The sequence below is a fragment of the Pisolithus orientalis genome (genome assembly GCF_024613125.1).
Source record: "Pisolithus orientalis strain OTSU chromosome Unknown F5J12scaffold_21, whole genome shotgun sequence".
Taxonomy (NCBI): domain Eukaryota; kingdom Fungi; phylum Basidiomycota; class Agaricomycetes; order Boletales; family Pisolithaceae; genus Pisolithus; species Pisolithus orientalis.
Window position 1 is genome coordinate 368,492 of NW_026260802.1, and position 123,012 is coordinate 491,503.

At 47.5% G+C, this 123,012-nt stretch overlaps 27 protein-coding genes across 27 annotated transcripts; 12 read left to right on the top strand and 15 right to left on the bottom strand.

The window, feature by feature from the left end:
- Positions 1 to 1,001: 1,001 nt before the first annotated feature.
- Positions 1,002 to 2,094, bottom strand: F5J12DRAFT_214061 (Prefoldin subunit-domain-containing protein). Its single transcript, XM_051738444.1, has 5 exons — positions 1,878 to 2,094; positions 1,748 to 1,824; positions 1,582 to 1,693; positions 1,368 to 1,529; positions 1,002 to 1,307 (listed from the first exon to the last, which is right to left on the bottom strand). The coding sequence occupies exons 1-5, from the start codon at positions 1,941 to 1,943 to the stop codon at positions 1,080 to 1,082; spliced, it is 645 nt and encodes a 214-aa protein (XP_051598614.1). The 5' UTR covers positions 1,944 to 2,094; the 3' UTR covers positions 1,002 to 1,079.
- A 510-nt stretch (positions 2,095 to 2,604) lies between these two features.
- F5J12DRAFT_840897 (aegerolysin type hemolysin) lies at positions 2,605 to 3,472 on the bottom strand. Its single transcript, XM_051746116.1, has 2 exons — positions 3,177 to 3,472; positions 2,605 to 3,124 (listed from the first exon to the last, which is right to left on the bottom strand). The coding sequence occupies exons 1-2, from the start codon at positions 3,281 to 3,283 to the stop codon at positions 2,812 to 2,814; spliced, it is 420 nt and encodes a 139-aa protein (XP_051598615.1). The 5' UTR covers positions 3,284 to 3,472; the 3' UTR covers positions 2,605 to 2,811.
- A 599-nt stretch (positions 3,473 to 4,071) lies between these two features.
- F5J12DRAFT_840900 (uncharacterized protein) lies at positions 4,072 to 6,834 on the top strand. The gene is made up of 5 exons (XM_051746117.1): positions 4,072 to 4,378; positions 4,427 to 4,963; positions 5,154 to 5,426; positions 5,495 to 6,426; positions 6,484 to 6,834. The coding sequence occupies exons 1-5, from the start codon at positions 4,133 to 4,135 to the stop codon at positions 6,785 to 6,787; spliced, it is 2,292 nt and encodes a 763-aa protein (XP_051598616.1). The 5' UTR covers positions 4,072 to 4,132; the 3' UTR covers positions 6,788 to 6,834.
- On the top strand, positions 6,835 to 8,125 carry F5J12DRAFT_840907 (uncharacterized protein). The gene is made up of 3 exons (XM_051746118.1): positions 6,835 to 7,252; positions 7,305 to 7,471; positions 7,523 to 8,125. The coding sequence occupies exons 1-3, from the start codon at positions 6,927 to 6,929 to the stop codon at positions 7,954 to 7,956; spliced, it is 927 nt and encodes a 308-aa protein (XP_051598617.1). The 5' UTR covers positions 6,835 to 6,926; the 3' UTR covers positions 7,957 to 8,125.
- Positions 8,126 to 8,220: 95 nt separating this feature from the next.
- F5J12DRAFT_723056 (glycogen phosphorylase) lies at positions 8,221 to 12,418 on the top strand (the record flags this gene model as incomplete). The annotated part of the gene is made up of 26 exons (XM_051741427.1): positions 8,221 to 8,290; positions 8,348 to 8,440; positions 8,500 to 8,624; positions 8,683 to 9,277; positions 9,330 to 9,413; positions 9,470 to 9,580; positions 9,634 to 9,656; positions 9,705 to 9,830; positions 9,891 to 9,978; positions 10,228 to 10,287; positions 10,346 to 10,394; positions 10,450 to 10,480; positions 10,532 to 10,596; positions 10,656 to 10,678; positions 10,734 to 10,759; positions 10,815 to 11,045; positions 11,103 to 11,120; positions 11,170 to 11,202; positions 11,255 to 11,345; positions 11,401 to 11,417; positions 11,471 to 11,693; positions 11,749 to 11,796; positions 11,856 to 12,006; positions 12,071 to 12,129; positions 12,185 to 12,267; positions 12,338 to 12,418. 26 exons carry the CDS (start codon positions 8,221 to 8,223, stop codon positions 12,416 to 12,418), a joined length of 2,604 nt encoding a protein of 867 aa, XP_051598618.1.
- Positions 12,414 to 13,708, top strand: F5J12DRAFT_214497 (uncharacterized protein). Its single transcript, XM_051738448.1, has 3 exons — positions 12,414 to 12,818; positions 12,921 to 13,343; positions 13,415 to 13,708. The coding sequence occupies exons 1-3, from the start codon at positions 12,723 to 12,725 to the stop codon at positions 13,445 to 13,447; spliced, it is 552 nt and encodes a 183-aa protein (XP_051598619.1). The 5' UTR covers positions 12,414 to 12,722; the 3' UTR covers positions 13,448 to 13,708.
- A 33-nt stretch (positions 13,709 to 13,741) lies between these two features.
- On the bottom strand, positions 13,742 to 14,388 carry F5J12DRAFT_906301 (thioredoxin-like protein; the record flags this gene model as incomplete). The annotated part of the gene is made up of 3 exons (XM_051748775.1): positions 13,742 to 14,192; positions 14,289 to 14,305; positions 14,362 to 14,388. 3 exons carry the CDS (start codon positions 14,386 to 14,388, stop codon positions 13,742 to 13,744), a joined length of 495 nt encoding a protein of 164 aa, XP_051598620.1.
- Positions 14,389 to 15,536: 1,148 nt separating this feature from the next.
- Positions 15,537 to 18,657, bottom strand: F5J12DRAFT_214257 (STE like transcription factor-domain-containing protein). The gene is made up of 4 exons (XM_051738446.1): positions 18,449 to 18,657; positions 17,662 to 18,388; positions 17,542 to 17,612; positions 15,537 to 17,486 (listed from the first exon to the last, which is right to left on the bottom strand). The coding sequence occupies exons 2-4, from the start codon at positions 18,379 to 18,381 to the stop codon at positions 15,629 to 15,631; spliced, it is 2,649 nt and encodes an 882-aa protein (XP_051598621.1). The 5' UTR covers positions 18,382 to 18,388; positions 18,449 to 18,657; the 3' UTR covers positions 15,537 to 15,628.
- A 1,940-nt stretch (positions 18,658 to 20,597) lies between these two features.
- On the bottom strand, positions 20,598 to 23,053 carry F5J12DRAFT_770568 (EAP30/Vps36 family-domain-containing protein). Its single transcript, XM_051742242.1, has 5 exons — positions 22,669 to 23,053; positions 21,828 to 22,548; positions 21,670 to 21,769; positions 21,099 to 21,617; positions 20,598 to 21,032 (listed from the first exon to the last, which is right to left on the bottom strand). The coding sequence occupies exons 1-5, from the start codon at positions 22,779 to 22,781 to the stop codon at positions 20,653 to 20,655; spliced, it is 1,833 nt and encodes a 610-aa protein (XP_051598622.1). The 5' UTR covers positions 22,782 to 23,053; the 3' UTR covers positions 20,598 to 20,652.
- A 2,910-nt stretch (positions 23,054 to 25,963) lies between these two features.
- F5J12DRAFT_722956 (uncharacterized protein) lies at positions 25,964 to 26,683 on the bottom strand (the record flags this gene model as incomplete). The annotated part of the gene is made up of 3 exons (XM_051741415.1): positions 25,964 to 26,192; positions 26,250 to 26,466; positions 26,509 to 26,683. Coding segments are annotated over 3 exons (621 nt in total), but the record flags the coding sequence as incomplete, so codon positions are not given.
- A 585-nt stretch (positions 26,684 to 27,268) lies between these two features.
- On the top strand, positions 27,269 to 28,287 carry F5J12DRAFT_215054 (uncharacterized protein). The gene is made up of 5 exons (XM_051738450.1): positions 27,269 to 27,282; positions 27,345 to 27,619; positions 27,673 to 27,750; positions 27,804 to 27,860; positions 27,912 to 28,287. The coding sequence occupies exons 2-5, from the start codon at positions 27,409 to 27,411 to the stop codon at positions 28,013 to 28,015; spliced, it is 450 nt and encodes a 149-aa protein (XP_051598624.1). The 5' UTR covers positions 27,269 to 27,282; positions 27,345 to 27,408; the 3' UTR covers positions 28,016 to 28,287.
- A 3,831-nt stretch (positions 28,288 to 32,118) lies between these two features.
- On the bottom strand, positions 32,119 to 34,295 carry F5J12DRAFT_894186 (ubiquitin-related domain-containing protein; the record flags this gene model as incomplete). Its single annotated transcript, XM_051747718.1, has 7 exons — positions 32,119 to 32,372; positions 32,427 to 32,782; positions 32,866 to 32,988; positions 33,038 to 33,142; positions 33,710 to 33,948; positions 34,017 to 34,085; positions 34,143 to 34,295. The coding sequence occupies 7 exons, from the start codon at positions 34,293 to 34,295 to the stop codon at positions 32,119 to 32,121; spliced, it is 1,299 nt and encodes a 432-aa protein (XP_051598625.1).
- A 14-nt stretch (positions 34,296 to 34,309) lies between these two features.
- On the top strand, positions 34,310 to 36,119 carry F5J12DRAFT_214912 (mitochondrial carrier). Its single transcript, XM_051738449.1, has 14 exons — positions 34,310 to 34,497; positions 34,564 to 34,638; positions 34,700 to 34,704; positions 34,760 to 34,842; positions 34,901 to 34,920; positions 34,970 to 35,018; positions 35,073 to 35,216; positions 35,268 to 35,378; positions 35,432 to 35,501; positions 35,560 to 35,636; positions 35,688 to 35,694; positions 35,751 to 35,824; positions 35,876 to 36,009; positions 36,062 to 36,119. Exons 1-14 carry the CDS (start codon positions 34,476 to 34,478, stop codon positions 36,082 to 36,084), a joined length of 894 nt encoding a protein of 297 aa, XP_051598626.1. The 5' UTR covers positions 34,310 to 34,475; the 3' UTR covers positions 36,085 to 36,119.
- Positions 36,120 to 38,369: 2,250 nt separating this feature from the next.
- On the bottom strand, positions 38,370 to 42,267 carry F5J12DRAFT_841030 (Phosphatidylinositolglycan class N-domain-containing protein). Its single transcript, XM_051746119.1, has 19 exons — positions 42,080 to 42,267; positions 41,851 to 42,024; positions 41,766 to 41,800; positions 41,694 to 41,711; positions 41,497 to 41,641; positions 41,310 to 41,437; positions 41,196 to 41,219; positions 41,074 to 41,173; positions 40,690 to 41,016; positions 40,447 to 40,639; positions 40,052 to 40,397; positions 39,802 to 39,992; positions 39,650 to 39,752; positions 39,496 to 39,604; positions 39,118 to 39,439; positions 38,928 to 38,997; positions 38,759 to 38,873; positions 38,669 to 38,707; positions 38,370 to 38,614 (listed from the first exon to the last, which is right to left on the bottom strand). Exons 1-19 carry the CDS (start codon positions 42,255 to 42,257, stop codon positions 38,472 to 38,474), a joined length of 2,760 nt encoding a protein of 919 aa, XP_051598627.1. The 5' UTR covers positions 42,258 to 42,267; the 3' UTR covers positions 38,370 to 38,471.
- Positions 42,268 to 42,452: 185 nt separating this feature from the next.
- On the bottom strand, positions 42,453 to 43,623 carry F5J12DRAFT_841033 (SYF2 splicing factor-domain-containing protein; the record flags this gene model as incomplete). Its single annotated transcript, XM_051746120.1, has 6 exons — positions 43,471 to 43,623; positions 43,169 to 43,418; positions 42,918 to 43,108; positions 42,742 to 42,869; positions 42,571 to 42,682; positions 42,453 to 42,518 (listed from the first exon to the last, which is right to left on the bottom strand). Exons 1-6 carry the CDS (start codon positions 43,522 to 43,524, stop codon positions 42,456 to 42,458), a joined length of 798 nt encoding a protein of 265 aa, XP_051598628.1. The 5' UTR covers positions 43,525 to 43,623.
- A 3,210-nt stretch (positions 43,624 to 46,833) lies between these two features.
- F5J12DRAFT_215786 (uncharacterized protein) lies at positions 46,834 to 47,851 on the bottom strand. The gene is made up of 6 exons (XM_051738452.1): positions 47,630 to 47,851; positions 47,495 to 47,573; positions 47,275 to 47,444; positions 47,156 to 47,214; positions 47,077 to 47,103; positions 46,834 to 47,023 (listed from the first exon to the last, which is right to left on the bottom strand). The coding sequence occupies exons 1-6, from the start codon at positions 47,657 to 47,659 to the stop codon at positions 46,900 to 46,902; spliced, it is 489 nt and encodes a 162-aa protein (XP_051598629.1). The 5' UTR covers positions 47,660 to 47,851; the 3' UTR covers positions 46,834 to 46,899.
- Positions 47,710 to 50,837, bottom strand: F5J12DRAFT_215429 (uncharacterized protein). The gene is made up of 7 exons (XM_051738451.1): positions 50,432 to 50,837; positions 48,632 to 50,366; positions 48,444 to 48,578; positions 48,096 to 48,391; positions 47,960 to 48,044; positions 47,792 to 47,906; positions 47,710 to 47,732 (listed from the first exon to the last, which is right to left on the bottom strand). Exons 2-4 carry the CDS (start codon positions 50,351 to 50,353, stop codon positions 48,098 to 48,100), a joined length of 2,151 nt encoding a protein of 716 aa, XP_051598630.1. The 5' UTR covers positions 50,354 to 50,366; positions 50,432 to 50,837; the 3' UTR covers positions 47,710 to 47,732; positions 47,792 to 47,906; positions 47,960 to 48,044; positions 48,096 to 48,097.
- Positions 50,838 to 51,557: 720 nt separating this feature from the next.
- F5J12DRAFT_770586 (uncharacterized protein) lies at positions 51,558 to 53,290 on the top strand (the record flags this gene model as incomplete). Its single annotated transcript, XM_051742243.1, has 2 exons — positions 51,558 to 52,111; positions 52,161 to 53,290. The coding sequence occupies 2 exons, from the start codon at positions 51,558 to 51,560 to the stop codon at positions 52,852 to 52,854; spliced, it is 1,248 nt and encodes a 415-aa protein (XP_051598631.1). The 3' UTR covers positions 52,855 to 53,290.
- Positions 52,996 to 53,655, bottom strand: F5J12DRAFT_723003 (actin-related protein ARPC5; the record flags this gene model as incomplete). The annotated part of the gene is made up of 4 exons (XM_051741421.1): positions 52,996 to 53,058; positions 53,138 to 53,320; positions 53,377 to 53,449; positions 53,510 to 53,655. The coding sequence occupies 4 exons, from the start codon at positions 53,653 to 53,655 to the stop codon at positions 52,996 to 52,998; spliced, it is 465 nt and encodes a 154-aa protein (XP_051598632.1).
- A 40-nt stretch (positions 53,656 to 53,695) lies between these two features.
- Positions 53,696 to 55,485, bottom strand: F5J12DRAFT_841062 (SWI/SNF complex 60 kDa subunit). Its single transcript, XM_051746121.1, has 9 exons — positions 55,406 to 55,485; positions 55,173 to 55,341; positions 54,970 to 55,116; positions 54,776 to 54,907; positions 54,598 to 54,733; positions 54,406 to 54,536; positions 54,215 to 54,358; positions 54,118 to 54,153; positions 53,696 to 54,041 (listed from the first exon to the last, which is right to left on the bottom strand). The coding sequence occupies exons 1-9, from the start codon at positions 55,426 to 55,428 to the stop codon at positions 53,781 to 53,783; spliced, it is 1,179 nt and encodes a 392-aa protein (XP_051598633.1). The 5' UTR covers positions 55,429 to 55,485; the 3' UTR covers positions 53,696 to 53,780.
- Positions 55,486 to 55,688: 203 nt separating this feature from the next.
- F5J12DRAFT_906317 (uncharacterized protein) lies at positions 55,689 to 58,497 on the top strand (the record flags this gene model as incomplete). The annotated part of the gene is given in 13 exon segments (XM_051748776.1): positions 55,689 to 55,832; positions 55,882 to 56,011; positions 56,062 to 56,165; positions 56,185 to 56,452; positions 56,504 to 56,817; positions 56,869 to 57,060; positions 57,115 to 57,271; positions 57,324 to 57,473; positions 57,535 to 57,571; positions 57,629 to 57,807; positions 57,863 to 57,948; positions 58,082 to 58,286; positions 58,454 to 58,497. The coding sequence occupies 13 exon segments, from the start codon at positions 55,689 to 55,691 to the stop codon at positions 58,495 to 58,497; spliced, it is 2,010 nt and encodes a 669-aa protein (XP_051598634.1).
- A 1,181-nt stretch (positions 58,498 to 59,678) lies between these two features.
- Positions 59,679 to 60,687, top strand: F5J12DRAFT_723096 (GTP-binding protein; the record flags this gene model as incomplete). The annotated part of the gene is made up of 6 exons (XM_051741432.1): positions 59,679 to 59,804; positions 59,848 to 59,880; positions 59,934 to 60,106; positions 60,158 to 60,240; positions 60,290 to 60,493; positions 60,545 to 60,687. The coding sequence occupies 6 exons, from the start codon at positions 59,679 to 59,681 to the stop codon at positions 60,685 to 60,687; spliced, it is 762 nt and encodes a 253-aa protein (XP_051598635.1).
- Positions 60,688 to 76,380: 15,693 nt separating this feature from the next.
- On the top strand, positions 76,381 to 77,100 carry F5J12DRAFT_783899 (uncharacterized protein; the record flags this gene model as incomplete). The annotated part of the gene is made up of 4 exons (XM_051742936.1): positions 76,381 to 76,437; positions 76,465 to 76,502; positions 76,643 to 76,839; positions 76,997 to 77,100. The coding sequence occupies 4 exons, from the start codon at positions 76,381 to 76,383 to the stop codon at positions 77,098 to 77,100; spliced, it is 396 nt and encodes a 131-aa protein (XP_051598636.1).
- A 12,827-nt stretch (positions 77,101 to 89,927) lies between these two features.
- On the top strand, positions 89,928 to 90,468 carry F5J12DRAFT_783900 (uncharacterized protein; the record flags this gene model as incomplete). The annotated part of the gene is given in 4 exon segments (XM_051742937.1): positions 89,928 to 90,058; positions 90,111 to 90,203; positions 90,278 to 90,371; positions 90,391 to 90,468. The coding sequence occupies 4 exon segments, from the start codon at positions 89,928 to 89,930 to the stop codon at positions 90,466 to 90,468; spliced, it is 396 nt and encodes a 131-aa protein (XP_051598637.1).
- Positions 90,469 to 95,867: 5,399 nt separating this feature from the next.
- F5J12DRAFT_913905 (uncharacterized protein) lies at positions 95,868 to 96,872 on the bottom strand (the record flags this gene model as incomplete). Its single annotated transcript, XM_051749105.1, has 2 exons — positions 95,868 to 96,175; positions 96,244 to 96,872. 2 exons carry the CDS (start codon positions 96,870 to 96,872, stop codon positions 96,019 to 96,021), a joined length of 786 nt encoding a protein of 261 aa, XP_051598638.1. The 3' UTR covers positions 95,868 to 96,018.
- A 20,499-nt stretch (positions 96,873 to 117,371) lies between these two features.
- Positions 117,372 to 117,975, bottom strand: F5J12DRAFT_783902 (uncharacterized protein; the record flags this gene model as incomplete). The annotated part of the gene is made up of 3 exons (XM_051742938.1): positions 117,372 to 117,419; positions 117,610 to 117,741; positions 117,811 to 117,975. The coding sequence occupies 3 exons, from the start codon at positions 117,973 to 117,975 to the stop codon at positions 117,372 to 117,374; spliced, it is 345 nt and encodes a 114-aa protein (XP_051598639.1).
- Positions 117,976 to 118,526: 551 nt separating this feature from the next.
- F5J12DRAFT_686084 (uncharacterized protein) lies at positions 118,527 to 119,091 on the top strand (the record flags this gene model as incomplete). The annotated part of the gene is made up of 2 exons (XM_051740311.1): positions 118,527 to 118,973; positions 119,026 to 119,091. Coding segments are annotated over 2 exons (513 nt in total), but the record flags the coding sequence as incomplete, so codon positions are not given.
- Positions 119,092 to 123,012: the final 3,921 nt, after the last annotated feature.

Consider the following 123,012-nt stretch of genomic DNA (forward strand, 5'->3'; position numbering starts at 1 on the left):
TCATTCTTCAAAATTCTGTATATGGTCAAAAAAAAAAGTACAGATAGTAGGTTCCTTCCCAAAAAGTCACAAAAAGGTCAAAAATAGTAAAGTGTTAATTTCCTGATGACTTGTTATTAGAGAAAGCTAACCATGTCATTCTCAGGAGTTCACTCTTGGCAATGCTAGCCGGGTTCTCGGCACACTAGATTGCCGACACAGATGACGACTCACAACCTATGGCTGTAACACAGTACATACCTGTCAGAAAATGTAATGTATACGTAGAGTGAATCAAGAGGTCAGCTGGTCATCACGGTGGGCAGACAAACCCACATGTACGGCAAAGAAGTTGCAGTACCATGAAGACCATGCATTCACACCCGGCCATCTGGAGTATATGCACGGCTGGGTCGAATTCCCATGGTGGCTAAGGAGCTTGTGAACAATCACCTAAATTACCCACGATAGAATCCGACGGTTAGACAGTTGTGACCAACTTTATCAATACAATGGGGATAGATGCAGTAGGTGCGCTTCGGGCGAACGGCAGTTATTCCGGCGCATCCTTGAATTTTACGGACAAAGGGTCCATATCTAGGACGGAATCAAATCAGCGAGGGTCGAGTGAGATATTCGTTATCATAAACAGTAACCTGTGTGTTCACGGTGAAACGATTTAAAGTTTCGGGGTGCGACAGCAGTCGGTCCTTGAAGGGTCCCCAACTCATGCATATTCTCCCTCGAGGCGAAAATCCTGGGATAATTCGTTCAGAAGCGCGGCTTCCTCGTACCTATCGTGCTTCGTCCGAGTCAGGGCAGCTGAGTTTTAGAAGGTTGCATAACCTGACGGACCACGCTACTCCGTTAGTACCGTTGTCGGTAATGGGCGCAGATCGCTCATTCTGATTACTGGGACCTTCCCAGGGGCATCCAGCACGCACTCAGTGTCCCCCAACCCAATCTTCTAATTACGTGCAGAAGTGACTTGCAGCACTGTCTCCGTGGGTGACTCCGGCCGTACTATAGAAAACGGTCACACACTCGCATTATATGAAGTGCTTACGCAGTTAGTCAAGCATTGCGTAGATTAGATTGAACTACGACTCCTTTTCCCTTTTGGCAGCCTCCTCAGCTGACCGCCGTTCTCTTCTTCGTTTTACGTCCCAATTGTACATCCGTGCGGTGTTAACTTCCATCACCGTCAACTGTTCTCGTACGAACTCCAAATCTTCAATCGCCGTCTTCAAACTCGTTTCGGCGGCATCGAGTTTCGACCGAAGGAGCGTGATCGCTTCAGGAATTTCATAGGACAGCATAACGTTTGCCTAAATGCGATACACGTTAAGAGACCATATGTGACATTTAGGTTATCTGCTGTGACGTACACCAAGCCAGAGATACACCGTGTCTGTATCGTCCAGTTGCGCCTCTGCGAACAGAGTGTCGTTTAGTTCGAACGTCGTGGTCAGAGGCTTTTTCGCTCCGTCTGAGTTCTCGTCATCCTCTTCCAGGTCGTCTTCTTGGTCATCCGCTTTCTGCTTTCTGTCCTAGCGTTGCTGATCAATACAACATCCAAAATATTAGCCTAAACGCTCCCACCCGCCGCTGTTTTAGGAACTCGACCATCTGTAGCGTCTTCCTTATGTCCGGAATCTTGTCCTCGAGGGCTTTGCGCCTTTGGGTTAGACTCCCATCCATATAACGATATTTCCTATGCTGCGTTTGATCCCGAACTGTCATCTGAACACTGTGGGTGTGAACATACGCGATAGCATCTTGGAACTCCTTCAACGGTCCCTCGACATCACCATCGGGTCCCCCAATGTACTCTTCAACATTTGCCTGTCGATTGTGATGACCGAATGCATGCTTTCTCGACGATATTGTATACGTACGATGAACGGTGCTTTTGGAATACCTCGAGGGTTTTTGTCCTGGCCGAGAGTCGGAATTGGCGGCATCAGGATAATAGGCTCTCAGTCGATGAGTCGTGTGAGATCAGTAATGGATGCCTTACTAAGGATTTGGAGACAAAACTTCTCTAAATTCGTGTCTAAAATGCGAGCGTGCCGAGATGCCGGTGCTACAGAATTGCACCCGCAAGACCACCTGTCAAACGTTGCTGTCATCGATCATATCTTTCGGTGAGGGCTATATAATTTACAAGTGCGGCGATCACAATGCTGGCAGTTGTCTAGAGCTTAAATCTTACAGGAAATCACATTTTCGGTCCCTATTGTGGGCAGACCCACATGTTGAGTTCGAAACGCAAAGCCGTCAGCACTTCTTCGAAATGGAGGTGATAACTTCATGTGGGACGGGCTACCTGACGTCATTTAATTATGATGCCGCGAGTCTGAGGGGGTGCAGGAGGCCATTGATGGTTGCAAATCGTGCTAAGTGTAGTAGTACACTTGGCCAGTTTCTTCATATTAGTCTAAACCCCTTCATCCTTAGTCACTTCCCAAGATAATCTACGTATGTCACTTTCGGTTATAAGTACAATAATTGAAGATAAGATTCCGCGGGAGCGTGTGCGTGCCGCTGGTCGGGCATGGACTCGGAACTGATCAGGCAAACTTACACCCTTTACTATTACTCTTCATGACCATAGTAGTAGATGCCAAATTCAATATCAAGTCACGTTGACGTCCAAGCATACTGCGCCAGAAGCGGATACATGATGGCACGCTGTATAAGAATACAAACAACCGTAGTCCATACAAGGGCAAGAGAACATTCTAAGGGTGTACAAAAGCCTGTGATATAACCATTTGAGCGACAGAGACGAGGATATGTAGGCTGTCCGATGTGATCGAAAACTAGGCTCTAGGCACGTTGAACATCGATACTAACGTGACCGATGGCCCCGTAACTTTCCCAGGGACCAAGAGTGACCACATAATTATTGTGAGAATTCTGGACTTCGAGTCGATTTTCCTTGGACTTGGAAGGCAAGTCCCAAACGATGGTGCAAATTCGGGTCGACTTATCAAAGAGGTCAATGGAACCCTCTGTCCCTGCGAACGAACTCGGACGTCTGCAGGCCGAAACAGCAGTCACAGCACCGGGAGCAACGGTAAGTCCATTAATTTCATCTGCCGATATTTCAGTGCCTTTGCTATCGCGGAAGAATTTTCCCCTGATTCAATTTTCAGTAACGAGTATTCAAGGGACTAGGGGTATTTCCATACCACGTAACCGTGGCATTTTGGACTTTAATAGTCTTGTTGCCCAAATTGTTTTTTATGTTCATGCAAACCCACAGGGCTTTGCCAAAGCTGATAGATTCAAGGTCCATTGGCAGGGGGAACGAAGGGAGGGGTGGGCAGAGTAAAGGGATGACGGAGAATACGAATACACAACAGCAAAAAGGGGGGATGGGCAGGATGATAGGACGACAGGAAGTATGCAGTTTATACACCCACCAGCGACTCTGGGAACTTTTGTTCGACCATATGTAGCGTCATCAAAACCCCGAGGACTATACGTACCGTGAGAGGACTCGTGTGCACATTGAGAGGCAAATTAATTAACGGGAAGCCCCCATGCCGTCCTTACACCGCCAGCCAGAGTATTGATTTCGTATCTGAATATTGATTTGTGATTGACAATAGATGTCTCAGAAGGGGATGGAGAATTGATTTCGCTATTTCCTTCTGATACGGTGTCCGACGGAACCACTGACCCTAAAATGACAAAATAGGTACAAAGTCCTTCATTTAGACACCGAAGGAAGGACCATTTGTTCGTTGATCAACATTGAAATGTAATAAGGGGACAACCTCGGGCCGAGAACCAGACCTGAAGCTGAAGGCTAGACACACGGGGATCATATGTTCGATGCCAGTCATGAGAATAGAACCACGTCGTCGCTGGACTAAAACATTGTAGTAGTGCTTGTGGGTCCACACACTACCTTCCCAGTCATATGGTTTGTTGTTGAAAACGGTGAGACCCCAGATAGAGGAAGCGAATACATACTGCTTCAGGATAAAGTCGCAGGATCAGGGGGGCTTGTCCTTAACTGAGTGCGTGAAGACAAAGACAAGCTTACTACTAAGTACGCAGGCCGCCGGCATCGCACCGGTGATTGCCGGCCGCGTGTGATCCCAGCTACAGCTTTTCCTTCGTCTGGTCAAGCGCGACAATGTCCCGTCTGATAGTGAAGAACCTTCCACCGTACCTGACACCAGAAGGCCTACGCAAACATTTTGAGCAGAATGGAGCACCGCCAGGGACTATCACAGATATCAGAGTGTCCCATAAACCGGATGGGACGACCCGACGGTTCGGCTTCGTAGGTTTCAAATCTGACAAGGAAGCTGCCACAGCAAGAGACTACTTTGATCGTACGTTTATCGATTCGACACGGATAAGTGTTGCAGTAGTTGAGGTGAGATCGCCTTGGTTCTTATTTGCGTGTCATTGACACAGACAACAGGGTGCCAAGGACGCACCGGCGCCGAGACCCAGCAAACGGCGACGTATCGAGCCCGACGAGCCAATCAGCGCGCAAAACCCACACAAGGACGCAAAGGCCAAGAAAAATGAGAAGCGAGACCAAAACCAGTTGAAAGCAAAATCTCAATTGGACGAGTTCCTCGAGGTATCGCGTTCCCGGAAAGGACCGTCATGGGCAAATGAAATCAACACTTCTCATCCTACTTTATCACCCGATGAAAAAGAGAAACACAAGACTGTAAGTGAGGTGCAAAATGACGCAGCTGATGATGTAGTGTCGGATCTGGAGTGGATGAAACGACGCATGACAAACCGCATACCCGAACCAGAAACGGTTTTTCAGCAAGACGAAGATGAGGACGAGAACAAAATCGAAGATCCCGCTCCCCAGCAGGATAAAGATCCGACTACGGAGACCATCCTCCAGACTGGTCGTCTATTCCTTCGGAACCTTGCTTTTTCATGCACAGACGCCGAACTACAGGAGCTCTTTCAATCGTTTGGTGAAATAGAGCAGGTAAGTATTTCGTTGCTTGATTATTTTCCCGGGCATGTCGTCCGTGATGATAACTAGCATAGGGACATCAGATTCTTAAGGAAAAAGATGATCCTCAGGGAATAAACCGATAGTAGAATTTATCTGACTTGCATTTCGTCCCCTCTCCCCTTCTCGGCTTTGCACTGATTCTATTCCCTCCTTTCCCAAGGTGCATATACCGATCGATACCGTTTCAAAGCAACCGAAAGGTCTCGCATATGTCAGGTTTAAACAACCATCTTCTGCAGTCGCTGCTTACGAGGCACTCGACAAGAAGTCTTTCCAGGGTCGATTATTGCACATCCTTCCTGCCGTGGATCGTAAAGCCAAATTCGAGGTAACAGACGGAGATGGGAAGAAGAGATCGTTGAAAGAGGAGCGCGACGCCAAGCGGAAAGCTACGGCGGGGCGTGACTTCAATTGGAGTATGTTATACATGAATGTTCGTCGCCCCCTTATTATGTCGCCATCGATGTCTAGTAGTCTAATATAACCCGTGCCATGCTTCAGAGTGACGCCGTGGCTTCGTCTATCGCAGATCGGCTGAACATCTCCAAGGCTGATATCTTGAATCCCGAGTCTGATAATGCAGCCGTGAAGCTTGCCTTGGCCGAGACGCACGTCATTCAGGAGACAAAAGTATATCTAGAGTCGCAGGGAGTTATCCTCTCGACATTTTCTTCGCGAGTTCGGTCGGATACAATTATTCTCGTCAAGAACATACCCTACGGTACCACGGCTGAGCAAATACGCGAGTTATTCGAAATTCATGGGAAGCTCAGCCGTGTTCTTGTGCCCCCTGCGGGCACAATGTCAGTAGTGGAATTTGAGCACGCGGACGAAGCCAAGAAGGCTTTCCGAGCGGTGGCCTACAGGCGACTCGGAAATTCTATCATCTACTTGGAGAAGGGTCCGCTAGGCATGTTCCAAGAAGCAACAGGAGATGAAGACATGACTGCATCTACCTCCACTGCATTCAAGCCAATTACGATTGCGGAGCAGGAAACGCCCGATGGTGCTGGCAAAGACGATGAGCCGCCCCTGTCCGCTGGGACGACGCTGTTCGTAAAGAATCTTGCGTTCAGCACGACCTCCGAGAGACTCAGGCAAGTGTTCGGCGCTCTACCGGAGTTTTCGTTTGCACGCGTTCAAACGAAGCCGGATCCTAAACGCCCCGCGGTGCCTGGCGGAGCAGCGCCCCGGCTAAGTATGGGATACGGTTTTGTCGGTTTCAAGACACCAGAGGGTGCTAAGAAAGGACTTAAAAGCATGCAAGGGTTTGTTCTGGACGGGCATGCTCTCCATGTGAAATTTGCGGGGCGCGGGAAAGAGGAAGAGGAAGAATCTAAGGGTGAGGCAATTGCCAAGGCGAGGACGACCAAGATGATCGTGAAAAACGTGCCATTCGAGGCGTCGAAGAAGGATATCCGAGAGTTGTTCGGGTGCGCTACTTTTCCTTCTAGAATAAAGTCTATCTTACATTTTTATTTGTCACACAGCGCACACGGACAGCTCAAGTCTGTTCGGCTACCAAAGAAATTTGACTCACGAACTCGCGGGTTCGCGTTCCTCGAGTTCCTCACTCGTCGAGAAGCCGAAAATGCATTTGCAGCACTCAAACATACGCACTTGCTCGGTCGGCATCTTGTGTTGGAGTGGGCTGAGGAGGCGGAGCAGGATCTGGAGGCTCTACGGAAGAAGGCAGGTGTTGGGTATGGTGCAGGGACAGAGTTGCCTGGCAGAAAACGGAAGCTCAATATCGGCGAGGCTGAGCCTGATGCTGGGGATGGAGACTTGGATTAGCTCGTTATGTAATCAAATGCGAACACGCAACGCGTCTCCCCCCCGGGTTGTTATTACCCTGCTGTGCAGGGAGTCTCTGCAAGTATACAGCCAGTGCCCTTTGGTTAGTAGGACTGTTACAGTGCGACGACCGAGGACAATGGAAGACACCAACATGTACGGTTTGGACCTGCCGCCGCCCATGAAACGCAGAAGAAGACCCGTTGACGAGCCACCCTCCGCCAACGGTTCACATATGCAACACGACCGATTTTGGTTCTCGGATGGGAACATCGTCCTGCGTGTCGAACAAACATGCTTCAAGATTCACCGCAACAAGTTAATGTATTCCATTGTCTTTGCAGACATGCTGGAACTCCCCCAGCCACAGGACGCAGAGAACGTTGACGGGTGTCCGCTCGTTGCCTTTTCAGGGGACTCTGTAGCAGACTGGACAGTTACCCTAAGCTGGATGTATAACCGCAGGTGGGTGTGTTATGTCCTGAAGAAACCTTTCATGCAATAAACCTGCCACAAGTGCTTTCGAGTCGCGCTCTGCCACGTTCGGTATCATTGCCGGAGCGCTTCGAATATCCACGAAATACGAGATTTCTGACCTGCGCTCCTGGTCCAAGCAACAGCTACTTTCAAGATGGCCAACGAATCTTCTAGAAATGAACAGCAACGCGTTTCCAAATGCTGCTGGTAAGTCCTCGACTACGACCTTCCGCGTTTACATCACAACTATTTTTGCAGAGGCGATCGCTTTAGCGCGACAGCTGGATGTTCCAGAAATACTACCAGCAGCATTTTACGCCCTTTCGGTGCAGCGCTGGGGAGGGGGAGGCGATGGAGGGAACAGCCATCACATTCTTTCGCCGGAGGACTTGCGACGTGTCATCGTTGGTCGTGAAGAACTTGAACAACATCTCGTCGCCATCCTTACTTGCCCAATTGGAGAGAGTTTCATCCTCTGCCGAGAATGTGAAGCTGTCTTTCAAAAGTGGCTAGTTTCGCGTTTTCTGCATTCGCCATACAGGAGTTGGCTATTGCGCGAACTGAAAGACATCTTACAAGAGCCGTGGACGGAGTTGTCCTCGTGTTCCTTTTGCCTGTCCACGTTCCGTCAGGTGGTTGCTAAATTTACAGATGAACTGCTTCATACAATACCCAGGTACTTCAGGCTTTGATGCAGCTTATAATTTGTCAGGTCATTCCCTCAGGTGATGGCTTCCGAGTTGGGCCCTTGCCACGTACTAGTACAGGCACATGTGATATATAATTCGGAGAGTGTTGGATTGTCAGTTGAATTTGGAGGAGGTCTAGACCTGCTCTGTACTGTATTTAGTGAATTGACCCCTTTCTCCGTACTGAAAGGGCCTCTTTTGTCGTGACTGGCCGCCCTTGGGCCCCCCACCCGACGTTCCAGTGATTCACGACATTCTCTGGATAGTATGACATCTGTACTAGATCCTGCGACGATTGGAAAGCCGAGTCGTCCTCGACATGTGAGGACCCTAACACGTGTGTAGATCGTCATATCTAGCCGAGGATCAGAGATTGATCATGGGGCTTCACAAGTCTACATACCAGAGCAAGACGAAGACGGGAAGGACAAGTGGCCGAGAGGCGAGGAGGAGCTATGGAGAGCCAATCTGAGAAAGCCAGACACAGGTATGTATGGGGTTGCGTATCCCAGCGACGGCCATGCTGATACCACACATACCCTGCAGACGTACCTTCCATCGCCCGGTCCTTTGTGAACCATGTCCAAACGTCCCTCGCTCGCCAGCCTCACAACCTCAGCGACCTGGGTGCTTATCTTGCAACCGGATTGTCGGTTCGAGATAATCTGCTGGTGAGTGCTCCCGTTGATCTCCCTGGGTCGTCCAACTTTCTCTCTTCCTCTCGAGTAGCTCAACTGGAATGAGACGCAAATGCACATGAACCGGGTTGCCGGAAAACGCGCGTATTACCTCTCCCTCGAGTTCCTCATGGGACGCACTCTGGACAATGCTCTCCTTAATCTTGGTCTGAAAGATCAATACAGGGAATCCATCGACAGACTAGGTTTCAACTTGGAGGACCTCATCGACCAGGAACGTGATGCAGGCTTAGGGAACGGTGGCCTTGGACGTCTCGCGGCATGTTACCTCGATTCATCTTCAACCCAAGAACTTCCGGTGTGGGGATACGGTCTGCGTTACAAGTATGGTATCTTCCAGCAGCTCATTTCGCCCGATGGTCAACAGCTCGAGGCTCCCGATCCGTGGTTAGAGCACCTGAATCCGTGGGAGGTTTCTCGTGCAGACGTGCAGTATGAGATCCGGTTTTACGGAGAGGCTCAGAAGTACGTTAATGGCACTGCCCGGGGTGTCTGGTATGGTGGTCAAGAAGTCTTGGCGGTCGCGTACGACGTAACGATCCCGGGCTATGATACTCGCAACACGAACAATCTGCGTTTATGGGCGAGCAAGCCAAAGCGGGGCTTCGATTTACAAAGTTTTAACGGTGAGTGATGTGTTGGACGATGAAGGGGTCACTGATCTACATACCTCTCAAGCCGGGGATTACGAGCATGCCATCGAATCTTCGAATAGTGCCGCTGCGATCACCTCCGTCTTATATCCTAACGACCAAACGACGTGTAAGGGGTCATTCCTCGCGGCATTCGGGTTGATTTACTGACGCACTTCATATCAGTCGGCAAGGAGTTGCGCCTTAAACAGCAGTACTTTTGGACAGCAGCTAGTCTTGCAGACATCATGCGGCGTTTTAGGAACCTCGGAAAACCAATGATTGAACTACCGGATTGTAAGCTTTCCGTTCCTCTCGTATTCTCTAGTCACTCAATGGCACTCTACTAGATATCGCGATCCAGTTGAATGATGTACGTTCTCCGTAGCACCATCGAATTCTCTCTCTCATAGGAATGCAGACTCATCCTACGCTTGCTATCCCTGAGCTCATGCGCATATTGGTCGACGAAGAAGACTTGCCATGGGATGTGGCATGGTATATCGTTACCAACACTTTCTTCTTCACCAATCATACAGTCCTCCCGGTAAGTCAGCTATCAGTATGGCGCCGCCGATTCTTTTGAAGAAGTTTGCTCGCTTTATAGGAAGCCTTGGAAAAATGGCCAGTCCCCTTGATGGAACATCTTTTGCCCAGGTATTGCGCGATTATCATCACTCCACTATCCATCTCCTGTGCTGACATGCTCGATCGCTCGTTTATTCCAGGCATATGCAAATCATTTATGATATTGTACGTAGGCTCTTGTTCTCGCCGTCGTTCTTTTTTCATTGATCCTTTTTGCAGAACCTGTAAAGCTCTCCCGTAAAGCGATCTAATATATACCCTATTGATCACTTCTTTCTTTTCTCCGCCGACAGGATTTTCTTGCAATGTATGTATCCCTTCGGTGTCTAGGATTCGACATTGACCTTCTCGGACAGCCGTGGAGCACAAGTTCCCTGGAGACCGCGATCGGCTTGCTAGGATGTCTCTCATCGAAGGTTGGTAAAAAGACAGATGATCTATTTTAGAAGGGCATGTCATTTGACTCCTGCACAGAGAACCACCCCAAGTACGTCCGTATGGCACACCTTGCGTGCATTGGTGAGTTATATTTCGCGCCAGGAACCACACACTGCATTGTGATGCCATCCTGCAGGGAGTCGCAAGATCAATGGCGTGGCCGAGGCAAGTGTCATGCTGCGTGTTTCTCATATGACGGCGCTCATCGTATCGTGTCTGCAGCTTCATTCCGAGTTAGTGAGGACAACCATCTTCAAAGACTTTCTGGACTTCTTCGGAGTGAGCAAGTATGTCTGTGCCGCGTATTTATTTAGGGCTTGATTGACTGACTGACTCGGGCCGCAAGGTTCGGTAATGTCACTAACGGCAGTAAGTCTTCGCCCTGATGCATAGCACGCGTATCGTTCTAATTCACCATTTAAAGTCACACCGCGTCGTTGGCTCGCACAGGTGCGTCGTTCCATTGCTACATACGTATTAGACACCGTCTCATGTCGACGGTCAGTGCAACCCAGACCTTACCGACCTCATCACCAAGACGATAAATATACCGAAGAATATCTGGTTGAAAGATTTGGGTCAGCTCGAGGAACTACTGAAGTATGTCGAAGACGAGGATTTCCTCGAGGAGTGGGCTGCTGTGAAACAAGCCAACAAGGAGCGGCTGGCACATTATATGCGGGTTACGCTCAGCTTGAACGTCAACACTAAGGCTATGTTTGATGTGCAAATCAAGGTAAAGTTTCGTTTTGTCGTGGTGCAGAGTTCAGAAGGGCTCACGAATGTGTTACAGCGGTTGCATGAGTACAAGGTACGCCTGGTTAGGACGAGCAGGGGGAATATCTGATTTGTCTTTTTAGCGTCAAACACTCAATATTCTTGGTGTAGTGCATGTAAGTCAAATTGCCGTGGACCGAGTATCATAGTACTTAACAGTTTTGCCAGCGTTATCTAACGCTGAAAGCCATGTCACCGTCGGAAAGGAAAAAGTTGACGCCTCGAAACGTCTTCTTCGCTGGAAAGGCAGCACCGGGGTGTATGTGCCTGTTCTTCCCTTCCTATGCGCCGTCTGAATGTTCCTTGTCCACCAGATGAAATTGCAAAACTGGTACGCGTCGCGGTACCGCAGTCGTGTCCAAGACGGACGTTTACACTTTGCAGACGATTCGGCTCATCGTCAACGTTGCTCGTGTCGTCAACGCTGACCCCGATACCAAGGACTATCTCAACGTCTTTTTCCTTCCAGACTACTCTGTAACAATGGCAGAAATATTGATTCCCGCGTCGGATATCAGTCAGCACATCTCGACTGCTGGTACGGAGGCATCCGGGACGTCGAACATGAAGTTCTGCCTGAATGGGGGTCTTCTTCTCGGCACCGTTGGTACGTGTATGGGTTGTTTACTTTGTTGCGACTGCGGACATAACCACCCTTTCAGATGGCGCAAACATTGAGATCGCAGAGGAAGTGGGCAGCGAGAACGTCTGTACGTACATACCTGGAACGAGTTTCAGATTGGCTCAGCGCTGATCGTTGTCTCTCTAGTTTTCTTTGGACACCTGACGCCTGCCGTGGAAGAACTTCGTTACCAACACAAGCATCATCCTGTTCCGGTTGAAGAAAAGTCACGAAATTTGGCCAAAGTACTGGACCAGATCTCATCAGGGCTTTTCGGAGATGAGGGTGTGTACGAGCCGTGAGTTCCCAAACCCGAAAGCTGCAGTCGATAGTTTGTTCCTGGTGTTAACAAACCCACATAGCCTTCTAAACACCATCCGACAGCTAGATTACTACCTTATCACCGATGATTTCGACTCCTGTAAGTTGGATGGGATCTGCAGGCAGTGTTGGTACTAATGAACGTCTTTTTTCAGACATAGAAGCTCTACAAATGATTGACAATGCTTACAACGACCGTACGGAATGGATCAAGAAAAGCATCAGGACAACGGCCAAGGTGGGTGGAACCCCGTTTCGTATAAAACGTTTGAGAAGCATCTGTGTTGACTTGTGGAAACACGAAACAGATGGGCAAGTTCAGCTCTGATAGGGCGATCCAGGACTATGCGCAGGAATACTGGAACATCGAGAGTACCAAAGTCGAGTGAAGCTATGTAGTTTGATTTCTTGTTCATAGGCAAGGCGGTGGAAGAGGGTTTGATGAGTTTCCCTTTGCTGGCCCAATCTTTATTCCTAGGAATATAATGATTTTGAGGGTGATATCGAGCTTGCCAATATAGTTGGTTCCTTGATGTGGCAGGTCCACCAGGCACACATCCTTGGCGGCAGCAGCGGTGGCGAGGCTGTTCAACGTGACAGTCCTCGGTCTGGGCGACTAATTTTCTATGTGAACATCTCTCCCCACGTCCACCACTACCACTGTGCTTTGAGGAGTCCTAATTCACGCTAGCCATGTCGAGGTCAAAGACTCCAAATCCCAACCAGCGCAGTAGCTACGACCAAAACCTTCTCGTCGATGCACCCCAGGCAACTCGGGCGCAGCTACGGGTACGTGCACAGCCCCAAATTCTTCTCGAGTTCCCTCTATACTTGTACTTACCACTTACTGGCGTCTTTCTGTCCAACGACGCGCATGGATTGGCTTTGTAGGAAGGTTACAATGTCGATCTACTCGACAGCAGTCGGCCTGGTCCGGCAGACTCAACAACGCCCGCACCTCCCGTCGCCCCTCCTCCTCCAATGCCTCAAGCACCTCTGATGCCTGCAGCCACAGAGAACGGTTCGAAGGAACCGTTCGTGGAATCAGGTGGTGTTTATGCCTCGAAGCCTCGCACAGGGTTTTGGCGCAGTCGAAAGGGCATCATTACAGTCGTCGTTATCATCGTCGTTGTCATTGGTGCTGTGGTCGGGGGAGCAGTCGGAGGGACGACGAAGAAGTCCAATGGCAATACCGGGCCGCCTACAAAGTCATCATCGTCGCCCAGTGGGACGACGGGCGTGGACACTTCGTCAATAGACGGTGCCACGACGTCGGCGACGCCCACGGGTAGTTCTAGCTCGCCTAATCAGGGTGTAAGTGGTCTCCGAGGTGGGGGCGGCAGTCATTTTTTCATCTTCTCCCCAGCATATTGACTTTGACGCAGCGCGATGACGCCTCCGCTGCGAATGTGTCGTGATCACTGTCTGACTGCGAGGGTGGGTCGTCTGAGGATGATGGCGAACACGGTTTGCAGTGATTATTGGGGTCGTTCTAGGTGGATCAGTTTGCGGGGATACCATGCTATATACTTCTATTGACTCTTAGCTTTTCCTTCGTTATGCGGTATATAATTCCTTGGCGAGACTTTAGCTTTACCATTTGACTGTCCCCTCGATTAGCCTTATGGTAGTTTGCTCATTTGGACCAATCGTACACCGAAATTCCGTACAAACCGTTGACTTGCGGCCAATATATTTGTAATAAATAATGTCTAGGAAAACCACCCGCTGGGCGGGTTGACATCGTCTTTGACTTCTCCATCCCGTCGCTTTCTCAAGGCTTCCAAAATATTTTTCACACCATCCACATCACCGACGCTCGCTTTTCCTCCGTGCCAGTCTACGACAAGGGGCCACTTGAGTGCTTCAGGGTGCCGCGATACCAGATTCGACATCGCAGCCGCCGTCTGTGGCTGTTCTGAAAGCCCAGGAGCGCTCGGATGTGCCGACAAGAAAGCGGAATACGGGCCGTTCTCAGATCCTTTGGGCTCGAGGTACGACATGATGGTCTTAATCTGATCCGGAGTAGGTGGAGTGCGTTCGACGACCTCCAGGTTGAACTGCAGGGGCGGTGCGTCTTGTTTTTCTGGTGGATATGGTGCAGATAGGGCTGATCGCAGTAGGGCGAGTGCCCTGACTGATGCAGGAGACGATGGGTTGTGGCTGTTGGTTGGTCGTACAAATCAGAATACCCCCGATAGTTTAAGTCCGTGGTTAGTACACTGCCAACGGTTGATGCTAGCACACATGTTCACTAACAAAATGGATATTTGAGGCTAGGACGGATTTGTTCAACTCAAAACAAGCTACTAGCGATAAGGGCGTGTCTCACCAGTGTTTTTAAGAATGACGAGAACATAGTTGCCAACTCACAAAATGGTTTTGGAGGGAGTACTGCCATATCGTCTATGACGCTGGTCACGTGATCATGGATCTCGGAGTCCATGGAGTATCTGTACTGCTCCTCGGGGAGCAGATCGATGACATGTGCCCTCGGATGCTAACTTGTGCCCACGAACTACATCCGGAGTGGGGCTAACTTGGCGGGTGCAATCCATGGCTCCGGGATCACCTTCACATCTGACCTTTGCCATAACGCGGGTACACTATTTGGTAGGCTGGCAATTCCCAAGTCCTGGGCTATGTATATTGGCAAATCCGGTCCATTTCCGGGACGCCCGGGAGAGCGCGATCCATCCACCAGTCGACGCCGATCAGGCTATCCAGTCTCCCCACACCACACATGCTTACTGATCACCATGTCATTCGGGCTTACTCCACCCTCATGTGCCTACCCCATCGACTCGTCATTCGGATGCGACTGTGTCATCTTTGAATCATGAGCCCATACAAGGGGGATCGATCAACAAATGCAAAAAATACAATGGCTACCGTATGAGGTCGCACAACTGGCTTACCTTCTAAGGCGGAGAACACGGATCACCCACCAGAAGCCAGGCACGCTAAGGTATCTGCGAGTGATGCCATGGGCCCAGTTGCACCATATTTATCCTTACGAGCAGTGCGGAGAACTTCTGGCCTCGTTTTCCGGACATCACGGTCATGGTTCAACTGACGCAGTTAGGTTTTGTTCCCAGAACCAGCAAGCTTATCCCGAACCTCGCAAGTATGAGATCTATAGAGTGATGATCATTTCATCCTCGATTTTTTATTGTTATCTCCATGCCATAATCTATGATGGGAATTGCTAAATAGAGAGCCATTGTTGCTTTGTACTAATCTATGTTTGCGATGATCACAGCGTCCAGAGAACGCAATCGACTCCATACATCATTGTACAAACACCTGACAAAACCAAGAAGTGAGGGGTATACGGTGTGTAATCCGACCGGGGATATTGTAGGTGACCGGCACAAAAATGGTTGACAGCAAGGCAAATGGACGCAAGGGAGCATTAGCGCAAAGGTGCGTATCGTACAGGACTTCTGAGTGGCAGACGCGGGATAAATAATTCTGGATACAAGAGGGGGGGAGGCAGGCGGTCATCGATATCCATCGTTGAGCGAGCTGGTCCGCAGGAATTAGCTCGTCGTGTGATAATGTACGTGAAGTTCGGCGTCAGAAGAACCCTTATGCCCTTATGCGTTCGAAATCAAGAAACCCCCGTCAAACGGATGCGCGGAATAAGGTTGGTTCACATCCAGACCGTCCTCCGCACCGGCGTAGAAGGATAAATCGGGGTAAATATTCCCCAGCCCAGAACCGGTATCCAAACAATTCGAAGTGGGCTCCATAGCTTGACTCAGTGACGAGCTGGAAAAGGATCGTGGCTGCGTGTTGTACGAACCACCATCGCCGCTCAGTGTCACTGCCGAAATGGAGGATAGATCCAGCGAATGTGTTCCCAAGCTTGACGGACTAGACTGGCTAGACCATGAGCTTGCGGATGCGGCGTACGGATGGTAGCTACGAACAGGTGTTGTCGTTTGACTCTTCATTAGGGATGGCGTCATGCTTCTGTGGCGTCTGATCGGCCCAATTGCGGACGAGCTAGTACCCGACCTGTGCGACCCGAATTCTAGCCTTTGCGAGGGTGTAGAATAGGATGCCTTGACTGATTCACCATTCAGCGATGTGGGGTCGCCGGTAAGAGGTGAGCCGGAGACGCTAGTCCAGGTAGTAGTAGTGGTATCGAAGGGAGAGAAGGAATCGAAGTGGCCAAGTCCAGCATCCGGCTGCATGTCGATGAGACCACGCGTGTCCTCAGCGTTGTAGAGCCTTCCGGACTGCGCAAGGTTTGCCTGGAACCCCGGAGTGACATCCGAGGCTACGAGCAACCCTTCCTCGTCACCCTGCACTTCTTGCACGTGTCCAGGCACCTCCACTTCGTACATGGTCAAGTCCGGAAGTCCATCCGCGTCGACTGGATACGGCGCTGGGAACGCATGGGCTAACCGTTCGAGATCTCCATCTTCCATCTCCTCGTCAGCATCGCCATTCAACGCACAGACGTCACCAGACCCCATGTCTTGGCCATCCGCACGTGCATGAATGCGGAGGTGCTGGTGGAGGTTATCAGATCTCGAGAAGCGTTTCTTACACCTGTCACATTCGTAAGGCCGTTCCATGGTATGTGTGCGCAAATGTCGCCTCAGATGTTCGGCTCGTTTGAAGAGTCGGCCGCACGAGAATGAAGGGCAGACAAAGACCTTAGACGTCGTTGTCGTCGTGGGGGTCTCATTATCGAATCCAAACAGCGGAGGGGTCGGATCTGTCAGGGAACGAGACAGGTGCGGCACCCTCTGGGGGTTGTCTTTGGCAGTGAGCTGACTAAATCGAGAGAGTTGTCCGGTGTCTGCGGACAGTGATAATGCAGGAGCGATGGCCCTAGATGAACTGCTCCCAATCGCGGAATCCCCTCTCATAGTTCGCACCGCTTCTGCACTGCTTGGAGTGCCAATCCTCCGAGCCTGGGAGGAAAACACGTCGGCCGCTGACATGCCGCGGTCTCCGGTCCCATAGCCGACGTCGCGAGTGGTGTCGCTGAAAGAGTACTCGCATTCACCCACGTTGTGATTGATCGTATGAGATAATCCTGGAGAGATCCTGTGGGAAGGCTTCTTGCGACGCTGCTTGTAACTCGGGGAGCCATCAAATAATGTGATAGGCATGAGAGGAATGCTCGCCCCGTGCATAGGAGAAGGAAGGCGACTTAGCCCCATTCCGTCGATATGGGTCAGGTCCCCTGTGAGAGCTTCATCTATCCCAGATAGTGCGGCTGAAGGTTCATTGGCTGTGGCGGTTGGGACTTCCGACGCCACATTATTGCTGCCAAATCCTTTTTGTTGTACTTTGCTGCCGAACTGTTCGTACAACCTTTGATTACGATCCCACTTAAATGAAAGCGCAGGCTCGCCCACCACCTCTGTTGTGGAGTCACGGGAGAGGTCGCGTTCGAGAGCGTCGAGAAAGAGCCGGTCATGGGGTACTGAAGACCTGAGTCCTCCGGAAGTTAGGAGAGAACCGCTCGGTGAAGCGGGAGTCTGCTTACCAATAAAAGACCTTTTGTTTCTTTTGTGTACGGATACATTGAAACTTGTAGAGAAGGTCCAAGAACGGTGACTATGGGAGCGGTCAAGGAGCAGACTGAGGTTACGCGGAAAGCACGCACCTTCGGCTCTTCCAATGTGGCGTCCGTGCCATGTTTGAGGTTTCGTAGGTCACTGAAGATGCCCTCTTCGAATTTCTTGATATTCCGAACGGGGCGTCCGAATGCTTCAAACCGAAACACAAGGGAGCGCACGATGTCGGTGCCAGTGATAAAATACTTGCCAGACCACAAGACGCATGTTATGTGCTCCGACTGTGAAATGCGGAAACGAGTCATCCTCGCATCCGGACACGATACGTATGGGGAGACGCTGGCAGCGAGGGGGTCGTCCGAGTAATTAGATCTCGACGGGTCGGTGTAACGATGTGCGGTCCTGAGGAAGTATCTGAGTCTGTCGAGATGAGCTAGGTTCTCCTGTTCCTTCGGGGTGAGCGGGCGCGAGAGCTTGTTGCATGACGATAGACCCATAGCGATTGGATTGAAAGTGGGGGTGGGGCCAGAGGGAGGATGAGACAAGTCCGAAGAAATATCAGCGGAAGTATATGACCAATGTGACTGTTGATAGGATGCTGAGGAACCGTGGGCTGTAAGGGGTGGCGCAGATGAATCCGATGCAGTGATACGATCTGATGGAGGGAGCGCAGGCAATTGCTGACCTGATAAACTCATGGGTATAAGGGGTGTCGAGGCAATAGATGGGCCGAAACCAGAAGTTAATGGAGACTGAGAGGGAGAGGCCCTGAGACCGAGAGATTCAGGCACAGCAAGGTAATAGTCCATGACGATACTATAAGGGAGACTGCGGCGTGAACAACTCAGTGCATGGGTGAATGGGACAGAGACTTACTAAGGGGGTCCTGCAGAGTAGTAGCAATAGTAAGCCTAGCCAGGGTTATAACAAGGCGCTGGGGGGGGGAGAGCCACGAGGGATGGCTGGCAGTGGAGAGGCATTATATGGGGCATGGGGCTGCATAGCGCTCCCCAAGTCCGCTGATCATGGAACACACCTGGACATACGTTCGCCCATCAGAGGGCGGCTACTAAAACGGCAGAACGACTATGACGGGACGAGGGTGTGGCCGTGATGCATTGATATCAGCTACACCACCGAATTGGTACCTCCCGGCGATGCAAATTCTACACATTATCGGCCTCCATTGGAGACTCAGCAAGTACAAAGGCATACTGACTCGGCAGATCTCGCCGGGATGGCCGTCGAATTGTTTGGATTCCAGTGTTCATTTCCAGAGAAGCTGTGGTCGCAAATTTGTTGATGGCACCTGGCGCGTTGCTGCGTTTTACCACCGAGCTCGTCGCACGTGGACCACATAATTTTTCTTCACTGCCACTTTGCGGCAACAAAATCCGATTTATACGTGAACACATTGATTGCAAACCCAAGCCGTTAGTAGTATTTACATCTCGATCATATCGCATCCCCACAGCCCGACTCCAAAACCTTTGGGAAAGGTACAGATGGATGACTCGAGATCAACGGGAGCCGCATTCCAGCGCCGTCATGTCTGGATCCACACGTTCATCGGTCCGTGGTTGCATTTCATGGATATCACAGGCGGTGGAGCCGATGGTCACATTGCTTCGTTGTGCACCTTTTCCGTCTGTGCCAATGACATGAGGATATGAATCTCGATAGGGACTGCACATTCGAAATCTGAATTCCCGAACGGACATATACTAGTAGACGAGCATCCGGCAACTCATCAACTGCACCCTCTGTCACCATCCGAACTATCAAGACGCAGGTTACCGACTGTGACTATCATCACCTTGCATTTGATTTATATCGTACTCTGGGGCATCTCCCAGCGCACCCGTGGCCTCTCTCCGTCAGGTGAGGGTTTGTTATCCTGCAGCTGGTGAATTGTCTAGAGCTATGCTCGTAGCTTGGATCTCAGCCTTAAAAATGTCTGGACGCGGCGCTGGCATTGAAAAGCGCTCACTTTCAGTGATGCAGATAACCCAGAACAAGATTAGCTCAAGTCCCACACTGATTTTCACGATGGGCGTCATTGCACCAGCGGAAAAACATGGCCATACGCAATAATGTTTTTTTGATCGACTCGAACGGCCATTTCCGTTCGCTGAACCTGATCAATAGGCGCTGATGGCCCTGGCACAGTATGCATAGTCCAGAGGTATGCGTACACGGAGAACTCATCCTCATGTATCATTCAACATCACTCGTCATCGTTCAACTTGCAAGTCACCGAAACCAGATAGGAAGCCTGCGAAGGAAGGCCCGAAATCGCATAAAGCGGTAAATGCCAGCCGCCGAACGATCGTTATCTTGGCCTGCATGAATCATTAAATTCATGTATATAATGCTGTAGGCAAACCGGACCGGACTACCGCTAACACTGACCAACCTGATCTTACATGGAACTTAGCAGTGACAAATCCTACCCCTCTGACGGCAAGTCATGAGGTTACCATGGCTCTGTACGACTCACCTTACGAAAGTTCATCAGGATACCAATGGTGGACTTGCGATTCGATACGATCCCATAAGAAATCAGTTTTCCAGAAAACGGGCGCTAATCTTATTGGGAACGTTGTACACAAGCAGATGCCAGAATTTCACATATGAGGTCTTCCCTCGTGCAGGAAGCGATGTGACCGGATCCTGCCAGGCTATATACATGACAACAGCAAGGGTATGTCCGTCGTAACGTTCAGCGAGTACGACCGGAACATTAGCACCGACCAAGGCCTTACACCGGTGACACGGTAAACTGGGGTAGCCGGTTCAGCCACGCGGTGCGCCAGTTTTCAAATATTATAAACGAATTCCACAATTACAATGCTCGAGACAAAATAAGGTGAAGTCTTTGTTTGTTGTTGTAACTTGCCAAAGATGTTCCGAAAGGAGAAGCCTTTTCTGGATGTGATTCCATAGCCTTATTTGGAAGTACTGATAGCAGGGTATGAACTCACATGGGGGGTGGTTGCTCTCACTTGGCCTTGAAACCTACCGACCATTTGATAACACAGATGATCAAAAAATAATACCACACTTTTATCATCGGAGTGTCAGTCAAATGTCTGTCCATCCCATACGTACTCCGCGAACGTGTTTAGTGACCATCGAAGCTCTGAATCACTTCCACCACCACCACCTCTGATTGCCGACCGCTCATCGTCCCTACACACCACCCCATCCACTTCCACAACTTCTATCATCTCCGCGGCAAGGGAGAGTGTAATGTTCTCTTCCTGTGCTATCTGGCTAGTTGTTAGGACTTCGGATAACATCAAGTAACCTAGAAGGCGTGCTGTAAATGAGGCATGAGTGAAAGGTGGCGTATGCAACACCCGAAAGCCGGATTTGAACGTTCTGTTGTAGATTGGGGGAGAAGTACAGTCAGGAAGAAACTGAATAGTCTGCAAGAACGTGGAAGGTGGGATTAGTGCTGCACGAGGCAAATCAGACAAAATTCGGTCAGATGTTTTCCCATTCTTGGCAAATAGGGACGTACCAACACCCCGTGCACGATTCCAACCACCCCATACCTCATCAAGGCCAACTATTCCTCGTTGTCGCATGATGCCACTTGGTTTCTGTCCCAATACATCGTCAGATGTGCCTTGGAGCACTCCTGCCAGTTCACGTGCCAACTCTTCTATCCATCTTCTTTCATCTCGGATCATGTCTGGCGTTACAGGTGCATTTGTCATTTGTAGACCGAGCTGTGACAAAGAGGACCGTATAAACCTCGCTTCCTCCGGTTCTGCAGATGGCACCAGTGATGTGACAGCAAAAATTGAATTGGGCACTGATTGGGATGCCACTGAAGGTACAACGAACGGCGGTAGGGGGGAAGCTGAACGGGATGTGCTTGCAACGGTAGAGGACGCGTTGAGCTTCTCGTTTAACTCGGCAGCTAGCTGCACGAGGTCCCTTGCCTTCACCATTAACGCTTCTAGGTCTTGGAATGCATCGGAAAGTTCCGTCTCTGTGTTTTTCACGGATGCATTGACATTCTCTATAATCCCGCCTGGAAGGAATTCTCGGATCCTGTTAGGTCCACTCATATGAAAGAACCTTACCGATACCGGTTCGAAGGAAGGCAGGGGTAGAGGAACCTGCCGGAGACACCGCACCCATATTGGATTGACCGTTCCTCAAGACCTTTCCGATCTGTCTTCCCTGACAAATTCGACTACAATCAGTGGAAAAGCTCACATTCATGTCGGCATCGGCTAACCTCCCATACGCGTGCTTTCAGTGCGCGTTTCAGAATGTTGTACAAAGCTTTGTCACCGCCCTTCCTGAAACTGAGCTTGATGAGCAGGTTGGCCGGATCTGCTGCTGTTGACACGGGAGACACCGGTCTTGATGGAGGTGCAGACTTCGTCTTATTGTATTCAAAACGTTGGGAGACTGTGGGTAACGTTGTGAAGCACATTTCACAAATGCGGAGAGACGGATGATTGAGGAACGTGCATGCACTGCATGCGATGGAGTCAGGATCGCCGTTCCCATGAGGTGGGCTGCCTGATCTCGATGGTGTACCAGGAAGTGATGTAGACGAGGTAGGAAATGATATCAAAGGTGTTGGAGCCTCAGACGGGGTTTGAGAAGTCAGTGCTGGAACCGCGTTTCGTGGAACACCGCACAGACCGCAGACCTGTGCCGCAGCTGGACTGAGCCCTGGAGGGTTGCGGTAGCTACAAACCTCGCATTCCCAGCTCTCAAATCTCGCATCTACATGGTTCTCATCTCCAGAATTGGATACGGAGTTGGCATCGAGGAATAGGGTCACTTTGGGTGATGATTTGAATAGACCAGCATAATGGTCCGTTCGTATTACGTGCGACAAATCCATAGTAAAGGATTGGGTAGCTGGACTCCGTGTATTTATGAAGAAAATTCGATGTGTCGTTACGTGGATGGCGCCCGATTGGTGATCTATAGCTTTCTGCTGACTGACATGGGAAGTGGAGATGATGGATGTGAATGTTCAAGCAAAGACACATGAGGTCACCCGCATTGGAGGACGACTATGAAACGTCCGTTTCGAACGTGATATTGATGGAAACACGTACCCATCGTAGATCCCTACGTTGTCTTGGCTAGCAAGAAGCTCCTCGTCGTTGTAGAGAAGGGCTGAAATAGGGATAGTGCCGTCTACGATTGTGGTATATCGCCGCAAGGCCATTTGCACCGAGTTATTGTCAATCTACGCCACGAACTGGACAATCGTCAACGTGGGTCGAATGGCATCAACTGTAACTCGCCTCCTGCAGTGGACAGGGTCTAGACCGTGAGCAGGTCGCCCTAAATCGGATGTGCAGCACACACACGATGCACAGCTATTTGACTAGTGTGGGGATCGGGAAGGACTAACCCAAGTCTAACTTCGAGTCTGCGTTGCGGCCAATTGGTCAACGAGGCTTGCGTGGGATCGTCTACTAATGAGTGAGTTCAACTAACACCTCTTTTGCCAGATACAGCAAAACTTTATTAGGGGTACTAGTTCACTCCAAGTACTGTTTCCGTGCCCGTCTCGATCATGGATCGCAGTCTAAGATAGTGTAGCTGCTCGGATTAGCACGGGGGTGGGTGAATGTTTTGATGGTATAGCTGTTTCGATTGGAACGTTGCATGACCACGTCTTACACCCACGATTTGGCAGGCAAATGCCCGTCGAAAGACTCAAAGAGCCTTCCGTGAATCGAGACAACGTGCTCAGCCCACATCTTGACGAGGAGACTAATGGTCTCAGAACTGCCACCATCGTCATATTTAGCCCGGCCCTTGACCAAGTTGGCTCGCTATGCCGTCTATTGCCGACTTCGTCGCTGGCTGAAGGCTGCAGCTGATGGTCTGATGCGCAGCATTCGGTATGCATTGCATCCGTTACCCGACAACTAGCTAGGTATACATGTCTAGTTCGGAACTTACAATCTCATCTCTTGTGAGTTTGAGGATCCGTACAGCACGGCACTGGCGACCTATCATCTAATGGCGAGGCAAACATTTCGCGGTACATTCAATCGCCTTTGTCGAGTACAGCTGACGACTGCAGCCAACAGTTTGCCTGAGAACCAACCGCAGCTTCCTGGCCGCTCGGTAAGGTGAATACCGCTACTACTGTTGCTTCTGCCCCTTGTGGAAGACCATCCTCAGTTATCAAGCATCCAAGGCGGACCTTACTGGAACCATGATACGTAGTCGTTTCCGCGAGGCATTCAAACGCACACACGCACACGAAGATATCTCCGCCGATAACGACAACGCTAGCACCCTTGCCTAGAACGTGAGACTGTTTGCACCTACCAGGGGGAGCCAGTCAACCTTTTTCGTGATTTTGACAGCGTGAACTGTTCTACCATTGCCGTGCGATGAAATCAGAAAGCATTCACAACGTTGTGGAAACCGCCGTCGACCCTAGTCATAACATTTTTGACGAGCGCAATTAGGTGCTCTATATGGCAACATACCCCTGGCCCCTGTCACTGACAGCCTTCCCTGGTATGTACTAACTTTCCGTCTGCATGTCACCAAGGTTCACCATCACTTGCCTTCTATCCCCGACATCGGGGACACTTCATAAATCAAGTCCATTTCTGCACACAGGAAAATCTAAATCGGCAGTCCCTACCCGCGAGCCTGCTACAGCCTTGGATGGGTACTAGCGTAAACTACCTTGCGGTGTGCGATTACGCTTGACTGTAGGGAAGGTATGTATAAAATCATGTGCAGTCATCTACCTGCGCACTGGATCCGCCTGTAATACGATAAGCTGTCTATGTTCAGGATTCGGTTGGTACCCCCATTGCGGTTTTTAAATGCTATGGGTAAGTCGACAGTGGCTGTCACGAAGACTGATGGCCTTCCCACGTTGCCCGTGAACCCCTACCGGTTACATTAATGGGCTGTGAAAAACAGTAATAGTCTCACTACTGCAGATTTTGTGTCTCTATCGAGGTCGTTGGGCAGGTGGTGCTCACGACCTCTTCCAAGCCGGGTATAATGTCCAAGATAATGCTCCTGTCTCGTCATGCTGGACAGTATATGGGGACAGTACATGAGTAGGACATATTTTCCTTGCCCGTTCATCATATCGGCCTTGCTACATGTCCGACAGGTACGGAATATATGCATGATGACGTACTAAGGCAGTACAAAGTTGCGGAATGTCAAGCTGCTTCACAAATGAACGGAAGTATTTATTTACATACGTGGACGCCGGCGCGAGCTACTTATGGTGGTAGTCAACTTGTGTTGCGCCCCTAACAGGATAGGAACACGGATCATTAGTGTCCGACGTACAAGCCCGTCGTGTGCAATTCGTGCTTGCGGCATGGTAACGAGGCGTATTCAGCGTGGGCGCAGCTGGCCAAGTAAATAGCCATTGCCAAATACCAACGGAGACCGAAAGAGCTACATGCAGTAGTTTGATCCGGCCTCACTAGCGTTCGTACTACTTTGCAAATAAAATGGACGAAACCCCTGAGAGAGTCATTGCTGATCGTTGGGCCTGCCAGTGGAAGGTCTAGATTCATACAACGCAAGGCCTGGATTCCACACAAGTTTTCCGTGGGTCAGAAGCCAGCCAAGGCAGATCTCGAGGAGCGATGTCTCGTACCTGATGCACGGAGCTATCTCAGAAAAAGCGTTCGCCATCTTCCATGAAAGTGAGTTTAGAAAAAGAAGTCGGAGAAAGTGATAGCTGTTCCTAGTGAGGAGAAACAAAACCCGCGGTAACACAACTATGGCCGCATCCAGCCCTTCGAACGACATGATATCGTCGGGAGCAAAGCCCGACGCCGTACACACGAACTTCATTGCCAAGAAATCTCTGAAACCGGTCGTAGATAAGTTATCAAACCGAACTCGGATGTTTGACCATAGAGTAGCTCTGTTGGGTGGATCGGGTATCCCCTAGCCAGGAGCATCTCTTGGCAATCGTCGTCGTAGGAGATACCAATATGCAGGGCCACGTCGGTTGCGACCTCTTCAAGTTCAACTCTGCCTCGTACTCACCGTTCCGGTCGTCCTAGATCAACCAGCGTGCGCCGAACATGCTCGAACCACTCCAGCAAGGAAACCCCGCAAAACTGTGCACTGTTTTACAGTAATACAAAGGTTCGGCTGCCTACTACCAGCGTGTCATCATGTGTTTCTTTGACCCTGGTGGGTAATCAGCTTGACTGGAATTTTGCCAAATGACCCAAACCGAAAACTGGGACCCACCTCTGCAATTAACCTCAAGAAAATGGATATCTAAGTACGGCACGGACCCTTGGTACGAGGACAAGGGTTTACGGTGAGGACCCTAGGAGCGCAGGCATCGGACGTTGTAAGAAAAACATGACACCATGGCATCGAAGAGGGTTAAACCGGTACGACAGTCTCGGTGGGAGCTTCCAGCTTGTCCTTGGCCGCCCACTTGGATTCATCTACGTCCCACTCCACTGGTGGGACCGTCCGATTGAAGGCGAGTATGGTCAATTCGTTCGGTTCACGGATGCGCGATTCCCATCCATCGGGTAAGCGCCGTTCCAATAGCAACGTGTGCAAGTCATCGGTTCGACCTCTGAAGAGCCTTAGCGTAGGAGATGAACTTTGACATCACGGGTCGGTCTCCAAACACGATGTAATGCAACGTGCAACTACTCACTTAGTATTTCCGAATGCTTTGTGGTAACGGCTGAGTGAATAATCTGGGTTGTTTTCCCCGAAATCTGCACAACGTTTGCTTAGGATCCTTGACATGTCTGTGATCGTCATGAACCTCCCGTTCTCGCCCACGACCAAGGAAAGTAATTCTTCAACGTACGGAATATGTTTTTTCCGCTTGTTTTGGTTGGAATGCGGTCTTAATGGCGTATCAAACACTAACTTGAATCAACGGGGTAGTGGTAACTTCACTAACGGACCGTGTTCGATGCCATTACGCAGGTTGAGTTCATGGAGATCGAACGTATCCTTGCTGTAGCTCTTGTTCAATATGAAGGTGGCATAATGGGGTGCGAAAGAGCAAAAAGACGATGCGGGGTTGTATGTCGGAGGGATTTGTTCGGACAGCTCGGTGAACTTGATATCGCAGCCATTGGAGTCCGAGCAATGTAGCAAGTTACATAAGTGGAAGATGCCATCTCACCCACTGCGGTAGGTCATAGCGTTCAACACAGGTCAGGAACAGCAAACCTGGATGGCCTGCCAGGGCGACCTTGCCGACCGAGCGTTCGAACGGTGAGAGGGAGGACTCAGGACGACATCCCAAGCAGGAATTCTCCAACTATGGTTACAGGGTTCATGTTCTTCTCATGGACATGTTCGCTACAGAGCTAGCCGCATGGCCGTCATGGCAGCCTTAACGAATAGTCAGGTATCCAGACCAAAAGGCCCTTCAAACACAGTTTCCGAGCACCCGTTGTCCTCCTGTTTCAGTCGTGACTGTGATGAAGTCTACGTTCACTGCTGTTGTCCTCCCCGTTGTCAGTGCTCTGGCCCAGTCCTTCATCAACAGGCCTTAAGTGTTGTCTGACCCTATAACATCGTCGCGTCCTCGCGGCACTGCCAAGAGTTCCGGCGTGGTAAAGTGCGAATCCACTCATCATGTGGAGTGGTGAAATTGGTGAGTAGCCGTCGTGTGCCTCCAATCTCTACCCGTAGTCGAACTCACGACGAAACCAGCCTCTTACTTTTTGGTACGTCGTGGTATCAGTCGACTCGTCACGCGTCAACTCATGCTTGTGTCCCCATGCTGTAGTAAATTTCCGCCCATTGCGGTATTCTTGGACGTTTCCTAATTCGGATGCCCGAATAGTATATTGATGCCAACTCAAATTCTGATGAGGCTAACCCAAGCGCTGGGTATATTATTGCCGCCGCCTGGCTTTGCAACGTTGTATCTGGTTCGCATGTGGACAGTCACGTCCAGAATAACCATTGATGTCTTGCGACCAGGCACTTCCGTGACTCCCACCCTCTGTGACAGCACCGATGCAACTGTTGAGTCCGCACCATTCACCGTTAACGCAGGAAGTGAGCACTCCTGTGTATTTGATATCGCAATTCAAATTTAACTTTGTCCCTAGCTTCTATATTCTGCCCTCATGCCACTTCGAGTATAGTTGTTCCCACAACTCCCCCGGCTCTTCTACCACAGCTTCAGGGTAAGCAGGAATGACCACTTGATTGTCGGTGACGGTATCTCACATGATTCCAGCGCTAGTCAGGCAATCCAATCCACCGCCGCGACGTCCACATTCACCGGCACTTCGCAGTCAGTCTGCCATATGTTCGAGGGAGTAACGAGGCTCATGTTTATCCATAGCAGTGTTAATATCGGACCTTTGTCGGTGGCGTTTTTGGCGGAATCGCTCTCGTAGTATTCGGCGTGACTGCTACCCCATGTCTGCGACGGAGAAGGCGTTCTGATACAGTCAACCTCATCCCTGAATGAAAAGAGCGGCCATATAATCTATACACTCTATACAATCCTTCAATCCCCGAAGTACAAACAGCATGCAACGCGAACACGAGTCCTTCCTCGACACATTATGTATCTTCGACCTCCATACCACTCACTTCCAACTGCCGCCAGCCATTGGCCGAGACCAATATCTACTTGATACTGTCCCCCCTGGCTTCTCCAAGTATATCACTCTCTCGAGACGTAAATAGCTCTTCTCCTGAGCAAGATCTTAAGAGAAAACTTGTGCTGCCTGACCCGACAGACATAGCTATACGGCAGCCAAGTTGTTGAGAGCTCGGTTCGAGAGCTCCCCTCAACGCTCACGGGTGATCAGGTCGGTTTTTTCACCGGTTTGTACAATAACGACATTCCTGCCTTGGTGGACGCCCGCATGGTGCAGCGTATGCTGGCCGATCGACAAGCTGGTGTCAGAGAGTGGGAAAGCGAACTTGGGCTGACAAGATCACACACCATTGTTACGGCTCCACTGCCAAGTTACGACGTCGCTTAATGGACGTAGTTGGTCATAAATACAAGGCTGAGGTATCCTCGGTAGTGAAGGAACTCGCTCTTACGATAGACAACTGACGTAGGGAGCTTGGGCTTTTGATTGGCCAGCACTTTTGGATCTGCACGTCTTGCGAGTTTTCCATGCCACTTGGCTTCTAATGAGACTCCCAATTTTTCCAGCGGTTGCAACCTAGTCCTTTTTCCATAGCTTAGTACTGATTTCTCCATTGTGATACCTACTCGCTTGAGTTACCTCACCACTGTTACGACCACGATACTTTTCTCTTCTACATCCATCCGAGGCCATTGGTTTTGGTGCGGAGAATTTGTTGTAATAATAATTCATGTTGTCGTGCACCACTTATCGGTTTAAGCATCACATCGTCATCACGCATGCATCACATGTGAATCACTTTAGAGAATTTCATAGCGTGGGGTTGATGGGTGGACCCATCGACCGATCATTTCACAAATGCGGTGGGACGGATGATTGAGAAACGTGCATGTATTGCATGCGGTGGATTCAGGGTCACCGTTCCCATGAGGTATGTTGTCTGAGCCTTATGTCCTATCGTAAGCCACTCGGGTGGCATGGAGGTCGGTACAGTTGTTTCGATCAGAACGGTGGGTGATTTGGTAGCTGAGTCCAGCACCGTCGGTACCAAGCGAAACGTGTACACACTACTAACAATTACAACTAGCACTCGCTACCATTTGGCATGTGAATACCCGTCGATTCTCGACATACTCTCAGAGCCTTTCCGTCAATCGAGACAACGTGTCTAGCCAACGTTCTGGGCCTATTGGTCTCAGAACTGCCACCATGGTCAAATTTAGCCTTGGCTGGCTGCGCTGCGCCGCCCACTACTGAACTGACTGTAAGCTGCAGTTGATGCGCAGCATTCGAAAGTAACTCGATCACCTTTGTCTAGTACCGCTGACAACCGCAGCCAACAGTCGCCGGGTTTGGTTGGAACCAGCCGTAGCTGATTAGCCTACTCGGTAAGGTGGATACCGATTGTTGCCTGTGCCCCTTGAGGGAAACCATTCTTAGTTATCAACCCTCCAACGCTGAACCATACTGGAATGATGATGGCTGTTTCCACGAGGCATTTCAAACGCACGCGTGCACATGGAGATATTGCGAAAGTCGCTACAATACCTCCGCCGATAATGACAGTGCTAGCACCCTCACCTAGATTATGAGACTGATTTCAGCTACCAGGATAATCCAGTCGACCTTTTTTTGTATGATTTCGGCGGTGTGGACTGTCCACCGTGCGATGGAATCACGTCGTGGAAACCGCCGTCGACCCTAGCATAACATTTTCGGAAAGCGCAAGTATGTAACTTCACTGGACTCAAATCGCAGAGGCGCACCAGCTACGCAGCGGCAGGAGAGCAATTGACAGTGTAGATTCCCAAATATCGATATCCGCTGTCAGAAAACCCCTGACAACTGCCATCGACAGCCTTCCCAGGTTCCTGTTTTCCGTTTGTGTTTTGAGGGTTAACAAAGTTCATTGTCACTTACCTTCTATCCCCGGCGTCGGGGAACACTTCATAAGTTAACCCCCTATCGGGGCACGGGAAAATCTATAATTGGTAGTCACTGGCCCACCGGTCGGAAACTGGTGCACCCGGGTGGTGTGCAATTACCCTTGGCTGTGGGGAAGGTCTATAAAAACATGTGCAGTCATCTTACGCCCACTTAAGTAGTATAACACGTCAGCCCCGCCATGTTCGCGATTTGGTTGGTACCATATTGCGGCTGTTGATGACATGGCAAGTCGATAGTGGCCTGTCACGAAGACTGATGGTCTTCCCACGTTGCCCGTGATCCCCTATCGGTGACATTAAGAGGCTGTGAAAAACGGTTATAGACTAAGCCAGTCGGGTTCACTGCGTAGAGGTTCTATCTATATCGTAGTCGGACTGGCAGAGTAGTGGCGCGGCAGGTTGCGCTCACGATCTCTTTCAGGCAGGGTATAATGACCAAGATATTGCATCTGTCTGGATGGTATGTAGACGCAGTACGCGAGTACGACATATTTTCCTTACCAGCTCGTCATCTCAGGCTTCCTACGTTTGGCATCTTGTCCGGAAAGGAAGGCAATGCTTCGCATCACTCCGCAAAGCTGTACAAACATCACAGAATATCAAGCTGCATTACTAATGAGGTGAGGATTTACTTACACATGTGGGCGCTGCTTGTAAGCCAACTGGTGTTGCGCAGCTAACAGGACAGGAACACGATGTCCGTGCAAGCCTCTCAACTGCCGATCGTTGGGATGGCTGTACAGTTTGCAGGCGTATGCGTATAGTTTCGATCCGTGCTTACAGCATGTGGGTAATGCAGGGGGGGCGAAGCTGGCGGAGTAATGATAGCATTGCCAAATCATTACAACGTAAGATCGCAAGAGCACGGTGCTTTGATCCGGGCCTCTTTTCAGTAGCCTCCCGTTGGCAGATCGAAAGGTTTGTCCCTTTTGTTCAAGTTCATCCCTCGCGAAATACAAGCACTAGACAAACTCCTGAGAGAGTCGGTGTTGATCGATCGATCGTCCGGCAAAAACGCTTCCTTTAGTTTATGGCGAATTTTTCGTGCATGCTTACTGTCTCCTGCACAACTCCATGGAGTCAAAATCAGCCGAGATAGTTCCTGAGCAGCGTGCCTCGAATTTCATGCACCAGTAGTTAGACATTTGCCATCTTCCATGAAAATAGGTATTAGAAAAATCTGAAGGAAGATAGATGTTCCTTCCCGAAGTAAACAAAATGCCGTGCCACAAGGAGAAACAAAGAAGGATGTCCTTGCTATGAGTATGGTCGATTGTTGAGCTAGCTAGCGCTTTACTAGCCCAATGCTGTAGACACGAACCTCGTTTTCATGAGGAAGCCTCTCTAACCGGCTGCAGCTGTTTCCGAACCCTGGAATTTTGATCGCAGAACAGCTTGATTGGGTGGATAGCGTCTCCTGGAAACGGTTGTAGGAGATACATACCAACAAGCAAGCGGCCACCGGCGAAACGAGAAAATCACACCTAAGCATTGGATGAAGAACCGCCAAAGAATTGGTCGTCCAACTTCGCTTGTCCTCGCGACTGTCTAATCATTTCATTGAACAGGCGAAGTACGGCCGCGACCGTGGCCATCGGGACAGTCGAACCTAGGTTCTTCTGGCCTACCCTAGGCCTGTAGTTCTTCACTAGCTTCACTATTCGCAATTAGCACTGGTATGCCCTAACCTACCGCCTCTCTGGCGTCCTTCGTTTGCAAGCTGAGGCTGCGCCTACGAACACCAGGTGAAACGATGCTCCGTCTTGGTGTCATTTGACATGCGGGACCTCTGGTATTGCGGGGACAATGTGAACGCCCTCAAGTATCCACAAACCATCTTACTACTACAAGTATCAAAAAACTGGCGAGGCACCCTTCACTCTAGTTCAATCAGTTAAATTTGACATAAGGCTTCGCAAAATATATTGGGGGTCATGATGCAAGGGAAACGACACAATGTAATACAGAGTTGTACAACGTCAATGTACCAGACAACTCAGAGACCACCACGCAGACGGAGGACAAGGTGCAAAGTACTCTCCTTCTGAATATTGTAGTCGGAGAGGGTACGACCATCCTCAAGCTGCTTGCCGGCAAAGATCAAGCGCTGCTGGTCAGGAGGAATACCCTCCTTGTCCTGAATCTTCGCCTTCACATTGTCAATGGTGTCCGAAGACTCCACTTCCAAAGTGATCGTCTTGCCAGTCAATGTCTTCACGAATATCTGCATGCCACCACGGAGACGAAGAACTACCATCGAACATGTCAGCGACCGGGAAAAAAAGAGAAACGGATCATGCATACCAAGGTGGAGCGTAGACTCCTTCTGAATATTGTAGTCGGAAAGGGTGCGACCATCTTCCAACTGCTTGCCAGCGAAGATCAAACGCTGCTGGTCAGGAGGTATGCCCTCCTTGTCTTGAATCTTCGCCTTAACGTTGTCAATAGTATCAGAAGACTCGACCTCGAGAGTAATGGTTTTCCCGGTGAGCGTCTTCACGAAGATCTGCATCCCACCGCGCAGACGAAGCACGAGGTGAAGGGTGGATTCCTTCTGGATGTTGTAGTCCGACAACGTGCGACCATCCTCAAGCTGCTTCCCAGCAAAGATGAGGCGCTTGTTGGTCGGGAGGGATACCCTCCTTATCTTGGATCTTCGCCTTGACATTGTCAATGGTGTCGGAGGACTCAACCTCGAGAGTGATCGTCTTGCCTGTGAGGGTTTTGACGAAGATCTGCATACCACCGCGGAGACGGAGGACGAGGTGAAGGAGTGGACTCCTTCTGGATATTGTAGTCTGAGAGCGTGCGGCCATCTTCGAGCTGTTTACCAGCAAAGATGAGACGCTGTTGATCCGGAGGGATGCTGTGGGATGTTAGAAACCTTTGCATCGTTGAGAAAGGAGAGTACGTACCCCTCCTTATCCTGGATCTTGGCTTTGACGTTATCGATGGTATCGGAAGACTCCACCTCCAGGGTGATAGTCTTCCCCGTCAGAGTCTTAACAAAGATTTGCATGCTGGGTCGTCAGAAGGGTTGCAGTGGTCAGATGCGGTGAGTCGTTGCAAAAGTCTCGCCACTCTGAGTGGCTTATATACCAAGCGATAGCGGAGTTTGAAAGCACCCCAACGAGTCAGCGGGGTGGACCACGTGACATGCTGTGTATGTCAGAATGACGCAGTGCGTTCGAGAGCAATTCCGAAACAAGCCAACATGCTGTGGAAGAGGCTCATGGCACGGGCTTCTTCAAGGGCGAGGGGTATCCTCGCCGGATAAGATCCTGGTACAGGAGTAATGTCGGATCAGGGAATACCATACTAGATAGTACGCACAAGTCTCCTGTTTATGTAAGAGAATTCGAAGGAGGGTTGGGGATAATAGTAGTGTACGTCCAAGTAGATGCTAATTCGAACTGCATGCACCATACTCACGGGCGTGACACGCCGATAGTCTTTGTCGAGTGATAGCACAAGAAAAGAGTGACAGGACATGCACAACATTTAATGGCGCGCGGACATCATGAAATCAGAATGAACGAACGGGATATCGTGTTCTCATTGAAGTTGTCTCCGAAAAAAAAAAATACTACTTCTTTTTCTTCGGCTTTTTCTTCTTGATACCGCCCGAAGCTGGTCCGGCCTGCTGAGGGGGTACGGGGGAGGTAGCACGAGGCTTTCCAGCGTCTCCGTCATGCTGTGGTGCTTTTGAAGTTGCAGGAGGGGGCGTTGGCTCAGGACGCCTATTCTGCATTTTTTGCATCAGGGAGAGGTTTAGGGTTTCAAATCGATTCAGAAAGATCGATGAGTATGTCTTGAATTTGATACACTGGATATCCCCGATAACATCTGCCGTTAATGCACGTCTCGATGTCACCAACAATCCACTCCACTTACTGTCGTATCATCAGTGATCTTCAACACCAGCTTGCCCTCGGATGACCTCCATTTCACACAATATCGTGTCTGGACGCGGCGATATTCAGCCTGCAGGCCTCCATGCGGCGGTTAAGCGGGATTTACCTTGTTAGGTGACTTTGCATACAGATTTTCTGCGGCCTCTTGGTATTCTTGCCAGGAGGCGATGTATACCATCGTCGCATAGCGAAACAGCGCAACCTCGTTCCTGCCAGGAGGAGCGTGATGCAGGTCACGCCCTATGTGACGTTGTGACATCGCGTGACACAAAATCACGGGCGGCCGAGCACCATCCGAATAGCGCGCGCTCTAACTGCCATCACTATTAGCTTAGTGTGTTCGCACACAAGGGTTTTTTTTTCTCTCCTTCTTACTATCATTATTGGCCTTTGATTTGTTAGCCTCTTATTCCCTGTTCAAGCCTTGTCCAATAGAGCCATGGCGACGGAACAACGGAAGCGTGAGTACATACTAGGTTCCGGTCGGGGAGGATTCGACCTGACCACGAGGAAATCGATTTATTTAGCACTTCCCTTCATTGCCAACTTTGCGGCGGGAGCGATCGCTGGAGTGTCGGAAATCTTGACTTTTTACCCCCTCGGTAAGTGGTGTCCAATGCCGCTCAAGAGCAGTCGCGTGACTATATGTGGAACGCCTATAAGATGTTGTGCGTTCCTTGTCTTGTCAAACACTGGACACAGGGTCATGATATGTGGCTTTAGGTGAAAACTCGTATGCAACTTGAGACCGGCAAATCCAAACATGGAATGGTTGGAACGCTAACAGCGATCGTCCGTGAGGAAGGGTAAGTCTAGGGAAGACGATCGTTGTTACTTATGCTGTATCTGCCCCAATTTTCTCAGTGTAGGAAGATTATATCGAGGTACCACATCCCCTTCTCTTGCGTATGGGCAGTAATGGATCTTCGCTAGGCTTGGTACCTCCCCTCCTCCTCGAGGCACCTAAGCGCGCTGTGAAATTGTAAGTTGTGTCGTCCCCTGCTTGAAATGGGTGCCAGAAATTCACCATTATCAGCGCTTCGAACGATTTCTGGGGGAAGACATACCTTAAACTTTCTGGCGAATCCAAAATGACCTCCCAACTCTCCATCATTACCGGATGCAGTGCTGGGGCCACTGAGAGCTTCGTTGTTGTGCCATTCGAGCTAGTAAAGATCAAGTGAGTGTCAGTCTTCGATGTGTGGTAGCTATATTATTAAACCAATCGCAGACTACAGGATAAGACCAGCACCTTTGCTGGCCCTATGGATGTGGTCAAGCAGGTGATTAAAAAGGAGGGCGTTTTAGGCCTCTATGCTGGTATGGAGGCTACATTTTGGAGGTAGGTTACTCGTCAACTCAGGTGTGCCATGTCTGATTTCACATTTCTGACAGACACTTTTGGTGGAATGGCGGATACTTTGGTTGTATTCACCAAGTACGTGCTATGATGCCCAAGGCAGAGGTAAGTTGTTCTGTAACCTGTCTATGGCTAGGACACTTATCTGTGGACACCATTACAGACGCCTCAGGGCCAGTTGTTCAACAACTTTGTCTCTGGATCTGTCGGAGGTTTCATGGGCACCGTCCTTAATACCCCGTATGTATGCCAATGGTATAGAGCGACGTAGCTTGACTTTACTATGTACAGATTCGATGTTCGTCATGTTTCATTCTGATTTAGAATGCTCCTCAACGGCATATATTTTTGTAGGTGGTGAAATCCCGTATTCAAAGTGTCAGCAAAGTGCCGGGTGTAGTTCCCAAGTACAACTGGACATACCCAGCGTACGTCACAGTTCCTCTCCGCTTATGCGATGGCTCATCATCACATCGCAGGCTTGTCACAATTTTCCGAGAGGAGGGTCCCGCAGCTCTCTATAAAGGATTTACCCCCAAAGTACTTCGACTCGCACCAGGTGGCGGAGTGCTGTTGCTTGTGGTAGAATTCACTCTCAATATCTTTAGACAAGGTCAGTCGCGTTCAGTCTTTTTTATAAAAACATATCCTGACAGCGTTTGCAGCTCTTGGACCGCCTTACATATAGATGCTTATGTACTGCTGGCTTTCACATTATGCGTACTCTGTTTAGAACCTTTTCTTCTACTGACATCTTATCAAACAACCTCTGAAGGTAAGTGCCTGACGCATAGCACCATAGTCCTGCCCTCTTGAGAGTAAACCAGTGTGTTGTAATCTTACAGGTAGGTTACGCCTGCGAAGTCCACGGGAAGGTGTGTACAATTCACGCTTACAAGGCTTGAATCGAAATAAGGTCTGCGAGTGCTCACCAATCACGTCCGTTGCAACATATCTGACTCAGAATCCATTCGTGCTACCCGCTCCCAATGTCCTTTGTCCAGCCTTGAATGACGCAGACAACACGGCTACCTATAAGCAACTCCGATTCTCTCCTGTTCCCGAGTCTGATCGTTGAAGCCGACAGGTAGACCTCGTGATGAGAAGGATATAAGGTTGTATCAGCTAATCCGCACTGTCTGCAGTCTCCTTCCCAAGGGTATTCTTGTTCCTTTTTGCGAGGATCCTATTCTGTGGACGTTTCCTGAGCCTCGATCTCGATCCGCACAACTACATCGAACGCAACATATCCCCAATGACACTGGTCACCACCGACAGTGTGTCCCTCAGCTCTTCCCTCATTCACGCAAACCTTGTTTCAAGTGGTGGAAAAGCTGTGATATAAGGACTGGAAAACATTTAATGCAATTGCTGCTCATTCGTCAGACAGTTGTCCACTTGTCAGTCTGACTTATACGTATTTATACACTAAAGGAGAAGATCCTTCGAAAAAATTGTGCTGTTGTGAAGCTGAAGTTAGGTGTTTTCAAGTGCCAGCGATGATTAGTAAAACCGAAACCAACATAACCAATACCAAAGTCCTCCGGGCGCTCCCCTGGACACATGTGTTGCAAGCACGCGATTACTTCTTAACGGATCAGACTTTTACTTCTAGCAGGGAGTGTTAGTTGAAAAGGGTATCTTCGTGTAACTGTTGAACTGTGTTGGGTGTCGAAAAACATATAATAGTGATGGACAAGTAGCAGCACATTCATGAACACAGACTACTATGCAGGAAAATCTTGTATACAGGATGAGGTCTCAATCTCTGACAACACTGTAGTCTAGAGGTTTATGGATCAGTTGAACACATTTTTGTGTTGCTGTAAGTCTAGGGTAGACCAGGCTATTCCTGAAATCTTTCTGCATGGTAATGGGCTCAAACACATAGAAACTCATAACTAATGGCCAAAAAGGTCAAGACACCAGCAATGTCAATATATAAGTGGCACATGGATACAAAGGTCTGTAGAAGCAGGAGAATGGTCTGTGATAACATTTAATATTTGATGGGTTCATATACACAGGGTTGTAGGAGCAAAGCCTCAATGTGTCCAGTTATCCCCCAACCCCCCTCCCCACATGACCAGAGTTACTGGTTCAGTATGATCTATAACAACAGAGTTTATGTACCCAGGACTTGCCCAGGAACTGGCTCACATGCATATCCCTGGGCAATAGCTTCCTTGATCCTCCTCTGGAACCATGCCTGCCTAACCTCCTGTGAAGCTTTCTGTGCAAGTACCAAATATGCATCTGCATGAGAGACATTTTGGTAGAAGCAGTCCACCATGGCAACCACTTGAGCTGAACTTAAGTTTCCTGAGTCAAGCAACAGCAACTTCGCTGCTGCCGAACGTTGTTTATCCAATAGAGCAGATTGGCCCATCAGCTCCATCATGGAGGTGACAGTTTGAGGTAGGGGGGGTAAGATCTAGGTGTCGTTGGATAGGAAATGCCAGTATTATAGGCTGATGGCAACCCTTCAGTTTCCCCCTATCGTGCATCAGATCAGCCAAATGACTGCATAATTGCTGTATCCACATGGAAAAGCTCACCAGAAGAGTTATTTAAGGCAAACACAGAGACGGCGCGGAAACAGAGCGTGAATAAGGGCTTAGGTGGCACGTGCAATCAGATGGAGGTGCTTATTAGAGCGAGCACACAGGGGTACCTTCGTCGAGCAAACAAACAGAGGCAAGGGAAAACAACCTGAAAAGGTAATCTGCATGCCGGTAATAATATTACTAGTACACAGACTGCAGACGGTAGTAAGCACAACATTGCATGGGCGTAGATGCATCGATGTCGATGAACGTTAACGTTCAACTATGTACTATATATGTGTAACGAACAGAGACTAATCACGACGAGGTAATATTCCGCTCGAGTCGCAGTTGGTGATAAGCTAGACGGTTTTTCCACTTCGAAAGTTTGACGTTCACGGTAGGTTGGTGGACGCGAAGAGAAACGCACATATGCACGACATGACCGCGTGCAGGTTCATACCATAAAGTTTATGTAGGGTCTATATTCTTCTAGTACGTGTACACGATCTACTGCGTTAAGAGTATTTCAGTTCACCTTGGTCGACTTGCGATCTACCAGCGTATTTCCCATGAGATACTCGCCAGCCGCACATATTCCAGCCGACCAAACCAGTAGTAGAGACGTGATGCAGAAGAAACTGATAGATTGGCCGATCTCTAACCAAGAACCTATACGTGTTTAATTAGAAACAAGCAGCGTATGATATACTAGTGCGAACACACCGGTATCTGTTACATTCAAAAAGAACGTCATCGTCATCCCTGGGTGTTTGTGAGTATGCAAAATGTAATGGTAAGAGCAGAAACATTTACCATCTGTTAGTGTGAGGGCAACCAGAAATAGGGAGAATGGAGGGAGGTGAAGACGTGCGTTGAGAGTGGCGAAGGCTACCGATAAGATAACGTATGGACAGACGATCTTGAATATCTAAACGATCCTATGAGCGCGCATGTTCGAAGGGGGAGCAAACAGATAACCAACCAGAAGCGCTGCCATCAAGAACGGGTTAAAGATAGGTACAAGGCGATACACGGGCTCGAGGTAGAATGATCTACATATTAGTTCGCCACAGCAACAGGGTCAAACGAGGGCCCACTTACGAAATAGAAGCAACACTGTATGCGGGATGGATCAGTAGGGGAGTCACGAAGATGACACTGCGAATACCCACTTTCCCGTCCCAAAGAATGCCACTTGAACATAGAACAAGAAAAACAGCGCAATACGGATATCATCCGCTCGGAATCGGTAGGATATCGATAGTTGTTGATCAGCCGCAGACCCGTTCCCGTTAGAGCTGTCAGAGTTCCGCACGAGTGCTTCGATTTCTATCCAAAGAAGCAAGTTGCAGGTATAGGCGGAGTAGAAAAGTCCTTCGACGCTTATCGATAAAATAACGAAGCAGGCAGCAAATGAAAGGAAAAAGGATATGATCTTGGATGTCTGGGAAGGATGGCGTACTTTCGAAATGAATGGGTACACGGAGGATGATGCTACGGCAACAAGCTCAATGAAAACGAAGAACCCCAGTAAGCGGAAATCCACGCACCAAGAATCAGCCAGGCAGCGATCTGATTGAGTCGAGGCAATCCAGCCCTGGCCTGCAAACTGCAGACGGAGCCAGAGGTGACTAGCATCATGGCCGCGACCAGGCCCATCTGCACACCTTCAGTGGCAAACCAACTCGTAGTCAAGGAACTCACTTGAATTGCACGGGATATCTTCACCGACTTATCCACGACATTTTGGCCAGAAGAATATAAATGAATGGCCCCTATGAGCAGCATGACACCTCCACCTGCCAAACTACGTGGAAATTAACTGGGTCACACAGGGAAATGCTCAGAATACTCACATTGAAGGTAGACTTTCCTCCTTGTCGACCGCCAGGAGGGGAAACACACCAGTCACGATACAACTTCCACACCACAACCCTACAAGCTTCCAATTTTGAGAAAGCAACGAAGAGGGCCACGTGAACAGCGGCCACAGAACACCAATTACTACATAACCGGCACTCCATATGGAACGATGGGTGTAAGCAACCTGTGTGTAGGCCACTGAGCTAAAGACAAGGATGACAGCAATAAGGAACAGTGACATACCACCATGCTTTGCAGCGCAGAGATAACCAAGATCAACTGCACGCATAGGTTTCGGTATGTCGGCGAACATTCGGATACACATTTGCAAAGGGCCGGTACGCCGCGAGAGCAAGATTCCCTCCAGAAGTAACAAGGAAAAGCGACATAAACATAAAACGTCCAAGGCGAATTCTGTATCCAAAATGCGGCCCAAAAACCTAATAGTGTGGCGATGGTAACGACGTTGACAACTCCGCTTCTGGATGCAGAAAGGGAAGCTGCGGGTGGTAGCAATGAGATTGAGGCGTATGCCGCCCATCCGAGGTATGCCACGACGACGATAGCGCGGATCAATAGCCGGTCGTAGCTGGCTTCTGCATTAGCACGTGCCGTACTGGGTACAACCGCTTACTGACGTCTCCAAGTAACGCAAACCTTGCAAACAAGTTTCGCTCAGCTCCATGGAGTATCTACGCGCATCGTACCACTTTCCCTCCTCAATTAGTCGTTCGATGGCAGCAACTTTTCGGATTCGAGCTGGCACGCCCAGCTCCTCGTCCTCCAAAAGACCGAAGGGCTTATAGAAAATGGCATGCGCAGCTTTCATTTCTTTGGGCAATGAGTAGGTATCAGGCACAGCGCAAAAAGTGCTATATTACCATGTTTCACCAGATAATGCTCCAACAGAACCTGCACGTTGACCAACGAATACCGAGCGAGTGCTTCCTCCCCTTCGAGGGGCGCGAGGTAACCAGCTCGTGTCGGGTCAATATCAGGTAACACGCCTACTGAATTTGATGGCCAGTCTATCCCGATGAGTGTCGCCATCAATGGTGCTAAATCTGCTTGTGACACGTCTCGTCGCAGTAGGTGGCCTAGATTCCATGGTTTAGAATATTCATCGTGCGATGTGGGCGTCGAGTCTGAGAGTGGACCACGAATGCCCTTACCCCATGCAATCAAGGGTGTACGGGTGCTATCCGGATCTGAGCCCGGCCGTCAGATTACTAGGTCAACGAGAAAGAATGAGAGAGCAGCGTTACCACCATCTCCATGGTTCCCTATCTTAGACATTCCGTGATCAGCTGTAAAAACATAACTCGTCTCTTGGTCCTCGTAGAATTGAGAAACAAGGTTCTCGACCTGACCTAACAATGTTGTCCACGACCTGAATGTTTTGCATGTATTCCTGTGATGACGTTGTATATCCCGAAAACGTGGCAGATCGGGCTGACCTACCATGGAAAACGGCCTATATGCGTGCCCGGTCGTGTCCAACCCAAGCAAGGTGGAGAAAGAATATGACTTTGTCGCCCCGTAATTGGGAGTTCAACGTAGCATCCGTTGACGCATTTTGAAATAATATGCGAAGCTGATCTAGTACCCAAGTGTCTAGGGTAGTCGCATCTAAAATAAAGAAGGGACACCACTTGAATCGAGACCTACTTCCGAATCTTGAAACCCACCCTTTGTAAAATCCTCTGCTTCTTCGTCATAACACCAAGTCAGCACCTTGTCGAGACTTGCGCCTTTGGAGAACATAGGAAGGATGTCAGGGGAGCCAAACGAGAATGTATGGCTGGACTGGTTAAACACTGAGTCGAAATCCACCTTGTCAAAGTGAGTAAACGGTGAGTAGAACTTTTTCAGAGGTGCACCTTACTGGATTGGTCTTCCAGCCCTAGAAAAGCAAGGTTTAGACTGTCTTCTGTCTACTGCGCCTACTTTGTCTAACCTTTGTCACCGCGGACACATCCTCGTACATTCCACCTGAGATACGTGAGCCTCGTCACGAAGAGCACGCGCGTAACCAGACAAACCGATGATAGCAACGTGGCCTGGACGACTTTCCGTTGGCACTCTGGTATGTGACACGCCAAACGCCCCGCGTTTCTCTGCGATTGAGCGCAAGTGGGGTGCTACCACGGTCGGTGAAGACTCGCCGAATGCGAATCCATTCGGAGTGAACAAAAGATCGGCACGCAGACCGTCAGCTGCAGTCTGTATGAGTCCATCAAGAAGCAGGGTCACTGGAGGTAAGTGACTTGCCGACTATCAGGACGAGACGCTTTGCTTCGCCGCGACTTTGTGATCCATGGTGGTTCATTCCATGAACTACCGGACTTGTGAAGTAGCAGTCGAATACTGATGCTATGAATACGACATGGAATACAATCCCAAGCAGCAGTAATTTCAGTACATTCTGACCGGGGCCAATACTGGCCATGTCGTCGATGACAGGGACAAGCTCGGCTTCAACAACGGAGCGTCCATGACGGGCTTATGTAATGCAGTACGATCATTCAGGCCTCAGGAAACGCAGAACTTGTAATCCATGCGTGAAGTATTTACGTATACAGTATCGCACCGACTCGGAGCCAGAGTATTAGGCAGAGGGTAATTATACAGTTCAAAGGTAACAGTGCTACAGTGCAGTTCCACGCTCGAAGCTGGCACGAATCTCTGCAGTATATTTATCGTAGTATCTTGCAATCTGAGGCGTGAAGCAATGCATAAGAAAGGCATCACGAAAAGCAAGACGGAAGAATACCGACCTTCTTGTTGAATACACGATTCCGCTCGTTGATATACGTAATATCACCCTCATCCTCGTTGTGCCTCTTGCGCGAAAACTTGGCCTTTTTATCGACACTGTTAAACAATTTGTCAGCACACCCATCAAGGAAGGCACAGGAGAGGCAGATACTGACTCTCGGTTGAGCTTGCTGATTAGCCGGTCGATAGCCTCTTCAGAAGGCTTGTTATCAGCATAGATCAGTGTGTTGGCATCTCTGTAGAAAGCGTCCACGGCCATACGTTGTTCAACTGTTGGAACCATCTGCTGGAGTGATTGGTTTACGGATATCATTCGTCGGAGTATGCAAACCTGGGCACCACTTGGGTCGTACATTGTTAGTGCACTCGATAATGAACCGGAAGGCGTGGAACTGCCCGAGCCCAATAGAGTCCCAACAGCCAAGCCCAAGGCCTGTTCCTTGTGCTTGTTGTATGCTTCCATGTCGGGTTTGATAAAGTCCAAGTCCTTCTTATACCGTCGGTGTGCAGCATGCACGTCATCTGCAACCGATCGTCATCTGCCCGTTATGTTGCTTCGAATAACCTGCAACACTGACGCACCGTAAAACTCGTAGTCTGCTCTCCGAGCCTTTCTCGCCAACTTCTTCTCCCACTTTTCATTTTCTTCTATTGTCCACTCCCAATTCTTTGACCGCTCAACATCTTCCCCTCGTTCCTCTGCTTCCGCCTGTGTCCGAAGAGTCTCGGCAAGCTTTTTCTGCCGTTCCATACGTGCCATATCGCGTACTGTTACTTTCGCTCTAGCAGACTCCTCAATGAGTGACTGCTGGTTGGCTTTCGTGGATGTACGCTGTTATATCAAGGTAAGGTATCCTCAAAGAAAGATTATGAAGTAAACGAACCATTTTAGCCCGCAACTCATCAAGCTTCGCTTTCCTATCCTCTATGGTCGCCATTGTCAAGTCAGAATTACCATTGCCAGTCTGAATGTCGACTTTCGAGGTCGACGGCGGTGGGGAACTTGCCCTAGTGCTTTTTGATGACGTAAGCAGAACCCGCCACTTGTTAGTCCCGAAGGCTAACCCGGCTCTTCTTGTTCTTCTACATATGACTGCCAACAACGCCATCGTCGATCTCTGTGGCGAAGGCGGATGATACCCACCCGCATTTCAGCTCTCGGATGGACACTCGGATCCCAGGATTGCCGCTATTTTCCACTCCTGCCCTGACTCCCGAAATGAATTCCTCGCAAATACAAGTCTCAGATCATCGAACACAATCTCCGCAAGTTTAAGTGATTGCTGCTCTCCCAATTTTGCCAGGGTAACCAAGACAGACCTTCGCCTCGCATTTTCGTGACAACCTTTCAGATATATGCGTCATTATCGTTTCTCATACCATCGCCCAGCAAGCAAAGGACCGTTAATCCGCGGCGTCCGCTGTGATAAAGACTCGAGCTTAAGATAGCGTTGGCAACAAGACTGTTGTCTAACGGAAATGCTCAATGAATGATCTTGTATCTTCTATTCATTTCATCCATACGCACGAAGTGCGGGGTTCTCCAAGTATCATTGACATACACAACAACGGTTGAACATTTACACGACGCTCTCAGCTATCTTACACAGAAAAAATTTGCTCGTTACACCACTCGGACTCCCCAGTTACCTCGCTCACTCAGCAGGAAATTCGAACTTGAATAACTCAGTTGGAGGGTAGAAGGGTGGGAATGACCGCCCCACGATGAGAGGCCCGACACGGATCTAAAAGAGATGTATGTTTCAGTCCTCTAAAATGTCACCATAACCAATGTTCCACAGTTACCTGACGATTTTCATCTTCGGTCGGAGCGATCCATCCGATTTCTTCGGGGGAATCAAGCCTCTTGGTGATCCTGTCCACCCATTCATACGCAACCACGATCAGTCATACGAAGTTATCAGAATCTAGGGGGCCAGAGCGGAGGCAGTGAATGCGACCTACGTGTATGCATCGTGATTCCTTCTGTATGTGACAACCCACTCTTGTGCGGCTCCCTCCACAACAGCAAATAACCTCCCTTCCAGCTCGACGACTTGTAACCCATTGATGGTAAGCAAGTATGTGTTCTCTCCGACCCGCTGGAAGATGAACTGCACAAAGTACATGGGTGAGTGTACGAGGTGAGTTAGGTGACCCCATATTCACTATGATACATACCCTTGGAGGTTGGACACCGGAAGCCCTGTCAATCAAGTTGACTGGTAAGATGGTCGGCAAAATCGGGGGAACCCCAACGTAGGGATTGCCGTCGAGAGTCGAATAGATGACGACCTCTTCGTCCACTTTGAGATTGTTGGGCATGCTGAAAGTGTCGTGTTCGCTCGCAAGACTAGATATGGGGAATTTGAAGACTCGACAGCGTCGACTCTGGGAGACAGATGAAGGTTGGTGGTCATCGTCCTTTTATCCTCTGCAGTACGGCACTAAGGACATCAGAAGTCTTCAAGTTGGCGCAATGTTACGCCTTTCAAGCACATCCCTGATTCGATTAGCTTCCATTCGACCTGTCAGACCACGAAGAGAAAAGATGGGCCTGGCCTCGAACCCCAGTCCTCAGAGCTTACCGATCCTCTGGGACGGAATTGACCAAAATTCTGATCCATCGTATCCCCCAATCTGCGCATCCCATTTGATCGTGTCCTTATTTTACGGACCTCGTCGAAGCGTCTCCCCACATGACGTGGGTCCACGGATACTTGCGGTTGGAATTGGCAAGCAAAAGCAGCCGTAGTAGGCTGGTTGGAACTGGTTTCCTACCCGGAGTAGAACGATCTCGAGTCATGCACGGTGGAATAGTGTGTTTCGAGCATAACCTGGCGATGGGATACCCGGGAAAAGCAGACCGTCGACGGACTCTTCATCCTGACACGCTTACGTTGATGTCCACGCCGGCACCCAATTGGTTAATTAACGCAACCTAGACTGACCCCCATATATCATTGACTGTTCCAGCACGAAACGTTCGTCCCTCGAAATCCCATTGGCCTGATACCCGCTATGGCGCATTCGGACGTGTGGATATTAACAGTATGTAGTTTCTTCTGTGAACTGGTTTGTAGAAGCTTCTATTCGGCTTGTCATGGATGATGTTATAATGATGCTGTCGCAGGAGGCAGGGGTTCTTGCCTCTCAGGCACCATCTATCTCTTGTCTGGACTGGTGCCGTTACAATCACGTCCACGTGACCACAGAGTATCTCGCTCAGGTTCTATATATTTTGCTCTCGTGTCTCCACTCCTCCAGAGGCTATGTGACTATCTATCGGGTGATTTTCTATAGCTTCCTATTCGTTGCATTTGTGCGCGAAATCTGAGGAAGCATTAACATGTATAACCATACTTCAGCATTTCTGTGCCGCCGTACCTTTGATTCCTTGTTCACGCATCAGAAAACTGGAACATATACAACTCCTGTGGCCGGTAGAAAGGCGGGAATGTCCAACCCGGCAGAGGGGTTTGTCGAGGATCTAAAGAGAAAGAGAAAAGGGCTTTAGTCTTACAGATTCTCTCTACAACCCAGATTCCACGCGTTGCAGGCTTTCGCTTCCGATTGCAGCGATCCACCCTATCGATTCAGTTCTCTTGACGATCCTGTCCATATATCCATTCACTCGCAGCCACGATCAGTTATATCATCCCGTGTGGCCCATTGCTTGTAGGAAGAACTTCACAATCGTGGAACTGCAACCTAACAGCGATGTGACAGTATATAACCTTGGATGAATTTGGAGCCTTGGAGGGATGGTGATTATTTACACATCAAAGTAACGTGTATTGTCGCTGTTGTGCTGATGTGTTATCCAAGGTTTCTTCACACCAGGAGCCCGTCCGACACCTCCGCGATGTCCGCACAGCGAGATACATCTTATGCTTCGACATTCTTGCCCTTCGCATTGGCCAGGATCCTGAACCAGGAGCAAAAATACGTCTTACCCAAACCATATGAATCGTAACACATACTGTCGAAGACAAGCTTGGTTATCGTCAGCTGTGTCAGAATTCATCGCTTGGAAAGCTATTGCGATTCTCCGTAAGCACGAGCAGCCACGTGGATGGTCCCGTGATTTGTAAGTTTCAAGTTTCCGAAAGAGAAGTCGCTTACCATGAGCCTCCACTGCGCCTTCACATCCAAGTCCAGGACGTAGTGTACGACCTAGCACACTTCATCAGACGGCTTTTCTGTGAGTAAAATAACAACTGCCTGCCTTTGCTGTCGCCTGCAGGAATGCTGAGGAGATCTCGCACCAACAAACCAGCAAAATCTGCGATATCACCAGATGAATTAAGAATTCATTCTACTGCTGTTCGCACTCTTCCAACAATGTCCTCCTCGAGGGCGCGTCGTTCTTCGTCCTCCTCCGTTGTCTCTAGGACCTTTTGCAACGTCTTCACCTCTTGCACCAGTGATCGTATGCTGTGCATAGCTCAATCTATGAAAACGAAGGTCCCTTTCGACACTATGCACACCTCTCATTCGCATTGTAGCTTTGTTCTCTATCGAAACTCAGTTCCACGTATGGAAAAGAAAATAAGGTCAGGCACTCACAACTCACATAGTGTCCGGGGGTCTGTCGCTAGAAAGGAGTCGATTATGCCCTGAAGTGACTGTTTGCTAACACCGTTAAACTGATATGTATGGTCAAAACTGACATCGGCAATGCTTACCTCAAGACCAAGGGTCTTCGTTATCGGATGCATCCTGTGCATTGCTTGTTTTAACGCTGAACACCAACGAAAGTTGCACTCTTCCATCATCTGAAGGAATATCACCTTAGAATCTTTGGCGGGCGATTCTTTTAAGGTATTTCGGTGGTCTCTCCGAATAGCCGAAGGACCTGTCATCACGTATTGAGTTTGTACCAAGGTGCTAACCGAGAGATATTACCTTCAGATATCGTATGGTTCGGTCGTGCACACACTCTCGAATCCGACATCAGGCGGTCGAAAACATTTATTTCCCCAACCTGACGTGTTGCAATGTCGGTTAGAGAAGCGGAGAACAAGAACGTCATATGCATACAAGGGTTTTGATATGCTCAATACCAAACATGTCCTTGAAGAATTGGATAGCAATGCTCCTCTAACTCCTTTGGGCTGTACCAGCTATCGAGTTGAAATGGTTCCTCAGGAGGGATATCGTCAACCGATGCTCAGTTCCACCCACGATCGGAGACTAGCCTACCTGATCTCTTCAAATTCCGGGTTTGAGCTCCCGCAGGCACAGAAACGCGCTTGAGACCAAACGCAGGGGTACCCGATGTTGTATAATGGCGTTACTGGCCGCGGATGAGATTGCACTAGTGGGGCATGTGGTTCCGGACGTGAGAATCGCAAGATTCAGAAAACTTACAGCGGTTCCTCCAGATTGGGAACTGCGAAATCTCCGTCTTGAGCTTTTCTTCACAAGTATTATTGGTCGCAAAGACAGCTGAGGACTGGACAACCATTGTTACCAAACAACAGTTGGAGGCACGAGTAGACAGAACCTTCAGTAAAGAGACAGCAGACCGAGTGTTTGGAAGCGAAAGGCCAACCGGTGCACGCAGAACGAGCGCAGGATCCGCTTGAAAAGGTCGCTGACCATTGTCGGAGATGAATATAGTCGGCACATCACCACCCGTAATGTTGGTGCTGCGTTCACTGCCGACTTCGTGCACAACAGGTCCAAGATCTTGGTCTTCAGGATCAATTCCAGCTCTGGATTGAGCAACCTCAGATCTTCGAAGATGTTACCTCGATGTTCGATATACCCTCTGGGGTTACTGTAACCATAATCGCCTAACTGCCAGAATTAGGCTCGACTTTCCAGTGGGCAGACAGAAATAAAACTGTACCTTGATCCCATTCCACGCATTGGCAGCATAAAATGCTGCTGGAGTCCCATCTACCAACAAACGGCGATGATCAACGGTCCATGGCCAGTCGGTTCGTGCCATAAGGCCAGGTGTATCACGTCCATCGGTGATTCTCTATGAAAACGTCAGCGCGCACATCCTGCATCCGAGGGTCGGCGTCAACTGACACAGGCCACTCTCCATCCGAACCTGTCCCAGCGACAGCTGACACATTGCACAACATCAACGTCGACTTTGAAACCAACTGACTTGCCCCATCTGCCACAGACAACTTCCACAGCCAGTATAGAATTAGGGATATGCCAGTGTCTGCTGTAGAATAGCTTGCGTCCCCGGCCAAAGCATACTTCAGCCATACGATGGGCGTAAACAGCGTTCGCTTTGCGCATGCGATCATACACCTTCCAGGCGTAGGACTCCCAAGAAGACCAAGCTTCTCGTTCATCAGAAACGATATGCACCCAGCCCTGGCCGAAGCAGTGACCATACACAACTGCAAAATAAGTGTTGGTCTTTCTGTTGGAACACAGTACAACAACGAGAGGGTCAATGGTTGATAACCTGACAAGATTGTCTGTGAAGGTCACGTCCTTCGGGTAGACAGCGCGACGAGTGAAACCGCAGTAGGGAACGGACCTATCGTCGATTTTGAATGTGAAGTCGTGATATACCTTGTAGCGATAAGCGAGATGAAGTAATTGGTACTCCAAGAGTGGTTGTCGCTCCCCAGTTGGGCCAAAGTACCTGTAGTAATTGGACCTAAAGGCTGCCAATCGAATGGTGATTGGGACCAGAGCATCATTTTTGTAGCACGCCAACGCTGCTTGAAAGACTGATGGACACCCGTAATAGCGTACAACAGGAAGCCGTATCTGGATCCCTGCGTTGGTGACGGTGAACCCGGGATCTGCTTGGCCGTCTCGGGTGGCAAGAGCTCCTTCGGCATCCACGTCCCACAAAGAGGAGAGCGCTGAGAAAAACTCCTCTGGCTCCAACTTGAAGATGTCATGGAAATCCCAGAAAGCACTCGGGTCGTCAGCTAGGACGCCACTGGTCCGCGCCAGTTTTCCCGCTGGCTTCCACGCAAAGAGGGTCTGGTCGTTGGACGTGCGGATCACCTCTAGTTGAAGACGCTGGAATGCTTTCTTCCCCTCCCCATACAACATCGGCATGTTAACGTCCAACAGACCCATCAGCGAGTATGCTCGATCCTCGATTCGCGTTGTCTCCCTATCTGCAGCCCACGACATCACTTGGGCAGTGCTGGGACAATATGAAGATAAGCCATCCACCAGAACCGACCTAGGAACCCGGGTAATTTCCTCGAGTTTGCAAGACAAGCTGCGTTTATCCCCGATAGGTGCCCAATCCTTATCAAAGAACTGGAGGTCTCTCGGGGCTATCAACTCCTGCAGCGTCCAGCCCCGCGAGAACCATTCTAGCCAGCCGCTGGAATTGCAAAATATGACATCGTCGCGTCCGCGGGGGAGGAGGGAGTCGTTAACATCATGGAGGTAAGCACAGCATCGTTTCGCGTTCTCGTACCACCGGAACATCAAATTTATGGCCTCGGACAGTTCTGAACTGCTTCGCTCGTCGATACAACACGTATCGACCCGGAGCCATTTGAAGCCGTCTTTTGTGGCCTGCTCGCAGCTCTTCAGGATCTTCTGATAACCATCTCGTTGTCGAATTTCATCTCTGTTTTCCATCCTCCTGAGCTTCACCATCTCTTTGAAGTTCAGCTCAATGGTCCAGCGATGTGACAATATGGCGTAACCTGCGCTTGCATCATCGAGCTCCTGCAGAACCTCGATTTCAGGGTTGAAAATTCCTGAGCGAAATTCTCTCTCCCTTTCAAGGAAGGTCTCTACATTGATCAACCGCATCCTGTCGGTCAGACTATGGAAGCATAGTCAGTGATTGATTCATGGGACTCTCGTGTCAACGCCAACGGGCCAGCTTACCTGAGTCTAGACAATCAGAACATGTACTGCCCGAAGACTGAGGAGCAGATCTTCAGTACTGTTGCCCTCTGGTTAGTATAACATTTAAGCAGGCGGCGGGCCGACCTGCTTGCACAAGTTACATGTCACCGAATAGCGCCCAAGTCTCTTTTTGCCCTTGGACGGTAGTAGGGGAGTGCGATTTACTTGGCACATTACATAACTAGAACAAAGTCGTTTTGCACGGCAGGCACCTTGTTTACCGCGCTCGTGCTCCATACGCTGTGGAGTACAGTGCTGACACAGCCAAGCAGGGCGAAGACCGACACCGTCTGGAACCGAGACTAACGATTTGAGACGCTCGCAGCTGACGTGTTGACGCTAGTAGGCACACTGCTAGCTGAATCACGCTAATCGCCATGCCGACGCTCGGATTGTCAGTTGCGCAGATGGGCCGCGATTCAAGGGGAATGGGATGCACAGCATACTTCAAGGGGAGAAATTCAGAGTTACAGCGTCCATGAAGGTTGGAACTAGAACAATACATTTAGCTTTAGCTACGGTGAACAGCAAAAGCACGTAGCATCAGGATCAAACTCGTTGAAGTGAGAGTCAGCATGAATCAAGCCAATTCTGAGTTGACGAGCAATGAGTCTGGACTCGCTCAGTGCCACGCCGCCAGAGTTAGTCTTATCAGGAGAGTTGAGGGAAGGTGCTAAGCGTGTTCTGTTCTAAATTGTTTCCACATGGCAAGTACTGGGGAGTGGGACTAGCCGTGGCGTTTGGCTTTTGATTCCCATCCTAACGCAGCCCTTGCACACGACAACTTCGCAACGGTCAACCTAGCCAGGACAGCCACCCAGAGACTCTAGACACATCTCGAACGGTCAACGAGCCCTACGAATTCACTGTGAGGTGCAACTTTTACCAAGGTAGCTCTGCCTATAATAATTATGACCTGGGACATTCATTTCTAGCGGCCCATCCTCAAAATATTCTTCCGCCGATAAGCAGTGGGGATCGCATGGGAACGGATGACCCTGAAGGACTGATAGCTGACCGACAGCGCATAGACATATCTCATGACCACAGATACGGTACTTAAGGTTGTCCGAGGCCATGGTACCGCCAACCCCACTACTCCATCATGCTCCCTCCAGAGATATGGCTGAAGATATTCCACTTCGCCACGGACACTCCAAGATTACTGGACTGCAGTCCGTCGCAATCAGATTTGCCGACTGTGCTCGCCAGAGAACAAGAGTTGCAACTCCTGAGGGAGTCACTCGTCACTAAACTCCGTTTAGTGCTTGTGTGCAAAACCTGGGGCGAGCTTGCCACTGAGTTCTTGTACCAAAGCGTCCTCGTCACACGAGTCCAATCGCTTTTGACGCTCCACGAAGCGCTGCAGGGACGAGCGCGGGCTGTGGGAATGTTTCACACTAACCCTGGCTGGTGGACGAGGAGGCTCGACGTGGTTATCCCACCCGACCAGTGTGAGACTGCCGACTATGGGGTTCTCGTAGACGTGTTCCGGTATTTCTCGAACCTCTCTATCGTGACGTTGTCGATGCCAATACTGCCCTTCAATGACTTCTGGCTTCGTCAACTCCCCATGGAGATCATTGTGTCGCTCGTAGAGACGTGCGGACCCTCGCTGCGCGTTTTCGATTGCGCAGAATCTCTTCTGCGTCCCTGCAGGTGAGATTCATACCTCTGATCGTTTCGCTTAGGATTGAACTCGCGCCAGAGAGGATCTCATGCTACTACTAGCTGGTTCCCCCAACTTACGTGTTCTTCGGTGTCCGGTATGCTCCCCTACGCCTGGAGATAGGTCTCCTGGAAGCCGCTTAGATGTGCCAGTCATGGCAAACCTCGAATCCATCTCATTAATGTCCGTTTTCCTACGGGATTACCTTCCTCGCGAGAAGAACAAGAACCATCTCCCTGCACTTCGACAGCTTATCTACGGCTGTATTTCCCCCCCGTTCTTCGCGCATGCATGGAAAAGCTTTGTCAAGTCGAGCTGTTCAGCCGTCACCTGTGTCACGCTCGACTTCAGTTTCCAGGGGGACTCCCTGCAAAGAGAGTTGGATTTGCTGTCCGAGTGTTGTCCAGCCCTCGACAAACTCGTCATTTACTTCCGTTCATGGACGGAATTTATACCACATCTTGTTCTCCCGCCTGTCTCCCACCTTCGCATATACTCAAAGTTGGCAAAGGCCCCTGCCTTTCATTATTATTCGCTCATATATGCACTTACTACTTTGACGGCTTCCAAGCTTGGAAGTGTCCGTTTGCTACATGCAAACGCTGTCGAGGAATTCCGGCACTCGCTGAGCTCACTTTCACAGGACGAGCTCGACGGTCTGGCATCGAAGGCATTCCGAGTAGAGGACCACGAGGGAAGGGCAATATTGCTTGGAGGGGAATGTGTAGGTTGAATCTGGACGTAGCGCGTCTCGATATCGCAGACAGATGACAAGGGGTATCCTGCCACCCTTGTTATCCGGGGTGATTAGTACAAATGAATCCACTACTCCCGGGATCGGCTTCAGACCCGTATTAGACTGCTATTGTATACTTTACACCGTTCTCCGATCCGACATCACTCGTACGATACAACCTGTTCCCGCTACTTCTGTGAGCTACACGGCGAATTCATCAGTATACGAATGATATCACAGGCCCAAACGACCGCGTTCGAAGCCAAAGCGAAACACGCACCTTTTCGTGCCATGCTAATAGCACGCTTCCGCTGACGTCTCCCCATCCGGGCATACCCATACCCTTGTAGATGTACTTCATGAGCGTATCTTGGGCGTCTTCGGAGAGCGATTTGAGGACGTTTGGGATCTCCGTTGCTTTGGTGCTGTTGAGGACAGAGACGACTGTTTGGAGGGTGATATTCTATGATAGTGATTGGCAAAGAGGTCAATGAAGTGATATGTACAAACGAATCTTACCTTGGCTTCGTCGACGTTGGGTCCATACGGTGGACTGTCGAGAGCGATGTTCAATGCACCAGATATATCGCCTCTAATATATTCGACGTAACTTAGCCTCTGATCGCCAGAGGATGATGTGGTGTGGACATACCTTGACAAGGTACTCCGCACGGTCGACTGTTTTTGTTTGGCATCTGCGAGGACTTGGGTGGGGTCGCGTGGATCAGGATCGTACAGTTCGCTCTCCTGCAGGACGTCCTCGTCAAAGGCGTCGATGTCGATTTTGCGGAACGACATGCCAGGTTCGTTGTTGGACGGCGCGCAGTCAGCCCAGCGACTGTGTATCGACTCGACATACTACATTTGGAAATACGCAGCGCTACAGGAAATACACACACAGAAAACAGCACGTTCGACATTCCTTACTGCTTCGAAGACAGCCGCATGCCTTCTTGTATAGCAACAGCCTCTTCGACCCACGGCAACCGAAAGAAGTCGCTCCGTCTAAGCTCCTCCGCACGAATTGTAGCACCTTCACTAGGACCGCTCCCCAGAATGCTCTCTAGGTCTCGCGATTGAGACTCGAGCCAGTTTTGAATGAACTTTGTTGGATCTTCCGCAAAGCTTTGTAAGAATACGCGTTTCGTGTGTGCATTATGCAGAGATTGAGTGAGAAGGGCGATCTGGAAGAGAACAAAAATAAAGCGGTGACAAAGCTTAGCGGAAAAAGGTGATGTTGATTGAGGTGGTGGACATTACTTCGTCGTCGAGTTTGCTGAGGTCTTGCGTGCTGTCCTTGATCGCTTGTACCATCACCGCCATGCGGGCTCTTCAGACTGGTATCCTCCATTTTTACTTCGATATCCCAAGCCTGCGGACGCTCGGGAGGCGGAACCATCGGGTTGATCGTATAATGCAAAACAACTGGGTCCGGCGGCATAAGATAGCGGTTGACCAGCTCGGGTAGTTGTTGAAACACGACAGTGTCACCGCCGAAGATCTAACCACACAGTCAGAGGATAGCTTACTTGAGATAAGGGTGCTTACAGGACGCAAATGATCGTCGGCTTTTATCCTTCGTCGGTCGACTTTGTCCTGGAGACCGTGGATTTTAATGTAGTTCCACAAAGTCTGTATGACTCCTATCCGGCTCTCTTCCTTGATACCAAGGACGTTTCCTGAAATAGCCACCCGTTTGTTCAAGTATGCAGACGAGTGGAACATGTCAATGATGCGTACCAAGCTCTGGGCTAACTTTGTACTGTTCCGGGGTCTGCTCGAGATGAATGATGACCCGTATCCTGGTTGGCTGGTCACCCGTCCGTCGAATAGTGAAGCCATCGAGTGCTGGCTGCACGCCTTGAGCACGGGGCCACTGGAAACTCAATTGAGCGGGTTTCCAGGAAACAAAAAGGACCGACAATTTACCTCCTAGGATATTGCCATCGGGGTATAAATTCGGATCGCGGTCCAACTCGACAATCATCCTCTTAATGAAAGTCGAGAACTTCCTCGGGACGGCCTTGTCTCGAGACCGCTGGTTCGGCAACTGTTATCGTTTCGATGAGAACGGGGTCATATCAGTCATGCCAGAAGTGGGGACGAACGAACCTCTAGCAATCTTCCTTCTACTTTAAATGACCACGCTGGGATGCCTTGTCCCGTTTCAAAGTTCACTGGTTCACTCTCGGCATCACCGACCTGCCACGATTGTCCAGATACTGTATGGCTCAGAAAAACTCTCAATGTCCTCGTCGTCTATACAAAAAAACGAGTTAAATCTACGCGTCATTCCATTGTACAGCAACACGCACGGTCGGATTGCGGGACAGCGCATCCTGGACCTCGACTCGCTTTCTTGTCATCGTCCAGTCCAGCTTGCGTTCCATTTCGAGTAGACTCTGGTACATTTCGGATTCTTGAGCGAATTCGGGTACTTGGGCCAGTGCATGGGGAATGGATTTGTCGGTTAGTTTGCGTTTCCTGTGGACGGTGTCAGGGTGTGAGAACGTTGGAAAAGTGTCTGGGCAATCATGGTGTAAGTCACTTTACGGTCTTCAGTTGATCCATGGCCGAATACTATTGGAGACTTGCAAGTGCCAATACATAAGCGGGTTGATTGGAGAGTCTGCCCAATATTGCAGTGGCTGTGCACAGCTCAGGCAACCCGCTCCTCGGACTGGAACAAAAGAATGCTGCGCTCTGGCCACACGGCGCTTAGCTGCCATCAGATCTGTGGGGTTCGCCTGTCCCCAACCAATTGTATTAGCATGAAGTTCCGGGTTGTTTCCGCTGCCCGTCTCCTGTGTACCACCATACCACCTTCCGATATGTCTACCGTTACTTACGAAACTGCGCTGATGTTTTGGAGAATAGTTGCCCAAATATTCTTCAGGGAAGTACGTCCAAGAGGTGCCTTCAATATCCCTCGAGATGGACCGGTCATATTTGCCGCTGCACCCCACCACAACCAAGTATGTATAGCTCTTTGCCATCCCGTATAGACTGACGTTATATGTCTAGTTCCTTGACGGCGTCCTCCTAAGTCTAGAGGTGTACCGAGAAACACGCCGTCGCGTTCAGTACTTGACTGCTGCCAAGAGCCTGAAGCGTAAAGCAGTTGGTTTCCTTGCCCGACAAACGGACAATTGCAGTGCGTTTCCAGATCTTCGATGACCAGTCTGCATTCCGACTCTTGTATAGTACCCGTGGTTCGAGCTATAGACGAGGCTAAACCTGGAACTGGGCTGGTTTATCTTTCATCCGATGACCCCTGCCTAGTATTTGGAGAGGGAACTCAGTTTCAAGTCAGAATTCTCTCCTAAGATGCAAATTATGCTGCCCAAGTCCGTGAACTCGGTCGTTGCGGAAGTTCTCGAGGTCGTATCAGACATCGAATTGCGCCTTAAGAGAGAATTTGGAAGTGAAACAGGCAAGGGAACCGCTTGTGTACGAGAGAAGTTGGCGGAAACAGAGGCAGGAGGGAAAAGAGGCCTTCCGTTCAAAATTCTACCTTTCATTGACCAGCAGGAGATGTATCGTGGAGTCTACCAACGACTGAAGGAAGGCGGTTGCATCGGAATTTTTCCTGAAGGTTTTGATCTTGTAGTATGCGCTGCGTTCCTACTTAATCGATGCATTGCAGGTGGCAGCCACGACAGAACAGACCTCCTTCCTCTGAAGGCGGGTGTATCCTTAATGGCACTTGGGGCGATGGCGAATGATCCAAGTGTGAAAGTCAAGATCGTGCCCGTCGGTCTGTACTATTTCCATGCCCATCGATTCCGATCGCGAGCCGTCGTGGAATTCGGAAGTGCGCTCGATGTACCGGAAGAATTAGTGGAAATGTTCAAGCAGGGCGGATCAAGCAAGCGTGAAGCAGTGTCAAAGCTTCTGGATCTCACTTACGACGGTCTGAAGACCGTGACAGTAAGGGCACCCGATTATGACACTCTTATGGTGCGGTGCTTCGTCGTTAGTGTCAATTCCCCGCTCACACCTGTAGCGTAGTTAATACAAGCAGCTCGGCGCCTTTACAAAACACCGGGGCAGCACTTTACGTTGGGACAGGTGGTCGAGCTCAACCGCCGTTTCTTGGAAGGTTATACTCATTTCAAGGATGAACCACGCATACAAAAACTGAAAGCTGATGTATTGAAATACAATCGACTTCTTCGGGATCTTGGATTGCGAGATCATCAGGTAGGTCAAACATCACGGTCTGAGTAGTTCAGTGAGACTGAGGACCACGGCAAGGTACCACAGGCGAAGAAAGCGACTTGGAAAACCTTGAGTCTTCTCTTGTATCGTCTGGTCATCTTAATGGTTTGGGCAGTTCTGGCACTGCCCGGAACGATATTGAATGGTCCTGTGATTGTTCTGGTCTCCGTGATTTCCAGACGGAAGGCCAAAGGTACGAAAAAGACGAACGTGGATAGATGTAATAACTGACTTGACGATATCAGAGGCACTCGCAGCTTCCGTCGTCAAAATCGCAGGTCGAGATGTGCTTGCGACCTGGAAAGTCCTGATATGCCTTGGTGCGGCTCCCCTGTTGTACACGCTTTACGCAGTCCTTGCGATAGCAATCGCCGTGAAAATTCAGGCTCCTCTAAGTGTACGGACTATGCGCGCCCCTCCTTGTCACCTTTGCGCTACCTGTTATGAACTATGCAGCTCTTAAATTCGGTGAGGCTGGGATGGACGTTTTCAAGTAATGTGCATATCTCATCTAGCTTTCAAGTCTGGGCTGATCTCCCGATCTTTACAGGTCGCTTAGACCACTTATCCTTGCCCTCCGTCCTGGGCATCAACGAGATCTTGACAGGGTAAAAGAAATGAGGATGCGACTCTCTAACGAAGTTGTGGACGTTATCAACGAATTTGGACCAAAACTTTACGATGATTTCGACAAAGTGAGTTTTGCCTTTCCCTCGCAGCTATCCACTCGTCAAACGTAAGAGAAAGTTCCGCATTTTAGTTCCAGCCAGTGCTCCTCCTTCAGCTGGTAACGATGACCCAGGAGTTTGGCGCCGGAAGAGCAGTGTCGGCCAGGTAGATGCACAAGGAAACCTTCTTATCCATCCAATGGTAGGATCTTACCGGCTCCGCGAATATCGGATGCGACTCACACTTTCCAGACTTGGATAGACGAAAGATTATTTGGATGGAGCCGCACCGCGAAACGCGGCACCACCGCATGGAGGGGAAGCACACCGGCTAGCGGGCCCAAACTCCTGACGAATCCGAAGAGGAGGATCATTGGGATTATGACCACGTCATCAATTTCATTCCTGCTTATGAAGACGCGTTCCGGGGGAAACCTCGTAGCCGGCACGGCTCCTACGCTGACTTGCAAAGGCTTCGGACGGTATCTGCCAATCAGACAAACGTATCCGTAACATCCTCCGGCGCTCAGATTTTGGATAGTCAATCGATGGATGTACGATCGCGCGAGCCCAAGGGAAGCCTCTCTGACCTCATACAAGGTTTGAGGGAATGACAAAAGGGTTGAATAAGGAGATTGGCGAGATATCTCGTGCATAGCTAGGCCGTGGATGATGTAGTGTACGCATCATCAGTGCATGCTGGTCAGCCAGGTTACCTTTAAGTAGTACAGAGACAACCGGAGACTTGTAGGCGGTCTGACACCCCGATATTAATATACATGTATACGTCGAACGGGAGCAGAAAGCTACACTCCATGATTCAACCTGTAAGGTTTTACATGAAGCAGCATGAGCAACGAATGAGATGCCATACACATAGCATAGCAATATAACTCTGATAAGGAGTCAACCTGATTGCAAAGGGAAAGACGAGGTTGGGGTAGAACGAGCAGTCTGGTTGCTCGGTCAATATTTGATACCACGACTCTCAAGCTCTGCTTCCACATCTTCCGGCACGCGACCTTTGACTTTGACAGCATCCATTTCGCTTTCGACACCAAAGAAAATCAAATCGTCAACAACGCTAGGGAGAAGACCAAAAGGCAAACAAGACTCACCCGTTCACCTGCTGTCGCGCTACCCTGACTCGAGTCAGGACCGATGACGGAGGTAAGTCCATCAAAGTAGGAATGGTGGTGTAAAGGGAAATGTTATCCGTAGACTCCTTTATCTGATTCACGGAGTGAGGCATAAAAAAATAGGATGTTTGAGGTTTCGTGAACAGCAAACCTGCACTTGCATGATTTCATCGCAGTTTTGGACATCCATTTTTCTCAGAGTCTGTTGGATGTTGGATATTGGAGCATAGTAGGCATGCTCAGAGATTTTTATATGTGCCTTGAGAAGGAATTGAAGCTATGATCGCCTGAGGTCGATGTTACTGAATTACATAAGCACATGCGTAAGTGTAAGGAGATAGGCGCCTTGATATCGATCAACTCGCTGCGACGACGACGGGCTTCACACTGATCCTCCGCACGTCTTAAGCTCCACGCTCTGAAGTACACAGAATCGTATCTTACGTTCACATGGCTCCTGGTCGTATCAAAAAGTGGTTGAAGTCGCTTCGCAGTGATTCTCATCGTGCCCGCCAAAGCGACCCAGGTGATTTAGCTCCTGCTGCAACTGAAGCTGCGGTTGCAGGTATGATATTGTTCTAGCCTACGAAATATATCATACTTGATATGGGGACACAGAACCTAGCGATCTTGTTGGTGATGCGGCGAGTCCATGCCCCCCTCAGATTGAAGCTACTCCGCAAGGTATGAGATTGTTGCTCTTCGTGAAATGTAAATTGTCTAATGCAGAGTCACAGCAACTACGTCTTCTGGACCAGCTTATCGCCTCGATTCTAAGATGGCTCAAGAATACATGAAAAACATTAAACGTTTTCGAGTTCTGGTCATGGGCAGAGCGAATGCTGGGAAAACCACCGTCCTCCAAAGAGTCTGCAACTCTACCGAAAAACCAGAGATCTTCGATGCGAAAGGAAACAAGGTATAGTCCTATAGGGTTGGTGAAGCCTAGCTAACAATTTCAGATCGACGGTTCTGTCGTGCAAGGCACATTGACAGTGAGATGCCGCATTGACTTTTGGAAATTCATATTGACGCTGCATGCTCCCAGCGTGGCTACCATAATATTGAGAATGAACTCATATTTCAGAGTAACCCAGGCTTTGTGTTCCACGATTCTTGTGGGTTCGAAGCAGGGGCTGCAGAAGAGTTTGACCAGATGAAGGACTTCGTGGTTGACCATGCAGCCACACCGAGGGTGAATGAACGAATCCATGCCATCTGGTAAGGAATACATTGTGAGTAACTACGGGCTAAGCAAACATATGAATGCAGGTTTTGTATCCCTATGACAGACTATCACAGGACAGTAACTGCAGCTGAGCTGAAATTCTTCAATGGGTGTGACACAGGACATGGTGAATTCTTTTGCTCAGCTCGCTGTCATGTAACTAACAATCTATCTAGTTCCTGTGATAGTGTTGTTGACAAAAGTGGATACCCTGAATCTGGATGCAATTGAAGAACTTGAAGATGAAGGTTGGGAGATGGAAGTAGCACAAGAAAAGATTGTGGAAAAGGAAAGGGAATTGTTGGAAAAGTGGCTTGCATACATAAAACATGAGCTTGGCAAGTGCAAGTTTCCACCTAAAGGATATGTGTCACTTCAGAGTGGGTATTTCATCACTCAGAGATATTGCTACTAGAAATTTCTGGTTGCAGAGATGCATCAAGAGAGTGCAGACTGCAGTGCTTTGATACAGTGCACAGCAAATGTATTGAATGAGGAAGGTTTGCAAAGGTTACTTATATCAACACAGCAGTCAACTATTGCACTATGTGTTCAATATGCTGTGCATAAGTAAGTAAGCAAGTGTGTTTTGGCACAGGTACTGATCTTCTGAAGGACATTGAGAAACAGGATGGAGTTAGGTTTTCTGGGAAGACTGCAGGTGGCTCCAAAAGAGCTTGAATATGATCTGCTGAAATGGTTTCCAAATTGTGAGGTAAGTGACCAAATTCTTCTAACATATTGAGTCAATGATGCTCCCATTTTGTGTTCCCTTGCATATATTAACAGGGGGTGAGTAATTAATGGCATGCTCATGCTGGATTTGGTGACTGGGCTCATTCATGCTCTTGATGTGGGTGACATGGCAGTATGTGAGTGATTTCATGACATGTTTAGCTGGATGTCTGCTCAATGGCCTCACTTGCACTCTTGATGTTGGTGGAATGACAGTGGGTGAGTGATTTCATGGCATGTTTAGCTGGATGTCTGCTCAATGGCCTCACTTGCACTCTTGATGTTGGTGGCATGACAGTGGGTGAGTGATTTCATGGCATGTTTAGCTGGATGTCTGCTCAATGGCCTCACTTGCACTCTTGATGTTGGTGGCATGACAGGATGTGAGTGATTTCATGGCATGTTTAGCTGGATGTCTGCTCAATGGCCTCACTTGCACTCTTGATGTTGGTGGCATGACAGTGGGTGAGTGATTTCATGGCATGTTTAGCTGGATGTCTGCTCAATGGCCTCACTTGCACTCTTGATGTTGGTGGCATGACAGCAGGGTGAGTGATTTCATGGCATGTTTAGCTGGATGTCTGCTCAATGGCCTCACTTGCACTCTTGATGTTGGTGGCATGACAGTATGTGAGTGATTTCATGGCATGTTTAGCTGGATGTCTGCTCAATGGCCTCACTTGCACTCTTGATGTTGGTGGCATGACAGTTGGTGAGTGATTTCATGGCATGTTTAGCTGGATGTCTGCTCAATGGCCTCACTTGCACTCTTGATGTTGGTGGCATGACAGGGATGTGAGTGATTTCATGGCATGTTTAGCTGGATGTCTGCTCAATGGCCTCACTTGCACTCTTGATGTTGGTGGCATGACAGTTGTGAGTGATTTCATGGCATGTTTAGCTGGATGTCTGCTCAATGGACCTCACTTGCACTCTTGATGTTGGTGGCATGACAGGGATGTGAGTGATTTCATGGCATGTTTAGCTGGATGTCTGCTCAATGGCCTCACTTGCACTCTTGATGTTGGTGGCATGACAGGTTGTGAGTGATTTCATGGCATGTTTAGCTGGATGTCTGCTCAATGGCCTCACTTGCACTCTTGATGTTGGTGGCATGACAGGATGTGAGTGATTTCATGGCATGTTTAGCTGGATGTCTGCTCAATGGCCTCACTTGCACTCTTGATGTTGGTGGCATGACAGTATGTGAGTGATTTCATGGCATGTTTAGCTGGATGTCTGCTCAATGGCCTCACTTGCACTCTTGATGTTGGTGGCATGACAGCGGGTGAGTGATTTCATGGCATGTTTAGCTGGATGTCTGCTCAATGGCCTCACTTGCACTCTTGATGTTGGTGGCATGACAGTATGTGAGTGATTTCATGGCATGTTTAGCTGGATGTCTGCTCAATGGCCTCACTTGCACTCTTGATGTTGGTGGCATGACAGCGGGTGAGTGATTTCATGGCATGTTTAGCTGGATGTCTGCTCAATGGCCTCACTTGCACTCTTGATGTTGGTGGCATGACAGTATGTGAGTGATTTCATGGCATGTTTAGCTGGATGTCTGCTCAATGGCCTCACTTGCACTCTTGATGTTGGTGGCATGACAGCGGGTGAGTGATTTCATGGCATGTTTAGCTGGATGTCTGCTCAATGGCCTCACTTGCACTCTTGATGTTGGTGGCATGACAGCTGGTGAGTGATTTCATGGCATGTTTAGCTGGATGTCTGCTCAATGGCCTCACTTGCACTCTTGATGTTGGTGGCATGACAGTATGTGAGTGATTTCATGGCATGTTTAGCTGGATGTCTGCTCAATGGCCTCACTTGCACTCTTGACTGTTGGTGGCATGACAGTCTGGTGAGTGATTTCATGGCATGTTTAGCTGGATGTCTGCTCAATGGCCTCACTTGCACTCTTGATGTTGGTGGCATGACAGGATGTGAGTGATTTCATGGCATGTTTAGCTGGATGTCTGCTCAATGGCCTCACTTGCACTCTTGATGTTGGTGGCATGACAGTATGTGAGTGATTTCATGGCATGTTTAGCTGGATGTCTGCTCAATGGCCTCACTTGCACTCTTGATGTTGGTGGCATGACAGGATGTGAGTGATTTCATGGCATGTTTAGCTGGATGTCTGCTCAATGGCCTCACTTGCACTCTTGATGTTGGTGGCATGACAGTGGGTGAGTGATTTCATGGCATGTTTAGCTGGATGTCTGCTCAATGGCCTCACTTGTGCACTCTTGATGTTGGTGGCATGACAGTATGTGAGTGATTTCATGGCATGTTTAGCTGGATGTCTGCTCAATGGCCTCACTTGCACTCTTGATGTTGGTGGCATGACAGGGGGTGAGTGATTTCATGGCATGTTTAGCTGGATGTCTGCTCAATGGCTTCACTTGTGCCTCTTGATGTTGTGGCATGACAGGATGTGAGTGCATTTGTGATGTGTTTAGTTGGATGTTTGCTCAGTGGCATCCTTCCATTGTTCATGTTGATGGTATGCAGAATGTGTGTGAATTCAGTCCAATGTTGGGTCTTGCTTGATTCCCTTGACTTCCATCCTTTGGGTTCCATTTGACCTGTAGCTGGTAGGTGATTCTGCCATGTTACCCCCAGTCTTTGCTATATTTTATCCATTTCCTAAATCACCTTATATGGCAGAATGTGAGTGATTGCATGGTTGTTTGAGTGCATAGGCTGATCATGATTGTGTGGTGCCCTTCATGTGACCTCTTCTTTGGCAGGAGGTGTGTGCCATACAGATGCCATAACTGGCTACATTTCTCATCCACAAATCCTGTGACCATATTTGTCACACATGTGCTATTACAATTCTTAGCTTGTAAGCATTGGCTTCCTACCTCCCTTTGTCTAAGGCAAACATTTAAAACCACAGTCAAAATTTGAAGTCAATACTGCCATCCAAATGCCAGCTCTGCCCAAGGATGTCACTTTGTTGGGGAAATTGCCAACTCTCCAGTCAATGGCTGAACATGCAATTGGTAAGTGTTTCCCATTGCCCACACAAGATATACTCACTGTCCTAGGATGCTTGCTTGTTGCTGAGTACTCTTACTTTTTAATGCAGCATCAGCACCATCTTTGGCAGGAGGTTTTGTCATTGGCTGTGGAGAAATACAATAGCTCCAATATGCAGACTGCCATTTCAAAAGCTGTCCAGGCAGCTTTTCTTGACCATAATGGTGATATGCATGGTTTATGTGAAGCTATTGTCAAAATAATCATCAAGTATCGCATGTGTAAGTGGATATTTTCACTCTATGGAGTTTTTATTCTCAGATGTTTCCAGCAAACAAACTGTTGATGGAGCCAGAAGGCCAATAAAGTCTGTACATGATCACAACATTAAGAGTAGCATGTCTGGGTTATTCAATCTCCACTGCAACATGCCTAGCATCAGTGTGATGTTGGTGCTTGTCACATGCAAATGGATATCTCTGCCATTTCTTCACTGATTTGAATGGTTGAAGTTGAGAACACTTGTGTTTACTCACATACATTAGGCCTGCTCAAAGTTGAGCAGTGTTTGCACCATGTGATGCACCAGATGCACTGCACTGCAACCTCCCTGTAGATAAGTGTTATATAATACATATTATGTACTGGTGTGTGGATTGTGGGACTCATGCTGATCATCTTTCTGTACCACTGACTCCTGCAGCCTCTTGTTCTTGTCCTGAGCCAAGCTGGTAGGTCCTTTCAGAGCCACCCATGGCTCATACTAAGAAGATACCCCCAGTTTCCATCCCAGATGTTGTTTGGACCAAGGATATGGTATGGAAACTCCTGGAGGAAATCAAGCAGAGTGCAAATAGGATTGTTCTTCTGAGGAAGTGGAAGAAGGGTGAGGTGTGTCATGACACCTCCTGGCACACTTATGTCTCCTCACACAGTCCCAGGAGACAGAAAACAAGTGGTGACAGCAAAGTTACTGTCTATCAGCAGATGGCTGCTGTTGTCCTCCCAGACCATCATGTCATAGCCATGCCTTGACCCTGGCCAGGCTTGGCCTCACACTCACTCAGTCCAGCCTCAGCATTGCCAAACCTCCATCTCCTGTTGGTCTAGCATGGGTGGCACTGCTTGGCAGTGCTACTATGAAGTGTCATTTTGGTTGAGCCTGCCCTAGTCTTGTCCCCAGTCCACCCTGGTCTCTGTCCCAGTCTCCAGTCATCTTTGTCATGCTTTACTAATACTATTCTTACCAATTGTATTACCAGTCTTTGTGAGATTGATGTCACACACCAAAGGTGTTTGGTGACATGGACATGGATATTGCTGATGAATGGAGATGAAAGACTAGAGCCCTAATGTGAAGAAAGACAGCCATGGACATTGGCAGTCATCTGTCACACAAGAATTGGGTCATCAGTGCCAAAGAAAAGAGAAGGAAGTGAGTTAAGCACCTATAAAAATTCTTAGCACCAATGTACAGCATTCCAGTTTTCAATGTATCTCCCCCATTTCTGCAGATACTGACACCATTCCCACACTCACTTATAGTGCTCAGCCATGTGATCCTGCCTTCCAAAATTTGGAAAGATCCTCACACTCCACATGTTTCTACAGCACTCATTCCAACAGATGCTCATTTTGTGAATTCTTCTGATATGGCCACCTCTACATCAACCATCTCACTTCTGCCCTTTGCTAGGGACCATGGCTACATTTCTTTACCAGGGATTCCTACTAGCTTCCATCCAGAAGCATCCTGGTACATCCCATCCTTGTCTTCCCCCTCTCAGCCCATCCAGCTTGGACAGCACATTCTTTTTGTCAGTATGATCTCCAGGAGGACATTATTTGGTCACCTCAGGTCTGTCATTTGGTTAGAAAGGTCTTCTGTGGTTGTTTCAGTCTCTTTGGTCCAAGAAGCAAATGGATCCTTCCTCCCTGCTCCCTGCAATGTCTTCATACCACTCTCATCCATCATTCTTCCAAAATCACAACAGCTACAATATAAGCTGCTGTTCTCCACTCTCCCTGATTACATCCATGGTGAGTATGACACACATCTTGCCTCCTTGTTGCAAGATACAGCATACACTCCCCCTTCATCCTCTCTTCCAACAGAGTCTCATTCATGAAGTTTTTATTTGCTTCACTGAGAGGACAGTTGGGGGGGGGAAGTTGCAATCCCCTATGCTCCTGTCACCCCACAGACCCCCAAAGCTTGACCCCTTTTGACACCTGACACCTGCCATCCCCTTTTGGGTGTACTATATCAGCATCAGATCAGTGCTGCCTCTCTATCATCCCATCTTGGCCTAGAAGTGATTCCTTCAAGATGTGACATGCACAGCCTCCCCCTAATGTGATTCTAGTGTGATTACTCAGTTTGTGACAATGCTTGACTCATATTTTGAAATTCTGACTGTCCTTGACTCACCTATTGCCAATCCTTACCAATCTTTTGACCTTGCTTACTGATTCTTTGCTTTTTGGCTTGCTTATCCTTACCAATGCTCACCAATGCTTTCTAAGTCAATTACCCACTGCATACATTCCTTACTTATCAGTTACCAATCACTTACCAAGTATTTACACATTGTTTTCCATAGGCAATGCCCCTGTACTGTGTCAAGTTCATGGTTGTCCAGGTTGAGGCCAGACCAGAGACCTGAAGTGGGCATGAGGCCAAGGGGTCAGAGTCAGGAGGGAAGACAAAGGTACAGAGGGGTGGATTGGTTGGACTTAGCAACTGAGGCTACAGCACTATTCCCTTGCATGGGTCTCAGTCTGAGTCTGAGGCCAAGGTGAGATTATCAGAGTAACTTAGTTGATTTCAGACTGAGGGGTACAGGCTGAGTATCCACAAGCTTATATACTAGAGACAACTATAGTATGGAGACCAGTAATGCCAGTCTCACAAAGATTGCTAAGATGATTGGTAAGACAAATATTAGTAATGTATGACAAAGATGATGGAGACTGGGACAGGGTGGACTGGGGATAAGACCAGGCAGAACTTAACCAAAGTGACATGCACTGCAAAACAGTGTTCACCATGCTAGACTAACTGGAGATATGGGGTTGGCAAGGCTGAGGCTGAACTGAATGAACATGAGGCTGAGTCTGGCCAGGGTCAAGGCACAGCTATGACGGTATCCCCCTCTTAGGGGTTGAACCCATGAGACCCCTGTGAGAGTGGTGGGCTGAGTCTGAACTCTGGCTGAGTTCAAAAAGTTGATACTTGTGGCCTGCTAAGCTCTTTGTGTCCTTCATTCACATCCTTTCCATCATGTCTGACTCAAGACCAATTGTCACCACTGACAACAGCAATGAAGGCTGAGTCATTGTTGACTGGGCCCAAGTCCCTGATGATGACATCAGGTATGACACTGATGATGAAGAGGAGGTGATGAGGGTGAAGGCAAAGGAGAGGAAGAGAAGAAAGGCAGCTGAACAAGCCTGGCAGGAGGAGCAGGCTTGGCTTGAGGCCAAGAGAGTGGAGAGGGAGAAGGCAGAGAAGGAAGAGCAGGAGGCCAAGGAGAGAAGGGAATGTGAGGATGAAGAGAGATGCAAGGTTGAGGAGGAAAGGGAGGCTGAGTGAAAACACAAGGCCAAGGCCAGGAAGGGCAGTGAGGCTGGGGCCAGTGGTAGTGAGACTGGCAGGGTCAAGAAAGTGGTTATGGACCCCAGGTGAGTACTTTTCCAAACCTTGTGTGTATCTCTCCTGACAATGCTTTTAGTTGTACCTGTTGTGCCTGGGCCAAAGTCATCTGTGAATTCATTGTAGATGGTAACAAGAAACACATTGCCTGTGTGTGATGCAATCTATCAAAGGGCAAGTGTTGCTGGCCCAGGGACAGGAAGGACACTGAGGCTGGGCCTAAGGCTGGGAGGGCCAACAAGGGGAAGAAGCAGAAGGTTGATGAGGAGGTGCCTGAGGCCAGGCCCAGCAAGAAGAAGTGGGTGAAGTCAGGGTCAGTTGAGGTGTTGGACATCAGTGAGCCTGAGGCCAGTGGGAGTGGACTGAGGGAGGCCAGTGCAGACAGGTACTCAGGCTTGGAAGGCAAGCTTGAGTGACTGATCAAGGCTGTGGGGCTGATTGCCAACAATTTGGCCAGCCTCTATGACCTACAGGAGGCCACAAATGAAAATTCAGGCTGCATTGCTGACACCCTTGAGGCCCTCCTCAACAAGTCCTACAGGTATGGGGTGTTGGCCACACCATTGGACTCAGGTTCATCTGAGCTCAACTCCAACAAGTTGCACAAGGAGGCTGAATGGTTAAGGGCCAATGATGAAGGGTGGGGAAGAGGAGACTGAGGAGGAGGATGAGGCCATGGCCAAGGCTGACTGTAGCCTAGTACCTTTGTTATTACCCTGTGAACATGATGTGTCTGGTGCCCAGTGCCTGGTGTCCAGTGCTATATAGTAAAGTAAGAGAAACAAGAGGAAGAAAGCAAGGTAAGTAAGAGATCAAAGGAAACTAGATACCAATAGGAAAAAACAGAAAAAGAAGTTGAGGCTGGTTGAGACTGGTCTTTATTGGTATGGGCCAGGTTTACCAGGGTAGCAGGAGTGGAACTCTTGCATGAGTTCAGAGGCATTGTCAAGTTTGGTGGCAAGTACCAAGTGGTCTCTTCATCTGTCCCTTTGTAGCTGGTCCACCAGCCTAAATATTGTAACCAACACTGGTGACACTGGTTGACCTTGGAGTTGAGGATTTCTGCTACCTTGAACTCTAGTTCACCATCAACCTTGACTGGAGGGGGTGGTGGTTGAGTCTGGTTCAGGATGGTATTAGGGATGGCTGGCATGAGCTGGGAATCATGGAAGACCAGATGTACTGTGTGCATTGAGTCTGGCAGGTGCAGGGTGAATGAATGGGTGCCGGCTTGAGCTATGACCAGGTATGGCCCAAGGTTTTTCTCTGAGAGCTTCTTGGAAGGCCAGGTTGACCAGAAGTATTTAGCTTTGACATACACCTGGTCACTGACCTTAAAGTCCAGAGCTGGCATGCATTTGGCATTGGCTGGTCCTTGATAGCACTGTTGTGCCAGGGTCATCTCTTCCTGTAGGTATTGATGCAGTGAGTCTAAGTTGACTGCATAGTCATGAGCCCAAGTGGAGGTAAGATCATGTCCTGGGTACACTGAGATGTTAGGGTGATAAACCTTATTAGCAAAGAATGGGGAGACACCAGTAGTGGTGCTAGGGGCATTGTTGTATGTGAACTTGGCCAAAGGTAAGAGGTCAGCCCAGTTGTCCTGCTGGTAGTTGCAGTACACTCAGAGGTATTGTTCAAGAGTCTGGTTGGTCCTTTCTGTCTGGCCATCACCTTCAGGGTGGTAGCCCAAAGTGAAGTGCAAGTGCATATCTAAGGCCTTACCAAGTGACTGGAAGAAATGGGATACAAACTCCAAGCCTCAGTCTGAGGTTGCATGGGCTGGCACTCTGTGCTTTGAAAAGACATGGAGTAGGAAGAGTTTGGTGAGTTCTGGGGCCATGATGGTGTTGTGGGTGAGGATGAAGATGGCCTGCTTGGAAAGCCAGTCAACTACTACAAGGATGGCTGTGAAGTCAGATGAGGCCAGGAGTTGCTCAATAAAATCCATTGAGATGGAATTCCATGGCTTCTCTGGCACCATAAGGCCAATGGCAGGGGACCTTAGCCTGAGTGCAGGCCATGCAAGACTGGACATAGTCTTCAACAAATGTCCTGAGGCTGGGCCAGGTATACACATGCTGAATGAGCTCTAGGGTGCAGTTTTGGCTGAAATGGCCAGACAGAGGATGGTCATGTTTAAGGCACAAGATCCTAAGGTGAAGGTCATTTGAGTCCAGCATGTAGATCCTTCCATCAAGCTGAAGGAAGCCAGTGTCATCTACTAACCACTGGGGATCAGACATGTCGGACAGGTGGATTTGTGAGACTGGGTCATCTGGCAGTGTGGTCAGGATATCATTATGAAGTTTTTCTATATCCATCAGTGTGACTGCTCATAAGACTGGGTACTTGAGGTAGGTTGCATGAAGGGAGACTGCTAGTTGCTCCTGGGTGAAGACTGGTCTCAGGTTTTGCAGGTTCACCCAGGCATAGCTGCTACCCCCCTCTTTGGGGTAGATGTCCCATCATCTAGTTAGGGTGTCAGGCTTAGCCCTGAGCTTACCAGGCTTGAATCTGATGATCATATTGAACTGAGACAGGAATTCTGACCAGTGAGCTTGGCAGCAGGTGAGTATTTTAGAGGTAGAGAAGTACTCAAGGTTCTTGTGGTCAGTGACAATGTCAACTGGTGAGGCCAAACCCTCAAGGTAATGGTGCCAGGTCTGGAATGCTTCAAAAATAGCAAGCAGTTCCTTGTCATGAGTATCATAATTCAACTCCAGGGCAGTTAGAGTTCAGGAGTAGAAAGTGACCAGATGTATCTGACTGTCACTGCAAGTGATAGATAGAATGCCAGCAATGGCATAGTCTGATGCATTGGTCTTGACAGTGATGGGAACCCTGGGGATGAAATGAGTTAAGACTGGCATGGTGGTGAAGGCAGCCTTGAGGTTATTAAATGACTGGTGGCACTCCTTGGAGAAGTTCCAAGGAGCACCCTTACAGGTAAGCTGAGTCAGTGGTACAACAATGTCCAAGTAGTTGAATATAAAGTGGCAGTAAAAGTTGGTGAAGCCAAGGGAAAGATTGTATGTCCTTGACCTTGTGAGGCTTGGGCCAGTCACAGATGGTCTGGACCTTTTCCTTGGACATCATGAGGCTGACAGGGGAGAGGTGGAAGCTGAGGTATTTGACTGAGTCCGAGTGGAATTCACATTTCTCTGGCTTTGCATAAAGGCTGTGAAGCCAAAGCCAGTGGAGTACCTCTCAGACATGCTGCTTATGGGACTCCTTATCTCCAGAGTAGATTAGGATGTCATCTAGGTAGATGACTACACAGACATCCAACATGTCTGTGAAGATGGTATTCACAAAACATTGGAAGGTGGTTGGGGCATTGGTGAGGCCAAAGGGCATCACTAACCACTCATAGGAACCATATTGAGTCCAGAATGCAGTCTTCCATTCATCACTCAGGGCAATCTGGATGAGATGGTAGGCATGCCAGAGATCAATCTTGGTATAGATCTTGGCTTGGCTTGGTGAATCTAAGAGATCAGAGATAAGTGGTAGTGGGTATTGGTCTTTCTTAGTGATTTTGTTAAGGCCATGGAAGTCTATACAAAGCTGGAGGGAGCCATCCTTCTTCTTAACGAAGAGGACCAGCACAGCATAGGGGGAGGAGGTAGGCCAAATGAAACCAGTGGTGAGGTTCTCATTGATGAAAGTCCAGAGAGCTTGGAGCTTGACTGAGCACAGCAAGCAGATAGTGCTGAGAGGTGGGGTTGTTCCTTCTTTGAGCTCTATTTTCAGGTCATACTCCCAGTGAGGCAGGAGTGCCAAGGCCTTGGCCTTGCTGAACACATCAGAAAAGTCATGGTACTCTTCCAGTACATTGAGTAAGGCTGGAGGAGAGGAAGCTGAGGCCAATCAGGCTTGAGCTGAGTCTGAGGGATGGAGCTGAAGTTGGAACTGGACAGACCCTTCAAGTTTGCAGGTGTGCACAAAGGTGGCTGCATTGATTAGGGAAATGAGAGGGGCCTTCAGGGGGGTGCAAGCCAGGGAGTTGGAGACCGGTGCAGGTGGCACAAGGCCAGGTTGGTCGCTAGGACTGGGGTCAGGGAGGCCAGTGGAGACTGGGCTTACAGGGAGTGTCAATGGGGTTGGCATTCCTTGTGCAGGAGTCCAGAATGTTAGACTGCCCAATACCCAATCAATCAACAGATTGTAGTGGGTGAGCCAGTCATGTCCAAGGACTATCTTACACTCAGAATCCAATGGGGCTAAGAACAGGGTCACCAGGGTGACATTGCCAGACACAAAATGGATATTGACATCTACTGCTTGGGTTATAGTAAAGGTGGACATTCCATTGAAGAGCTGGAGTCAGATTGGGGAGACTGAGTATGGGGTAAATGAGTGTTGATTAACAAATTGATTATCTATAAAACAATGGGTGGAACTGGAGTCCACTAAAGTATGAAGCTGAGGTAATTCTGGGTTTTCTAATGTGACATAGGGGGTTAAAGAATTTGGACTGGAAAGAGTGGACACATTGAGATGAGCCTCCAAGTTTGCACAACCAGAGTCAATGCAGCTCCCAGATTGTGCAGAGTCCCAGGAGCTGCTACCTATTTTTTTGTCTCAGGGGTAGAACCTGAGCCTGAGGCTGGTGCAGTCTCAGTGATAGCCATGGCTATTCCAGTTTTCTTGGGGCATTTATCAGTGAAATGACTGGACCCTCCACAGAACATGCAGAGGTTTTCATCTATGTGACACTTGCATTCTTCTGGGGTGAGCTTCCCATCCTTACCAAGTTTGCTGGGCCCAGGCTTGGGACAAGTTGCTAGAGCTGTTGCTGTTATTGCCTGACTTTGATGAAGCTGGCTTGGGGGAAGTTCTGGAGTTATTGTTACTATTGCTGCCAGTCTTGGCTTTCTCCTGACCAGTCTTGGGCCGATTGTTGCTGCCAGAACCACCAGACTTGTTGTTACTAGAGTTGGACAAGCCTTGGTGCCTGCTCACCCACTGGACTTCTTCCTTGCACTCCCAATAGTGCGCATCTATCTCTTGGGCAAGGTGGCAGAGCTTGTGAAGTGTCTGGGGTTTGCCAACCCAACAGACCTCATCTTTGATTTGGTCTGGGAGGCTGGAGTAGAAGTGATGGCATAGTGCACCATCTCCATAGCCTCAGACTTGTGAAGCAAGCTGATTGAAGTCCACCACATATTTATTAATGTGCTGACCATCTTTCATGTGTAAATGGTTGAGTTGGCTCTCAGCATCAGCAACTGGGTTGTGAGGGCTGAAGGTGGTTTGTAGCTCTAGGACAAACTCCCTCCAGGAGTCCATCCAGAGAGGCTGGTCATTGGGGTCATTGAGTCCAAGCAAGTCCAGCTCAAACCACTCTAAGGCCATGCCTTTGAGGTAGGACTGGGTGAAGATGACCTTGGCATGGTTGGTCTTGGAAATTAAGCTTGCACTGGATGAAGCAAGCATAAAGCTTCTTGGGGTCAGTGCCATCGAAGGTATTGGGCTCATGCAACTTAGTCCTGCTTGAGGATTCAGGACTAGTGTGGGTGTTGCAGGCCAGTAGCTTGATGGCCTTTGTGAGACTGTCAAAGACCACAACCATGGGTTTGGTGTCTGGATCTGGGGAGTCCAGTTTGTCCTCCAGGTCATTCCCATCTGGATTATTGTTACTGGGCCCATCATCACTGGGACCATTTCTGGGGTCATCATCAGGGTTATTGTCATCATTATCGCCCAGCCCATCATCACTGGGGTCATCCTCAGGGATGGGAGCAGTGGGACAACATGGGGTGGGGGTATTAGATGTCCAGGCTGAGAAGCCCCTGAAAGGACTGACAGGATCTGGAGAGCACCTAGTGGTGCCTAAGGCAGCTAGTGCTGTCTTGTGGCAAGCTCCACTGGTGGAGGCAGAGTCAGGGTTGGTGGCTGAGTGGCCATGGGGAGGTTGGAAACAAGTCTTGGTTGCCATGATATGCTAGACCCACACAAGTGGCAAGTCTGAAATACTGTCAAGTTCGTGGTTGTCCAGGTTGAGGCTGGACTGGAGACCTGAAATGGGCATGAGGCCAAGGAGTCAGAGTCAGGAGGTAAGACAAAGGTACAGAGGGGTGGACTGGTTGGACTTAGCAACTGAGGCTACAGCACTATTCCCTTGTGTGGGTCTCAGTCTGAGTCCAAGGCTGAGGTGAGATTATCAGAGTAACTTAGTTGATTTCAGACTGAGGGGTACAGGCTGAGTATCTACAAGCTTATATACTAGAGACAACTATAGTACAGAGACCAGTAATGCCAGGTCTCACAAAGATTGCTAAGACAATTGGTAAGACAAATATTGGTAATGTATGACAAAGACAATGGAGACTGGGACAGGGCAGACCGGGGACAAGACCGGGCAGAACTTAACTGAAGTGACATGCACTGCAAAGCAGTGTTCACCACACTAGAATAACTGGAGATATGGGGTTGGCAAGGCTGAGGCCAAACTGAATGAACATGAGGCTGAGTCTAGCTAGGGTCAAGGCATGGCTATGACATACTGTATATAAATCATTGTACTTAGACAGCTGGAAAAAAAAAGGAGACATCAGAGTGCCCCTCTTGCTTGCATTTTATCATCTCTCAGTAATTCATTCATCAGCTTTGGTAGTTGAGACTTTATTAAGGGTCTAACTATCATCTACTTTGCCTATCATTGACTATCATCAATATACTTCACTCCAAGTCCTCCCTGAGCTCAGAATAGCTTAGGACATCAAATTAAGTCATCATCCATCCTTCTGTATGCTGACAGCAGTTGACCACATCACATCCTCTTGCATTCTTGCTCCCTCTTCATCAGGAGCACCCCCAACACTCAGCACTCATCTTTGAGTGTTGTAACTTGCAAAAACCCACCTGAACAAGACTTTCAACCATCTAGGTACCATGTAGACACACCACCACTCACTTTCTTTGTCTTTTGTGTTGGTTGTGGTTGGTTTACACCACTGAACCACACTTTAACTCACATCTGGAACCCACCACAAGGGGTCATCATTCCTGGATCAAGAAAAACCTTGTTCATGTTTGCATCCTTCATATCCTTATGCCCTAGGTCATCATAATCACCAAAATCTATCACTTTTCCCATCCTAACTCTTGTCCTCCTCATTTCATTGAATCTTGCTTCTAAATCCACCTGATATCTCACTTCTATGTCATCCACTGCCCCTGCTATTTATCCACCCATGCCACCAGCAGCTCCTTCAGCTGTGGCTGTTCTTCCTGCTCACTCTGTTCTCACTCTGCCCTTGTTTGGCATGAAATCCACTCCAGAACTCTTCCAAGGAGACTGTATCCATGTTTGCACCTTCCTGGACCACTATGAACAACTTTGTGCCTTCCATAATGTCACTTCTAACCAGGAACTTGTTGAGTCAATCCTCCAATACTGTAATGCTCAGGTTAGGGAGATTATTGAAGGAATGGCACACTGGGCTAACTTGAAGGCTGATCTCCTCAAGCACTTCAATGCTGATCTATCAGATGAAAGGTTCTTTGAAAGGCATCTCAAGAGCTTTGCCTTGGAGTCTAGGTTACAGCCCATCATGTTGCTTGAAGACTTTAGGGCATACAATTGTGGTTTCATTTGCATTCCACAGCAAGCATTTTACAATTTTCTTTGCACAAACATAGGGAAAAAATCTTTGAAAAGATACTTTGTTTTATCTCATGTTCTCTGCTGAAACAAGTGGAAATAATGTTGAATTTTGAATAGTTTTTCTGACAGAGAACATGACACAGTGGATTTCCAATGTTTTATTGGTGAAAAACAATTACCATGACCTGCCACCAAAAACCAAAAACAATCATCAAAAAAATCATTAGTACTGTTTTCTGCATGTTATGCAATACATTAATCAAATACTTTACCACAAAATAATTTAAACACACTGATCATTGAAGAACATGTAATGTTACATAGAACATCAAAAGTAAACAATATATGTTTTGTATGTGATAATAATAAAAACATTTGGCCAAGTCTTTCAATGTTCACCTGAAAAAAAAAAAGGAACAGCAGTTCAATGTTTTCTCTAAAAACATGACATGCTAAACTATAATTTTTATGTACAAGAACATGGTACTGAAAGCATGCCAAATGTTCTAGGTCAAATTACAGTGTCTTATCTCCCAGAAAACATGATAAATAAATAGTGTATTAAAATATCTTGTTCTACCACAGAATATTATAAACTGTGAAGTAGGCATGTTAAATGTAGAGGGGTTGTAAAGGTTCTGAGCTGTTTAGGTTCATTTGTGGGCATGAGCCTTGTGCACAGATCCAAGTTTGTCTCTCTTTAACATTGTTTCATAGGTGACAAGCTGGCCACTCCCTTCTAGTGTGCTTGACTTGTTTTTCCAATCTTTCAGCATCTCTGCCCTAGCTGCATCATTGGGCCATGTACATCTGTCTAAATCCTTGCAGTCCTGCTCTGCTGTGTACTTAAGTCCCTCAGTAGCTTGTCAGCATACTGAGGTCTATCTACAGATTCTACAATTATATCCTAAAATAAAAGGTGAAACACATAAAACAATACAATGTATCACTGATAAAATGACTCATCTGGTTCTTCAAATGAGGACCATGGTGGGTCTGTCATGCACAAAATATCCTGTTTGACAGTTGTGGACAGACAAACATGACAATTTTACTGATTGAATTATTCCAATATGGCACAACATTCCAGGGGTGTTACAAATGTATACTAGGCATATTTAGGACATAGCAATGCAATCTGCATGAGCCAATTTTTGTTATACTAAGTTTTTGAAATTTTGACCCAAAAATGTGGCCAGCCCCCAAAAGAATTTGTAAAAATCCTGGAAAAAGTGGAATAAGTAGCATTAGACTAGTACAGTTTGATCACAATGTCAGGGTACAGCTGTCACACTAGTGAGGAGCAGAAAAAACTGAGCAAGTCTGAGGTTTGTGGTCATGTGAATTGCTCTTAGACACAGGAATGCCCTGTGGCTGCCCTTGAAAACCCACTGTAACATGCAACATGGCTGGTCTGCATAACCAGAGCTCAGTTGTTGTTGAAACAGGCAATGTATCATTCCCTGATACACCCAAATCTGACAAGGATCAGCACACAAGCAAATGCATGAGGACATGATCTCATGCTCCCAGCCCTGAGGCAGAAGATGAAGAACTGGAGTGGAAATGCACCAATGTACTTGACAGTTTGAAGTTCACAGCCAGTGAGAGTGAGTCAGAGGATGAGCTTGAACATGATGATGCCACATTCCAGGTCATGGGTGTTGGTGAGGCTGATCTCTGTGCTCAGTTGGTCAACCTTGCCATTAATGCTGGTGATGACCCTCTTGGTGAGACTTGGTTACCTCTGAGAGAAGCAAAGTGTGCTCCCCAATGAAAGCAGTCACTCAGATGCCCCAAGGAATACAAGAAGGGTCCTGATGTCCATCAGGTCTCACAGAAAGCCATGATGTTCATTGAAGTGGTTCATAATCCTACCTTATATAGGGTCAATAACATGTTACCACTACTCTAAGTACCACATTCAATCTGGCCAAAATTTTGGCCACCCTAAAAAGTCATGGGAAAAACTTTGGACCACTGTTTTTTGATGTATTTTTACCTGTAGCATCTGAATCAAGTGTTAGTTTGCCCCCAAAAAGTCATAGGAATCCAGAATCAAAATCATTGTGTTTGTCTGTCCACAACTGTACCACAAAACATGATAAATAAATAGTGTAATAAAATATCAATATCCTGTTCTACCATGGAGCATTATAAACTGTGAAGTAAGCATGTTATATGTAGAGGTGTTGTGAAGGTTCTGAGCTGTTCAGTTATTGTCAGACTGCTGCCTACTGCAAATACAGTGCTGAACTCCCCATTTCTTGCATGAACTGCCTTGTGCTCTTTCACTTTCAAAAGTGGACTGGGGACATTCATGAGTGGTGGGGGTGCTATTAGAGGCTACTCTTTCTCTAGTCAGTCAGGGCAACCATGGATTTTGGACTATCCTGTTCTACCACAGAACATTATAATGTGTGTCATCAATGTGTTTTTGCAAGAAAAAACAACAAAGGACACAGAATACTCAAGTATAAAAAGTCAGGTGGCACATATCATGACTGACTGAGGTTTATTCCATGAGATAAGATCATGTGACAGCATGTGATGGGGTGGTTGAGCAAGGACAAGCAGTGATAGCATTGATGGTTACAGATGCCACTTATCATGTTCTGTGGTACAACAGGGCACTTTAATACACTCTTTATTTATCATGTTCTCTGGGAGACAAAACAGTGTGATTTGATTGAAAATATTTAGCATGTTAATATGGAATCTCAGTAGCATGTTTTTGCACATAACAAGTATTGTTTTAAATGTCATGTTTATGAAGTGAACATTGAGCCAATAATCTGATGTTTTGTGGGTCAACATTGAAAGACTTGGTTAAAGTTTATTAGTGTTATCACATACAAAACATTTATCATTTGCTTGTGATGTTCTATGCAACATCACATGTTCTCTAATGACCAGTGTGTTTAAATTATTTCATGGTACAACATTTGATTAATCAATTACATAACATGCAGAAAACAGTACTAATTTTTTTTGGATGATTATTTTTGGTTTTTGGTGGTGGGTCATAGTAATTGTTTTTCACCAGTAAAACATTGGAAATCTACTGTGCCATGTTTTCTGTCAGAAAAGCCATTCAATACATAAGATTATTTCCACTTGTTTAAGCAGAGAGCATGTGATAAAATAGAGTATCTTTTGAAAGAATTTTTTCCCCATGTTTGTGCAAATAAAATTGTAAAATGCTTGCTGTGTTCACTGCGAGCATTTCACACTTTTTGATGAGTAAATGTGGTGAAAAAATTGAAGGAAAAGATACTGTTTCCTTTCCAGTGTTTTCACAGAAAAAATCCAAAAGTAAATGTTGTATTTTCTTTGCATAACCTACCTATAAACATTAATTGTTGGTAATGACTATTAGGTTCAAATCTAGTGGGTATTACCATTAATTCATGTTTGCCAGTAGAGAAGACAAAGAAAATCCAATATTATTTTTTGATTTTGATTTTGAGGACATCCAAATAACTTGGTATCTTTTCTTTCAATTTTTTCAGCATGTTCTCTGATGAAAAATTTTGAAATGCTTGCAGTGATTGGAGGTTGGTTGAAGAACAAGTGAAGGATCTTGGTTGATGAGCATAATTGTTACTTTTGGGCTGGTTTGTCTCCTGTCTTTCATAGCCTGGTTGAGAGTCATCTTAGGTTGAAGGATCTGAACCTTGATACCAGCAAGCCCTTCCTGTATGAAGATGTATGCCAGTCTGCTGAAGAGGTCCTTTGTCATGATTGCTTTGATGCAGATGATCTTGATTTCCTTGGCCCTAGAGCTGCCCCTAATGCTCCTCAGGCCCAGAATAGTGCTCCTCATTGCTCTGATGGTAGAGATGATAGTGTTTGACCCCTACTCCCTGCCCATGAAGCAAGAAGAAACCTCAAAACTGTGGAGAAAGAAGCACCTACAACTCTCAAACAGGATGAGGTCAATGTCTCACATGTTGCTTTGTGACCCAGACTATTCCCTCCTGTATTATTGTGCCATCAAAATGGATCCTGATGCTGCAAAGGTCCTTCATGCCCCATCTCTTTGTCCTGCTCCTGTCACTACTCCACCAGCTCAGACTCATCCTGCTAGAAGGACCATCACTTGCTATGGTTGTGGTGTTGAAGGCCATGGTCTTGATAATTGCAAAGCAGTTAATGAGTTCAGAAGGGTTCCTTGGCATGTGATGAGAATCATCAAGTTATTTACCCTAATGGGCAGCATATTTATTGCAATGGTGAAGAGACCATCCTCCAGGCCTAAGAGTGCACTCTGGCTGCTGCTCAGCCTGCCAATGTGGTTTGCTTTGTTGTCCACAAAGATGTTGAAGAAGAATCCAGTGCTGAGATTTATGAGTTGGAAGATGAAACTCTTGTTGCCACTGTGGATCATTCCACCAAGATTACTAAGGAGAAAAGAAAGGCCATCTTTGACAGTGTCCTTATCCCACCTCATTCACATGGCAACAAGAAAGAGAATCAGTTGCCAAAGCCTTTGTCCTCCTCATCTATCCCTGCTCCTCAGAAGGCACCACTCACTCCTGTCTTTGTACCAGTTGATGTTCTTGCCCCTGCCTTCAACAGAACCAAAGATGATGCTATCATGGGAGATGATTCTGTCCCAAAGCCACTGGAACAAGCCCCTGACTCTGCAGAAAGGCCTAAGAAGTCAAAACCTGCTGCCACTACATCCCTATCTTCATCACTCTCACAATCTGCCAGTTCCAAGGCCATTGTAGATTGGATTCTTTCAACTCCCTTGACTGTATCAGTTGGGGAGGTTATTGTAGAAATATCTGTAGGCTACTACAGGATGTCAGTATAGTAGAATACTGGTAATATAAACAGACTTACCCTCAGTAGTGAACAAACTACTGAGGGAATACTAGTAGAGAATACTACAAGTATGTGCGCTTTTTATGCTTATGTAAGCACACTAGTATCGCACCTAAGTACCAACAAACAGTGGCACTTTATGTTCCAACAGTTATTGGCACTTCCAGGGATGTTTCTCAGCACATACACCATTGACCATGGAGTACATTTCGCATTTTTGACACCTCTAGTTACAGATATTACTAGGCACCTGCTGTTATTATGGCAAGGCATGCCACCCCATGTGCCAGGTGAATTGTTGTAACTATAGCAGCACTGTGGAGTCTGCAATGCAGTGTTTTAGATATGTTTTGTAAATCCACTATTTTATTTGTGCTTTTTGGAAATTTCCCACACATCTGGGAAGTGTAATTTGTTTTCTGTTCATTCAATTCCTGATGGAATGACTTGATACCTTCTACATAGGTAGCTGGGGACATGGGGCATCCATCTGAGGTATTAAGGATTGCATAAACTATGTGTGGGATGCATGGTGTGATGTTCTTTCACTTTTTCCAATCCTCTTATATCTCATCAACCAGTGACTTTGATTGAACAATCCTTTAACATGTTGTAGATACCCCCTATGCACTGATGAAATCACAGATGCATATGTCAAGAAGTGACATGATTCATGTTGTAGCACAGCCACACTCAGCATTCAGGGGCAAGTTAGTCACATGCTAGGTACATAGTGCAGGACATGAGGTAGGTGCAGTCACATGGTGTCATGTGACTCAGGTTTTGCATTGCCATGTCACCCTTGTGACCATGTGACCACAGATGTGAATCCCATCATGTGATCTCACATGACCTGTACATGCATGTGACAAACCACTGTCATGACCTGAGCCACCAAGTCACATGGTGCCCCTTTGCAACTTCATGACCATTATATCATCACTCATGTGACTGCATCACGTGACATGTTATGTCATGTGATCAATTGTCATGTGACTTCCACACTCTGGCTTGACCCTACACTTTTTGTAGTTGACAGTAGCCAAAAATGCACACTACTAAAGTGTAGCATAGCCTATGCTATTCAGCACTACCAACTACTACAACTAGCACTAGTAGGTGTTAATACCCCAGCAAGTAATAATGGCATGATGTCATCATAATGAAAGTTGTAGGTCCTGATTGTGCAATCATGATGGTATGCCTATCTTATCAGCAAGCAGAAAATTGCATGAGGAGAACACAAAACACTTATGATCAGGACCATGCCAGGAGAAATCAATGGCTGCCTTGGAGTCCCTAGGCATGGTGCTGGAGAAAACACTTTCCATGGTAGCAGCTGGGTATACCCAACTTGTTGAGAGCTCATAGGTATATACTGTAAACCTGTAGAAATATATAGACTTAATGGGTCTCCAAAGGGGATTGACTGACATGCCTGCAGCCTCCAAAGCTATCATGGGACATCCCATTGGTCTCCAGAGAGGGGTGTGGGATGTTCTACAGTAGCCTCTGAAGCTATCATGGGACATCCCATCAGCCTTGAGGGAGGGAGGTGGGATGTCCCATGGTAGCCTCTGAAGCTATCATGGGACATTCCAATGGCCTCCAGAGAGGGGGGCTGAGATGCATCTAGTATGATCTTAGTAAGGAGCACTCTTGCAGTAGCAAAGAGAACTCACATACATAGGCACTCATGGGAGAGGTCTGAATTCATTAAATTTCATTACAACAATGCACTGCTCACTGCCATAGGCATTGTATGAGTCTGGAAATGACACCACACATAAACACACTGATTGCCCAGTATTCTTCAAATCTGTGCATAATAGGTTGTATTACATGGTTTTAGAATGGTAGTGGCTCTCACATATTCCCCTACATTGACAGGTGTGCTCATCATCCTAGGAGGATCATGACAGCTATGTATGTTGTTCTGATCAGAAGTGGCATTTCAATGTGAATATGAACTGCAATTTTTTGAGCTGAGGACCCCTGTCACCTAAGACAGTCATGGGACAGTCCCAAAATATATTACCAAAGGGCTGGGATTATGGGACATCCCAGGTCCTGCAAACTGTAAATAGCCCTGGGACATGGCCAGATGTCCCTGGGATGTACCTGGTCTGAGTGGCTTTTAGCTTGAATGATTTGTAGAGAAGACTTCAGCCTAAATGCTTATGAAAATGGGTTACCTGAAGTGTTGAGTTTCACCTATAATCTTTGCTCCACCCCCATCAACTTTGCAATCACCCCCTCAGTTACCTTATTCCACCCTGCTGTATCCTGAATTGACTCCAGATGGGTTTGATGTCACCTCAGCATTGCCTGCCTTCCAACCTATCCCAGCTCACACTTTTCCACCTCCTTCCAGCCCTTTCCCTTTCGGAGTTTGTGCATCAACTTATGCAAGAGTTGGAGTCCACTGAGACAAGTGGGTTGGAGAATAACCACATCATTACCAGGATTCATCAGAGGATCAGATCTGAAGAACATCAGTCACTAGTTGCCCTTCTCACCAGTCTTACTTGTCATACTCCCAATTTATCACCCCTATATCTCAACTCAAACCATGCTCTTTCTGGAGAAAGAGGTACTGATGAATCAGGAAACTACTTCCAGGACTTCCTGATGCTCCATACTTGCTTAATCTGACAGGTTCCTGCCCCTGTTGACCATTATCATGAGCTTGATGGGTTTGCTTATGTCTGATTCTATCCCCATTTTATCCCAGAGCCATCTTTGACTCAGAGGAGTGAAGCACTGCCTCAGGAACTGCCATCTGACTTAAATCCACCTGCTTCTCTTGTATTAACAAATGGCATCACTGTTCCACCTCAGACTCCCTCTCCTTTGTTGTCAGCACCCATTATCTTGCAGGAAGAGCCTAATGAAGCTTCCCATCACTCTTCACTCCTGTTTTCTGAAGATACTGCAACTCCAGACTCTGAGGCTTTTCTGTCTATCTTTGATACCTCATACTGCAAATTGGTTGTCTCTAATATCTGAGAAAACAGTCAAAATCCAGCCATCCCCAGATATACCCACAACACAACACTTTCTCCTCTTGCCTCAGACATGTTTAATACTGGTGTTAGCTCTTCCTTCCATCTGCCCAGCTCATTCCTTCCTACTCCATCGCCTCCTGCAGTTCTTCACACCATACCTGATGCTGTCATCAATGAGGTGCTGATTGCAATGCCTGTGCCTTACAACAATGTTGTCATGCATCAGACTTTTACCAGATGGGTTGCTCATTTACAGGATGCTGTAGAGGATCAATTGAGCAATGACAACAAGACCAGATTGGACCATTCACCCTCTTGTTTGACCTTGTGGGATGCATCATGCACTCCAGGAACTTTGGTTGTACATAGCAGATGATGAAGACAAGGTAGATCTGAATGCGTTGCAAGAGTCTGGCCTCCATATGCTCACTAAGGCCATCAGTTTTGTTGCAGCCTCTGGACACCCTCCTCCATTTGAAGCAATATCATATCCAGACCACTTTCCCACCTCCAGCTCTCCAGATTCAACTTCAGGCAAGGAGTATATCACCATCCAGGATGTTTGTGGCTCAGAAGAACCAGAGATACCATGTGATCCAAACAGATGTATTTGTCTGCTTACTCCTACCACCCATGATTTATTTCTTCAGATCTTTGGTGATTGATTTGTGCATTTCTTCTTGTACTTACAGCATTACTGACTCTTTGGCTGCTTACTTTGACTGAAAAGTTGTTAAACTCCTAAATTCACAAAGATTTCTTCACTCTTATACTCCTGTAACACCACTTACTATGCTTCCCTCAGTTTTGAAATTTCAGAGCTCTTTTTATCTCAGTGCTTTCTCTTCTTCATTATCTAATCTTTTGAAAACACCAGATCCACTTCCTATTCAGAAAACCAAAAAACAGCTTCAATTTGTCTATTCCTTATCTGATATTCTTGATTTACTACACTTTAAGTGAAAACTTGTAACAGATACAGATGTCTTAGACTGTGAAATAAGCCAGTCAGTTTATGGAGCATACAAACATGTTGACCATGAAGTCAAACCAGTGCCAGGAGTCTATCCAGAAGATGCTTGAGTCCATTGTTGGTTTCCAGAAGACCCCCTTGCATCACTCACACCACTCACTCCTCACCCTCATACCTTTGTTCCCATGAAAAAGCTTACTCAAGAGCACCTAGTTTTGATGAAGGTTAATGCTGATGGCTTTCTCTGGCCAGAAGAGGAAAAACTTTTTTCACATGTGATGAAGCTAGATGAACATGCCTTGGCATTTGATGAATCAGAGAGAGGAAACTTCTGCTCTGACTACTTTTCACCTTACATCATCCCTGTCCTACCACACAAACCATGGGAGTTCCATAACATTCCAATTCCCCCTGGCATAAGAGAACATGTCATACAGCTTCTTTGGGAGAAGATCACTGCTGGACTCTACCAATTGGCCCAGTCATCCTATCACTCCAAGTGGTTTTGTGTTATGAAGAAGAATGGAAAGATCTGCATCATTCATGATCTACAGCCTCTAAATAAAGTTACCATTCAGGACACTGGTGTTCCACCAATATTGGATGACTTTGTGGAGCCATTTACCAGTCATCAATGCTACACTGTCTTTGGTCTATTTTTGGGTTTTGATGCATGCCAACTCCATCCTGATAGCTGAGTGTCATGACCATGACACTGACATAGGCCCCTAACACCTACTCTGCCCCCTTCTGACATGTTCCCATGCTTCTCTGCCCTCTTCCAATGCATTCCTACACTCCTCTGGCCCTCCTGACACATCTCCACACCTCTCCTGAGGTCCCCTGTCCATGTTCTGACCAACTCCACTCAACTCTGCCCTCAGGCTGGTCACATGGAGGCCAGACCTTCATCTGTGCCTCCTCTGAGGCCTTGGTCAGCTCAGTGGGCTGTTGGACTTGTGGCCCTGCATTCCAGATAGGGTTCCACCCTCATGTCAGTTTTTCTCCATTCTTCTGCTCCTTCAGTATTTACCCTCTCTCCCTTATTGTAGTAGTTTCCTTGTCTCAGTTAAGGTCCCTGTTGTCCCCACCCTCTATCCCTTGTGTCAGAGGGACTGCTAACCTGTTATATGCTTATTGGTTTGCATTCTACACTGCACTGTCCTTGACCTACATTGTATATAAGGCCACATAGTACTCCAATGTAATCAGTACAAATATTGAATAAAGTCCCCACTTCCAACTCCCTCTGGGTCCCCCCCCCAGAGTCTCACCTCCACTCCCTCTGAGTCTGCTCTACCTCTGAAATATGAGGGATGAGCTCACACAAGGGGGCAGCACACTAGCTGAACCCAATGCCCTCTCATCTGACATCTGACCTCTGACCTCTGACTATGACTTTGACCTCTGCCTCTGAAAGTTTCCTCCATACCCCTCCACTCACTATTTGTTGAATATCTCACCACCCAGTGGTTGGATTCACTTTGGACTTTGACCACTGTACTCTGCAGCCCAACCCACTCCTACTCTGCCCTAAGAGGAAGTCAGGGGTGTTGTGCTACTTTGACACTGAGATCTGACATCCTTCATGAAGCCTCTTGGCTTACTGTGCCATACTGCCATGGCTCAAGGCTACACCAACTTGCCATCAGAATTTCAGAACTGCACAGCCTTTATTCTACAGGATGAAATCCCTCACATTGCAAACATTTTCATCAACAACCTGCCCATCAAGGGCCCTGCCACTTGTGATGAAGATGCCAAAACATTACCTGAGAATCCCAGCATGTGTTGCTTCATTTGGGAACATGCTGTAGACATGCATAGAGTCATGCATCAGTTTGCTCATGCTGGTGGAACATTCTCTGGCACAAAATCTCAGATCTGCCAGCCTCATGTTGTCAATCTTGGCCAAGCATGCCATCCTCATGGTCACTCTCCTGATGAAAGTAAGGTGAAGAAGGTTGTCAACTGGCCAATGCTCACCACTCCCAAGGATGTTCACTCATTCATTGATCTCTATTGCAAGAATGCTCCATTCATATGGGGTCAGGCCAAGCAAGATGTGTTTGATGCCTTGAAACTTGCCATCTCATCTGCTCCTACCCTTTGCCCCATTGACTACTCATCTGACCTGCCAGTCATTCTTTCTGTCAATACCAGGAATGTTGCCATTGGATTTGTTCTGTCCCAGTATGTCACATCCATCACTCTTGGACTCAAACCCAGTCCAGTCCAGACCCCTAGCCCCTATCTCTAGTTGAGTCTGAACCTAGTCCAACCTAGAAAACCCAACTCTGGCCTAGATAACTCAAGTCTGGTGTTTTACCCCTATCTCCAGTCCACTCTGGCCTCTTGGACTTGCACTGCTCCACCCCAGTCCTCCCAGGTCCATGTCCAGGTCACTCAGACATAACTCTGGTCTGTTCTCTGATGTTTGTGCTATATTTAGTTTAGTCCTCTTGCCTGATCTCTGCTTACTGTACAAATCCTGTGTCCAACTCCAGTCATGCCAGTCACCCAGACTTTGGCTATTAGTCTCAGCACAGCCTCTGTGGCTATCCACCCCTTGCTAATCATCTTGCTAATAGCTTATTAACAAGTCAGGCTTCATGTTCATTACTCTGGACTGGCCTCATGTATTTAACCCCTGTACATATTTCATAGCACTCCAGTCAGAATATCAACTTAGTATTACCCTCAACTCTGTATTACCCCTTGAGTCTATTCCATAGCTAAGGCCAAGCCTTAGTCTATCCCTGATCCCTGTCCCAGACCTCTCCCTGGCTTGCATAAGGGTACAGCACATAAGCTGAGACCAAGGGATGTAAATCCAACCTTGGACTGGCTTCCCCCTGTGTGGGCTCCAAGACTGGTTGTTTTCCCATGGTCCCAGACTTGTTCCCATGCTCTTGGCCTTGACTCTGGACCTTTGGACTTGACCCTGGACCTTTGGACTTGGCCCCTGACCTCCAGCCTTGACTCTGGTCAACCAGACTTAGCCCCTATCACCTGGACTTGAAGCCTGGTCACCCAAGGGTAAACCTGTACTTGACACAGTATGATGATGAAGGTTGCAAACATCCTGCTTGCTCTGGTTTGCTCCCCATCAATGAACATGAATCTTGCTACAGCCAGCCTAGGCTCAAGCTTTATGGTCTTTTCAGAGCACTTTGTCACTATCATCCATATCTCTATGGCATTCATCATCTATGGGTAGAGGTTGATGTGAAGTACATCAAAGGTATGCTCAATGATCCAGATCTTCACCCTAATGCAACCATCAATCACTGGATTGAGGGTATCCTACTCTTCAACTTTAAGCTCATCCATGTCCCTGCTATTTGACATCAAGCCCCAGATGCACTTTCTAGATATCAGCCCACTGAAGAAGACTACAAAGAAGGTGAGATTGATGCAGAAAGCTGATGAGTGGCTGAAGAGTGTTCTTTTTGCAGATGCCCATCCCCAACCCTACAACACCATAGCCCTCCTGGTAACTGCACTATTGGTTGATCAATAACTTCACATGTCCAAGGTGAGGCATGAGGAACTATTGCTAGTGGTGGAGGTAAAGGGCCATCAGAACAGAGAGAAGATGGCCAGAAAAGGAAATAATTCCAACAGAAGGCAATGAGGCAACAGCAAGGTGAAAAACAGGGGAAAAATGTAACATTACCCCCTTTCTAAGGTTTGAAGTCCCTGACTTCAAATTACTCTCCATAAGGTTCTCCAGTCAGGTTGGTGATGGCAGAGTCATCAAAGTCAAAGTTATTATTGTACTTGTTGTAGTCCTCACTTCTGATGAGAGTACAGTCATCTATCAGCCCAGGGGTAGAGATTCCTTCACCAAGAGGGCAGTGAGGGCATATGGACAGGCATTGGCCTTGGGTATGTGCAGGACAAGTGGTGTGACATAAAGGGCACTCATAGAGGTTACAGTTAACTTGGATGTGTCTGAAATGATGGCAGGAGTAGCATGCTTGCCAGTAGTATGGATCAGAGTGGGTTAAAGGCCAAGTGGCCAGGTATTCACTCCTTGTAGGCAAAGGAGGTAAGCTTGTGATCATTTTGATGTGATTCATGGTAGTGATGACTTCATCAGCAGAAACACCAAAGGTGACAACAGGGTCTACCTCAGAAGGAGATGAGGGTGAGCCATGAGACTCACATGGATGAGGGTTGGGACCTGAAAGGCAGCAAGCATGAGGTCTGTCTGCTCTGTGAAGAGAGCCAGAGGATGGGGAGGATAATGGTGATGACACTGGAGGGGACAATGATGCAGAGGAAACTGGGGGAGAAGTTGCAGTTGAGGGTCTTTGAGACCCAGGAGGAGGGGGGGGGATCAGGTCAGGGTGATGCCTGATGTTGTAAATGAGGTCAGTGCCTCCAAGGATATCAAATATGCAAAGGAGCAGGGAAACCTGCTTGCAGGCAACCTCATCCAAGACGATTTGTGTGGGGAACAGAAGGCAGTTCTGTCAGTTAACTAGTGGGACAGTTCCTCAAGCCAAAGGGCTTGGATCAACACATGGTACACAAGATCAAGAGGGGAGTTCTTGTTGACTTCATGGTAAACAGTGCCAATGATGGCAGGATCAGCAATAAAGAAACAGTTGGAGTTTATCATTTGCTTGCCAGCAGGTTGGTGCTGGTGACAGGCAAAAGGGGTGTGGTGGTGTGGGTCACAACTTCTGTGGAAGTGTGTGACTAGAGGAAAGCTGTAGGGAAAATTCCCTAGGCTTGTCCCAAGGGGTGCTGAGTGGAAGGAGAAGTTGAGGATTACACTAGAAGGGATGGGGTATACATGCAAGGGTTGCAGAATTTAATTCCACAGGATAGTTGATGTGTGAGCAACAGTGAGTCTGGTATATGGAATTCCAGGAGGCTGATATGTGACAAGAAGAGTGTATCTGAGACAAGGGAGGCACAAGAAGAGGGGGAGACTGGAGAATGCAGGAGGCACAGAGAACACTGGAGACACTGCAGGTGCTGTAGACTCAATAGACACTTTTAGACTCTGGGGACTCTTGAACTTGTGAAACACACACAGATAGTGACTCCAAAAGTGGGTGGTTATTTTTCCAACAATACAGTGGAATTATATAGTACATGGGACGTAGGTTTGAGTCAGAGTAAAGTGGGGCAGAAAAACTAAAGGCCTGGAAAATAAAGGAAGGAATGACAGACATCACCAAAGTACAGGTGCACATGAAATAGGCTGGCAAGTGGTAAATGAGGAAAGCGGAACAAAGGCAAGGGGGGTATCTTCCAACAGAACAAGGGTACATGTACAGGTGAGAGGTGGAGTTGGTGGGAAGGCAGAACTGCAGAAGGGGGGAGCCTATGGGTATGAAGGACAATCCGTGGAGTTTGGGATGACAGGGGAAATCAGAGTTTTTTAGAGATGATTGGCACAGATGACTGGTGACATGGCTGGCTGGTGGCTCAGATGTGGAATTCTGGGTCAGCTTATTGATGACTCTGGGCAAATGCAGAATTTTTGGATCAGCTTAATGATGACTGAGTGACAAGTTGAAGGTCAGGAGAAAATCTGAAGCCAAAAGGGGGTGGGACAAAACATGAGGCAACAAGTGGGAAGAATTCTGAAGGCATAGAGTGATAGGAGCTTGTTGCAGAGGCAGTGGAATTTACTGACTGTTTCCTGTTTCAGCCTCAGGGAGTATACAGCTCCCTGCACCTCCTGGGGACTTCAAATGCTGACTGTCCTTGGTCAGGCCAAACTGAGACATGACAGAGACAAATGTGGAATTTCAGCAGGCATTATGTAACAATGATGGTTTGTGTTTGGAATTCTGCCTCATGCAGAGGGAAATTCCATGTTCTGTGAGATAGCCCTGCAGGATTTAAACTCACCAAGAAGGGGGCTCACCACTCATTAAACCTTCACTCCCCAACAACAGCTACATCTAGTCACCCATGCCCACACCCATTCAGTGACATGCAAGCATACTTGGTCCACAATGCATGACTGGTATTCAGCATGGAGGCTCAGGGTATAGCAGCACTCACAGGGGCATTGAAATGCACAGGGAGAATGACTCAAGAAGTGACTCAGCCAGAGGAGAGGCTGGCAGCCATCCATAACTGGGTAGATGGGTGGGATGCACCTGGGTAAGTATGCAGTCATCTCACATGGCTCAATGGCTCTAAAGAAACTCTGCAGGCCAACATCTACTCATGGTGGCAATATGTGGACAAGCACAGGATCATCATACCTGACATTGATGGCCATGCACTTCTGGGGGCTGACCAAGCAGTCAGCATGCATGGACAACCTCCTGGTCATGGGAGCAATTGCAATTGCTGATCTTTGCTGACCCAAGGCCAAAGACAATTTGACATCAATGACCTCTTCAAGGATTACCAGGAGAGGGTCAAAGAGAGGGCATGGTGCAAGGCAGAGAGGCTAGCCAAGGACCCAATGGTGTGAACACATGGTCAAGCAACAAGAGGCAATGGTCAAGACCACAGGCCAGGCAACACAGAAGCAGGAGGATTGTTGGGAGGAGCTGTGCACTTGACAGGGGGAGACTTGGGAAGTGCAAGCAAGGGGAAAGGCAAGGAGAGGATATGTGCCATGTCCCTGACAATTCCAAGCATTTTTACTGACCCCAACTAAATAAAAAAAAGCTCCACAGGCTACCAATGAGGAGGATGAACTCACTGACAACAACAACAACAGCAATGAGCCTGGGCCCCCAGCAGGAGGGCCCTGCATGACTGGAGATGACAAGCCATGTGAGGTGTGCACTCAGGCCAAGGTCACATGTGTTGGTGAGCCCCAGTCATCCTGCAAGCAATGCAAGAGTGCAAAATGCAGATGTACATGTTCATGTGGGATAGGCAGAAAGGTAAGTGTGGCAGGGGCAGAGGACTCCAAAAAGAAAGGGTGACAGCACCTACAGCACAAGAACTCTGGGGCTGGCACCAGCCCTTTGCACAAGTGAACCAAGTCAGTGATGATGCTGACTGCAGTGCCAGCTGTGGTTGGGTCCAGGTCATCTATGAGGCTAACATTGAAAATTCTGCCATGCAAAGTTGTCCCCCCACCAAGGCCACCTCCCACTCCTATGCACTCACTGTCACCAAGGCCATCACCTTGCCTTTGTGACCCTTCACCAACACCCCATCTATTCTTTCCTGGAGTGTCCCCCACACCCAGTCCCTCCTTCAACCCTTTTCTACCTCCTGTTGATGAACCCCAACCAGTGCCCTCTGACAAGCCACCAGTCACTTCTTGAAGGATTCTCTGCAACAGCAACCAGGCTGCTGAATGAGCCTGAAGATGCTGAAATGCCAGAGCAAGGTGATAGGCCAGTGGCCACAGAAACTCCACAGGTCATAAACCCACACAAGCAGCTGACAGTGAATTTGTTGAGTGACTACAAATGCTAGAGACTAGAGCCAAGGACAAGAAGTTTGAGCTAGGTCAGGTCCAGAGGATTCTGGGGCTGCTGGGGAGGCATTTGGAGGGGCAGATCATGGGTGTGCAGGCAAGGCATGAGGAATTGCAGAAGCTGAAGGAAAAACTCCAGGACTTGTAAATACTGTTCTTGTGTTTGTAGAATTTTTGTTCTTGTACCTATATGTTCCATAGAAAAACAGAGTCCTCTCATGTATCAGTATTGTTACTACAGTAGGCAAAGAAAAATAGGATCGTTGAATGAAAGAGTGTTGCAAATTTTGTTTTTGGACTTCCTGTTTTATATGAGATGAAATGGGTATCAACAAAAGAAAGAATGGAGAAAGAAAAGCAAGTAAGTAAAGGGAAGGATGGGCTACTCAACTGACTCATCCAAAGGGACACCAGCAAGTGTAGGGTCCAGGAATGAGTTGTCTTTGAGGTGATCTAGGTCTTGTGAGGAAACACTGGTCAGCTGGGTGACCTCAATATGAGTGTTATTCTGCAGGAAATAGGGGTATAGACAAAAGGCAGCAAAGTGGAATTTCAACACTGCACCATCTAATTCTGCAAGAATGTATGGGCTGCCTTTAGTGTGTCAGACAATGATCATTGGTCCTAGGTAGTGTGGTGTGAGGCAAAGTGTGGAAAGCTGGTGTAAACCAACCAAATCCAACACCAAAGACAAATAAGAGCAAGTGGTGGTTTACCTCTGCAGAACCTGGAGGGCAGAAAAATCTAAAGTGGGGGGGAGTTTCAATGGCAGGTGCTCTGAGCACAAGTCAGTGACATGTTGTGCAGGAGTAGACAAACAAGAGATGATTGAGAGGGGGATGCTGACTTGAGTAATGATCTTTGATGGGACATGCTCCTAGCACAAGTCAACAACAAGGTATGTGGTAGTAGATGAATGAATGAAGACTTGGTGGGGGATGCTGAATAGGGCAAAGGTATTCAGCCAAAAGGAGTCCTGGCAGAAGTTAATGAGGAGTTACACAGGAGTGAAAGGATGACTAATCAAATGTGCTGACTAAGCACAGATGACACTTCAGATAATAAACAAAGGTAGATAGACCCTCGATGGAGCCTCAACTACCAAGAATATGAATGATGACAGATAGACTCTTCTGAATGAGCCTCAACTGTTGACAATGAGTTACAGTAAGGGACAAAAGCATTGCAATGTTTGTGAGGTGTGACTTGCTGCCAATGTAGCTCAGGCTATTCTGCACAGATAATCATGATACCTATACCATTGGAAAGGGGTGGCTCTAAGCTTGCCAGAGCACTAGGGTTCAGTCCAAACAAATCAATACATGCTGAGATACACCCTATTCTTTCCAAAAGGTGCATTGCAATGCTTTTGTCCCTGACTGGTGAAATAGTGAAAAGTGACCTTTTGATGGGAAAATATGATTACATAATAAACCATATGATCTTCCAGATGATTGTCAGCATGTAAACAATGACAAACATTGGACTTGTACCATTAACCCTCCCTCTTTTACCACAACTCATGAAATCATCTCTCTAGCTTGCATGGTCATTTTCTCAAGGAATTCTTATCAAATACTGGTGGCCACCACAGTGCCATCAGTATAACATGCTCTCAGAACCATCAGTCCCTTAAAAAACCTGCTGTCAGTCATTCCCTGGACTGTTTCCCCACCCATGCCTGATGTGTTCTGGGACTAATCAGTACTTGGAAGGCTGAAAATGTTATGGAGGTCAATCTGGCACTTCAGAACATGATGGACAAACCAGTCCCCTCTCAACCAATGCATTTCTGGCACAGGAACACTGGTATGAAAGTTGGGGTGATTTCATGAGTTGTGGTAAAAGAGGGAGGGTTAATGGTACAAGTCCAATGTTTGTCATTGTTTACATGCTGACAATCATCTGGAAGATCATATGGCTTATTATGTAATCATATTTTCCCATCAAAAGGTCACTTTTCACTATTTCACCAGTCAGGGACAAAAGCATTGCAATGCACCTTTTGGAAAGAATAGGGTGTATCTCAGCATGTATTGATTTGTTTGGACTGAACCCTAGTGCTCTGGCAAGCTTAGAGCCACCCCTTTCCAATGGTATAGGTATCATGATTATCTGTGCAGAATAGCCTGAGCTACATTGGCAGCAAGTCACACCTCACAAACATTGCATTGCTTTTGTCCCTCACTGTATGCCTGAGATGAACTGAACTGATTCTTGAGTGACTTCTTGATTTTTTTTGAGCTAAGTACAGGGGTTTATATACTGTGGGGGGAGCACAGCCTATGACAAACAAGGCACAAATGCTTGGTAAGTAATGAGTAAGGACTGTAAGCAATGAGTAATCATGATGAGTAAGCAAGAAATGAAAAGTAAGCAACCAAAGAGGATTGGTAAGTATTGACAACAAATGAGTCAAGGACAGTCAAAATATCACAGTATGAGTCAAAGAATGTCAGAAACTGAGCAAGTGCACTGGTGTCACATTAGGGGGTGGCAATGTATGTCAGATCTTGGCAGAGACATCACTAGACCAAAAGATGGGATGACAGATGGACAGTGTTTCCAGATGGGGAAGTATTAAATTCCAGAAATGGATGGCATGAGTCAGGTGACAAAGGGCTAGGGCATTGGGGGTCTGTGGGGTAATGGGAGCACAGGCAATTGTGTCTCCCACCCATTTGTCCTCTCAGTGAACTCAATAAAAGCTTCATGAATGGGGCTCTGATGGAGGAGAGGGAAAAGGTGTAATGACCAGTAGACTTTTCACTTTGTTGGTTCCTACTTGCCCATATATAGTCATGCTCTGGTTAGGATTACCATTTAGGAGATGCTTAGTCATCTTGGACTTTTCCTTTGCTTACTTTCTCATGCTTACTTGTTGCTTGGTAAGGCTGTGCTTCACCTGTGCCACATGTTTGCTCTCATCCAATAGCATAGTTTTCTTGTTTGTTTACTTCTTTCCAGAACATTCTCCCATGGCAGTATGTACCAAACAGTAGGGCAGTATATAAATCCTGTCATTTGTCATAGCCAGTTTCTCTAATCTAGTTCATTTTGAGCTTATCCCTCAATCAACAGGTTCCACTCCCACACTCTCTGGTTTGAAGTAATAGCTAAGAAGACTCTCATCTTTGGTTGCCTCACTTGAACTAGATTCCTACTTCTCCCCTACCACTTCCTACCTGGCACTGAGGGTCAACAGCAGTATAATACTCATAGTGGGCAGTTCTGCCCATAGATTCTTTTTGCCTCCATCATTGTGACTGAGAGCACCCAAGCAATGAAGCCAGTTGGGCAGGCATCTTACCAAGTTTTACCATACATACATACACCTTCCCAAGGTTGAGCTCAGTGAATGCAGGGTGATGCTTGATCAAGAGGGCCTGCAAGGTCCAGAGCAGCTGAGCCATATACAGTCATAGCTCCTGCACAGCAGTGGATGTAGACCAGTAGTCAATGTACTTGCACCCACTGTAGTTTGCATAGTGTGCCTGGCTGGTCTCTCCCTATTTCTAGGAGATTGATCAGGAGAGTGACAGTGAATGAACTATGTGTTTAGAGGTCTTGTACATTATTGGTGAGTAGTACACCTATGTTACCCTTACTTTACCACCATTCCTGCCATTAAGAAAGAAGAGGTCAAGCTTCATCTCCCTCTCAGTCTCCTCCCTGTAAAAAGGGAACTCTCTGCTCTGCACCTTCTTGTGCTCTTTGTCCCTGCTCACCCCACTTCCCCTTCCCCCTCTTGAGTTGTTCCACAAAGTAACTCCAGAACTTCTTTATCCCACACCCTTGCCCCTCTCCTGACCCAAATGAGCTTGGGTTTGTTTTCAATACCCCCTACAACCTCAGGAACTGCTGTTCCATCCACCACCCCCTTTGTTGACCAATCCCACTAGTCAGCAGAAATGGACCCCAGCAACATTCCTCCCCCTATTGACATGGCTGTGGTACAAGCATGGCATTAGCAATGGCATAATAGGGCTGCTCAAAGTTAAATGTGGAAAAAACATGTGAGCAAACTCAAGTGCAGATGAGTTGTGAGTTTGTGGGCAAATATTCAATCTCTGCAGAAAAAGTGAGTGACCTGGAAACAGTAGATGTGTAGATAATGCTACTAATACTCTGATTTAAAATTCAAACTCCACTGAAAAGTGTGTATGCTTATCAACAGAGAGATCTAGCAAGTGATAACAAACTGATAACAAACAAAACAGACATCCATAGTTCACATACTACTACATACTATTGTAGATGCTGAATACAGATGCAGATGTATACATGGGAGGGAGGGGGGGGACAGCAATACAACTAGGTGGGGGGGGAATGGGGATGCATACTAAATGATGATCAGTATTCTGTCATACACTGTTTCAAAGCAGATAAACATTTTGATTGCTAGACAAAGGGCCTTGATCCTCACTGCCAGCTACACCTTTTTGCAAGGTGAGGTTCCAAGCATGAAGTTCCTCCAACCTTGACAGTGAGCTTCATCTTCTCCAACTCTTGAGCTGCCATTGTCTCCTCATGTGTGAACAGCTTGTGTTGCATAGTAAGTTGGTGTTCACAATTGGCTGAGAGAGTGGTGGCCTTCTGGCAAGTCCTCCAGTATCCATACTCCAGTTGGTGATGCTTGACCTCTGACCTATCCTGCTGCACCTGTTGAAATTGCTTAATGAAAGGTTAACAAAGCAGATGCAAGGTCCAAAGAAAGCTTGTCAGCAGGGGTTTCCTGTGCACACTCATGGGATGGCTTTGATGACAGCTTGGAATTGCTATCATCAGAGAGAGCAGTGATGCTGGGGGGGAAGACAATGAGAGACAAAGGGCTGAGAACATATTGGACAAAGTGATGTTGGAGTCAGAGGAGTCATCTGTATTTGGAGTGGAGGCTGACTGGTGTTTAAGGAGGGGTCGATCCTGCTTGAGGCATGGATGTGCTGGCTGAAGTTTTGGACAATGGAATACAAAGGGAGGGGGGTCATCATTCAAGCTGATAGAATTAACTCTGTTAAAAGTAGAAGGGGGAGGAGGGATGATGGTGGATGACTCAGAAAAATTGAAGGATGGTGGGGGGGTGAGCAAAAACCACTCAGAATTAGCAGGGAGGGACAACAGCATCAACCACTTAGATCCAGCAGAGGATGGAGAGGGCAATGGAATAACAGGCAGCAGCAGCTCTTGCTCAGAGAAGAGCAGGGAGGGGGATGGTATGGGAAATGATGGCATCTCGACATGTGAAAAGGGGGGGTTGCTGTCAACATTCATCAGTTCTGAATCATCTGCAAAAAAGTTGTCATTAGTATGAAAATTGTTGCCACCCTCTGCTATTTCACCTTCTTCCAGCTGAGATGAATTCAGTGGGCCTGCAGCAGGATCAACAGAATCTCCAGACAGTAGGTTTGGCCACAGCTTGAAGAGTTCAACTATGTGCCTAGTGAAATCCTGCCCACTATCAGCAGCACTCCAGGTGCTGTTGCACCACCCATGCAATTCTCCCCACCAAGGAAACTCCTTCTCAATCATTGCTGATAACAATCAGTAAACTAATGTGTTTAGGAATGAAGTAGTCACATACTGATTATATTTTTTGTGCTGTTGCTGCTTGTGAGATCCTCATAGGTGCACCTGGCACCTGTCTGCCCAAGTAGTGTGTTCTGTTTTTGGTACTTCATTTTTAAACTGTAATAGTTGAGCAGTGAATTTTTGTTTAAAAGAGATGGACATACACATCAAGCTGACTATGAATTGGAACAGTGAAAACAGCTGGATTGTCTTGAGCAAGGACTTGGGATTCAGGGGACTCATTGACCAAGAAGATCACCTTTGCAATCTCAACATATATCACATTCTTCCTGTGTCACAATTGTTGCTTACTCCTACCTTCCTCTTGAGCATCTTGTGTGGAGTCAGAAAACAACTTCTTCTGCTCTGCTTCATGGGTCCTACACCACTTGATAAGACAATCAGTCCATGCAGCATAAGTCTTCTCCCATATAATGCAAGGGCCCACTGCTTTTGTCACTGATCTGGTGGGTTGTGATGCCAGGGGAGGAGCAGACAGCTCAGACTCCATGGCAGCTATGGACAATGTATTCAACAAGAGCAGTCAGAGTTTGAATACTGATACTCTCAGCTGAAACTCACCACAAACACCTGACAAACACCCAAGGAATTAGCCAAACCTCTAGCAACTTTGAGGTATGCTAATCCATGCAGCAACAGATGGGTGTGCCCCCTGCAGTGCAAACTATCAACTTCAACCCCTTGAAGAGAGGTGTTGCCAATCCAGGCCAGTTCAATGGCTTGGTAGCAAGATATGAGGAGTGGGTGATCAAGATGAGAACCTACTGTAAAGTGGCTGTCCACTGCTATACAAGCCAGGACTGTGTGGCCTTCTGGACTCACATGTCTGGACCCATAGCTGGCAACTATGCACAGATGAGACTAGATTACCATCTGACCAATTGTAACTGGCCAACAATAGATGAGGTGGTGGCCAACCTCAATGCCCACTTCTGGCCATGAACAATGGGGATTGGGCCTGGAAAAAGATGCCGAAAGCAAGGCAGGGATCTGTCCAAATGGACACCTTCTTGGCAGAATTTGGCAGTTGGAAGACCATGGTGAGTGCTTCCAATGATTTGGCAATCCTGTGCCTCAAACAGGCAATCAACCCCCAGGGGCTACAGCTCATGCACCTACAGGGTAAAAGGAAAGATACATACAAGGATTATGTAGTTGAGCTCTGGATGGTGGCTGGTAATTTTGAAAACCACCAGTATATGATGGCCTCCTCTCAGAGAGCATGGCTGCAAAACCAGTCTCATGGTTTCATGACCACAGGTACTCAGCCTGGGGCTGGTGCTCCAATGGAGATAGGTGCCACCCAGTGGAAGGGCAAGGGGAAGGGAACCCCTAAGGATAATTCCCATATTACCTGTTTTGGATGTGGCCAGAAGGGCCATTACTGTAACAAGTGCCAGGGTCAGGCACAACCACAAGGATGCCTGGTGTGAGTCAAAGTGTGGAAAGCTGCTGTGAATCAACCAACACCAAAGACAAATAATGTGTGAGTGGTGGTGTACCTCTGCAGAACTAGGAGGGCAGAAAGAATCCAATGTGGGGGAATTTCAAAGGCAGGTGCTCCTAGCACAAGTCATCAATCAGTTATGCAGGAGAAGATGGATGAGGGATGACTGCAAGGGGGATACTGAGTAGAGTGATGATCTTCAATGGGACATGCTCCTGGCACAAGTCAATGACAAGTTACACAGGAGTAGGTGAATGAATGAAGACTTGATTGGGGATGCTGAATAGGGGGAAGGTTTTCAGCCAAAAGGACTCCTGGCACAAGTCAATGTTGAGTGACATGGGAGTGGGAGGATGACTAATCAAATGTGCTGACTAAGCACAGATGACAATGCAGACAATGAATGGAGGTAAATAGACCCCTAATGGAGCCTCAACTACCAAGGATACAAATGATGACAGATAGACTCTTCTGAATGAGCCTCAACTGTTGATGATGAGTTAGGTCTGAGGTGAATTGAACTGATTCCTGAGTGACTTCTTGATTGCTTTTTTTTTTAGCTAAGTACAGGGGGTTTATATACTGTGGGGGGAGTGCAGCCTATGAGAAATGAGGTACAAATGCTTGGAAAGTAATGAGTAAGGACTGTAAGCAATGAGTAATCATGATGAATAAGCAAGAAATGAAAAGTAAGCAAGCAAAGAGGATTGGTAAGTATTGACAACAAATGAATCAAGGACAGTCAAAATATCACAGTATGAGTCAGAACCTGAGTAAGTGCACTGATATCACATTAGGGGGTGGCAATGCATGTTAGATCTTGGTGAAGACATTACTAGACCCAAAGATGGGATGACAGATGGACAATGTTTCCAGATAGGGAAGTATTAATTCCAGAAATGGATGGCATGAGTCAGGTGTCAAAGGGCTAGGGTGTTGGGGGTCTGTGGGGCAATGGGAGCATAGGCAATCATGTCTCCCACCTACTTGTCCTCTCAGTGAAGTCAATAACAGCTTTGGGGCTGTGGTGGAGGAGAGGGAGAAGGGGGGGAGGGGGGACATCTTCTGCTGGGTCTTGCAGTAAAAAGGCAAGATGCATGTCATACTTGTCATGGATGTGATCAGGGAGGCTGGAGAACAGTAGATTATACTGCAGCTGTCACAATGTGGGGAGAATGATGGATGAGATTGGAATAAAGACATTGCAGGGAGCAGGGAGGAAGGATCCATATGCTTGATCAAGTAGGGGAACCAAAATGACCACATAAGACCTTTGTAACTGAGTGACAGACCTGAGGTGACCAAAGAACATCCTTCTGGAAGTCATACTGACAAGCAGAACACACTGACCAAGCTGCATGGGATGGTATGGGGCTGATGACAATGGAATGAACCAGGGGGGTTCAGGACAGAAGCTGGTGGGAACACATGGCAGATATACATAGCCACTGTCTCTGACAAAGGAGACAAGTGAGATGATCAACAAAAAGGCAGCCATATCTGATGGACTTAGCAAAATGAGCATCTGATGGATGGAGTGCTGTAGAAATGCATAGGGTGTGAAGATCCTTTCCCAACTCAGAAGGCAGCATCACATGGCTGAGCACTTTAAGTGAGTGTGAGAATGGAGTCAATATCTTTGGAAATGGTGGAGATATGATGCAAACCAGAATGCTGTACTCAAGTGCTAAAAACTTTTGATGGGTACTTGACTTGCTTCCTCTTTTCTCTTTAGCACTGATGACTCATTCTTGTGCAAAGGATGACTGCTCACATCCAGCAGCCACACAAACCATGGGAGTTTCATAACATTCCAATTCCCCCTGGCATATGAGAACATGTCATACAGCTTCTTTGGGAGAAGATTGCCACTGGTCTCTATGAGCCAGCCAGTCATCCTATCACTCCAAATGGTTTTGTGTTATGAAAAAGAATGGCAAGATCCACATTGTCCATGATCTACAGCCTCTGAATAAGGTTACAATTCAAGACACCAGTGTTCCACTAATATTGGATGACTTTGTGGAGGCATTTGCTGGTCATCAATGCTACACCATCTTTGATCTATTTTCAGGATTTGATGCATGCCAACTCCATCCCAATAGCCAAGATCTGACATCCTTCATGATGCCTCTTGGCTTACTGCACCATGCTGCCATGCCTCAAGGCTACACCAACTCACCATCAGAATTTCAGAATTGTACAGCTTTCATTCTACAGGATGAAATCCCCCATGTTGCCAATGTTTTCATGGGAACATGCTGTAGATGTGCATAGAGTCATGCATTGGTTTGCTCATGCCAGCAGAATGTTCTCTGGCATAAAGTCTCAGATCTGCCAGCCCTGTGTTATCATTCTTGGTCAAGCATGCCATCCTCATGGTTGCTCTCCTGATGACCACAAGGTGAAGAAGGTTGTCAACCCTTGACAGGCAGGTCATTGATGAAAACATTGGCAACATGGGGGATTTCATCCTGTAGAATGAAAGCTGTACAATTCTGAAATTCTGATGGTGAGTTGGTGTAGCCTTGAGGCATGGCAGCATGGTGCAGTAAGCCAAGAGGCATCATGAAGGATGTCAGATCTTGGCTATTGGGATGGAGTTGGCATGCATCAAATCCTGAAAATAGATCAAAGATGGTGTAGCATTGATGACCAGCAAATGCCTCCACAAAGTCATCCAATATTAGTGGAACACTGGTGTCTTGAATTGTAACCTTATTCAGAGGCTGTAGATCATGGACAATGTGGATCTTGCCATTCTTTTTCATAACACAAAACCATTTGGAGTGATAGGATGACTGGCTGGCTCATAGAGACCAGTGGCAATCTTCTCCCAAAGAAGCTGTATGACATGTTCTCATATGCCAGGGGGAATTGGAATGTTATGAAACTCCCATGGTTTGTGTGGCAGCACCAGGATGATGTAAGGTAAAAAGTAGTCAGAACAGAAGTTTCCTCTCTCTGACTCATCAAATGCCAAGGCACACTCATTAAGCTTCATCACATGCAAAAAAAGTTTTTCCTCTTCTGGCCATAGAAAGCCATCAGTGTTAATCTTCATGGAAGCAAGGTGCTCTTGAGTCAGCTTCCTTGTGGGAACAAAGACAGGAGGGTGATGAGTGAGAGGTGTGAGTGATGTGAGGGGGTCTTCTGGAAACTGGCAATGGACTTGAGCATCTTCTGGATAGACTCCAGGCACTGGCTTGACTTTATGATCAATGTGCTTGTATGCTCCATACACTGGCTGACCTGTTTCATCAGCTGTGTCTTCTGTATCTGTAAGAAGGCTTTTTCTAAATCATAGCAAATCAAGAAAATCAGATAAAGAATAGCAAAAGTGAAGCTGCTTTTCAGTTTTCTGAGTAGGAAGTGGATCTGGTGCTTTCAAAGGATTAGATAACAAAGAAGAGAAAACATCATGATAAAAAGAGTAAAGAGAGCTTTGGAAATATGAAACCAAAGGAAGCATAGTAAGTGATGTTACAGGAGTATCTGAGTGAAAAAATGTCTGTGGGTTTAGGAGTTTAATGACTTCTCAGTCAAAGTGAGCAGACAAAGAACAAGAAAAACTATAAGTACAAGAGAGGACATACAAATCAATCTTCAAAGAGCTGGAGAAATAACTGATGGGATATGGGAGAAAGTGGACAAACACATCTGAGAAGATCATTGGACTTTTCTGCAGTTGAATCTGAAGACATGGAGGCAGGAAAGTGCTCTGGATATGAAAATACTTCAAAAGGGGGAGGATGCACTGAGGCTGAGACAAAACTGACTGCCCTAGCATGGATATGAAGACTGGACTCTTGGAATAAGTTTGGATCCTCTTCATCCACATCACCTGAGTGGTCTTCTGCAGCTTCTTGCAAATGAGTGATCCATCCAGTAGGGGTATGATGCATGACAACATTGCTGTATGGTTCTGGCATGGCAACTGATTCTTCACTAACATTAGATGCAGTATGGGGAGCTGAGGGTATCAATGACATAGGAGGAGATGGACTAGATGAATGCTGGTGCCTGCCTAAGTTGTCATCAGGTTGGGCAGACTGAAGCAGGGACAGGTTAGGCAGATAGAAGTGAGAACCAACACTGGTGTTGAACATATCAGAGGCAAGTGGAAAAAGTGTTGTGGGTATATCTGGGGATAGACTGGACAAGTGGTGAGACCTGCACAACTCATCATTGAGTTGCATGGACTAAGAATCATGATGCATATCCAAGGATGAACTAGACAACTGCACATGACTGCACAAGTTGTCATTGAGTTGTGCAGACTGATGAAGGATGGAAGGACCAGGCATATGCAGACTTGTGCACAAGTCATCATTGAGTTGTGCAGACTGATGAAGGACAGAAGTATTGGACATCTGTGGATCCCTGCACAAGTTGTTGTTGAGTTGCACAGACTGAGAGTCATGGCAAGCATTATGGGCAGTAGAGGCAACTGAGCTGAAATATGGAGTATTGAAGATGGAGAATGTAGCTTCAGAGTCTGGAGTCACAGCGTCTCTACAGAACAGAAGTGAAGCCTGGTGGGAACCTTCAGTAGGCTCTTCCTGAATGATAACTGGATCTGGGGATGGGGGAGAGGGAGTCTGAGGTGGAGCAGTAATGCCATTGGAAAGTACACATGAGGCAGGTAGACTCGAGTCAGACAGCAGGTCTGGAGGTGGAGTTGCATTGCTCTGAGTGGGAGATGCCTGAGGGAGAAGATGAGGATAGAATCTGACATAAGCAGAACCTTCAAGCTCATGGTAATGCTCAAGTGGGGCAGGAACCTGTTGGACTAAGCAGGTATGCAGCACAAGGAAGTGCTGGAAGTAGACTCCAGATTCATCAGTACCTCTTTCTCCAGCAAGTGCATGGTTTGAGTTGGGATAAAGGGGGGATAGATGGGGAGTGTGATGAGTAAGGCTGGTAAGAAGTGAGATGAGTGACTGGCACTCTTCTCTCCTGATCTGGTGATGAATCTGGGCAAGGGTAGGATTATCCTCCAATCCACTTGTGTCAGCAGACTGTAACTCTTGGGTAAGCTGATTCACAAACTCTGAAGGAAATGGACTTGTAGGAGGTGGGAATGCTTGGAGAGGAATGGGATGGAATGCAGGAAAGGTTGAGGCAACATTGAACCCATCTAGGGGTGACTCAGGATATAGCAGAGTGGAATCAAGTGACTGAGTGGGTGACTGTGAAGTTGATGGGGGTGGAGCAAAGACTGTGGGCAAAACATGATGAGGGGTACCAACTGCTACATCTCTCATAAGTTCATTGGCATCTTGCTGAGGATGGGCAGGCTCTAGAGTCGCCATAAGTGTATCTGCAACAGACCCAAGCTGACCTTCAGTAACACACATCTCCAGGGGGCGATCTGGATTGCTCCAAAGACAACATAAGTTCCAGACTCTCTTTCAACAATGCTAACTGAATTGCCAAGGGCCCAAGGATGACCAAGGAGGAGATCAAAGCCTGCATTAGTGTCTAGGGCAACAAATAGATTGGTCCAGGTCTTGGCAGCACTGCAGAAAAGAGGGACATCTTGTACTAGGCCTTTCAGTGTCAAGACACTTCCTTTTGCATCTTGCATATTGATGACTTGTGACATATTGATGGGCATGTGAATGACTGACTTGGCTATGCCAGCAAGAACAACATTGAGGGTAGATCCAGAGTTGATGACACCTGTTGCATGTCAGCCATTGCAAATCAGATTGATGGTGATCAGGGGGCTAGATGTCAATGCCAAGTAGGAGGCTGCAGGAGGAGTTCCTTCAACAGCTGTAACAGACTTGACAGGCTGAGCTAGTGGCTGTCTCTTGAATTGCATAAGCTCCTGAAGGTGCTGGGAAACATCCCTAGATGAACCAATGTCCTCCCCAACAGATACAGTCAAGGGGGTAGAAAGAATGCACTCTACAATGGCTTTGGAGTTGGCAGACTGTGAAAGTGATGAAGACAGGGAAGTGGTAGGAGGGGGCTTGGACTTCTTAGACTTGTCTGCAGAATTGGTGACCTGTCCAGATGGCCTTAGGACAGAGGCATCTTCCATGATAGCATCATTTCTAGTTCCATCAAAGGCAGAGGGATGGACATCAACTGGCATGAAGGCAGGAGCAAGTGGTGCTTTCTGGGGAACAGGGACAGATGAGGATGAAGGCTTTGGCTCTTGACTCTCTTTCTCCTTTCCATGCAAATGAGGTGGGATAAGGACACTGTCAAAGACAGCCTTTCTCTTCTCTTTGGTAATCTTGTTGGAGTGATCCACTGCAGCAACAAGGGGTTCTTCTGCCAACTCATAGATCTTGGCACTAGAATCTTCTTCAGCCTCTTCATGGATAACAAAGCAAACTGCATTGGCAGGCTGAGCAGCAGCTAGAGTGTGCTCATAGGCTTGAAGGATAGTTTCTTCTCCATTGTGGTAAATGCACTGCCCATTAGGGTAGATGACCCAATGGTTTTCATCACATGCCAAGGAACCCTTCTGAATGAGATCATTGATTGTTTGACAACTCTCAACACTATGACCTTCAACACCACAGCCATAACAAGTGATGATCCTCCTAGCAGGACAAGTCTGAGATGATGAAGTAGCAGGAGAGGCAGTAGATGCAGGAGTAGATGCAGGAGCAGGACAATGGGATGGGGCATGAAGGACCTTTGCAGCATCAGGATCCATCTTAATGGCTCAATAGTAGAGGAGTGAATAGTCTGGGTCATTGAGTGACATGCAAGAGAGAGACTTGATCAGAGTCTCGGCCTCGCCTTGCTTATGAACAGTAGGGCCTTCTTTCTCCAAATTTTCAAGGGTTCTTCTAGCTTCATGGGAAGGGAGCAAAGGGTGAACACTGTCATCTCTTCCATCTGAGTGATGAGAAGTGCTAGGCTGGGCCTGAGGAGCAGGGGCAGTATGAGGGCCAAGGAAATCAAGGTCATCTGCATCAAAGCAATTGCAGTGAAGGAGCTCTTCAGCAGACTGGCATACAGTACATCATCATATGGGAAGGGCTTGCTGATATCAAGGTTGGGATCTTTTGACCTGAGACAGCTCTCAACCAAGCCACAAAAGACTGGGAACAAACCAGCCCAAAAGTAGTGATTATATTCATCAACTGATATCCTTCCTTTGTTCTTCAACCAACCTCCAATGTGAATGAAGCCACAGTTGTAAGCCCTAAAGTCTTGAAGTGTCATGATGGGCTGTAACCTAGACTCCAAAGCAAAGCTCTTGGGATGCCTTTCAAAGAACCTTTCATCTGATAGATCAGCATCAAAGTACTTGAGGAGATCAGCCTTCAAGTTAGCCCAGTTAGGAGTGTAGTAATGAGCCATTCCTTCAATAATCTCCCTAACACAAGCATTGCAGTACTGGAGGATTGACTTGACCATTTCCTGGTCAGATGTGACATTGTGGTAGGCACAGAGGCATTCATAGTGGTCCAAGAAGGAGCAAACATGAGTATGGTCTCCTTGGAAGAGTTCAGGGGCAGACTTTATGCCAAGCAAGGGCATAGTGAGGACAGAATGAGCAGGGGGAGCAGCCATAGGTACTGGAGCTGCTGATGATGCAGGAGGATAGATGGTGGGAAGGGTGATGGCATTGTAGTGGGATATCAGATGGATTTTAGACACAAGATTCAATGGGATGAGTGAGCAGGATTCTTCTTGATCCAGGAATAACCACCCCCTCACAGTAGGCTCCATATGTGAGTCAAAGTGTGGAAAGGTGGTGTAAACCAACCAAATCCAACACCAAAGGCAAATGTGTGCAAGTGGTGGTTTGCCTCCATGGTACCTGGAGGGCAGAAAAATCCAAAGTGTGGGGAGTTTCAATGGCAGGTGCTCCTAGCACAAGTCAATGACAAGTTACACAGGAGAAGGTGAATGCAGGCTAGAGTAATGAACTTTGATGGGATGCACTCCTGGTACAAGTCCATGACAATTTATGCAGGAGTAGATGAATGAATATGGACTTGATAGGGGGTGCTGAACTGAGTGAAGGTATTCAGCCAAAAGGAGTCCTGGCACAAGTTGATGATGAGTTACACAGGAGTGGATTGATGACTAATCAAATGTGCTGACTAAGCACAGATGACACTTCAGATGATGAAAGGATGTAGATAGACCCTTCCAAATGAGCCTCAACTACCAGGGATACAAATGAAGACAGATAAATTCTTCCAAATGAGCCTCAACTGTTGATGACAAGTTAGGACTGAGATGAACTGAACTGATTCCTGAGTGACTTCTTGATTTTTTTTTTGTAGCTAAGTACAGGGGGTTTATATACTGTGGAGGGAGTGCAGCCTATGACAAACAAGGCACCAATGCTTGGAAAGTAATGAGTAAGGACTGTAAGCAATGAGTAATCATGATGAGTAAGCAAGAAATGATAAGTAAGCAAGCAAAGAGGATTAGTAAGCATTGGCAACAATGAGTCAAGGACAGTCAAAACATCACAGTATGAGTCAAAGAAGGTCAGCATCTGAGTAAGTGCACTGGTATCACATTAGGGGGTGGCAATGCATGTCAGATCTCAGTGGAGACATCACTAGATCCAAAGATGGGATGACAGATGTGCAGTGTTTCCAGATAGGGAAGTATTAATTTGAGAAAAGGATGGCATGAGTCAGGTGTCAAAGGGCTAGGGCATTGGGGGTCTGTGTGGCAATGGGAGCATAGGCAATCACATCTCCCACCCATTCATCCTCACAGCAAAGTTAATTAAAGCTTCATGAACAGGGCTCTGATGGAGGAGAGGGAGAAGGGGGGACATCTTCTGCTGGGTCTTGCAGTAAAAAGGCAAGATGCATGTCATACTCATCATGGATGCAATCAGGGAGGCTGGAGAACAATAGATTATACTGCAGCTGCTGCAATGTGGGGAGAATGATGGACAAGATTGGGAAAAAAGACATTGCAGGGAGAAGGGAGAAAGGATCTGCATGCTTCATCAGGTGGGGAGACCAAAACAACCACATAAGACCTTTGTAACTGAGTGACAGACCTGAGGTGACCAAAGAACATCCTTCTGGAAGTCATACTGACAAGCAGAACACACTGACCAAGCTGCATGGGATGGTATGGGGCTGATGACAATGGAATGAACCAGGGGGGTTCAGGACAGAAGCTGGTGGGAACACATGGCAGATATACATAGCCACTGTCTCTGGCAAAGGAGACAAGTGAGATGATCAACAAAGAGGCAGCCATATCTGATGGACTTAGCAAAATGAGCATCTGATGGATGGAGTGCTGTAGAAATGCATAGGGTGTGAGGATCCTTTCCAAACTCAGAAGGCAGCATTACATGGCTGAGCACTTTAAGCAAGTGTGAAAATGGAGTCAATATCTTTGGAAATGGTGGAGATATGATGAAACCAGAATGCCATGATGCTAAAAACTTTTGATGGGCACTTGACTCACTTGCTCTTTTCTCTTTAGCACTGATGACTCATTCTTGTGTGAAGGATGACTGCTCACATCCAGCAGTCTTTCTACACATGAGGGCTTTAGTCTTCATCTGCATAGCATGGCATGCAACTCATCAACAAGTTGGGAAGAGTCAGCCATATCCATGTCCACAACACCTTGGGTGAGTGAAGCATACTACATGCATGCCAACATACATCAGTCAGTCCACATTCCTATGTGTCAATCACCACAGATGGAGGACCCTACTACCCACACCAGTTGCAACTGGAGAACTATTAATTTGATGCTGCAAAATTTAATGTAAAATTTAGTAGGCAATGCAGATCTCATATTTTATTAGGATATGCTGGATCTCACACTTCAGACAGGCAGAATTTCAGAGATTTTGCAGATGGGAGGGTTCTCAGATATGGAGCAGATGGGCAGGAGCTCAGAGCTAGAGGGTGCTTATCATATCAGAAACTGCAACAAAATCAAAACCATGCATTGACAAGATTGGCATATTTCCAAATATTTTCAATGCAGTAGTTGACCTGCTCCTTGATATGGCCATCAAGATGGTCTGCAATTGGCACCTCAGGCAATGGTCATAAGCCCTGGGCAATCATCAACTATTTTCAGTGAAAAGTATAAGTGGCATACCTTAAAAAAATCCCAGGCCATGGAAAACAACCCCTTTCCTTGTAATCCTTGGGAATCTGCTTGGTATTCCCCTGAACAATATAGCCACCAAGGGGATGTAAAGCCAGAATGGGGATCAGCTGCATGGGGGGGTGGGATGATGGCACTGATATTGTCAATGATGCAAAATGCACTAATGGGAATTAGCTGCATTTGATGGCAGAAGCTAACCTCATCATGTTGGTGTCTGAGGTATGCATGGTAGCAGGCTGGGAGGGGAGGAGTATAACTTGTGCATGACACTGTCACCAGAATCAAGCTATTAAGCTAATTCTGAAGGAACATGTATCAGTCCTGCATTGTGAAAAATTGATGCAAAGCCTACCAAGTCCATTGCCAGGTTCACAAACCAATGCACAGGCCTTCCCATGATATCAGCAGTCTGCTTCAGATGTACAGAGGCCACCTTGATCCAGCACTCCAAGTAGAGGATACCCATCTCTACCACAGACTGGTGAGATGGGTGTGATTGGCCACCAATGAATGGCTCAGGACAATTTTCAAAGGTGGAATGCAGATATTGGATGACTTCCATCAAATCGAGCATATTAACAAGTCAAGGGCCCTGACAGGCTGTGCCATACTGGTTCCTTGCAGCTGTGCCCAATTCTCTTGAAATGGCATTTGCAGCCTTGCACAAGGTGCCTATCAAGGGTGGGATCAAACAGCACATTGCTGGAAGTGGTGTTTCTGCAGTAGCAAGATACTGTAGCATGTAAGGCCCACAGAACTAAAATTATCAAGGTCAACAGTGTATCAGCTTAAACTCATGCCCATACCTTGATGGCAACATGGAACAGGTGCCAATCCCCATTGTTCCATTTGAAGAGATTGCTCTTTAGATGGAAGTTCACCTACTTAAATGATGGATATCACTGATCATGATTGGAATTCAAGAAATAATCACCATTGCATATTTCTTCAAAAAGATCCCTCATCTCTGATCATTCAGCCATGCCAAAAGTCAGAGGGTTGTCACCATTGTCCTCATCTGCTGCCAAGTCAAAGATTTGACAGGTACATTTGGAACAAGTGGGGGAGGTGTCAGTTCCCTCATATCCTGCAATTCAACATGCAGGTTAGCTGCAGAATCAGGTCAAGGAGACCCATCCCTTGGATTTGATGATTTGTGGGTGATGGGTGGAGGCAATGGTTCCTGTGCATTCTGGAAGTCTGCCAGCAAATAAAATTGCATACTGACATCTTGTGCAGGTCTTGAGAACTCATCCATCCTGTTTAATTGTGCATGGGTTACTGGAGGTGGTGATGGTTCCCACACATTCTGCAATTGTGCAAATAAATCCATGTTCATACCATCTTCTGGGAGAGTGGTTGGTTCCTGTTCATTCAGGAACCAATTCATCAAGTTGTACATATGAATCTGTTACTACAAAATTGGTTTGTTTGTTAGCTTGAAGGGCAATTGTGCCAACTCACCACCTGCGATTCAGGAGTGGTTGGCTCCCTTTCATGGAGGAAGCAATCCAGCAAGTTTTTGGATGAATCTATTGCCAAAAGACATTTATTGTTAAGCTTGGAGAGAAATCATACCCACTCACCAGCTGCAATATCCATGTTCAACCCAGCCATGTCTGCCCTTCCACTTGAGACAATTGGCAGAGGGGTTGGCTCATGCAACCCATACAGTTGTAGTAGCATCTCCTTCAGATTTTCAGATTGTGTCACACATGATCTAGATTTCCTCAGCTCAATTGGTCTTACAGTAGCTGTGGATGGCTTAGGTTGCTGGATCCAACAATGATGACAACCTCACCTTGATGACAGAAACAAACTTGGCAGGACTGTTGGGCAGACATATTCAACAATGGTGGGTTCACAGATAGCTCAACAATCAATCAAAATTTAAACTTGTAGGAACAATAGTGAGAGTGTCATTCACACTGTGGGAAGCAAGGTTGGACAATGGCAGATGTGGCCATATTTGGTTCAGGAAGGTTGGACAATGGTGGACATAGCCAGATTTTTGGGAAAAGCAATTCATGGGAGACTGAGCAGCAATAGCCCCCTACATAGATAGCTACCAGTCACATCCACATGGCCAATAAGTAGACCTGTCCCATGCAACTCTCCTGCTCAATTGTCCTGCTCAACTATCCATCTCCCCAGATATCAAAGACAACTCTCACAACCATCATGGTGTCATTAGCTACCATACATGACACAAACTTGTATCCAATGTCTCACACTAGGCCATGCCAGTTAATACAAAATTGTTTGTTCCCTGGACAAGGATAACTTCCAACTACTTCTGCTTCCAATTGCTGCCTGTTTTCTTCTGCAATCTCTTTGCATCAGGAGAAGGTGCATCTGCATCAGGCCTTGCAGGGGTCTTTCTGATGCAAGGTGACTTCCAGGTACTCCCAGAGACACCCTGTTTCACATTTGCAGATGCTGCATTGGTAGCTGCAGATCCATTATTGTTGGACTTGGCTGAGTATTTTGTGCCAGGTTGATGTAGATTTATGTCTGGCTCACTTGATTCTGACAGAGCCTGCTTGACACACAGTGAAAACTTGTTAGTCATAACTGCTGATTCAACATGACCAAACTTGCCTTGTGTGTGCACTTCAGGGCAGATTTCAGCTGTCTGCCTTTCATCAGCTCATTGACCCCTCATCAGTTGGGTTGTCAGTGAAAGGAACACTCCAATCCATCTTCATCTGTGTATTCTGAGTAGTCCTGTAGTTCAGTTGTGTACTCACTCCCTGAGTCCAGATCAGGCTTTGCAGTGGAATACAAGTTATAGTGGGAAGCTCACTATTCTGGGATGTTGCTGATTTCTTTGAATTGGATAGGGGTGGGCAAAGAAATGTCTTCATCAGCTTCATCATCAGAATTGTGGCCATTGCTTTCCCACCCATTGTTGTCAGTTAGTGCTTTATTTCATGGATGCTGCACTGGGGTCTTTGCATGGGCTGGATGTGCAGAGGGCCACTTACTATGGGAACCATCAGCTGGTGGGGGCTTTAAACAGGAATGATAAGGGATTAGTGTCTTGGCATGGTTTTGCCTCCCACCAGATACCTGAAGACTAGAATTGCATTAGCACTGATGTGTCTGCCATGAATGTCACACATGGCACACCTTTTCAGGGGAGGGATGATCTGTTCCAACATTGCTAACCTCAGCCTCATCACTATTGTCTGAACTGTCATCTGCCATATCATCCACACTATCATCCACCACTCCATCTTCCTGCACTTTACCCTTGCCCTTGACATTTTTCCTTCTAGGATTCATTTCTCATTCAGGGGCAGGTGTCTTTCAGTATTTCTGCTCCCTCACAACCTGGAGGGGTACTAAAGTTCTATCCACAGGTGACCACAGCTCACCAAATCAATCAATCCATTTCTGAAATCCAAAAACATCATTTGGATGGGATTCCTGTTGCTTATGCCAAAAAGCCAACAGATGGGTTGCTGTTGTTGTCCACATGTGACTTGGGTTGCAGTGAAAGGTAAATCCTTCAGGAAGATGGTGAGCTGCTATCATTTCTACTTGATGATGACTGAAACTCTTGAATGGCACTATTTCTGCATGCTAATCCTGATAGCACTCATCAGAGGTTGAGAAGGACACTAAATACTCTGGCCACTCATGGTAGTGAGCAGTCACAAATCCATGAACTGTTTTTGTAGTTGGTCCTGGCTAAGGCCTGTGATTTCTCCTATCCATATCTCTCCATCAGCATTTTTCACCAAATTCACAGGGTCAACCTTGCCCACCATTGTTGCTTTTGCAGCTGTCTTTTTCTGAGCACATTTGGGACTTGACTTGCCATCATGCTTGGGCAGTGTTCCTGGTTCCTCAAATGTTTCCCCAAGGTAATCTTGCCAGCTTCCTTCCAGTGTGTGGACATCATTGAAGGGGATCCCATCCTTGATTTTGTTATTGAAGTCCATACTCTCATGGCATGAGTCTCACCTAGGACTAGAGGAAAATATGATGGACTCACATGCATGCCTGTATAGTCCCCTCCTCATTTTTCCACCTGGCCATACACACTATGTGCATTCCACAATACCTCCACATCTCCATTGCAAAGTTTTGGACATACTTGTACCCATACTTGGCTGCATTCCTGGGGACTGGAATAAGTTGAAGACTGGGCAGTTGACCCCATACAATCACACCTTGCTTTTGTCTCTGGCACAGGGCCTTCCTGCCCATTCTACTTTTCTGCTACATCTTCAGCTGCAACCAATTGTTCCTTGGTCAGGTCATCCTGAATAGAAGCTGTCAACACATTCTGGTACTGTTGGATCTGCTTGGTGCCATGAGTTTTGCCTTCTTCTACTTTCATTTTTGCAAGCTTCTCCTGTATTTGCACTTGGTACAATTTGCAGACCACTGCCTGCACAGAGTATTTGTAACTGGATCTAAGGTAATGTGGGGCTTCTTTGAATGGAGAGGCTTTTTCAACCAATCTTGTATTAGTTACAAGGGTGCTTTGAATTGTGAGCATCCACATCAGAACTTTTAGAGCATACCTTGCACTTGGTCTGGACTTCACTCTCTCTCAACTCCTTGTTCCTGTCCAATCCCTGCACCTCCTCCCATATGGATAGTAGGACTGCAGGCTTCTTCTTCTTCCCTGCTTGCCTCCATTCCTGGTGTCAGTGTCCAAGGATCTCCAACTCTTCCACTTCAAACATTTCTTCCTCCCTTTCCCCCACATCTGATGGTTCTATATCTTGCTCACCATCAGCATCATCTCTTTCCATCTGGTCACAGGTGTCTGATTCATACTGTGACTCCATGGAGTATGATGTGGTATGATGTATAATGATGTATAATAGAGGGTTGGCTACTAAGTTTTTTCATGCCCTTGTTTGGTCTCAATGCATTTCAGTACTAGTGTGGTCAGGCCAAGGAATTCATTCAGACCTCCATGAAGCAACCAAAATATCCAATCAGGCTGATACCTTTGATGGGATCCCACCCAAAGGCAGATTAGCTCCCAATTTGCATCCAGGCTGTAAGTTAGCTGGCCCAATCATATCCATACTGTTATTGATACCGATCATCTTGTTTCACCTGTGTCAGCTAATATAGCATCCAAATGGTTGGCAGAGTGTGCTGAATGCAAATGGAAGCCCATGAATGCCACTGATATTCAGTTTGTTCCTGGAGAAGGATTTGTAGTTAAATGTTAACTCAATGTAGCCCTGCAGTTTCAGTCCCCCACCCTTGCATTCCACCCTGTACCTGATGGGCAGGTCTGTGGGTAATTCACAGGAGACATCCAGCAGCAAGCTAACCCATTCTCTCACCTTCAGCATGTTTGATCTCCATCATGGATATGTCTGGTATGATATGGGTATGCATATTGTTTGTCTTGAAAGGCTCATGCATCCACAGGCTGAGATGAATGGCAACCAACCATTGTTGAGAAACAGAACAATTATTGCTCACTGCAGATGGTAAATTGGCAATAGTAACTTGTTGAATACTCTTGGTTGCATTTCAATCTGCTGAGAAATATTTATCTGCACATTTGCCAAGGTTCTGCCTATCCAAATACATTGGCTCCTGCATTAGCAGAATGCAAAGTTTTCCCCAAATTGAACCTTGTTTATCTCACACTCCACTCATTCACAAATGTCCCACTTATGGGCATACCTTGGCTGCTACATTAGCATGATGAGAATATTGCTTTGCATTTGCTTCTGATGACCAATGGCTCTCAGACTTGCATCTTGCACAGTCCATTCATTTTGAAGGGTTCCATCTATCAGGACCCATTGAATGCTGTGTATCAGGTCGAAGATGGTCACTAGTCAACCATGCATATCATGCAGGCTGCTCATTTGGAAGGGTTCTGCCTATTGGGATCCACAGAATGCTGTTTTTGCAGGCTGACATCATTCCTTCCATTGTTATCTGTCAAGTCTGGGCCTACTCCAACCAGCTCTGATGCGAAACAAGGTCTGGGGAGAGGTGCAGAAGCAAGTCTGACATGGTCAAATGGAACTCTGACTAGCAGAGGATCAGCAGGAAAGAAGTCCACTGAGGCAGAAGTGGAGCAGAGTGAGGGTGTCAGGTTTAGCTCATGTGCTACCCCCTTGCACAATCCTCAGCCCTTGTATTTCAGAGGAAGAGACCAGATGGAAGATTGGAGATAACTCTGACAGACAGAAGACAGAGAGATATGGAGTAGGAACATAGGTGATATTTGTACTGGAGAACAGCAGAGTACTGTACAGGCTTTTATACTACTACAGAGGTACAGTAACCAGAATTGGAACTGACATACAGAGACTTCTAAATTTTCAAGTAAAAACTTCCTGGATGACAAATAAATGGGAGACAGAGAACATACAATGGGTAACATAGAACAAACCAAAAAGGAAACAGTCTGGGCACTGAACCATGAGGTGCATGTGCTGCAGAGTACCTGACTGCACAATGTCAAGGGGAAGTCTGAGGGCTGGACTGGCATGGGTCACATGACCCACTGGAAGATGGTCCACATGGTCTGACAGCAGTCTGGTACCAAGTCTGACAGTAGTCAGGGTGGAGAAGGCTTGCAAACAACAGAGGACAGGTGGAGTTGGTGCAGAGTGAGTGGGATGACCAGTGGAGTAGGGTGCAGAGTGAGTGGAGACCTAGGATAAATGCATGGTCATGACAGTGCCCCCCCCTTAAGGCTTGAACCCCTGAAGGCTGCATGTACAGCATGAGATCAACATGAGTTGATTATTTGAAACTGTTTGATGCCTCAAGGACAATGGGTTGAGCCACAGTGGAGCTCTGTCAGAGTTCAAAAAACCACTTAAAAACATGTGTTAGGGCACTGAACCTTTGTATCTTTTACCCCCCCATCATCATGTCTGCCCAGCATCAGAGTAAAACCCCCCAGCCAACCCCTGGCCACATCTGTGACTACTCCCAAGTCATGGATGAAGACCTAGTCATCCTCACTGATGACTCCACTGACACTGAGCAGGAGAAGTCTGCAGAGAAGGCATGCCAACAAGAGGAGACTGAGCAGAGGGAGAGGGAGCACAAGGCAGAGTGCAAGGCCAAGTGGCAGAGGGAGGAGAAGGAGTGACTGGAGGTGGAGCAGAGGCAGAGGGAGCAGGAAGAGGCTTGGAGGAAGAAGGCAGTGGAGGAAGAGGCCACAAGACAGAAGGTAGCATCAGAGGAGAGGGCCCAGGCCAGGTGGAATGAGGCCACCCAAAGGTGCATAGCAGTAACACTGAACCAGGCAGAGCTGACACAGGTTTTTTTTTTTTATAGCTTTCGGATTATGTGGTGCAGTGTATGACACCAACCCTGCCCAGAGGGTCCCAGGGGCCTCTCTGGTGATTACTGCGAGCAGGAGGCCCCCCTGTGAGTGGTGTATAACCAGCAAGACAGTGGGGCTATGCAAGGCAAGGACCTGTGCACCCTGCCAAAACAAGAAAAAGGTTTGTAGTTGGGTGTGGGAGGAGGCAGTGGCAGGGCCATCATGGAAGAGGGCAGGTATGGGAAGCTCCTGAGGGGAGAAGAAGAAACAGCTGCAAGGAAAAGGGAAGGAGAAGGCAGCAGAGACAGAGGAAGCAGATGACAAGCACAAGGCAGGCCAGTGATAGTGCATGAGGGCCCCTCAAGGGCCAGAACCTTGCAGTGGGCAGAGTGGGAGTGGGAGCAGTAGCTGCAGGCTGTGGAGAGGCATGTGGAGGCCCATGAGAGGGCCATGATGGCATTTGAGAGGATGGCAGAGGCAGCAGAGCAGATGGCAGAGGCTGCCAAGCAGACAGCCAACAAGTTCAGACCTGTACTGTGCATGGGTGGAGTGGGCAGAAATGAGGAGGAGAGAGGATGTGCATGAGGCCAGGGTGGCTGAAGTTTGAGCACACAGGCAGAGGCTGGAAGAGGCTGCAGTTGGAGGTGGTGGAGGACAAAATCAAAGAGGTGGATGAAGGCACAGAGGGGGACAATGAGGAAGAGGAGGAAGTTGGAGGAGAGCAAGAAGGTGGTGAAGGACAGGAGATGGAGGAGTAGTGTAGATTTTTTTTGACTTGTATATCTTTTTTGTACTACTACAAAAATAGACTTTGTGAATTTTACTTTAATTCTGAGAAGTGAGATGGACAGGTGGAGAAAATTCTGAGGTACTTAGGGGACTTTCAGAAAGGGGTGGAGTTGGTCTGTGGAGGAGGGTTATACATGTGGAGTACTATAGTGGAGGTTGATACAGGCCAGGTTTGTGTGGGTAACATTCATGGAAAGTGGAGATGATGTCAGAGGCATGATCTAGCTCAGTTGCAAGCAACCAAGATGTTTCCTCATTGGTGTTCTCATAACCAGCCCAGTGGACTAGGTACAAGCAGTTGACAGTGGCAGCAATGGCAGTCCTCCTTAGAGTCTAAGTATCTCCAATACTTCATACTCAAGGTCACCATTGACATCAACTGGTGGAGGTAGGAGGTTGTTGTCAGTTAGGGAAGGGATTAGCTGCTGCAGTTTCCAGTTGCAAAACATGCATCAGCAAAACACAAAAATGTGTTAGTAACTCATAGCTTCCCATAGTATTTGCACAATTCCATATTAGTTCAAAGCAATGTCAAGCATCCTAGCAACTCATAGTGCCAGAGTAGACTACACCAGACTTGCCCAAAGTAGTGGCCAGCATCCAAGCAACTCATAGCACCTGAGTAAGCCACACCAGTGATACCAGCAATCCAAAGACCAATAGCTACCTAGCATACAAGGGAACAGACACACCTAGCTAATACAGCAACCTAGATTCCCACTGTAGTAGAGAACTTGGTAGATCTAACTTTGTTCCTATGCATGAAGGCAACAACACACAGACATAACATACAGCATTTTTTGATAAGTACAGGAAAGTAATGGATAGTACTAGTCTAGATGAATGGCAAGTATTCAACTACCAGCATGCTCAATAACTGTGCCTATCAAGATCCAGCATAAGTAAAATAGTGGCCCAAGAGAAAAGAGCGAGCATAGCATACCATTGGACTCAAGAGATGGCTGCAGCTCACTGGCCAGAACACTAATGTCAAAAATAGGCTCCCCCAGTCCATGTTTTTTCATTGCTACACATAATGAGCCAACCTCCATATCTTTTTTGTGGACTCTCACCTCGCTGCTGCCCACCTTGTACTTGTACAACTTGGCCATTGATTCATATTCATGGGTGATGCATGCAGCCAGAGCTTGTTCCACACAAAAGACTTTGCATTGTGTGTGTGCTACATTGAGAAGGAGAAGAGCCTTTTGATTCATGCTGCAGATTGAAAACATATCAATGAGCAGTTATTAGGAAGGAAAAAAAGAACTTACTGTGTGAGTGGACAACTCCAATATTCCATACATCTCAGCTAAGACACCAGTTGTCTCTGCTTTGACCTTGGCACTGCTAGAGGGGCTGTTGCAGGAAGAGAACCCACCATCATGAGGCTTATGGGGCAGTCCTTTGCTGCCTGGGCAATGCTCAACCATGGGCATGGTCAATCCAGCATGAAGGTGTGTGTGATTGAGGTTATAAACAGACATGAGTGACTATGTTCACAAATGGGATGTGATTGGGTAGTATATGACAAATACACTCTGTAGCGATCTGAACAACATCCTGATTCGCACTGAAGTGATAATCACATAACACAGAATCAGCCTGTCTGACCATCTAGAGTATGCCCTGCTGTCCAAGTTGCAGTAAAGGCAGCTTCCAGAGTCACAGCACTGTCGCAATGCACATGAGCCAGCCATCCTCTGGGTGCAATACCTGGGTCAATAACTTAGTCTGCCTTCACGAGTCTCTCCAACCTTCCAGCTTGAACATTCATAACTCTCAACACCCAACACACTTAGAAGTTGTCCCAATGAGCACTGACCCTGATGACTATGCAACTCACAATTACCTGGATTTTGTTCATATGGCATTTGACACATGGGGGCCAACCACAGATGACTTCAAGGGTGCAGCTAAAATGTTTGGACTTGGCCCAATGTTTATGGACAAATTTAATGGCAACTAGTTCAGAAACCTATGGGCATCAAATCTGTACTACCCCTTCAACTCCCACAATGAATGGGAGCTGGCATCATGGTTACTTCATTCAGGCCTGAGCATGAGAGCTATAGACTCTTTCTTGTCATTGTCAATCATAAGCCTGTCCCTATTCTCTCCAAAGATCATTATTGATGTGCACCAGATACAGCTACTAAATATTTCCTTTCATACAGCCAGAGCACTTCATGGGCTGGCTGAGTTACTCCCTGGTGGGCCATGCTGGTGCTCAATGGAGATTACTCCTTTGCAGCCAACCAAACACCCTGTGCACTTGTACTGGTGTGATCCCCTGGAATGCATTGTGTGGCTCCTCAACCACCCTTTGTTCTCTGACCAGCTCAATTTCATTCCAAGGCATGTATACAAAACACCTGAGAAGCTTTGTAGAGTGTATACAGAGTGGATGACCACTGATGATGCTTGGTGTATGCAGGTATGTTTCCACTGCAAGGTATAGATCCTTTTATTCAATTGATGTACCCCAGTCACAGCTTCCAAGCAGAGTGACTCTTCTTGGCATGATACTTTCTTCAGACAAGACAAATATTACTACTTTATGTGGTGGCAGAGTTGCTCATCCACTTCTCATCAGCCTAGCAAATATCAAGATGTCCACATGCCTAAAATTGTCATCCAGCTCATTTATGCTCACTGCTGTAGGGAGTAGTATACTCCCTGAGGCCGAAATAGGGAAGCCAACACCAAAATTCCACCATTACCATCCATGTCTGTTGTCTTCGGAATTATCCCATTTGCCTCATGCATTGCCTTGTGCACCACCTCGCCCATCAAACCTTCGGAGATTCCCTATCCATCAGTAATGCACATCAGTCATTGTCCCAAAATTCTGTGTCAACATCAACCTGACATTTGTCTATCCGGAATTCCACAGTCATGTTGCCTCAACCCTCGCCTCACCATGTAGCCAGGAATCCACACAGATCATCAGTAAAAACTCCAGTTACCCCTCTCATTCCTTTCCCGTGAACCTTTCTCCACAATGTGAGAACCCCTTTCTACCTATGGCCTCTACCCTTCACGTTCCACTCTACAGTACAGTGTACACTCATCCTGTCGGAAGATACCCATCTTTCCCCTTGTCTTTCTCAGTTGTTACCTTACAGTTTGTTTTCACACGTTGCTGTATGGCTTTGACATCTGACATGTCATCCCCTTTATTTTTCGGAGTTTTGCTTCTCCCACCCCACATTTCTCTGATCAGTACCTTACTCTCCATGTACTATATAATTCTGCCTCAATGATGGAAAAATCCCACCCATCTTTTTGGAGTCACAATCTGTGTATTCACAAGTCTAAGTGTTCACAGAGTCATCTGTGTCCTCTGTGGCTATTGCATATCAGCATCTTCTGTGTCTTTCATGTCCTCTGTGTATCTGCATCACCCGTGTCCATCCCCTCCTTTGTGTCCCTGTGTCTAACACATGTCTTACTCATCTCAGAATTACTTCTTCACCTCAAGATCATCACTCGGAATTTCATAACCAAGTCAATTCATACCCAAATTGTCCACAGCCCTGCAGATCGAATTTCTGCACCCTACATTCAACTTCCTAGCTGTCTCTACCATCGCATTATACGTCTCCTTCCTACTCAGCACCCCTTGGGTTGAGCCTAGGGATTTCCCTACAGCTTTCCCCCTATTTGCATGCTACCCAGAGGTAGTGTCCCACATCATTTTGGAGCCCACTGCAAGGGGTCTGTAGATCTGGAAAGGAGATCCTTACGACCCACTCATCAAAGAACTGAACTTGAAGAGCTCCTAGAGCCCTTCCACAGACTATCTATTTCCTCATCAGAAATCTTAATTCCGGTAACTGATCCTAGAGATATTTCAGAGCCACACTTGTCAGACTCAGATCTTGGGTTAGACAAGATCTTCCAGAGCCCAGAGTCCCCAGCATTTTACCCAGCGTTGTGAGTCAAAGTGTGGTTCAGTGGTGAAAACCAACCAAAACCAACACAAAAGACAATGAAAGCAAGTGGTGGTGTGCCTATGCAGTACCTAGATGGTAGAACCTGTTCTTTGGGAGGGTTTTTGCAAGCTACAACACTCAAAGATGAGTGCTGAGGGTTGGGGGTGCTCCTGACAAAAAGGGAGCAAGAATGTGATAGAAAGCCATAGGGTAGACTGCTGTCAGCCTACAGAAGGATGGATGGTGACTTAATTTGATGTCCTAAGCTGTACTGAGCTCAGGGAGGGCTTGGAGCAAAGTATATGGAGGATAGATGATGATAAGCAAAGTAGATGATAGCTAGACCCTTAATAAAGTCTCAACTATTGAAGCTGATGAATGATTTACTGAGAGATGATAAATTGCGAGCAAGAGGGGCTCTCTGATGTCTTCTTTTTTTTTGCTACCTAAGTACAGTGACTTATATACAGTACAGGGGTGTTGCCTATGGAAAACAAGGTGCAAACACTTGGTAAGTGATTGGTAACTGATGAGTAAGGAATGTAAGCAATGGGTAATCGTCTTGGAAAGCATTGGTAAGCATTGGTAAGGATAAGTAAGCCAAAAAGTGAAGAATCAGTAAGCAAAGTCAAAAGATTGGTAAGTATTGGCAATAGGTGAGTCAAAGACAGTCAGAATGTCACAGTATGAGTCAAGTAATGTCAGGAACCAAGAAAGCGCACTGGAATCACATTAAGGGGAGGCTGTGCATGTCACATCTTGAAGAGATTGCTTCTAGGCCAAAGTGGGATGACAGAGAGGCAGCACTGATCTGATGCCAATATAGTACATCCAAAAGTGGACAGGGTGAGTCAGATGTCAACAGGGGTCAAGCTTTGGGGGTCTGTGGGGTGACAGGAGCATAGGGGATCGCAACTTTCCCCCCCAAACCATCCTCTCAGTGAAGCAAATAAAAACTTCATGAATGAGGCTCTGTTGGAAGAGAGGATGAAGGGGGAGCATCTTCTGCTGTATCTTGCAACAAGGAGGCAAGATGTGCATCATACTTGTCATGGATGCGATCAGGGAGAGTGGAGAACAGTAGATTATACTGTAGCTGTTGCAATTTTGGAAGAATGATGGATGAGACTGGTATGAAGACATTGCAGGGGGCAGGGAGGAAGGATCCATATGCTTCTTGGACTGGAGAGACTGAAACAACCACATAAGACCTTTCCAAGCGAACGACAGACCTGAGGCGACCAAAGAACATCCTCCTGGAGGTCATACTGACAAAAAGAACATGCTGTCCAAGCTGGATGGGCTGAGAGGGGTCAGATGAGGGTGGGATGTACCAGGACGCTTCAGGATGGAAGCTGGTAGGAACTCCTGGTAGATATATGTAGCCATGGTCCCTAGCAAAGGGGACAAGCGAAATGACTGATGTGGAGGCAGCCATATCAGAAGAACTAGTGAAATGAGTGTCTTTTGGAGGGAGCACTGTAGAAACATGTGGAGTGCGCAAATCCTTTCCAATCTTGGAAGGTAGGATCACGTGGCTGAGCACTACAAGCGAGTGTGGGAATGGTTTCAGTGTCTGCAGAACTGGTGGAGATACATTGAAAACCAGAATGCTGTACATGGGCGCTTAAGAACTTTATTGGCGCTTAACCTGCCTCCTCCTTTTTCTTTGGCACCGACAACTTGTTCTTGTGCAAGGGATGACTGCCGACATTGCTGGCTGTCCTTCTTTACATGAGGGCTATGGTCTTCACCTCCATTCATCAGCTACATCCATGTCCACCTCACCAAACACCTTTGGTGTGTGACAGCGTTTCCAGGAGGTTTTGACTTTGATGAACCCTTCAATCCTCCCACAGAGCATCAAGAACTTTTGCCTCCCTCAGAACTAACCTCTTCTTTGCGCTCCTCATCTAGTAATTCTGAACTCGCTGCTGAACAACTCCTTATCCCTTTGCAATCGCTCACTTTAAATCCCACTATTGTTTCCCCTGCCCAAGTTTGCACTCAGAATACCTCAGTCACCCCACTCTTAAATTCTGCATCCATTTGCATAATGTCCGGAGCTAGAGACATGCCACTTAGGGGCTCTAACAAAGCGCTGAAGTTTTCTGGTCATACTGAAGACATCACTCGCTACCTTGAAGATGTTGCACAACTCTGCATTGAAGCTGGCCTTGACACTGGAAGGGATAAAATCCACTGGGTCATCCATTACACCGATCACAATGAGGTGGAATTTTGGTCCACCTTAGATGCTGCAACCAATGGCTTCAATGACTGGGATGCATTTTCCAAAGAACTCCTGAACTACTATCCAGGTGCCTCAGTGCAAGATCGCCACTATACCAAAGCCAACCTGGAAACCCTACTCTACCATCAAGTCCAGAAACCTATGGGATCGCTGGAAGATCTCAGTAAATATGTCCAGAAATTCCAACACATCCTGGGCCTCATCCAGAAGAAGAAGAAGCTCCCTGAAGACTACATCAATGAGAAATTCCTTGAGGGGTTTCCCCCAAGGTTCTGGAATTCCTT

Excerpts from the sequence above, each read along its gene's own strand:
- F5J12DRAFT_214912 (XM_051738449.1), top strand. The coding sequence starts at position 34,476 with ATGGCGACGGAACAACGGAAGC. Across the intron at positions 35,379-35,431 it reads ATGGAGGCTACATTTTGGAG|ACACTTTTGGTGGAATGGCG; the intron begins GTAGGTTACTCG and ends CATTTCTGACAG. Across the intron at positions 35,502-35,559 it reads CTATGATGCCCAAGGCAGAG|ACGCCTCAGGGCCAGTTGTT; the intron begins GTAAGTTGTTCT and ends ACACCATTACAG.
- F5J12DRAFT_215786 (XM_051738452.1), bottom strand. The coding sequence starts at position 47,659 with ATGTTTGGTATTGAGCATATCAAAACCCTT. Across the intron at positions 47,574-47,629 it reads TTGAGCATATCAAAACCCTT|GTTGGGGAAATAAATGTTTT; the intron begins GTATGCATATGA and ends GCAACACGTCAG. Across the intron at positions 47,215-47,274 it reads CGAAGACCCTTGGTCTTGAG|TCACTTCAGGGCATAATCGA; the intron begins GTAAGCATTGCC and ends GTTAGCAAACAG.
- F5J12DRAFT_840897 (XM_051746116.1), bottom strand. The coding sequence starts at position 3,283 with ATGGACCTTGAATCTATCAGCTTTGGCAAAGCCCTGTGGGTTTGCATG. Across the intron at positions 3,125-3,176 it reads CAAAATGCCACGGTTACGTG|GGGAAAATTCTTCCGCGATA; the intron begins GTATGGAAATAC and ends AAATTGAATCAG.
- F5J12DRAFT_214257 (XM_051738446.1), bottom strand. The coding sequence starts at position 18,381 with ATGGACTATTACCTTGCTGTGCCTGAATCTCTCGGTCTCAGGGCCTCT. Across the intron at positions 17,613-17,661 it reads CCACATTGGAAGAGCCGAAG|TCACCGTTCTTGGACCTTCT; the intron begins GTGCGTGCTTTC and ends CCGCTCCCATAG. Across the intron at positions 17,487-17,541 it reads AAACAAAAGGTCTTTTATTG|GTCTTCAGTACCCCATGACC; the intron begins GTAAGCAGACTC and ends CGGAGGACTCAG.
- F5J12DRAFT_770568 (XM_051742242.1), bottom strand. The coding sequence starts at position 22,781 with ATGGCCTTGCGGCGATATACCACAATCGTAGACGGCACTATCCCTATT. Across the intron at positions 21,618-21,669 it reads CTTCCTTCGAACCGGTATCG|GCGGGATTATAGAGAATGTC; the intron begins GTAAGGTTCTTT and ends AATTCCTTCCAG. Across the intron at positions 21,033-21,098 it reads GAATCGTGCACGGGGTGTTG|CACTAATCCCACCTTCCACG; the intron begins GTACGTCCCTAT and ends TGCCTCGTGCAG.
- F5J12DRAFT_840900 (XM_051746117.1), top strand. The coding sequence starts at position 4,133 with ATGTCCCGTCTGATAGTGAAGAACCTTCCACCGTACCTGACACCAGAA. Across the intron at positions 4,964-5,153 it reads CGTTTGGTGAAATAGAGCAG|GTGCATATACCGATCGATAC; the intron begins GTAAGTATTTCG and ends TCCTTTCCCAAG. Across the intron at positions 5,427-5,494 it reads GGAGTATGTTATACATGAAT|AGTGACGCCGTGGCTTCGTC; the intron begins GTTCGTCGCCCC and ends GCCATGCTTCAG.
- F5J12DRAFT_215429 (XM_051738451.1), bottom strand. The coding sequence starts at position 50,353 with ATGCGGTTGATCAATGTAGAGACCTTCCTTGAAAGGGAGAGAGAATTT. Across the intron at positions 48,579-48,631 it reads TCGGATGGAGAGTGGCCTGT|AGAATCACCGATGGACGTGA; the intron begins GTCAGTTGACGC and ends ACGTTTTCATAG. Across the intron at positions 48,392-48,443 it reads ATGCGTGGAATGGGATCAAG|TTAGGCGATTATGGTTACAG; the intron begins GTACAGTTTTAT and ends TAATTCTGGCAG.
- F5J12DRAFT_841062 (XM_051746121.1), bottom strand. The coding sequence starts at position 55,428 with ATGGATCAACTGAAGACCGTAAA. Across the intron at positions 54,908-54,969 it reads TAGAAGGAAGATTGCTAGAG|TTGCCGAACCAGCGGTCTCG; the intron begins GTTCGTTCGTCC and ends AAACGATAACAG. Across the intron at positions 54,042-54,117 it reads TCAGCAAACTCGACGACGAA|ATCGCCCTTCTCACTCAATC; the intron begins GTAATGTCCACC and ends GTTCTCTTCCAG.
- F5J12DRAFT_214061 (XM_051738444.1), bottom strand. The coding sequence starts at position 1,943 with ATGCCGCCAATTCCGACTCTCGGCCAGGACAAAAACCCTCGAGGTATT. Across the intron at positions 1,530-1,581 it reads AGTTCCTAAAACAGCGGCGG|GACAGAAAGCAGAAAGCGGA; the intron begins GTGGGAGCGTTT and ends CAGCAACGCTAG. Across the intron at positions 1,308-1,367 it reads CGGTGTATCTCTGGCTTGGT|GCAAACGTTATGCTGTCCTA; the intron begins GTACGTCACAGC and ends TATCGCATTTAG.
- F5J12DRAFT_214497 (XM_051738448.1), top strand. The coding sequence starts at position 12,723 with ATGTCGAGGTCAAAGACTCCAAATCCCAACCAGCGCAGTAGCTACGAC. Across the intron at positions 12,819-12,920 it reads CAACTCGGGCGCAGCTACGG|GAAGGTTACAATGTCGATCT; the intron begins GTACGTGCACAG and ends TTGGCTTTGTAG. Across the intron at positions 13,344-13,414 it reads CTAGCTCGCCTAATCAGGGT|CGCGATGACGCCTCCGCTGC; the intron begins GTAAGTGGTCTC and ends ACTTTGACGCAG.
- F5J12DRAFT_215054 (XM_051738450.1), top strand. The coding sequence starts at position 27,409 with ATGCCAACTCAAATTCTGATGAGGCTAACCCAAGCGCTGGGTATATTA. Across the intron at positions 27,751-27,803 it reads TCTTCTACCACAGCTTCAGG|CGCTAGTCAGGCAATCCAAT; the intron begins GTAAGCAGGAAT and ends ACATGATTCCAG. Across the intron at positions 27,861-27,911 it reads ACATTCACCGGCACTTCGCA|CAGTGTTAATATCGGACCTT; the intron begins GTCAGTCTGCCA and ends GTTTATCCATAG.
- F5J12DRAFT_841030 (XM_051746119.1), bottom strand. The coding sequence starts at position 42,257 with ATGGCCAGTATTGGCCCCGGTCAGAATGTACTGAAATTACTGCTGCTT. Across the intron at positions 41,220-41,309 it reads TCTTTCTCCACCTTGCTTGG|GAATACATGCAAAACATTCA; the intron begins GTTGGACACGAC and ends ACGTCATCACAG. Across the intron at positions 39,605-39,649 it reads AGATATCCCGTGCAATTCAA|ATGGGCCTGGTCGCGGCCAT; the intron begins GTGAGTTCCTTG and ends GAAGGTGTGCAG.
- F5J12DRAFT_840907 (XM_051746118.1), top strand. The coding sequence starts at position 6,927 with ATGGAAGACACCAACATGTACGGTTTGGACCTGCCGCCGCCCATGAAA. Across the intron at positions 7,253-7,304 it reads AGCTGGATGTATAACCGCAG|TGCTTTCGAGTCGCGCTCTG; the intron begins GTGGGTGTGTTA and ends ACCTGCCACAAG. Across the intron at positions 7,472-7,522 it reads CGCGTTTCCAAATGCTGCTG|AGGCGATCGCTTTAGCGCGA; the intron begins GTAAGTCCTCGA and ends CTATTTTTGCAG.